Source organism: Lineus longissimus, chromosome 18 (assembly GCF_910592395.1).
Source record: "Lineus longissimus chromosome 18, tnLinLong1.2, whole genome shotgun sequence".
Classification (NCBI taxonomy): domain Eukaryota; kingdom Metazoa; phylum Nemertea; class Pilidiophora; order Heteronemertea; family Lineidae; genus Lineus; species Lineus longissimus.
In genome coordinates, this window is record NC_088325.1 from 4495114 (window position 1) to 4639292 (window position 144179).

The 144179-nt window shown below is 40.0% G+C and overlaps 2 protein-coding genes across 2 annotated transcripts; both read left to right on the forward strand.

Annotated features, from left to right (window-relative positions):
- Positions 1 to 4035: 4035 nt before the first annotated feature.
- On the forward strand, positions 4036 to 93874 carry LOC135502522 (uncharacterized). The gene is made up of 8 exons (XM_064795440.1): positions 4036 to 4125; positions 7266 to 7344; positions 55411 to 55740; positions 56286 to 56419; positions 57048 to 57246; positions 60150 to 60298; positions 82793 to 82873; positions 90417 to 93874. Exons 2-8 carry the CDS (start codon positions 7290 to 7292, stop codon positions 90489 to 90491), a joined length of 1023 nt encoding a protein of 340 aa, XP_064651510.1. The 5' UTR covers positions 4036 to 4125; positions 7266 to 7289; the 3' UTR covers positions 90492 to 93874.
- A 38511-nt stretch (positions 93875 to 132385) lies between these two features.
- On the forward strand, positions 132386 to 136278 carry LOC135502373 (uncharacterized). Its single transcript, XM_064795160.1, has 5 exons — positions 132386 to 132515; positions 133071 to 133119; positions 133778 to 133903; positions 134197 to 134324; positions 135144 to 136278. The coding sequence occupies exons 1-5, from the start codon at positions 132420 to 132422 to the stop codon at positions 135351 to 135353; spliced, it is 609 nt and encodes a 202-aa protein (XP_064651230.1). The 5' UTR covers positions 132386 to 132419; the 3' UTR covers positions 135354 to 136278.
- Positions 136279 to 144179: the final 7901 nt, after the last annotated feature.

A 144179-nucleotide genomic window follows, 5' to 3' on the forward strand; every position in this document is an offset into this window, starting at 1 on the left:
AACATAACATTCCCAGGACACGACGGCTTGTGAAACAGCAGGTCACCCTTTCGTCCATGTCTCGTGTTTTCTGAACCAATATCTCTCATCAGCTATCTACTGATCTTAGTATAACATTGGCTTCTCAAGAAGCATCTTTTGCAAGTTTTGGCAAATATTATACGAACAAGCGTGAGGATGTGAAGAAGATATTCATTTTTTTCAAATTGGAAATTTAGTTGTGAACGAAAAAAAAACAACTGAAATACGTTTTGAATCCAAAAAAAACCCCAACTATATCTCCATGGAGATTGGTTATAATTTGTAACACGTGGCCACCCGACTCTGTTTTAAAATTACTTGAGACCCATCGATCGAACACCGTTTCTGCAGGCCAAGCCCCCTTAGATATTCGCATTGTCTTTGGATGCCATTAATCATTGTTCAATCGGGATGGAAAATAGATGGGCGACACGCTTCCTTAAATGGTTATGCAATTTGCCTTCGCATCAATTTCATAGTTGGAATTCAGAATTGCAGGCATTAAACTATTTTACTTTATCATCAATGCGATTTCTCTTATTAAATATTATTTCTCAACAAACCTAGGCTGTAGACAGGGAAACTGATTAACGAGACCTTAACCACTGGTAGGGGAGTAGAAGTATTACAGTGGTCAGGTCACAAGTGATCTGTTTATTCCCAATGCCTACCACTGTCCATCAACTTACCACAGCCTCAAGACCAACACGTGTGAGCCAATCAGTAAGGAGGGACCGTGGCCTGCTCAATGCATATTATACTGGACGGTCATGTCTAAAGGTGAGGAACCGGTCTTAGAACAGTGAGTCTAGTGTATAAGCATTGCCAAGTATCATGACAAGGGTCAGATTGAATGAATATTGATATTGGTCTAAATAGTTTGCGCAATCGAACCAGGGAATTTTCTGATTCACATTATTGGACTATGACATATTTTGATAAGGCCACTGTCATAAATCATGATAATGTGGTTATCGAAAAACATAATTAACCTTTCGATCCTCATTTGCTTTGTTTTCTTGCTTTTGACTGATAAGTTTCGGCGAACAGTTGACATCATATTCATATCGAGGCGATGAATTGGCATGATGAACACACCAAAATCATCAAATGACTCGGTAAACAATCGAGCAATAGAGAAAGGTTTTTTCATAGGCTGCTATTAGTGCCAATACACACATTATACATACTAGGAATGTGACTAGAGTTATGTCTATTCATGACGATGACGTTTTTAACTCTTGAATGGATATCCCACACCTTTCACGGCTGTGAAAGGCCTACTACTGTGCTCGGCTGTACCCATCGAGGCGGTCATATAAATTGGGTATTGTCGGCTTGGGATCTTATTGTTGAGTGCATCCAGTATTTTGCCACCGGGCATGAACAATCTGGTATCGGCGATATTCACCATGTGAGCGATGCAACAACATCGCGGTGTAGTAACGCTGTGTCCTCCGCGTTTGCGTCACGTATTGACCAACACTAAAGGAAGGGGAGACTACCGAACTGCATTTGATAAAGATAGGATAAAGTCACTACCTGAAACTTCTATACTTGACCTATCAAACATATCGAATTGATAAGGTCACGGGTTATCCTTTTTGCATTGTCTCGGTACCCCATAATGGGTCACACGGTCGATTGTTGTTATCGGTATATTGATATTCCGAAAGCGTATTGCATCTAAAAATATGCAAAGCGTGAGGACTTGTACTGGTTTATGCCTGTTTCGCCTATTCCCGTTTCGCCTATTCCTGTTTCGCCTACAAAATTCCTGTTTCGCCTATTCCTGTTTCGCCTATTCCTGTTTCGCCTACTTTCCAGTACCCCTATAATAAATCGACTCTCCCAGGGGGAACCTTAGGGATGCATGTCCATTTTATGGGGAAAACGTGAGGGGACAATTGGATGATGTTAACGATGTGATGACAATGATAGCCTTTAACACTATAGTAAGGGACGATTCATATTCCTACTTCTGTGGGGAGGTTAGCAATACATTTGAATAGGCGAAACAGGAATAGGCGAAACAGGAATTAGGCGAAACAGGAATAGGCGGAACAGGAATAGGCGAAACAGGAATACACCCTTGTACTACTGGATCCACTCACCAATAAGATCCCAAGCCCGACAATACCCGATTTCTACTACCGCCTTGATGGGTATAGCCTAAACAACCGGGCATAATACTAGGCCTTTTGCAGCCATTAAAGGGCTCGGATATCTTGTCTTCGTTTCTCCCAATTAGTCTTTAATTGCGATATGAAAAGTTCTGCTGTAGAGTCATGTCTATTCTTGACCATGACGTTGTTAACTCTTGAACAGATATCCCACACCTTTCACGGCTGTGAAAGGCCTACTATTGTGCTCGGCTGTACCCATCGAGGCGGTGATACAAATCGGGTATTGTCGGGCTTGGGATCTTATTGTTGAGTGCATCCAGTATTTCGCCACCGGCATGAACAATCTAGTATCGGCGATATTCACCATGTGAGCATTGCAACAACATCGCGGTGTAGTAACGCTGTGTCCTCCGCGTGTGCGGCACGTATTGACCAACACTAAAGGAAGGGGAGACTACCTTCAGGTTTAAAGGAACTGCATTAAATAAAGATAGGATAAAGTCACTACCTGAAACACTCTTAATGGTAACATTAACCTGGATATATTCAAGCCACGTTTATGAAACGCGTTCTTCCTTTAAGAAGTTACTTTATCCTAGCATAAGGGCTAAATACACTTTATTAGGCTTTATGAAACAGGTCGCCAACTCTTCCGGGAGGTACCTCCAGAAAGTCAAAACCAAACTTTTCGCTTGAACGGGTTTTCCTAGAGTTAGTGGGTCGATCAATGGGACCCAGGCTGTCGTATACGAAAGTCTCACATCAACGAAAACGTGTATGTCAATCGGAAAGGATACCACAGCATTAATGTGATGCTTGTTTGTGATTGGGATTTGATCATAAATAACTGTGTGGCACGTTTTCCAGGAGGGTCTCATGATGCGTTCGTCCTCCACAGTTCAGCTCTTGGGCAGGCATTCGCAAATCATCTACCGAATGGTTGGATGTTTGGAGACTCCCTGATCTGGGTATACTTGCAAGAGGCGGCTTCTGACAGTTCTTGCTAATGCCCAAACTAGAGAGGAAAGGACATTCCAGCGGATGCAAATGAGAGCCAGATGCATCATAGAACGATGCAACAGTCTCCTAAACATCGTCACAGAGTTCACGCAAAGAATGGACGTTTCGGATATTGAAAGGGCGTCAAAATAGTGTATAGGAGCAGAAGACACTAAAATTGGCACATTTTGCCACGGCCCGATCATTTATTACGAGTCTAAACACAATAAAAGACTCTGCGTTGGAGTACCCTCTTCACGTGTGTGGTACACCGTACTAGACATTCATTCACTAATGGCAGGCAGGTCTAACTTCATGTAATGACACAGTAAAGCCAAGTTATGAAATGCCTTTCAGACGCGGTTATAAATTGACTTAATATATTTCCTTTGTGGTACATTTAAGGAAGCAAATTAAAAGGTTTTGTGAAACAGGTCAACATTCGATTGTGTTGCAGTACCCTCTTCACGTGTGCGGTACACCATACTAGACATTCATTCACTAATGGCAGGCCGGTCTAGCTTAATGTAATGACACAGTAAAGCCAAGTTATGAAATGCTTTTCAGACGCGGTTTTAAATGGACTTAATATCTTTCCTTTGTGGTACATTTAAGGAAGCGAATCAAAATTTTCTGTGAAACAGGTCAACATTTGATCTTTGCATCGAAGAGTTGGTCAATCGATATAAATGTTTTCCAAATGATAAATATAGACATCGATCGGGAGTTTTTGTTTGTTCTGTGTCAAGTTAAGTGTTTTTGACAAAAAAAGGTTCCCGACGCGAAAGGTGATATTCATTAAAACTTCTTGACTGTGCAAATATCGGGTAGTGGATTAGCAGGTCACCCTATCGTCGATATCTTGTGTTTTTTCAACCGATTTCTCTCATTCGTTTAAAGACTTTCATAAGGATACACTAAAAATATGGAGAACGGCGTCGCACTATTTTGGTGACGCTACTGGTAACTACACAAACCGGTAGGTAATAATCTACATACTCCTTGGTACAATATATCATTACAAAATTCCAAGAGGTTGCCTAGGTTATTATATTTTCACGGCGATTTAGCTTGACATGCAACAAGAGTTGAATGCCAAGCCTAGAAGTCCAACAACACACAGACTAAGTAAGCGCAGATCTACGTTAGCCCAATTACGTCTCTCTGCCTTTGATACTTTGTCCATGAGGACCCCCCCCCCCCATTTTAGCCCTTTGGTTGGTCCATTTTATCAAGATTGGCTTGAATACCCTTGGGATTCGCCGTTTAGTTTGTGTATCTTGGGAATATTTCCTCCCCACTAAAGAAATAAAAGATGAAATGTTGTACAGCGTCGCTTTTGGGAATGAAAAGTTCGCCAACAAATACATCTCCATCACAAATAGTTCTTTTAAATTTTGAAACTGACCGAGGAAAAACGATTTTAGAGCTGTAAAAGTAAGTCATTTTTGTCGATCTCGCCTGGTTCTGATAATTGGATTATTCGCCGCGGCTTTGCCGGTCACTTAGTGGTCCCCGCCTCGAGCAAGTCGCAGTGTTTTGTGCATCAATAGTGCTGATAGGGAGGGCAGCTGATCAAATGGCTCTTGGCCAATTTGTTTTGTCTGTTCTGTGAGGTGGACCTGTTGGGAACAGATTATAGTCGCCGCCAATAGCTGGTCTATTGGAGTTATTGAATGTCTTTTAGAAACATGTATTTCTGAATTATGTAACTATATCACATGTTCATTCTGACTCGAGTCCAGTAATAAATCAGTTGAAGTTTTACATATAACTAGGTGGTCGTTATTCCTTTAGAACCTGGGCATCCCCGACAGGACCGGTGTTTTGTTTGTTTAACGTCTTAGCTCAACTTTCCTGCTATGTTTTCCGTCTTTCCGTCAAGTTCAACCCTTCAACCTGCGTTGGAGCGCTCCAAGGTTTGTGGTTGTCACTTCTAAGCGTCAGTTTCGGTATCGTTTCTGACTTGTTTTGTACGCCATCGTGTGACTTTTTGACAGAGGTTTTCTCCCACGGTTTGTCCGCCATCTTGAATAAATCTCGTCTGTGTTTTTGGGCGTGTCAAGCCTGTCTTATTCCACGTAGTTATTCGTAAATCGTGGTGCTTTGAGTGATAAGCGTTGAGGATGTTGTAGGCTAGTTGGGCATGCATGTACATGGTGTATTATAATAGTGTTTCTTGTGTTTCCACAGCGGTTGATGTTCGTGAAGTTCCGTCGCTGTGGCGACCTTGACCTTTGATTTAGGTTTTCATCGTTGGCCATATGTTTATGACGTCACTGTCCTAGCTTCCTGGGCCGTAATCATCAAACCCTGCTAAACTAGCAGCCAACTAGGCCTTAGCAAACTGCCAAATGCCTAGTTGACTGCTCTATAGTATGCTGCTATTTTCCTATTCATATAACCCTGCTAAGAACATTGCCAGGTTGTTATCGACTAGTTGTTGGCTAGGCATATGGCCTTTGTCCCAAACCACATACCACAAGTTACGTTAGTTTCACTTTCAATAGGGGATGGCATGTAAGCATTTTGTGTGTGCCTTTCGACTTAATATCAACATCTAAGATAATTTGTAACTCCATATTATATGGACTGATTATGATTCCGTTTCCGGCATATGGTTGGAATTGTGTATAATTTCCCTATTGGCTTTTTTAATGTTGCAGGGTTTGATAGTTTGATTTTGAGAATTAAAAAAGGCCCCAAAATAAAGATATACCCGGTTGATTAAATTTTGTTTTGTCCGCATTTTTGAGTTTTGCTGGAAACTAGAGTTACTTCTAATACGTTTAGTGAGAAGAAATTATCGTTTAATGTTCGTGATATTGTATAGAAATTTTGACATTTTGATACCCTTTGATATTTTAGGATTGTTAAATGTCATTGAATACCAGAGGGGTAACATGCGCATAAATAAAAAATCAAATCAAAATATATCCTGTCGAGGTAGAAACACATCAAAACCAATAGGATTACGATGTTATTACAATTCGCTTAAAATTTCAAGATTTCAACTTGTGATAATGCTCAAATTTATGGAATATGTCATGGGGGAATGAACAGAACACAGTTGTATTGAAAAATCTTGAAAAAAAAAAATTTTGATATTTTGATATATCACAAAAATTGAAATAAGTATGTTTCTGAATATCCCGTTCTCTTCACACGATGCAAATTTGCCAGCTCCTGAATTCATCTTGCCTCTGACTTCAATGTAGAATTGACAAAGTTAGTTGCCAACTAGTGACTTATAGGTACCCCAGAGCACCTCTAAAGTTAGCAGACAACTTAGCACCAGACTGAGCTTAGCGGGGTTTTATGAATGACACTTGATATCCAACTGTGCTTAATTAGTTGGCAGCTAGGGTCAAAAATAGTTGCCAACTATGCTTAGCAGGTTTTTATGAATATGGGCACTGGTTCCTAGAAATAGGCCAGCTCTTGTATTCATTTGCATAAGCGTGTACTTGTGGGACAGGTTCTCTGGTCTTGGGTTAGGTTTGTGACTTCACAACTTGTTGATCTCTGTTCAGACAATGGCCTGTCTATAGACCGGTTTAGTGCTATTCTGCTTAGAGCTTATGCCTGGATATTGAGGTGCATCAAACCACACATTGCTCATGCATAATGCACCAGGATTTTATTTCTCCATCGTGCAATATATCCGACTTTTTGACAAGGCACACGAGCACGCCAAAAACAACTGAAATGACAATGGTTTTGCTTTTCTTTGACAGACAGATAGTTTTAACGAATATATCAAGTCATTGCTACACGTGTTGGCTAAAATTCTTCTCGAGGGGAGTCCATAATTCAAACGATATGTCAATTGACGAGACCGCTATACGCCAATTACGTCGAGGACAGTCATGAACTTGAAAAAAGCCGAGCTAGTGATGAGACCGCTATAAATGCTTTCCAAATGATAAAGTATAGGCACCGATCGGGAGTTTTTGTTTGCTCTGTGCCAAGTTCCGAGTTTTGGGCGAAATATGGTTCCCAACGCGACAGGTGACCTTTATCAAAACTTCATGACTGTACCAATGATGGCTAGTGAATCAGCAGGTCACCCTATCGTCGATACCTGGTGTTTTCTGAACCACTCTTATTCTGTTTCAGGACTTTCGTAATAAATTACACAATATGGAGAACGGAGTCATACTACCTTTGGCGATGCTACTGCTTATTACAGAGACCGGTAGGTAATAATTTACATACTCATTGGTTCAATATGTCATTACAAAATTCCAAGAGGTTGCCTGGGCTATTATATTTTCACGGCGATTTAGCTTGACATGCAACAGGTATTGAATGCTAAGCCTAGAAGGACCAATAACACACAGATTAATTTAGCGTAGATCTACTTTAGCGCCATTACGTCTTAGGGACCCCCCCCCCATTGAAGCCCTTTTGGTGGGTCCATTTTATCAAGATTGGCCTGAATACCCTTGAGATTAGCCGTTGAGTTTGTGTATCTCGGGAATATTTCCTCCCCACTAAAGAAATAAAAGATGAAATATTGTGCAGCGTCAGTAGTGTAATAAGGGCTATACGGGGATTCCAACAAAATCATCCAAATTTACAAAATCGTCCAAATTAAAAAAATTAAAAAAATTTACAAATTTACAAAAATCGTCCAAAATTAAAAAAATTAAAAAAAATTAAAAAAATTAAAAAAATTAAATAAATTAAAAAAATTCACAAAATTCACAAAATTTACAAAATTCACAAAATTTACAAAATTTACAAAATTTACAAAATTAAAAAAATTAAAAATAAAAATAAAATAAAACTTTTTCATAAATAAAATGAACTTTCCGTCAAACGAAGAACTTGAATCAAGAATCACAGATTATACAAAGTTTAAAGATCTTCCATTGAACAAATGGTATAAAATCAACTCATTCAGAAGTATAAGCACAAAAATAGGAGAATCAACAATCCTTGAACTTGTTGACTCAGAATCTAAAGGGTTGACCGTTTGGGCGACAAGCCTGATTAAACTAAAAATAAACCCAGCTCACAATTATATAAGGTCCACAGGAGTCAAGGAGACAAAACATGGTAAAAAAATTTATGGATTTAATATTTTGGAATAATAACTCACTAGAGATGGATTTGTAAATCTGACTGATGTAATTTTATAAACTCTTAAGCTTATAAAATTACTCGCTACGCTCGTAGAAAGTACACCCACACTACTTTTGTCTGACTCGCTACAATTTAGCCCAAACTGATTATCTCAGATGAAAGTCATGTCATTTCGGATTCTAGGATGTACATTTCAGCGATTGATGAGCTCAAATTCACTCGCAGAAATAGTTCCATTGTCCATGAATCTGGAAAGTAAATTATCGACATTATTTAAGCATGCTTTTTTCTTGGTTAAAATATCTAAATGTTTTTTCTCTTTTTTCCTCAACTGAGGAACTACAATTTTTCCAACCAATCCTAACACTGTACAAATGGCGGAAATTGGAATGCTTACTACATTTCCAATCACTGTCGCCGCTCCAATTGATGCCACTGTGACACTGGTAATATACATACCAATTTCACAGCCGTGTAAGATTTGACTAGCTTTTTTATAATTTTTATTTAATTTTTTTCTTTTTTCAATATTAAGCTCTAATTCTGTAATTTTTTCTTTAATTTTTTCAAGTCTAAATTGTTCAGCATCAACGCCATCGACGACGTCCACATTCACGCTGTTCATGGCGTGTTTTATTTATAAATCTAATTCAATCAATAGACAGATAATTGTTGACCGTGCAGATGCTCTAATTTCATTGAGAAAACTAATCACATCATTTTGATTTAAAGGAACATCTACTTGCTTTGTCATTGTTATAGTGTCTCCTTCAATAAATGTTTGTTTAACCCCATTTACAATAACATGAATTTTATAGGCTCTTCTTGCATCTGTAGTAATTCCCATGCGAATAATTTTTCCAGGAGACATCATGGTATAACCTGTTGTACTAGTTTGACTGCCATCACCAAAGCTATAATCTGCAATATCACCATGCAGAACCCCTCTTTCATCTGCATATATTGTGATAACAGGTTTGCTTTTAAAATTTTGAATTTGAGTGTTTATTGAGTCAAATTCTAAATTAATATTTTCAATGTTTGAATTACTCTGAATCTGAAGGTCTTGTAAGTCTTCAATGATGTCTTGGTTAGTTTCTCTAAGTCCAGTACACAAGTTTGTCATTTATTCTAACAGCAAATCAATTGAAACAGGTGTTAAAAATTCAATAGGCTCTTCATTCTGATCTTTGATTTGAAGTTCAATATAAGTATGGTCATACTGTTTGATCTTTACTTTTTGCAGGGAGGTATATTCATGTATATCTCCATAATATTTACCTTTAGGAACAAATGTAGTAATTAGATCACTACGCTTTCCATTCACTAAATTTTTACTCGTATCAACAATATTACAAGAAATTCTATACTCATGATTAGGTAAAAATTGACAAGGTTTATCACCTGTAATTTCAGAGCTTAGAAAGACATTATTTTCAAAAGTTATTCCTAATAATTCACCTAGTTCTTTATGGAGAACTATTGCAAATGGAGGATCGACTTTAATTTTAATTTTACCTTCATTGGGTAAATAAGTTAATTCAAATTTATCAGAATGCCCTTTTTCACTCAGTGCTTCTTGTACTGCTTTATTGTAGGTAACTGGAGTATAAAATCCATTGGGAATAGTGATTAAATCAGGATTCGTATAGATCGCTCTATCTTTAAGCGCAAATCGCAGATGGCTATTTTTTAATTCCCTTGAAATATTATAGTAAGTCATAGGGATAATAGCCTTTTCAACTCTTACTGTCTTATATTGATTGATGCTGACGGGTAATTCACAACGTGTTTGATTATGAAATCTAACGTGCATTTATTTTATTAGAAATTTTATGTGCTTTTTGTTTAATACTTCCAACATTGTTTGTTATGATTTGAATAATAACTAAAATAGTGACTGCGACCATAATAATCAGATGCTCAGCTAAATATCCTATAACAGAACTTGCAGCCTTAAAAATGGTTGAAACAATGGAGCCTAAAATTCCAGGCAAAGCTACTAAAGCTTTTTTACCTAAAGAAAGTAACCAATTTTTAAATTTGATCAAACCATCATGAATTTTACCAGGAATTCCTGGCTTACTCGGACCATCAGGTTTGCTAGGTTTATCAGGTCCAACTGACTTACTAGGTTTGACTAAAGAACCAAAGCTTGCACCAATTGCAGAAATCGCCATCAGCACAGCAGTCACAAAGGTAGCAAGTTTAAAACCTTTGAGCTTGAATAATGCTTCAAGTCTTTCTCTTAATGATTTAGTAACATCATTTGCAGCTTTGCTATAGCCTTCAGCTATTTTTTCAAAATAAGGTCTTGACCTTTCTTTGAGTGAATGTAATTCATCAGCTTCTGCTTCATCAATTTCTTTTAAATTTGCTTCTTCTCGTTCAATCAAAGGTTCCATTTCAATTTCATCTTTGTTCACTCTAATATACTGAATTTTTTTCTTAATACGTTCTTTTAATAATCTATATTTTTCTCTAATATATTTATATATATCTTTAAATTTTTGAATAAATGTTTTTTCTTCTTTGGTTTTTGCTTCAAAAGCACCAGTCATCACTTCTTCAGACAAATTTTCAATATCTTCAGGTGCAACCTGTACAACATTTGATTCACCAGTATCAATATTTGTTTCTTGTTCACCTAAGCCTAAATCACCAGCTGGATCCAGGTCATCAGCTGCTTGATTCAATCTTTCTTGAAAACTTCCTGACTTAGGAACACCAGCAGGTAGTTTAGGAGTGCCTTCTGATATAGGTTTAAAATTTTTAAGAAATGCAGACTTTCCTGACCCTTTCACAGAACTCTCTTTATAAGGTTCACCATTATCTTGTGTTAATTTGATTGGGTCTTTGCCTGTTAGTCTGTAAAATATTTGATCATTTGGTTTTACCTCCATTTTGACATATAGCTCATTTCTATCTACTTTCAAAATTAATGCATTTTTTCTCGTATATTTATCCAAAAAAGCATCTTTTTTATCAATAATTTGCTCTGCTGTAAGTAAAGATACATTCATAGCTCTTGGTGGTGGTGATAATCCTTCAGATATTTCAGATCGTAGTGCTTCATTATTTGCAAGTTGTTGATCATAATTTTCATTCATGTCATCTGTAGCATCTTCATAGGCTGGATTTTCAATTTCCATGACATTCTCCATTTATTTTATAAAAATTTTGATAGTGCAGCTGATCCAATAACACTTGCTGCAATATAGGCTTGTTCATAACTTTTCTGAGAAGAACTAGGTTTATAATAGTGAGTTAAATTTGGCTTAGGATTGAGTTGATCATACTGTCGAATAGAATCTTTCATGTCTAAAATGTCTGATTTTGCTTGAAGTTGTTTCTGATGTTGGGAAGCTAGGAAATCAAGATGTTTGATTCTATTCTGTGACCACGTTGCTGACTGTTTTTGTAATTTTTCGCTCGCTAAATCGTGTCTTTTACGCTCTTCTGCAGCATTCTGCGCATCAAATGCGTGGAACATAGCATTACCTCCAACGAAAGCGGTGGCATTAGCTACTGCTCCAAAAATTGTCGTTAAAATCATTCCAGCCATTTATTTTATAAAAATTTTCTTGAAAGAGGGTTAGCAAATTGCTAACCCTGAGTAGCCCTTTTTAATTAGTGATATTATGAGGCAAACCATGTTTTTCTAAGTAGCCTTTTGTAATAATAGCAAGTGACACTGCACCAGTTAGCTTCAATGCTTCCATCAAGTCAGGTTTACTAGGATCGCCAATATTTGACTTTAATAGCTTTTTAGCAGCCATTCCATAGCCAACAACAAGTGCTGCTAAAACTGCAGAATGGTAAATTGTGTTTCCAATATTTTTCGTGTCGATCATTGTGCTCATTTATTTATAGGAAAAATTGTTTTAAAAATTTATAATTGATAATTTAGCGAGTATGCTTACGCTCGTAGAAAGTATCATAAGATCAGATTTTCAGATTTTTGTTTAGCTTTTTTATTTAATTTTTCAATACTCGCTACGCTCGCAGAAGTAGGTGATGAATTTTTGGAATAGAACCAAACAAAACCTGCTAAAGTTATTCCACTTATCAATATTAAAGGATACTCGTAGAAGTAGTTTGTAGCTTGTGTGACTTCTTGTTGAACAGGCTTCTTCTTTCCTTTATTCAACTGACCTAATTTTTTACCCCATTCAACTCTTTTAGGATTCTTTGGCTTTTCTGTTGTTGTAATTTCAGTTGTTGTGTTATCTTTTTCTCCGTCCATACCTGTTTATTTTATGAAAAATATTAACGACTATTAATAGTTATTATTAACGACTATTAATAGTTATTATTAACGACTATTAACGACTATTAACGACTATTAATAGTTATTATTAACGACTATTAATAGTTATTATTAACGACTATTAATAGTTATTATTGTCTTACTCGCTCTCACATGTGTCTTCCACTGCTAATTCTGATTTTTCACTCTCGCTCGTCATTGCAGTTTCAGCCGTATTGACTACAATTGTACCTGCAGCTAAAAGTGTTGGGTTCATATATTGACCCAGTTGTTTTTTTATTTCCTGGTTTACTATGATATTGTCATTTAATTTTTCATGTAATTTTTTTTGATCCAAATTTGGAAATACAATTTTTACTGCTTGAGTATATCCAAATAGTAAATTAGATACTAAATCATCAGCAATCTGAGTATTATATTTGATTTTATATTCATTATGTAATTTTTCAATATTTTTTTGTGAAGCTTTTTTAATCGTAGCCTCAGATGATTTTATTCCTAGTTTATTTAGTAATCCTGATTGATAGTGTGAAAGTAATTCACTTCGCAGGACGTCCACAGAATCAACATCATTGTCATTCATTTATTTATTACAAATTTTTTACTTAATATGCTAAGCTTACGCTCGTAGAAAGTAATCAAAAGGCATCTTTCTGCGCAGTATAAGCTTCTTTCCTGCATCAATCTGCGTCAGAACTGTGTCTTTTTCGCTTTGTGGAATACATCAATTTTCTTTGAAAATTTGATCCATAGATAATTGATCATTCATTGTATGAATCACCATGTGTTTACAATTTTCTCTAAAATCTTTTACAACTGCATTATATTTTTGGGTCAAAAGCCAAACAGAAATTCCATGATGTCTTCCTGAGAAAGCTAGTTCAGTCAATTTTGTACATTTATTCTTTGATTCCCACAAATTAGCACAATCATCAATGATAAATAATGTTTGGTGAACTTGACTTTTTAAATTTTCAATCGCATCTTCTAAGCATATATTTAAATCTGTAAGTACTAACTTAGATGGGTAAACAATTACACCCTTGTCTTGTGTAATCCATGCTCTATCTTGGTAAGTTTTATTCATGTCAATGGTTGGACAAAATATCACAATGTCATCAATTTTTTTACGAAATTCTTTTTCAAGTAAATCCAGTATAAAATATGTCTTGCCACAATCAGTCATTCCGACAATTAACATATTGAAAGGTGCATCACAATAAAATTCACTCTCGCTTCGCTCGTGAGCGTTGTTCATGTCTTGTTTATTTTAACAACTAGTGTATAATGCCCTTTACTCGTTTATTCTCAAGTCCTACTAGTCCATCTGCTACAATATAGACAAGCATGTCATATTCTGTTTCAGTATTTCTGGTAAGTTCAAGTTGTAAACCATGTTTAATATTAGACATGGCAGTTCCAGATCCATGTAATTCATTGTCCTCTGTACTTCTCAGATCAATCCACAAAATTTTTCGACATCCATCATGCAGTCTTCAGTTTGCTTAAGATCTTCTGACATATAAAGTCGTTTTACTTCATCAAATTGATTATAGGCTTTCAATCCTGACTTGAATATACAGTGAGAAATTCCTTCTGAAGTAATGGTCACATTAGTGATGTCTGGATTTTGAAAACTTGTATTTTCGGTATCATACTCAGCGTAATTTTTCTGGAAAAATATCAGAATACCCTTTGTAGAAGCACGATTGACATCTACATTGATATTCATTCGTTTATTCTTTCCAATTGAATCTGTTCTTAAAAGATGCACGTCTTCATATCGAAATCTAGTATCAGCATAAATTGCTTCGATTGACTCACTAAGTTCTGTGGAATATACTGTTTTATACTCAAGTTGAATATCTTTCACAGCATATGTTTTTGACGTTGCAGTTCCTGTCACAACATATTTTGCATCATTGAATTTGATATTATATTCAATGGATTCTAAAATAGCTGATGGGTAAAAAGGTAGATGATCATCAAATATTTCTGACTCAATAGGAATACAATATCTGTCACCAAATGCTGTTTTAATAGCATCTTTTCGTTGCTCCTTGTCAATACCTTGCTGAACACGATTTTTCCTTTGTTTTTCTGTCAACCAAAAGTCCTTGAACGTATTATAAATATAGGCTTTGTCCACTTCACTCATTGTTTTTCCACCCAATTTTGTGGTAATTCTTTCTACAATATTTCGACCTACATTAGCCACAAATCCAGCTGCTGCAGCATTGGCTGCATTACTTGCTTTTGATGAGGTAGACAACCTAAATGTAAGTTTCAAACTTTTGGGAACAATCACTTGTCCTTTTTCAAGCTGAGGAATTTTCACATAAAGTGTTTATCCAGGATTCACAGAATTAGGATTGTGAGTGATTACTTCATAATTTCTTTTAGCTTTTAGCCCATTGGCTATTTTGTTTGATCTATAAGGGTCAAGATATTTACCAAATGATGTGTCCATTTATTTATATTAAAATTTTTTTAAAAAAATTAAAATAAATGACGAATGTGTTTAGCGGATCAGACAATTCAAATCTCACTGTCAAAGTTAAAGTTTCATTAGAAAATGAACTTGAAAAAATTAAAACTGAAATCAAGCAAGATAAACAAGATATTGAAAAATATAAGGCTGAAATTGAAGCTACAAAACATGATCTTGATGCCATCGTTGAATTGAAAGAAAAGATAAACAATCAATTTTCAAAATTACAACCTTGGCTAAATAGATTGGGCGGATACCTTCATAGAGAGCTAACAAATCACAGATTTCAGAATATACCTGATGTAATTAAACTGTCTCCATCATTTTGGATTGATTAAGGTGTAAAATCTTTATAAGGTGTTAACCCTATAAAGGTCTTACTCTCGCTGGTGCTTTCCCCTCAACCGTGAGTCAATAATATTTTCTTTATCAAGTCCTTCTTTATGTTTTAAAATTTTTTCTACTTTCACTTCTTTATCTGCTTTCTCAACCTCAGAAGAATCCAACTCAAAATCTTTTTTAATTTTTTGTAAGTCATCAAGTCTAACTCTTTCTGCGCTATTTAAGATAGCATGAACACCTTCAATATTTTTGATAGTGTAAGTTCTATTGCTCCAAATCTGTTTGTAACCTTTGGTAAATATAGGTCTCTTCAATTTTTTTCTAACTAATTCTCCAATGTTAAACTTGTGTACAACGGGCATAGATTTTTCTGCATTTAATTCAACTAATTCAGTAGCATGAAGGTTAGCTTCATTTGGACTATAGTCTAAAATGCCAGAATGAGGTCTTTCATTGTATGCACTAATGTAATCTTGCAAATGATCAACCCATTTGACTGTATTTTTCTCTGTGAAATCTTTGAAGACCATTTCTTTAATAGTTCTAGATAGTCTATCAATTAAGCCTAATGCATGATGATCACCAATATCCACTGTACCATGTCTAATGTTTAACTCTTTGAATAAATCTTGTATTGGTTTGTTTGAAAATTCATTACCTGAATCTGTAATAATAAGTGTAATACTTCCAGTATCATTATAAATTTTTTCAAAGCCATTTTTCACTTCAAACTTAGTTTTATTTTTTAATGCTTCAGCATAAGCTTTTCTAGTGAAAGTATCAATAGCAAGTAAAATCCATTTGTAACCTTTATTTTGCCTTGAGTAATTACTCATGTCCAAAAGATCCATGAACCAAAGAGCATTTTCACGATAAGCAATAATGTGACCTTGGAATTTATTAAACTGCTTTTTGTGAAGCTGATAGCTTTTCTGAGATTTTACAAATTGATCAATGTCATCAAATTTTATACTAGGATCCTTCTTTTTCATGATTTTATAAAATTTTAAAGCAGAAGGATATTTGTACCTTGCATATGCTTCTTGCACACTCGCTTCGCTCGTGGGCGCACTCATATTTATTTTAGAGAATATTTTGAACTAAAAGACCTACAACAATTAATCCCATTGTAAAAGGTAAATGTGATTCTGACTCTCGCTGACGCTCACGTCGCTTGTCTAAGAGTTTACTCGCTATTTCAGGTTTCTCTAAAATACTCGCTACGCTCGTAGAAGTAGGTTCTAAAGGTGATGCAGTCCTTTTTTTTCTGACATTGATATGTGAATTGATGCCAAAAGTTGTATTTTCTGTAGCGGTTAACAGAGAGTTATTATACCCTTCAATTATACCAATATGTAATCGCATATGACTTGGAACAAGTTGTAATCCTAATCCAACAGCAAAATCTAATCGTGAACCTGCTTTTTCTAAAGCGTATGCAAGCGCTTGTTTTGAGTGAATTAATACACTCGCCGACTGAAATGTTTTGATGGAATCAACTAATGTTTGACCTTGAATCGCATCTTCCACTAAAATTCTAAATTGCTTTTGCGTGTCCAATGAACCAAGAATATCCTGTCGAATCATGGTTTGTGAACCTAGAATACAATAAACATAAGTTCGAATCGATTCATTGATTCTACTCATGCCCGCTTTAGTCAATCCTTGACTGTCTAAAGTGATAAAATTTGTCCAATCGTCTGAGTAAATGAACGATAATTTATCAATATAAAGTCTATGATGGTCTGCATAGACATATCCTTTTTTATCTGCATTAAATGGAAACTTACTAGGATCATTCAAATAATAGTTACCATTGTCCATGACAATGTCTAGCGCTTGTATTTTCCCTTTGTGAAAATAGTTGAAGTCAACGGAGCCAAATTCAAGTTTCAAATTTTCATAGGCTTGTTTATTGTAAGGATTTTTTGATTGATTAAAATCAGGATTTCCTGGTCAAGGAATTTTTAGCTGGTGTAATATCTTTCTGATGGTAAAGTACACATGAAATCTAAAAATACTTTGTACTAAAGGATCAGCATGATTAATATGATTATGCCAGCTTACACCTGAACCTGATGTTGCGCAGTATAGTGCAAATTTAAATTGGTTTTCCCAGTTATTCATGCTTGCATTTTTAATATAATCTTGTACTTGTGCGTAAGTTGAAAATTTTCGTGGATTCACCTTATTAGGGAAAATATCAATTGTATTGAAATAAAAACTTTCATTTGGTGTTACATGAATTTTTTGATGAATGAAAGGATCCTTGGTCAAAGAGTTATTCTTGTAAGTGACAGGATAGTTTACATCAGCATTATATTTTAAATAGTTTGGAAAGTCCATTTATTTTTATTTATTTTTATTTTATTTTTTAAAGTGGGTTACCAATTTGGTAGCCCTGTTGCCAAATCAAGGGTTAGCAAATTGCTAACCCTGTTGCCAAATCAACACTCTCACTCCGTTCGCGGTTGTTCACGCTGTTTCAATATGTGACTGTGCCATTTTTGGCACAGTCTATTGAAATTTTCTTCTTGTTTATTTTTTGACTGTGTCATTTTGACCACTTGATTTTCTTCTTGTTGATTACTCGCTCCGCTCGTAGAGGTTTGTGAATGTGCCATTTTTGGCACATTGAATTGAAGTTCAGTGTACTTCTGTTTATTGTCAAATTTGGCCATAGAGTGTAAAACTGAAATATCATGGTCTGATTCTCTAAAATTATGCCATTTTTCTTGACATGTTTTGTAATTATATTTAGAGACACATCTTTGTGAAAATTCATCCCATAGATTGAATGATTCTTCAGTGTCAGATATTGAATGTAATATTTGACCAATAAATATCCAGTTTCTGTAACCAGATGATCTTTCATATGATAATGAATTTAGTAGGAGCTTACAATGCTCAAGATTATTTTCAAATTTTACAGATTCATCACAGTTGTATTTTTTAGCCTGTCTTTTAAGTGACATTTCATATTGATCTTTTTTGTCATTCTTGTTCAATCTTAGTAATTGAATCAACTCAATTAATGTGAAGTCATTTTTAACTTCATTAAGATTTGAGTCAATTATCTTAGTGACTAAATATGGATGAGAATCTGTTTTCTTTCTAGATCCATACATTAGCCATGGAACACTAGTAACAGCAGTATCCAATACTTCTTGATTGAACAAGGAGTTCACAGATTTTTTAATCTGACATATAAGTTCCTTTTACTCCAGATTTACTATTCGACAATAAGGAAAATGCAAGTGAATACCATTAGATAATTTGGCATCTTTCGTTGAAATAGCCTTTTCTAAAACAAAACATTCTAATGCCTTATCTGGCAAATCTTTAATGTGTTCGCGAAGGAATTTTTGATAAATTTCAATAACTCCCATGAGCTGGTCATTTGTATACAGATGTGGAGTATTTTTATAGTCAGACGGATCCATTTTTAGGTCAAGATCAACGATGATTGAATCGTAGGCGTCTATCCCACGTCTTCTTTCAGCTAATCCAATGTCACAATCCTTTTCAATGCATTCTGCATACCCTCTTATGAATTCATGGGAGTCATAGTCACTAATGTAAAACGTTCCTTTTGGATTGTAAACACCAATGTGTGTACAGTCATCTTTTCTATAGCGATTTTTGATGAATTTATTTGTCAAGATATGTGTTTTAGAATTTCTAACTATAGTAAATCTGTCTAGAATTGGCTTTATAATTTCGTAATGGCATAAAGCTAAAGTACTTATGCCATCTTCTAAAATGTGTCTTTTTGTGTCCATTGCAGATAAAGCCACTTTGGTTACTTTCTCTGTGTAAAGTTGGTGATTTCGACTTCTAAACACATTCATCTGTTTTTCAATCGGAATTTTTTCCAACAACACTTGTTTGTAATTTTCAACTCTGATTTCATTTTTGACTACTTGTTTTTTGACACCTTTGCATTTTTTGACTTCTTCATCTTTGTCAGTTGTATAGGCATATAATTTAGAACGTAAAGCGATGAACTCAGTGATGACATTACCAGCTTCTTCGTCTTTAAACTTACCAATTACTTTCTTATTTGCATCTGAAAACAATGCATGATCTATTGGAAAATTTGAAAAGTCATATAATTCAGCATCTTGTTTCATGTCTTTATAAATATCAGGTGTTTCTATATGATAGACTAATGAGTCAGTATCAGTGTACAACAGTTGTGCTTTGTCACCATACTTTTTCATCATATGATTATAATGGAAATCATACATGTGTATTTTTGAAAGATCTAGAATCGCTTGAGCCATAAATATTGGTTTATTCAGATAAACTTCTGCTTTTTGACTCTCAACCATGACTAGATCTTCGCCAAAAATTTTGCTAGATCTAAAATTATTCGAATTCACAAGCTTTCGATATTGTTTAACATTTGTAGCCAATTTTATATTTTTCCTATCTCTGACTAATTCCATTGTCTTTCCAAAGCATGAATTGTTCATCAATTTGAAGAAGTCCTTTTCAAAGTCATTATTAGCATTTGCTCGTTGACTTGTGTTTAAGTCAATTTACTCTTTCAAAAAGTATGATTCTGTATAAGAAATTCCTCTATGAATCTTAGTCAACTTTAAACCTTGACTCAAATAGAACTTCAAGGCCTTGTGATGCACAGTATAATTTTTCTTGTCTTGCAAGTTAGGAATCAACATTCCATTCATATGTTCAGGTGCAAGTGGATAGGCATTGTGCAAATTGTGCAAATGTATAGGATATTCTAAGTCAACTTCAAGTGTGCATGGAATGCTTTGCCAATTTTTTAATTCTGATTGAGTCATCCATTTAAAATTAGAATGTGGTAATTTTTCACTCATCGATAATCCATACAAATTATTTGCATCAAGATAAGAGATATAACTTGTAGGTTGACCCTTGTCAAAATCTTTCAAATAGGGATTATTTGCTTTTGCATATCTGTGACTTGCTTGACAGATTCCTCCTCGAATACCCAATTCAAAGAAGTTGTAATGGTCCACATCTGTAAGGAGTTCAATTTCAACGTCAGTCTTTTTCAACATGGCTTGCCAAGACAATCCTGAGGCCGAATAAGCCCAGACTGGATCTAAATTATAAATCTCCATACAAGTCTGTCTGAAATTTTCCAAAATGTCTGCTAAGAGTAGAATATCAGTTCGCAAATAAATTTCATGGTAATCTCTGAATGTTTTGCATCCAAATTTTTCCCATACATTCTTTGCATGGGAATAGTCTTCAACTGAAATTTTTGTATCATTAAATTTTGAGTCAAATGCTTCAATTGGAGGTAATTCAGTCTGTTCAAATTTTTCGTGTGAGTCAACCCATTCATAAGGATATATTCCTTTTCTAGTTACAAGATCAAATTGTTCATCTTTGAAAAATTTTGACAGATTCTTTTTCTCTGTGTTAGGTAAATTATTTGCAAGATTTGCTAGAGATGACTGCATGAGTCTATATGAGTCAAGAAATCTGATCGATAGAGTCTTATGCTCGTCAACCTGTAACGTCTTGCTGAATGAAATATAGTTTTCACTATTTTTCGCAATGACATTCAGTCTACCTTTTAAATTTTTCACAAACAGATGAGCATCATAGCCTGAAAGATTATGAAAATAAACAGGTATGAAGTTTGGAGCTTGTAATTGAAGGCTACATATATTACAGGCTGCTCCTCTGTATTTTCCATTAAAATGGTTGTGATCACGAACTTTATAATTTTTTTTCTGTAAATTCCTTGTCACAGAGATAACATTTTTCAGCTGTCTTGTGCTTAACCTGTTGTACTTGTGTTAAGGCTAACATAGCTTTAGGTTTGGTGAAATGATTGTCATGAATGTTATAGACAGCTTTTTCAATCTCTTCACAGAATCTTTCTCCTATATCTTCATTAGGATCGTTGACACTATATTCTACTAGGAGATTTTTAGTCTTGATTTGATCCTTGTCAAAACAAACATAGAAGCTGAATGAGTTAGGAATATGCTCTTGAATTTGAACAGTTTTTTCACCTAATTGTTTGTCAACTTTTTTCAAAGTTGACTCAAAATCAGCTACGATAAAGACAGGATGTTTTTGCTCCATTTTTTTATTTTTGAATTGTAGTATTTTTTCATGATCCTTAGGCATGCTAACTCTGACACATTCAAACTGCTTACAGTTCTCAAAATGTTGTCTATGTCTTCTTTCACGTGACTCTTTCGTTCCACCTGAAGTAATTTTCATGCATCTGAAACATACTTTGATCTGTCCACTATGTTTTGAATGATCTTTAGAAACCAGCCTAGAAAAGTTTTTGATTCAAGCATAGTGATAATTTGCATCATCTTTGACATCGTAAGTGTGTTCACCTTCTGGAAAATCGTTACTATCTTTGTAGTGCAGAAGATTAATATACTTGTCTTCTGCTAAAATTATTTTAGATAGTCTAACTGGGAAAATTGGGTAAACTGTAGTTTCATTTCCAAAGCACACTTTCTGTGTAGGAATAAATGTAAATACATTGACTGCTAAGTCAGGATTATTCTTTTCAAAGGAGTTCACATCCTTGATTTTGACAGGATATTCCAAATCTTCAAACATGTGGTCAAATTCAGGTTTGTTGTAATTTGAAACTTTCTCTAGATGATTATTTAATTTTGCAAGCGAAGCTTCAACAGAATATCTGAAGCATTTTTGATCAGTGTTTTTCACATTGATTATAGCTTGTTTTTTCTTAATCTTTTCTGGTAAAGGAATATAGCTTGATCCTGAAAGTGGAATATATTTGTTTGTAAGTAAGTCATTATAGCTTGATCCTGAAAGTGGAGTATATTTGTTTGTATGTAACTCAATCTTAGTAATTTCTAAAAAAATCCAACCAGAACCTTTCTTAACTAAATTTTCCAGTTCTTTAAGGAAGTCTTCAATTAGAGTGTCATAATTAAGTTCTTGACCCACATAAATGATGTGTCTAGAACGAAGTTGAAACTCTTTAACTTCATTCTTCCTTTGCATTAGAACATGTAGAATGATTACCATTTTTAAACCTATTTTATTTTCCTCATTAATTTTTTCATGCAAAACTGACTTAATTTTATTGAGATAGTTTTTAATGTCAATATTAGGCAAACCTTCCATTTGGAAATTATTATAATATCCTCTAAAAGCGCAGTGGACTTTTCTGAATTCTCTTAACTCTGTATGTTTTTCAATCAACTCCTGGATGAATTTTTTTGTCATGGAACTTTTGGCATCAATGTTAAGCTCTTTGGCCTGTTTGAAAAGATCTGATTTCAATATTCTTTTCACTGGTTCTTTGGTCAACAGTTCTTTCAATTTCTCAATATTAAGATTCTGATAACTTTTATGACCAAGATCTTTTACTTTCTGTAAAAGTGGTTTCCTGATGGAAATTTTTGGCTTCACAGGTTTAGGTTTGATGTCAATCAAATTTTCCTGTGAAATGTTTTCTTCAATGATATTTTCTAGTTGTTCTTTTTTGAACTTCCTAGCATTGACTCCAAGTCTTTGTGCAAGAACTCTTTTTTCAATTTGAGAGAGTTGTGAAACTGACTTGTCAATTTTCACTTCAATATCATTGAAGCTGTTTGGGACTTGTTGAAGTCCTTCTAATAACTTTTCTCTTGAAAGTGAACCATATTTTTTCACCTTATTTCTGTAGGCGAGTATTTTCAATTCATCGGTAGATAATCCCTCAGCTTGAAAAGCCAGGCCTGTTGGGATGTTTTTGTTCATGTTTGTAGGTGTCTCCATATGTTTATTTATAAAAAAGTTTTTATTTTCCGTTGACGTGTTTATCTCCATTTATTTATGAAAAAGTTTTTTGTTAAGTATACGTTTAGGGAATTCCCCTTTTTTTAGTTTCGGTTTCAATAAGTCAATTTAAAACTAAGTTTTTTAGTTTTAAAATGATTTTCTACCGATGAGTTAAAAGTACTCGCATTTAGACAAAATATAAACAGATATGGATCACTTTAGTGAATTTTAGATTTCTACATAATCACCACTTGGTCGAAAATATAGAATTCAGGGTTCAACACGCCCATGAGAATTTGTGAAAATCATCATGGATGAGGGTTCATTTATTTAGAAAGAAAATAATTTTTATCAAGAAATTCAGAAGCTATTGATACATTTTTATAGTATAATTCGTAGTCAATTTTCTTTCCCTTTTTCCTGTTTTCCTCCTTTGTAACAGGTCTCAAGTTACTCCAGTTCCAACAAACCATAAGTTCTTCTTCATTCAAATGATCAAAGTGTGATTGTGGAAGAATATGTTCTATTTCCCAATAATCACCATGATTTTCCCATGTCATATTTTCATCAAATTGAAACTCAAACCATCTGTAAAAGAGATCAAGGGAACAGTCCATATATTTTTCAAGGTAAGATTTTTTTTGTTTATTTTTAATACACCCATTCAATCTCCAAGTTAAATTACATGATTTTTTGAATGATGGATTATTTTCTCTTTTTTGTTTATGATATCTATTGTAGCAATATCTACATCTGTAATTTCTTCCCCATTTACATTTTTTATCCTTTTCAAAATCGTTCAATAATTTTTCTTGAAAACACTTTGTACATTCTCTAACAAGGGAGTCCATTTATTTAGAAGAAAATAATTTTCTTCTAAAGGAAATTATTGTATATTAGATATAAGCATGGAAACAATTTTTTTTTAAAAATCCAATGTTGAGAGATATCATTGTCTTTTTTGTAAATGAAGATATCATCTTTATCCAAATCTAAAATTTTATCCAAATCAAAAATTTTATCCTTTATTCGTTTTGTCAATTTTACAATATACAATAGCTTTTTATCTCTTGGTATTAAAAATATTGAAAAACCGTACTTATCTGATGTTACAATATCTATTCTTTCAATTTTATACCAAGTATTATCAGGAACATTTCTCCAATTGACACATTCTTCTTTCATTTATTTATAATTTATTTTATTTTATTTTATTTATTTATTTATTTTATTTTATTTATTTATTTATTTTATTTTATTTGATTTGATTTCAAGTGTGATGATGATTGATTTCAAGCGTGGGTTTAATTTATTCCAAAAGATTAAATCCATAAAATTTTTTACCATGTTTTGTCTCCTTGACTCCTGTGGACCTTATATAATTGTGAGCTGGGTTTATTTTTAGTTTAATCAGGCTTGTCGCCCAAACGGTCAACCCTTTAGATTCTGAGTCAACAAGTTCAAGGATTGTTGATTCTCCTATTTTTGTGCTTATACTTCTGAATGAGTTGATTTTATACCATTTGTTCAATGGAAGATCTTTAAACTTTGTGTAATCTGTGATTCTTGATTCAAGTTCTTCGTTTGACGGAAAGTTCATTTTATTTATGAAAAAGTTTTGTTTTATTTTTATTTTTAATTTTTTTAATTTTGTAAATTTTGTAAATTTTGTAAATTTTGTAAATTTTGTAAATTTTGTAAATTTTTTTAATTTTTTTAATTTTTTTAATTTTTTAATTTTTTTAATTTTTTTAATTTTTTTTAATTTTTTTAATTTTGGACGATTTTTGTAAATTTGTAAATTTTTTTAATTTTTTTAATTTGGACGATTTTGTAAATTGGGATGATTTTGTTGGAATCCCCGTATAGCCCTTACACTACTAGCGTCGCTTCTGGGAATGAAAAGTTAAAGCCAACAGATACATCTCTTTCACAAATAGTTCTTTTAAATTTTGAAATTGACCGGGGAATACCGATTTTAGAGCTGTGAAAGTAACGCATTTTTGTCGATCTCGCCTGGTTCTCATCGTTTGTGGCTTTGCCGAACAGTTAGCGTACCCCCGCCTCGAGCAAGTCGCCATGTTTTGCGCATCAAGAGTGCTGATAGGGAGGGCTGCTGATCTATGGAACAGCTTCCTTGCTATTGCTTGGTGTTTAGGGCTTAGGCTCACTCTTCAGTAGGAAATAATAGTCGATCTTGAAGGAAGATAAAACGATATCCAAATCCGGATCAAGGGCTCCTGAAACTTAATGCCCATAGTATGATTATATATGACATATTATGAGGAAACAATGCTTGAGAACTGAAAAAATCCGTGATCTTTGAGGGAATTGTTTACATCTTTGCGGGTAGGTTATGCTCGTTAAAATATTATGCCACGAAATATATTAGAAAAATATCACCAAAAGTATCACCAAATGTTTCGTTTCATAATATAATGCAACTATTTCTACTCACCCCGGGGAATCAAAATATCGAGTTCCGGTGTAAAAGGAATGGACGTCCTAGGAATGCAGGACCCCATACAATAGCAGTGTATTGTCAACGAATGTGGTTAATTTGGTTAGGGTTAGCTACATAATCTACATAACTTTTGACTTGCTATCGCCATCTTGCGGCCATTTAACAAACTATCGCAGATGCTATTGATAGCACCATGACCAGCTCACCCTGAGGGCTAGAAAGCATGGAGTGGACTTAACCGGATTAAATATTCCAAATTTGCATGGTGTAAACACCGCTAATTACAATAAGAATGTAGGAACTACACAATAAAATCTGCCGCAAACCAATAATAGCAGCCAAGGAAGTACTCGTATTCTCAAACAATTATGACTACATACCGGTTTCATCAATGAGGCCATGCGTTACCTAATGCTCAATTGATAGGAATTCGTATCATATCGAAATCACGAAATCACCTATACACGTAACTTTGTATAGGTGGCTTATACAGTGCGTATCAAAAAAAGGTAATCAGATTTCAGAGGGTTAAAATGCCAAGGTTATAGATTTTGACAATTTACATTAAGTTTCCCTTTTGACAGGAGCCCAACACATTTCCATTGGTACCTTTCTTACATTAATTCTGTTACACATGACCGAGTACAGTGTTATTGAAAACGACCTGTTCAATTGCACATTTCCCAAGTTTGGGCAATCCAGGAAAGGAAGACTGATATTTTATTCCGGAATTACTGGAAGGATAGTCCCTTACTTTTTAGGCACCCAAACCTTCAACATACCCTCCTTTGCTTTCGAAACTCAGTTGGCAGTGACGGAGCATGTCCTGAACTGCTCGTCTGACCATATCCGGGTAATTGCGCAAAGCATCAAATTATTGTCGAATACGGCCCTGTAACTCGTCAAGATCACGAGGAGGAGCTGTGAACGCATTGGTTTTAAATTTCCCCACAAAGGAAATAAAAACAAGGTGTGTGGTTGCTTCGATATTCTCCTCTGATCGCCCAGTGCGCCTCCTGCCAGAATCCCCCTTGTTGCGGTTGAGGCTGGTACCATGCTCTCGATATTTTTTAACATTCGCCCACTGGCAGATGGTTTTGGCTGATGGAGTTTTTCATGGCGGGAAACGTTGCCTAAATTCCTGTTCTATCGCACTCGACGTGAATTTGCTACTAGGTATTTCTAGATGATAGCTCTAACTCATCTGTAAATATGTTTATATTGATGTAACTGTCCTAAATAAGCAGTGAAATCAGTGTTTGTGTAGCCCGATGAAGGGTAAATATTGCGCTTATATTTACCATATCTGTCTGTGAGATTGAATAAGATAATTGAATGCGGTTTTCAGCAGAAAAGGGTATATCAAAGTATGAGTCTATAGTCGGCTTTTTATTGCAGTATGTTTGTTCTTCTTCTGGTTCATCAGTTAAACTATTTTTCTGAACGCGTTTGATGCTTTTTCCGCCACGTGAGTACACGCCGAGATCTGAGTTCACGTCACCCCGCTATCAAGACGCAACGCCATTTCCATTTATCGTCGCAGTTGCGGGGTAATCAAGCGCCATCAACGTGACGTCGGAAAAATTTATATCAGCACTATGACGTATGACAAGGGGTAGACCCTAGCTCCACGAAACGCCTTACTAGTGCATCGTTCCTCGTGGAAGATGCGTGGAGAGCTGACACGGGTCAAATCGGAGTCATTATCGGAAAAGCGCGATAATTCAGTCATATTTTGAATTTTTCCCTTATTTGGCAATCTGTTGATGGAAACTACTTATGTAAAATAGGACGTGACTGGGCAGCCCGCAGCTGGGCTATATTGCCCTTAATAATAATGTCAATGGTCCTCTAAGGCTGCCAGAAAGTTATGCAAAATCACTGAATGTAAAACACATTGAAACTTGTATCACACACATCAGACAAACACATTGAATGCATGGGACATTATCCCATTTCGAATTAAGCAACAAAGATATTTACGGCATTTTGTTCCAGCATTCTTGTCGCGTACAAAAATGTCCAAAAACTAACTTTTTTGCTGTATCTTGTTTTTGTTCTTTTTCACAATGTATCGGTGAACTATGACGCAACAAATGTTTTTTCGCTTTAATTAGAAAATTTCTGCTTAATGCTTCATTTTGAAGATTAATTTTTGCTCCCTGCAGGTAATTGCTTATGTCAAACAGCTGGCGACCTTTGAGAACTCCCCATATGGTCATGGTTCAATTACAATAATATGCAGAGGGTTGTTCAAGGGCTGTGTGTTGAAACTGATTCCCAAAGAAACCTAACATGCAATGATGCAACCAGATTTAAATTTTGGATAGGCTCACAAAAGTGGGAAGTGTTCACTTAGAAACCCATCAAATTTAGTCATGTTCACAATAGGATATCTGTTGTGGGTTAATTTAACTGTATTTGCATGTCCCTTTGGTCAACTCGAGCTCATACTTGAAGAATGCGGGTCTAATCCTAACCCTAACCCAACACAGATATATGATCAACTACATTTTTCATACTCTACTGAAAACCGCATCTTTTTTTTTATCTCCGTGATAGCTTTTGAAATCGGTGGACATTTACTTTCTGGTAGGACTGTACACCAGAAAAGGAAGATGTGATAACAAGCACTTGGCTCCAAGTGTTTCATAACGTGAATTTAAATGCACTTATAGCTGGCATACGTTCCGCTATGGTTACATGTGGACACTGTCATGACCGTCCGCTATGTTAAGTGGTGTTACCACAGCGGACAGTCACACAGGTGCACACAGGTAACCGTAGCCGTCAATTCTTCCATTTTAAGTCACTTTATAGAATACTTATGATCAAGTGCTCGTAATCACATCTTCTATTCTGGTTTACATGCTACACAACACATCCCCTGCAATAATCTCGACAACTCAGGCAATTATGTCAGAAAAGCGCAAATTGTGCCATTGACATGGCATAGAGCTACAAGAACACTGATTTATCTGCTTATTCACGACAGCTTCATCAATATAAACTTATTAACTGGTGTGTTTAAGCTATCATCTAGAAATCAGGACAACCACCAAATCTATGTAAAGCGCCACAGAATAGGAAACATTTGCGGTTGACTCTGTCTGTGCTCTCAATATGAGCTTTGATGTCTGTGTTTTCTTCATGACCGTTTCTTCATTCATTCCTTTGACATGCCGGTAATTTAGACTGCCAATGAAGCTTGGCCTTAATTTCATGACTATAAGTCTAATATTGACATCGTTGAACAGAACGAGTGTGGATCAACGGCCCCAACACCTGCCAACCAACATGATGATTACGGATGATTACGGCTGGCGCAATCGGACAGAATTCAGAATTATGCCACGGCATAAATCGGAATTGTGGTGCACCATAAATCGACCAATCAAAACCTCGGATCTCGTGAATTATGCCGCGGCATAAATAGGAATTGTGGACGGAAGTGTCATTTATGGAGGACGGAAGTAAATCGGAATTGTGGTGCACAATAAATCAACCAATCAAAACATCGGAACTCGTGAATTATGTCGCGCCATAAAAAGGAATTGTGGACGAAAGTGCAATTTATGCCGCACCATAAATAAAACGATTGCCACTTTCTGATTGGTCGAATTATGCCACACCACAATTCCTATTTATGCCGTGGCATAATTTTGAATTCTGCCGCGGCATAATTCACGAGATCCGATGTTTTTGATTGGTTGATTTATGGTGTCCCACTCTTCCTATTCTTGCCGTGGCATAATTCTGAATTTTGTCCACTCGCGCCAGCCATATACGTCAGTTGACGATCTCGTGCCTGTTGTCTCAGTGCGGACGTAAATGAGAGCATCGAGTGGAAAAACCTGCAGCCCAAGATTGCTATTTTGCGAGTTTCCAGAGGGAAGGAATTCCTATGAATATACCGGGTATACTTTTGAAAAATAAGTATTTTTGATTCTTGATCGCGTTCAAGAATTTTCTTTCTTCCCCCACAAAGCCGTTTTCACCGATCGAAACCATACTAGAAACGGCCGACTAAAAATATTTCGGTACGATATGAAAAATGGATTGCCGTCGTGTCAGGCGATTTAACGAATGTCAGGCCCAAGTGTGCTTTCCATACGCATCGTCACCCCCCCCCCCCCCCCCCCCCCACACACACACTTCCTGTGTATGTGCATGTAATACTTTTGAACGATTCCTTAGCAACCATACTCACACAACCAGCGAAGCGACAAAGCCGTCAAGCCTATAGTCTCTAAATATCACAGAGATAAAATAAGGTAATTGAATGCGGCATTGTATATTTTGTTGGTCGTGCATCTAAGCCAAAAAATGATGGTCATAAAGCACCATTCATAGGCTCATGTGAATTTTTTGAATAGGCACATGAACTAAAAAAAGGTGATATTTGGACCTTTTTGGCTCACTCAAGGGGAGTCTATTCAATACCATAGTGTCCGTCGTCGATCATCCTTATCTAATTTCATAAACTATTGCACGTTTTTTAAGCAGTGGGACTGTGAACTTGAAACCCTCAGGTCAGATAACCTCTGACAGCGAATTTCGGTCCGATTTGAACCTTGAATTGGCCATCAGGGGGCAAAAACTGAAAAAAGTACAAAGTGCAATACCTCCCTTTATTTTATAATCATACTGTGTACATTGTATTTACTTATTGAACGCATGCATATTTTACTATATTGTGAAGCGCTATAAAAATGGTTTAATAATAATAACAACAATCAATATTATTAATTTAAGGGTTTTGAAGCAGAGTGGGTCAACTATTGATAATGACTTGTTTTTATGGTACGTACTCCGAGCAAGGATACATCACATATCTGTCCTACGGGCTTTTAATTTGACCTGCTTTTCAATGTCACATAGGTCAATTGGGATAAATTGGCCGTTTGAGCGCAACTATGGCACGTTACCTAATCACTTAAGCTATGAACTTGAAACATGATCACCTATGTCAGATAACCTCCAACGCTGAAATTCGGTTTGATCTGCTTCTCGACTTGGCCACCAGAGGCCAAAACTGAAAAGGTAGAAAGTGCAATATCTTGCTTATTAGCAAATTCTTTTCTATCATATTTCTGTGAAGGTTCTCTAGCAAGGATACAGAACATGTCGCATGACTTTTGATTTGACCTACTTTTTAAGGTCAAAGAGATCAAATGGCGAAAGTTTCCGTTTGAGTGTAACAATGACACGTTTTTTCACCGCTACGGCTAACACCTTGAGAGTTGGTACACATGACCCTCCAGGTCAGATAACTTCTTACACCGATTTTATAGGTCCAATATGATTCCTGATTTTGATCAGTAATGACCTATTTTGGGAAGCGCTATTTTTTCACATATTTCTGGAAATCCGACCTTTTTAACAATGTCGGAGAAATGTCGGATAAATCAGATATAAAGTCAGAGGAACCGTTGATAAATCGGAAAAAGCCACCTAGTTGTGTTTACGGCCTGGTTAACTTTCAAAACATGTTTTGCAGGACAATTGCTGTTCATTATAGAGAGATGTCCTGATTTGCAAGGTGAAATTGAATAAAGGCAACCAATTTGGGACCAATATTAGTGTCCAAGCCAAAGACCATCACTCGGGTGTAGTATGATACCTCAGAAATCCCACTCGAGTGGTTTTGTGTATTACCCAACCGATTTATGTATGTATATATTGCGAACTAAATATATAATTCTTATTTATTCCTTTGCCAGGGCAGGGCTGGTGACCGTCCGTTACGTCATGAACCTCGACTTGTTATTTTGGTACAGCACCAGAGAACTAAATTGCCAACATGTACGCAATGTATAACAAAACCTCTCATTTAAGCTGAAGTATGTGCTCTTTTGAGGGAAGGGTTCAAATCCATCGGAAACGAGTTTAAGAAACGGCCAAGGGCCATTGTGCTCACCATATAGATATTTGGTGGTTAGGAATTCATCCTGGTTAAGAAACATGCTACATGTATATAGTATATATAGGCCTAGGTCAAACCAAAGTCGGTTTGACATGTGATCTACCATAAAAATATCATCGAAAACAAGTAACTTAATATCATTGAAACAAGTCACTAATAATAAGTGTAATATCACACTTTGTGCCTTTTTTAGTCATGGCCCTCTTGCTGGCCACGTCGAGAATCGGATCTGACCGAAATTTGATGTCCGATGTTGTCTGATTTAGGGAGTAATGTGTACACAATTTCAAGTTCATAGCTTCAGCGGTTGAGAAACTTGCCAGAGTAACCCTCAAACGGCCAATTTACGCCATTTGACATCTTCGACCTTAAAAATTAGGTCAAATCGAAAACCCGTAGGATATGTGATGTATTCTTGCTCTGAGTACCTACCATAAAAATACAATTGAAAACAAGTCACTATTAAGTGAGATATATCACTTTTTACTTTTTTTAGTTTTGGCCCCCTGGTGGCCAAGTAGAGAATCAGATCCGACCGAAATTCGGTGTCAAAGGTTATATGATGTATGGAGTCATGTGTACCTAATTTAAAGTTCATAGCTTTATCGGTTAAGAAACGTGCCCTAGTTACACTCAAACGGACAGTTTACGCCATTTGACCTCTGTGGCACTGAAAATTAGGTCAACTCAAAAACCCGTATGATATGTGATGTATCCTTACCAGGAGAACCTACCATAAACATTTTATCGAAAACAAGTCTCTCATAAGAGAGATATCACACTTTTTAGGTTTCCACTTCTGGCCCCCTAGTGGCCAAATCAGGTATCAGATCGGATCGGAATTTATTGTCAGAGGTCACCTGACCTGGGGGGGGGGGGGGGGGGGAGTCCTGCGTACAAAGTTTCAAATTCATAGTCACAGCGGTTAAGAAACATGCCACTGTTTTTGAAACAGGATACGACGACGGACACAGGTTAAAATGGGGGTGGAACAACCAGTTTTATATATACTCTCCCCTACGGTGAGCCAAACAGCCTAAAATGAGAAACATATTCAAAGGAATTTTGCGGCCGTGACGAAGTCCCTAATCTGCGAAAATCGGCGTGACGTAAATGACGGTTACCACTTGCCTCATAGATGACGTTAATAGCAATATATATAATGCTCATGCTACACGCGGGCGCCACCTACATGTTCGTCGGTGTCGTTCCAACTTCAAAAGTATGGACAACCACCACGACATGTGCAACTTTAAGAGTGTTCAGATCGGTCTCAAAAGAGTGTCAGCAAAACTACGGCCACCACTACAGGTGGCGCTGAATGTCACTGGGGGAATTTTAGTAAGAGAGACAGACGTTTTAACTCCATCCTCGCGGTTTGGTGGTTCTGGCACTTTTTTCATCATTTTTTTCCAATGCACCACTTTTGGGGTGTTAGAGTTCCAATCCACTGACGTGAATTTATTGACATGGACTTGAAAAATATTAGTTTAAATATTAATTATTATGATATTTTGAATATAAAAATGTTGCAACCTCCCCTCCCTAAACAGTGCGAGGTAATTGTTCTTTTTCAAATGGACTATTGTCAGTTTAACCTCGACCAGACCTTTTTTCATCGCTGCTTGACCACCTACGTATTACCCTAGCCCAAATCAGCGCTGACTATTGAGACACCTATACACTATTATTCCGGACATGGCTCTACATGTCTGAGGTCCAGATATTCTCCATGCTGATCTGGCTCTACTCGACCTAAATTGGCATATGTTGACACTTGGCTACGAGCCATATCGTCATTTGAGCAACTTTGGGGCCGCTTATTGTCCCCATCGGATTGGTTTGAACTGCTTTCGGTTGTGCTCTGGCCAGGTTGACCCTGAACGGGGATTGATAAGTTGCTGTCCTTATCTTCAGGCTCCGGATCCTGTCTCTCCTGACCGATTTTCTTCTTGCTTAAGACATCCTGTCCAAACTGCTCATATGGGGTTGCGTACTCCATTTGATGATCCTGAGGTTCGGGAGCTGGGTTTTCGCCCGAATCATTTTGCAGCCTTCTCGAAGGACTATCCACGTAGTCGTAGGCGTATACGTCTACTTCATCATCTGAGCTCGTGGGCTCGTTCCCAAGGACTGCGCGTGCTGGATTGTGATGCCCTATAGCCATTGGTAGTGCAGCATTCTGGTCGGGCGGGCGTTTAGGGTGAAATGCATCATTTTCGTATTCAGTCCCAGTATTCGCGTTGGGGTGTACAGAGCAATTTCTGGCTGTTTTAAATTCAATCTTCGTATCGTCGTAATCTGCGGTGTCATTTGTAGATAGCTGATTCCCCCTGATTCTTGTATCATCTTTATCTGCGGTGAAATTCATAGGTCGAAGACTCTGCGTCGTCCCCCATCGCGCCAGTGCACGTTTCCTGCGGAAGTAAAAACAGCGTTAATTAACGCAACCAATTAACGTGGAAAGACGAGTAACATGCTACAACGCGAGTGCATTCACTTTGAATAAACAGAATTGCAGCGTTTAGTTTTCCCTAATATTTTGTCACTTTCACGCGACTTGCGGGTTCCCGTCGCATATCTCGGGCTCAGGAAGTTGTACTTGCCCTTGCCTTCCTCTATTAGAGATGTTCCCCCGTCGTAGATGTGGCGCTTAACCTGCATGAGGTCGCTTCGTGTATTGATATTCTGCGGTGTTTGGATTGTATATCTTATGTGATCATCGAGAAACTAGTGTTTGTGAATGTGTTTTAGAATGTACAGTATCTTACCATAAAACAAATACAGCAATGCCGCCTGCTACAAGTACAATGACTCCTCCTACTACCACACCGCCAACAAGAGGAAAAACTGTTAAAAAAACAATAACCGCATTTTGATTAAATCTCCATCAGACTTCGCATTTTTAGTGAGGAGAGCTTACATTAAAGATGAATACATTTGCAATCGACTTGGTTTCGCAGTAGCCTTGGTCATCTTGATCCGAGCTACTGAGGTCAGACTTATACCAGATATGTTACACTTTATACATGCTATGTGTTAATAATGTATGATCTCGGAAAGCTTTGCTGTGCAACACCATAGCCAGGAATGTGACGAAGACAAACGATTTAATTAGCTTGTGATAAAAATGCAGGTGACCAGCTTCTGAACTCAGACCAGTTGGAGCAAACTGTCTGGTTGGCGAAAAACTGCATCGATATACTGTCTCAGTCACTGCGAATTAAAGTGGTCTGTTTGTTGTGATTTCGCTACCACCAGCTGCATTTAGTTCCGAGTGCATGATCAACAGAGTGCGTATGGGCGAAGAAGATGAGTTTTCGCTTGACTTCGTCGCTGGTCTAAGCAGGTGATTGCCAAATTATCAAAACTGACATTGCCAAATTGTTATCAGACAGACAAGGTCAAATGGAAACTTAATCCGACGGTTCTATATTCCGTCGAGCTTCTACATGTATGATATAATAGTACAAAAAACCAGTAATTCTGGCTATATGAGGGATTTAACACATGACCCAGTGGCTTTAAGCGTTTTCAGCTCTACAGTTTTTCGAAGAATATCGATACAAATACATATCTGAAACTTTAGCTAAACTCGACTCACCAGATGTGTTTGTTCCAAGATCAACAGCTTGCAAGTTCTTTTTGTCATTGACTCCATTCTTGAAAACCGTGCTCCTGTATACAACATCCCCACCATCTTCAACCACCACAAAATAATAATATGACTTGTCGGCATCAACGAAAAATGCTGCAATGTTATTATTTGGGGTTGGCGCGGTGTAATTCCTGCAGTCTCCAGTGCCGTCCTGGCAGTACACGATCTTAAGTGCTGTATATTTACCAGTCACTTGTTTCCAGCGCACCGTAACTATGTTGTCTATCCGGTTCACACCAATGAGGGTCGTTTGGGGTTTCTCTGCAGAGTATAATAAAGAACAATTTCGAAGAAAAATGGGTTAAACAATGATCACACCAATGATAAGAGTTGAAGAAGACCGACACCCAGTGTTTTTTTACAGAATAGACTACACGTTTTGGAATCAACTCCTCTTGAGGTGAACCTTGAACCTATGTGAAAAAATGAAAATGCCGACTTATGGGGGCTAGCCGTTAGTTGTTGACGTCAAATCCTTTACAGTTCCCGAAAAAAACATTTTGTAGTGGCTCAGTCTGTTCAGAGGTCGGTGTTATATTTTAATGTGGTTGTTCCCCATATTTCTTCGTTTCCAATAATACACTATACAGCTAAAGAAATCAAGACTTGCAATAGGGAAATACACAAGAAACAATCTGTAATGCGAAAACACGGAAACAACTAAAGAAGTCACACCAGTTCAAAGACTTGATGCGCTACTAAAAGTAATGATTCATATAAACCGCTGATATACATTTAATGGTTTTCGCAAGAGGTGATTAACTGGAGCTCAGTGATGAACTGAATTCCGAATCGGTGTGTCTATTAGAAGAAAAAAACAAACCTGGTGTTTTCCCAGATGTTATGTTGCTAAAGTTACTCCGCTGAGTTCCCACTTTAGAATTCTTGCTGCGCACCCGAAACATATACCAGACATTCGACTCAAGACCCATAACCTTGTGATACACGGCTTTCTTGAGACCTGGATCACTTATTCCTTCTTGAGGAACCTCCGAGGCAACATCCCACTTCTCAGAAAACTGCTTGTATTGGACGTAAAATCTCTGCTCCGATTCACCATTGAATTCTGAGATCCATTCGAGAGTTACTGTTACGGCAGTTGTGTTCACTACTTTGAGTTTGCTTGGTGCAGAGGGTGGCCCTTAAATGAAGTAACGGTTTCGACCTCAGTTATGGGATGGTTGTGCCAATTCTGGTGTCTGTACATCGGGCCGTTAACTCGTCTTACTAGGGTACTAAGGTGAAGCGCCATGAGCAACTGTTCCGAACCAGCTGGATGTGGCGCAATAAGTCTCATTATCAAGAATAGAAAACATAGCAATAAGAAAAAAAACGAAGAATGTACTTACTAACGACAACAAAATTATGTGCATTGCTTGACTTAGATCCAGCATCATTTCTTGCGACACATACATATTTTCCAGCATGCCCGAGGGTGACGGGTGTAATTAGAAGAGCACCGTATGCATCGGTCTCTGGTGATAGAGGTTCGCCATTCTTAGTCCACGTGTAAGTGACAGGTTTCGTCACGTTGAAATTTTCGGCATTGCAGGTGAGTTTTGCAGTGTCTCCAACATTGACTGGCGATTGAATTGTGACTGCTGGTGTGAGGGGTGGAACTGAAATAAAGAGAGAGAGGGTAGTCAGCAGCTTGAAGGGGTAATAAGCTTTAAGGTTGTGGTTCACCCACGGCAAGCACATTTTACAAGCGGCGATCCTCTGAAATACTGCTTACTTCACACCATTTACAGATTTACATGCACAAAGTAAACCCACATATTATTTGTCTCTGTCACAAACGCAAACGCCTGTCCCATTGTTCGACATTGTGATCAAGAGCTCGAACAATGGGATAGGCGTTCACGTTGGCGTCTCGCGAGCTTTCCTCTCTAATACCGGGTATAGATGGCGGGGTAGAGGTCGATATTAGATCCACAGCTTCAGTCATTTCGGGAATCCCCTATGGTCATGATAGTAGGCTTACTAAAACAGATTAATTTGGTCCTGAATCGTTCGATAGAGTTTTTTTCAACAGAAATCGAAAATGACATACATTGATCACCATCATTGAAATGAACCTGGCATATTGGGGACTTGTGTTCCGTTTTATACGAAATATGTGATATACAAAACGAAAAGACTTGAAACTAATGGACTTGGAAGACCTGTTCGTCTATCAAAGGGCTCATTTAAAGGCCATATATCAAGGTTTTTTGCCATTTTCTGCTGTAAGACGATTTCAAAAGTGTACCTAACACTTTATACAATACAGAAAACCAAATGCAATTAGCTCCATCCATTTTGAAGATATAGCCAATTATGTGTTTGACAACTTGATTACCTAATCAGGCTAGCAACTGGCTTGTTAGAGCCAGGCGGCGGGTTCAGCAAAAGTTGTGATGTAGATCAGGTTATCTGTACATGTCATGCAATCATAAAAGCAGGAGGGCCTTAATTAATTATGCACACCTGGAAGTAATGTGTTTCATTCACTATGGTGTATTGTGTGGCTCCGAATTGTGTTAAGGATAGCACAAAGAACAATCGAATGACGGATGGGACCCATTTTCATGAATTTCCAAAGCCAGTTGAACGAGAGAGGAGGAAGCTGTGGATTCGGAAGTGCAAACGTTTTCAGTGTTGGAAGCCTGGGCCTTCGGCCAAACTTTGCAGTGATCACTTTATCGATACGATTTATCACATGAAGCCGGATATCTGCATCCAACTGAATATTAAATGCCACTTGTTAAAAACAGCTGTTCCAACCATGTCAATTGCATTTAATGCCCGAGGCTGCTGAGGTCGGTTGTTATACATAATGTGTAGGCCCCATTGGTGCCTGTGATACCGCATAGTGTCTTCTTGTGTTCCAGCCATAGCAAGGTGACAGCTACACAGGTCAGTGTCAGTGACAGCCACTGTCAATGACAGATTATTGTCATCTGACATTAAGGCCTATCTAACGTTGCACGGCATTATATCGTCACGTCAAGATGATTGTGCATAATACCGTCACTTTTCAATAGTAGTTCAGCGTCATGACATAACTGGCGATACAACACTGACGAGGCGAAACAATATTGTGCAACATTAGTCTGTTCAAAAATCATACATGTTATGCATCTGCAACCGTCTATCAATGTCTTCTTTGCTATATCGGCAGGTCTGCCATGCAAATTGATTAACCACAAATTCTAATCACTTTCGTCCGAATGATCACTCTCATTATGATCTAATGATATTAATGGCTCGAACATGTACGGCTCAACGTTTAAATATCCTTCTGTATCGACCAAAACATCCTCAAATTCACTGCCCTCACTCTCTGAACTGTATGCGGAAGCCATCTTGCTTTGTTCTGACTGACCTGATCTACGTCATCAAAAAATCCCTAGCGGCCACATGTGGAACTAATCTAAAGTTGTGTGTGGTGGGAAATTCAAATAGTTTAAAATTGAAAATTGAAATAACTAAATAATGACTTTATTATTAGAATTTGTTTAATGTCTGGGATCTTGTTTTTTTGACCCTCAACATATTTCATGAGTATCAAGCATGTTTTCAAACCTTGATATATGGCCTTTAACATGTTTTTGCAAGTCCGATACTGTAGAACATAAAATTTTCGCGGGCGATGGACAAATTCGCGACATTTCCCAAGCCAAGATTTTCTTCCCAAAAAATGATACTTGTCAATTTTACCCAAAGAGCTCCTATTAGGGAGTTTTCGGAAATCCCCCGAAACGCTAGCATGAACGCCTCTCACATTGTTACATCTCACATCAGATACACCGAAAGGCAAATAGGTGTAGAGCACACACACAGATGAACGTAATGAGGCAAAAGTTATCGTTGATGAAGATTGAGGTGGGATTTATGTGTGGTAGGTGTAATTATGGTATGTGCAAATTGCACAGGGTAAACAAGATGTTTGATCGAGTAATCACCTCTAATAATGTTAAGTAAGCAGAGATCAACATAGGCCCTACCATTATAGCTCGATGCAGTGCCTATGGGAACATGGCAACTGTGACATTCAATTTATTTCGCGGGCATGACTTTCTCGCACAATATCCAACGCACGCATTTTTTACTGTTCTACAGTATATGCACGATTTACTGTAGAATGAGAGTCCCTTACAAATGCCTGAGTTGACAACCTCTCCAACCTTGGACTACTTGATTAGCAATTCAAAATGGCTGCACCGTTGCCCCTGGTAACACTATACTCACATGCCGCGTCACCGCCAAAATCTTGTGGTGACGTAGCATGTTTGACCTATGACCTGTCTATTCGGGCACTACGTGTCAGCACTGTTTCAGCATGTCCGAAACCGTTTGTAGGCGACCAAATAATTCTGAAATTGAGCAATTATCTCAGAGAGTATACAGATAAAGAGGCTTTATACTTGAATATAAAAATAAATTATCTCTAGGGATTTTTGAAATACAGTGTAACCTCTCTATTAAAGACACCCTCGGGACTGACATGTGCTTTCCTTAATAGAGAGGTGTCCTGATTAGAGAGGTCAAATTGAATGGAAATAACAAATTTTGGACCAAAACTAGTGTCCTTTATAGAGAGGTTGTCCTTATTAGAAAGGTGTCCGCTAAGAGAGGTTCTACTGTAATATTTTCGCAGTGGCGACTCCTTTTGCTCGCGATTGGCATTTGTAACACGTGCTTCTTCGGTCTTTTTCGCTCCGAGGCAATTATCATTGGCTCATATATTATCCGTGTCTATGAAGTTCTATTATGCCATCAATTGATTTGTGATTGCATTAAGGTAAATTGTTTTTTAGACTGACTAGTCGTCTTTTTTGCCCATTCAATATGCCATGAATGCCATTATTCAAAATAATATTTACATCTTATTTGCATATAAAACGTTATTCGTTTAACAATCAAATAAGTTTTAGTTTAACATGTGATCATGGGTAGTGGAAGCGACCATAGGAGCACGCAAAAGCCCCAGGGTGAACGAAGTTGCTGAGTTGAGGAGATCAACAGGAGAAGAACGAATATTGTAGAAGACATGCACACACTTTTTAAACATCATTCAAATAGTCTTCCTAGTTGCTGTTACAAATGAAAAGGAAAATCAACCCGAAACCCCAGATATCAGTGAAACAGTCCTCCCTTTTAAGGGAAAACGTATCTTCTGCATTGGTGTAATATGTGTTTTTGATACTTACCTAAAACATCCAACCTCAGTTTAGTTGTGGCCTCTTGTCCATCAGCCTCACACACCCATACCCCGCTGTCCGAAGTTTGAACATTACTTAATTGAAAACTATTATAGTTTTTCATATCACACCGTGCGGTTCTCAATCTTGATTTGTATTCCTTAAAAACGACTAAACAATTGTACGATAGAAGTACTGCTCCTTGGCTGCGGTGTTTGTCTTTCCACCACCTTGAACTTTTGGCGATTCCACCCGTAATGTTACAACTTAGCGTTATCGTTTCGCCGAGGTGTGGACGTGAATTATTAAGGGTATTCCTTATCATCATCCCAAAAATATCTGAAATCAGAAAAGCAACAGGATCATTTGTCATTATGTAACATGCCAACACTAAGACAACAGTTTAACAACGCTAAGGTAAAATGTGGTATTTGTAGCCCCGGTCTAATTGTAGCCCCTGGCAATGTTTTTGATTTATATTCCGGTAACCATGGAATTATTTAGCCAACCCAAGCATTGATATGAAGGAAGTGACTCTTGAGTATCACAACATAAAACATAAATAGTTTTGGATTATGCAACTGGTTATGCAAGAGCTTTGGCTATTAGAAGTAAACAAATCAGACACATGCACAAAATAAGTTGGGATCGAACTTTTTACAGGTCTGAATTTTCCACACTTGCAGAACATTGATATGTTTGAACATTGGTTCAGGTGATCAGTATTGAGTGTAGAGAATGTTGTATGCGCATTTGTTGTCATTATTAAAAGTAATTTTTTCAGCGACACATTTCTGACCAAGGTACCCTCGGGTATTTGTAACCCGTTAGTTCGGGTTATTTGTAGCCCCTATAAATATCTCAATATATCCTTTCATAAATCATGAATGTGCTAGACGCAATGGCCCAAAGCGCCGCGTAGCGGCAAAAAAGCGAAGCTGGCGAAACATTTATAACGGGTCACCGTCACTTATTATTGGACTTATAGCGCATTTACGGGGTTGCAACTATTTTGGTTAATAGTGTCACCAGGAAAGAAAAGCATGCGACCTAACGCCGATCTATTTGTATAAATTGATAATTGGAAGGTATATAGCTGGAAATATCAATAAAATATTCATTCCATGTCGTCTTTTGAGGGCATTTTTGATCGTAAAAAATATATGTGTACGTCACCGGAGTCTCTGCAATGATAATTTCATCACAGCAGTCTCGCGCAAGTAGAAGTTCTTTACCTATTAGTTCTTCACTTATTAGTCTGGCGGAAAGCCAGACGTTTTCCATTACGATTTCACTACGATGTTTGACCAGAAAGAGCAGTGCGCGAGATATGCTAATGAGCAGACTTCCCTCGCTTCAGAAGAATGTTCCATATCGCGCTAAGCTGACCACTGCTGACCATGACAGGCGTGCATTAGACTGGTGCAGGTTGGAACTGAACATTGAATATGCTGGTGGTGACGCTTTCTGATGAGAAGTTGGTCGTGACTGATGCAGTATCCTTGGACTTGTCCACAGCATCGTTCAATCATTGCTCTCTGAGCTGGCTTGATTCTGTACTTACCCAAATACTGAGACCAAATGCCTGTTGACTGTGCTTTAAGAGAGACTGGCGCCATGCCTGGTCTCTCTTAAAGCACAGTAAACAGACATCAACCCCCTCAGACTCAGAAACCACAAACGCCCAACCCTTCCTGCTACCTTAATACTTCTGGGTTTCTTTATTCTTATACCTGAATTATATATTATTTGATCATAAATCTAATCTTAATACTTCTGGGTTTCTTTATTCTTATACCTGAATTATATATTATTTGATCATAAATCTATCCGATTTAGATACAATGTTGACCCTTTATGTACCAACAATGATACATTGTGGTTTCTTGGTGGTTTATCTCAAATTATTTCGAAATAATGCTAATATTTTCAAAGTTACTGGTGTCCCTAGTTAAAGCCACACCCTTGACTAGATAGCAGCATTTCTTATGGTACATTACATTACCATTAAGTGGTGCCAGCAATGGTTGGGGTTGACACATGACCCATAACTGAAACTACAGTTTTATAGGCGCACGACAAGACCGTCAGTCAATTCAGAATATCACAAGCTGTTGTCTGACACAAGGTGTAATGTACGTAAGGGGTGATAGATAGAACTTTGTGTTTTCACACCAGTTTAAAATCAGTCTGATTTGCGACGATATTGTTTGGATTGTTGGTAAGTGATTGCATCGAACATCACTTAATGTGTTCAATATCGTTTGATACCAGCAAAATCTCGTCGTCAACCTAGATCGGAATAATATGAAGCTCTTGAGCGAGCTTTATGGTTAGAGTCGAATGTGTGTGTGTATACCGTCAACGAAAAAAACTTGACCCGGTTGACCGGAACCAGAAAACCTCTGCACCCAGGTGACATTTTTGCACGCGAATCTTTTACGCTAATGCAAAGCAATTTACCTGGGGAGAGATTTTCTTTTTCCAAACAATTCAGCGGGACGCTACGATGTTTACGCAGAGAAGCCGCTGTTCGGTTGAAGATTTCGTCAAAACAGGGCCGAATCAAAGTGTGACGATACCCTGGGGCGAATCAAAATGCATTAAACAACAATCTGCATCGATGCCAGAGATTATTTTTCTCTTTCCGCGAAGAAATCGTGCTTTGAACTGGCAAAATTCCGCAAAAGATTTTCCGTCTGCTAACTTTTCCGTAGTACGCATGCGCACCAACATCATCGGTCCGGGGCTGCCCGTTTCGAAGACGATTTCGTCAATATCATGGGATGTAGGAAGCTGTCAACGGTCTGGTCCCATTTATAATGCAATAATCTTGAAAGTACATTGGTCTCAATGTCTATTTCTCCGTTTCCATGACAAAATCCTACCGTGAAACCTGAAACCACTCGTCCACAACACTAGCCATTTCAATTTTCCGTAGAAAGCGCATGCGCACTAACTCAAACGCACGCGCTACCCTCAGATCTCACTAGCCGGTGCGGAGGCCAGGCTTACCTACCTCCAAAAATGACGCGACGTCATTTCATGCATACCCCTGTTCCAGCGGCTGTAGACTTTGCAGTACCTTACTCTCACACAAACCTATACATTTCTGAATAGCTTGTCTCTTGTAGAATACATCTGACCAAGTTTCAACGTCGTCTAGACAAACAGTCATGAATAGACTGATGTAGCACAATGCATGAGACACCCTGTATAACGCAAATTAGAAAAAAATTCACCTCTATGCCTTGTAACTTTAAGATTAAAACCTGATCACCACTGGCTAGTGAGACCTCCAACTATTCAGGACAGGGGGGCGGCTAAAATGCTTATCTCCGGGCAAAAATACATATCCTTCTCCTGTTGTGTTTCAGTTTAGTTTTCCACATTCTCCCCACCTATTTTCTATACTGCGACAGCGTCTATTGGGTCAACTGCCATGATGGCATCATCCTAACTATATCCCCCCTCTCCCAACCACGGACTACTCGCCATCATTGACATTGTGTGCTAGCCAACTGCTTCTTCGGTCAACTGCCATGATGGCATCATCCTAACTATATACCCCCCCCCCCCCCCCACCACCCGAGTCTTCTTGCTCACCAGCCCTATTAACGAAGAGCTCCCTATCAATGCCCGAGCCTTCCTCATATTATTGAAAGATTTAAAGTCTTGTATTGTCTCTCAGAGGCATTGTTTTAGATTAAGTGCCCTGAATTACATGCTGTAATATTGGAAGAGGTGCCACTACAAGATGCAGGCCGGTTTTAGTGAATCTGCCTGGAAATCTCTTGCGTAAGCAAAGTTATAGGTGGAAAAGGGGCAACAAATACCCCATGTTACATTTATGACACAAAGTAGACGTTACGAGTGGCCTCACAGCGCGCTGGCAGGTTTACTTGTCATTGTTATTTCCTACTGCTAAGCCAAAAATATTCTGTCTTCAGAGATCTTTTAAGGCCATGGGAATGATTAATCCTGTTTACCGTCCGAGAGATTTAAAAAGATGATGAGGCTTTTTTTCATTTTTCATTATTCATTATCGGTTTACAGTCTGATTTACTGGTCAAAACACGCGATTCAGCAAGTTCCAGTAGATGGAAATCAGGTCGGTCATCAACATGAGGCATTGAAAAAATGTCATTATTATGATGAAGAGCCTACCCTGCCAAGTTTTTATTGTGTTTTTCAATCATTTAAAGTAAAGATGAACCACTGGAAAGATTATTTAAATAAAAAAATGATGGCAACAATAAAATAAATAGATTTTTAAAAAAATAATGAAAATATTTCATGTTCGTTCAGAACCCATGCGGGAGGTGGACGGTAAACAGGATTAATAATTCCCATGGCTTTATCTTGGAGGTGAATAAAGAAAACGTATTCAAGATATGTACAGTCTTACCAGAAAGTAAATGTCCACAGGTTTTTTTAAATATCACAGAGATAGAATAACATAACTGAATGCGCTTTTCAGCAGACAATGATATGTTAAGTTGCTAATGTATCTAATTTTTTTGGGCCCAGTGAATTCTGTCTCTTCATTATGTCATAGGCATATCTAAAAATGCCCCAAAACTCTTTTATTTTATTTTTATTTTTCACAATGTATCGGTGAACTAGATAATGCAAAAAGATGTTATTTGCTTTCATTAGAAAATTCATGCTAAATTCTTCATTTTGAAGAATTATATTAGTTCGCTACAGGTGATTGTTTATGTCAGACAGCTGGTGACATTTGCGAACTCCCCTTATGGTCAGCAATGCAGTCAGTCAGGGTTTTACGAATGCATCCATTCAACACATTTGATTGTTCAAATAAATAAAATACATAGACTTTTCACTACCAGAATATCACCCTACATCTGTCTGATTGTTGTACAGCAGTTTTGGCAAGTGACGTGATCAGACAGATGATTTGCTGCTACTGATGTGACGTCATCACTCCGTCTGAGCGCTTTGGTGGGTGTCACAGATGAGTAAATCGTTTGAAGTGTCAGCCGTAAATAGCATCTTAAATCGTTTGAAATATAGTTTGTACTTGTGAGACACCAGCGAGATAAATCAAAAGCGACACAACTGAAACAAAATCGGCGTTCGCAAAATAACTTACTTTGAAACTGGAGAAGCATAAATGCCAAAAATGGTAGAAGTTTCATCGTGGTAGCGGCCAAAGCTCTTTATGTTAAGATGATGAACTCCGAGAAAAGTGTAACGATTTTACACTTGTATCTAAATTAACATCTCCCAGGTAACTCCACAAGATCACGGCTATGACGCTTGATGGTATTGCATATTGGCTCCTTGAACGCAATGACTCTTTGCGGTATGACAGAAAATGTTCTCACTTGATGAAAGCAGGTTGGTCCTCCTAGTCAGACCTAATCTTTTTGAATCCCTCGTTATTGTGGCAAATTATCAGATTACATGTATATGGACTTTTAAACAAATCATTTTCCGTGGCAGGAATGCCATATGACTCTGACATGATGTGATACTTGACGGAGCAGACGAATATAACTGACAAAGAAGTAATTGTATAATCACAATTATGTACTCTGAACTCATGACTGTTGTATAATTATCATCCGATTATCACTCATGACTACTCTTAATATTATGACTTGTACTCCGTTCCTGGGTCTCTTTGCACCCAAGCGGAATCTGCAGAATGCAATGTTACTGGTTGGAACCGTGCAATCTCTCTCATAGGTCAATGCGCTCCACTTCCGGGCTCTCATTAACCCCTGGAAACATCTGAAAAAAACTTTGTGATAAGTTGATGACAATTTACATAAATATATCAATGACGTTACTCGATGTGACATGTAATTTAATTATAAGCATGAGATAATTAAAATTGAAATTAAGATTTTGCTCCTGGTTATCACGTGAACATCGCTCGATCAAAGCCTCCTATTGACCTTGGTCATATATTACTATGATTAATTTCCCCAATGAGTCAAACCAACAAATTGCTTTTATATATTACACTAACTACCATATGAAAGAAAAATACTTCCCAATTGTTGTGTGATTAATGTAAATTTACTGCAGCAATAAAACGTTGTCATCATGATAAAATGACAGCCTCGTCGATTTGTTTATGAAGTGGTACTATTTATTAGCAGGAGTCAAATTAGCGACATAGATTATATGACGTCATGTTTTCATACATGAGAGAATTAAGAGCAAGACTGAAAAGAGATGGTGAAGCAACATTGGGAGTTGGAAGACCATAGGATAGAAATGGAAAATAAAAGAGCAACCATGACCCCAGATGAGAGCTTAAGGGCAACTCTAAAAAAACGGAATTCATGGTGTTTGGCACGAATAGAGCCCTGGACACCCTAATCATGGTTTCGCTTCCAGTTGCCGATGTTTGCGTTGAGGTCTCAAAAGGACCTGTTCGAAACCTTGGTGTGCTGTTTGACAAGCAATTGTCAATGAGTTCCCAAGTTAACAACATTGTGAAAAATACCACCTTCTATTTGAGGAACATCGGGCGAGTAAGGAAACATCTGACAACCAGTGCAACCAAGCTCCTCGTGCAGACGCTGGTCATGTCGAGACTTGACTATTGCAATAGTCTCCTTGCTGGTGTTAGTGTCAATCTTCTGAACAAGCTACATCTTCTTCAGAATCGTGCGGCTCGCATGATTACTCGGACCCGTCGTGAAGAGCACATGACGCCAGTACTGATGGCCTTGCATTGGCTGCCAGTTAAGTCCCGGATAAACTTTAAACTGTTGCTTCTGGTTTACAAGGCAAGGAATGGAATGGCACCTGACTATTTGTCAGACCTTATTCCTCACTACCTGCCCCGCCGAAGTCTAAGATCTGAGCATCAGGGACAGATAGCCGTACCACGCTATAGCCTCGATACTTTTGGGGGTCGGACCTTCGCGGTCCAGGCCAGTAGACTGTGGAACTGTCTCGACTGTTCACTACGTGAATGCGATTCAATCGCCGGTTTTAAGACAGGGCTGAAGACCCTGTTCTTTCAAGAGTGTTATTTGTGAAAAAGCGCTTGTGAGCAGGACCTTTCTTGGTACATGCGCTATATAAGACATTATTTATTATCATCATTATTATTATTATTAATATCATTATGAGAGGAGGGATTAGGAAATGGTCCTTGCGTCCATTACAGTTGTAGATGGCATATAACAAGTCAATATCGGCGCGATGACAAACCAAGATTTCCAAGCAATTTGACAGCAGTAGCGAGACGGCAAGTTAGGATGCAGAGTAACCTTCAGAAATAGATCCGTAGTTTTACGCCAAGTGAAATGATGTCATCCAGGACCAATCGAAAAAAGTTACCTACTTCCCATTGGACCAGTCGAAGACACGTCAGATGAGGGCTCATACAATCCAATGTTTCAAGTGATGGATGAAACAAGGTCAACAACCAAAGTCAGAATGGTTTTGGACTGTGCATTAACGTTTGATGGGATTAGTCTCAAAAGCAACAACCTAACGGGGCCCAAACTGTTGAAAGATCTTGTAGACGTACTCTTAGGCATCATGAGAGCAGCAAAGCTGAAAACTACAGTCGGGGAGTCCCTACAGCCAATCGACCAATTGCGCCCACTCGAATTTCCAAAGGACTCGAGCCCGAGACTAAAAAATGGAAACTCGGTGATTGATTCAACTTGCTCAAGGACTCAAGCTATACACGTGCGCATCGTTATCAGCCCAAAGCGCTAAAATCAATAGAGTGGATATACGGAGGATACACTAAATGTGCTGCCATTGTGTAGTGAGAAACAGGCTAAGCAGGCATTTGATTGGAGCTAGATTGATCAGTGTTATTTGTTGGTAAATCTTGAGAAAAAATTCCATTGTGGAAAAAATTGGCATTGGAAAAGGTTCACAAATCAAGTGAGTGGACTGAACCTGTCCTTATGGGCAGAAATTCTAAAAGATAGTTTAAGGCGTAATGCAAAATTTGTGAAGTAAAACTAATTGCATTTGAGTATCTCTCAAACAGGACAAGATGAATACATTTTTGTCAAAGTTTCCAAATTCGAAATATCCAAAATTGTCTAAAATCGAATTTTACTTAATTTCACAAAGTCCTAAGTATAGCCTAGCTTTGGCTAAAATGAAAATATGAGGGCTTTCTCTTAATCTTGGAGGGTTTATTCTATTTGCAAGGATATTTCAGCGCAAAGATGATTATTCTTATAATTGTTTTGTATCGCGTAATAGCGACCAGTACGGCAGCAGATTAGTGCCATAAAAAATATAAAAAATAAAATATTATCTCGTTATTACGAGATCTTTTCTCGTTATTACGCGATGTTATCTCGTTATTACGCGATCTTTTCTCGTTATTACGAGATCTTTTCTCGTTATTACGAGATCTTTTCTCGTTATTACGCGATCTTTTCTCGTTATTACGAGATGTTATCTCGTTATTACGCGATGATGGTACATGGTACGGACCTTTCCCGCGCTTGATCCTGAGCTTTAGGTCTCGTTAGGGAGTTTTTCCCAAATGTACGCGATGATGACGTGTCCCATTAACAGGACGTAACATCTATTTTAAAATGCGTTTCCAAAGTAAATGCATGAGGACAACCCATTTGTATCGTATATCACTGGAAACGCCTGATTCCCCTGATTCTGCAGGATGTTAAATCGGGCATTTTATTTCTTTGAATAAATCATAAGCGTCGCATTTGCTCCTAGCTCTGCACCATCCCAAATGGCAATATTGCCAATTGGGCCGGACAATCACGAAAAACCCCAAATATTATACATTTCTTCATGAATAATTCTTACAGAGACCATTCTCCCATGAAAGACAGTTGCTTACGCTACACAAAAATCAAAAAAAATCCAGAAGTATTAGGGTAGCAGGAAGGGTTGGGCGTTTGTGGTTTCTGAGTCTGAGGGGGTTGGTGTCTGTTGACTGTGCTTTAAGAGAGACTAGGCATGGCACCAGTCTCTCTTAAAGCACAGTCAACAGGCATTTGGTCTCAGTATTTGGGTTTTGATTGCCATGACTGTACCCCTGTAAAAGTCAGAGGAGGAGAAGTTTGGAATGATGAAAGCATTGAAGAAGAAGAAATGTTATTATATATTGAGGAAAGCAAAATTTATTATGAGACTAGAAGGCAGTGTCCTGACTTGATTATTTTGAAAATGGCAGTCTGAACACATTAAAAGGTGGAACATGGCATTTTATCGACTTTGAAGTGTTCCGCAGTTAAAGGGAGACTATAGGCAGCAGCTAGGTAGGCAAGATAAAGTCATACAAATTTGCCAATAGGGGTCAGTCATATCTCTAGGCATGGCGCCAGTCTCTCTTAAAGCACAGTCAACAGGCATTTGGTCTTAGTATTTAGGTACAGAATCAAGGCAGAATCAAGGCAGCTCAGAGAGCAATGATTGAACGATGCTGTGGACAAGTCCAAGGATATTGCATTAGTCACGACCAACTTCTCATCAGAAAGCGTCACCACCAGCATATTCAATGTTCAGTTCCAACCTGTACCAGTCCAATGCACGCCTGTCATGGTCAGCAGTGGTCAGCTTAGCGCGATATGGAACATTCTTCCGAAACTCAAGCGAGGGAAGTGTGTTCATTAGCCTATCTCGCGCACTGCTCCTTCTTGTCAAACATCGTAGTGAAACCTTGGTACAGTGGGGCGTCCTCGAGGATTGCAGCTGGTCGGACAGACGTGAGGTGGAATGTGGGCGGCTGCACTTCTTCGTTGATGTGCGATGGCAGATAGCACAGTTGTTGCGTTGCATGACAGCTGAAAGTGAATGTGATATCATAGAACTGAGGCGTTTGCAATGAGACAATAGGTGAAGTAGAAGCAAGGAGTGAAATGGGCCATCTTCCAGTGACTAATATACAGAGTAAGGGCACTGGGTGTTGTTAGATTCAGCATTGAATGTATTCCTCGTACAAGCGTGAATAGTGTGGACATACAGTGAGAGGTGAGAGACCCCTATTGACTACTTCTTGTAACTTTATCTTGGATATTATATTAGTGTTGAACTTCTAGCCATGGATTATGAAGAAATTGAAGTTGTAGGCATGGAATATGAAAAATTATTCAATGTTGAAAGACATTATTCCATGAGGCTTTGCCGTGATCGCAAAGGACGCGACGCGATTGGTTCACATGCTAATGAGGTATGATAATGATAATTACCTCTATAATGCTACTTGGATAGCGACTGTGTCGTTGATTGCAACAGTGGTCTATGTCAATGTGTGCCTGTAATGTCAATGAAGTATGATGAGGTGATGACGATAGTGCAATTGACTAGGTGGCGCATTTTAGAATCAGCAGTGAGCACTGTGTGTAACATGGTGGAGGCAGCGGAGATAATAACTGTGTCGAAAGTATTGTTATAGGGCCTTCCCTAGGCCCATGGGGTTAAATTTACAATCCACGATTGAAAAGACGTAGTTTGATCGCATTCAACTATAAATCCATTGAACAGTTGTGTTCCTTGGCTTTAGTCAACCGATGACCTTTTGTTGGGCCATGATCGGGGATTGTAAACTGTAAATGTATTATGGACTGGGTCTGGGAGACGGGGGAAACACAAGTGAAATAGACCAAAACAAGTGATTTTGGGCCTTTGGTTTAGACGCATACCCCACATGCGCCATGCGGGATTAGGCCTATGCGGGATTATACGGTTCATGTGAACTTGTTGACATCTACATGATCTAGTGCCGTTATTGGTCATGGTACATGGTAGGCCTAATCATCATGGCAATATGTTTCAGGAAAAGCTCGGAGTAAAATGAACTGCCGATGAATAATGATGTTGTTCATGTTTACCATGTTTACTATACATAGCCATAGGGTATGCACTGGCCAGTGCACTTTCTGCACGTCGTCATGGTCATGTACGTACGTGATACCTTGCATATTTTGTTTTTTGAATGCGCATGCTTTTTGGGCAAACACTAATGAATAATGTCTTCTTATCCCTATGACTCCATACACAGTGAGGGCATTGTCCCATTCTCATCAAATGGTAACTTATTGTACGTATTAGGGTGGAAGTTGGGGAGCAGATACCTACCGCTGCACGCCTGTCATAATCAGCAGTGATGAGCTTAGCGCGATATGGAACATTCTTCAGAAACTCAAGCGAGGGAAGTCTGCTCATTAGCATATCTCGCGCACTGCTCCTTATTGTCAAACATCGTAGTGAAATCGTAATGGAAAACGTCTGGCTTTGCGCCAGACGTTGAGACTAATAAGTGAAGAACTAGTAGGTAAAGAACTTCTACTTGCGCGAGACTGCTCTGATAAAATTATCATTGCAGAGACTACGGTGACGTACACATATATTTTTTACAATCAAAAATGCCCTCAAAAGACGACATGGAATGATTATTTTATTGATATTTCCTACTATATACCTTCCAATTATCACTTTATACAAATAGATCGGCGTTAGGTCGCATGCTTTTCTTTCCTGGTGACACTATAAAGCAAAATAGTTGCAACCCCGTAAATGCGCTATAAGTCCAATAATAAGTGACGGTGACCCGTTATAAATGTTTTGCCAGCTTCGCTTTTTTGCCGCTACGCGGCGCGTTGGGCCCTTGCGTCGAGGGTCAACCATTGAACTTTGAGATGTGTTGAATTTTGCACAAATCAGCGAAAAACGCACCAACTGGGACTGGACGGCATTTCAAAACGGGGCCGACACACATCCCAAGTTCAGTGTACACATACGTCGGCAACAACAGTATAAATGCGTAGTTTCTTGTTAGTCGCCTATTGAGTAGCGCTCTAGGTTTCAGAAACTCCAAAAAAACATGTCTTTGCCAAAACAACTGCTGAATCAACGCTGACATACTGTAAGGACCGAGAAATCAATGATTTTAGGAACTACGGTTAGGGCTTGGCCGCGCATGAATAAAAAAACAACTCCCTAATGAGACCTTAATCCTCGATGTTGCGTGCACTTTCGCATCTCGTAATAACGAGAAAAGATCTCGTAATAACGAGATAACATCTCGTAATAACGAGAAAAGATCGCGTAATAACGAGAAAAGATCTCGTAATAACGAGAAAAGATCTCGTAATAACGAGATAACATCTCGTAATAACGAGAAAAGATCTCATAATAACGAGAAAAGATCTCGTAATAACGAGATAACATCGCGTAATAACGAGAAAAGATCGCGTAATAACGAGAAAAGATCTCGTAATAACGAGATAACATTGCGTAATAACGAGAAAAGATCTCGTAATAACGAGAAAAGATCTCGTAATAACGAGGTAGTATTTTATTTTTTATGGCACTAATCTGCTGCCGTAGATATGGCAAGCCAAAGCGGAATTTATTCAAGACTTTAGAATTACCATTCAAGAAGTTAAATATAAGTTCAAGAAGGAAATATATGTTCAAGACTAAAATATGTATGTTCAACCTTGAACAAAATATATTCAACCTTGAACAAAATATATTCAACCTTGAACAAAATATATTCAACCTTGAACAAAATATGTTCAAGACTCACGTGACCATATTCAAGACGCACGTGACCACAAAATTGATGACGTAGTTGCTCATGTTTTGATGCTTTACGGACTTTCCCGAACCCGCGTCCGGACTTTCCCGAACCCATGGTACTTGTGTTGCGTTTCGGAGCTCGAATTGTTCGCACGAGGTTTTGACACATGGTTGTACACGTACCTAGCCGCCTACACCTGACATGTACTGTAATCCTACACATCATGACATGGATGCCGAGTGAATGTCAGAGTCGATACATGTTTCACAGACATATCAGGCAAATTATAGGTTCAAAATGCGCAATGCCTCTCACCTTTCATTCTTAAGGCCGACACCACTGTATCGGATTCTCGTTGTCTTTTGACATGTTTGAGTGTTTAGGCTATACAGGCAATCAATCATGTCGTGAAACAGAACGCATCAGAAGTACCACAGATTCTACGCTCTACGTCATCAATTTTGTGGTCACGTGCGTCTTGAATATGGTCACGTGAGTCTTGAATATATTTTGTTCAAGGTTGAATATATTTTGTTCAAGGTTGGACATATTTTGTTCAAGGTTGAACATATTTTATTCAAGGTTGAACATATTTTATTCAAGGTTGAACATATTTGATTCAAGGTTGAACATATTTGATTCAAGGTTGAACATATTTTATTCAAGGTTGAAAACATTTGATTCAAGGTTGAACATATTTTAGTCTTGAACATATATTTCCTTCTTGAACTTATATTTAACTTCTTGAATGGTAATTCTAAAGTCTTGAATAAATTCCGCTTTGGCTTGCCATACGTAGACCAGAGTACCAAATTGCGAATCGCATCAGATAGAAGCGAGCATTTTCAAGTTACATTTGCATTAGACTGAGATCTCAGGATATGATCTGCGCGCGTATGAGGGATGAGGTTTAAACTATCAAATGCGATGGCGAGGTCGCCTGCACTTGCAACTCATGTACTTCGAATTCGAGCCCCATTAATCAATGCCGAACCACATATTGTTTGTTTCTGAAAAACGTTTAAATGATTATTTTCCTTGATTTCAAATGCATGGTGGTTGACGGATATAGATATCATTCAGTAGTCCAAATGACCCATCTGAGATCAGCCTTTTTTTGCTCCATCTAACAAACCCTGTCAAAAATCAATACAACCCACTGCGAAGAGCGCCTGTTCCTACTACTTGACAGCGTACATGTGTTGTATAATTCCATCCAATATATTTTAAGTGTAGTAAAATTACAACTTTCTGACCCTTTTGCGTTTGAATATTTTATAGCAATTTTACGCTGAAACACATACTTTAGAGTATTCATTGCGAAATTTGTTACACAAGCAGGCGTGGGAAGGTTAATTGGTATAATGCGTCGCCGATCGCTGCAATGTGCTTTCTATTCGGTCGGCAGTCTGGAATAGGCCATCTTGACCGGTGTAGAAGTTTAAAATGTCCTAGGATACAATGCCCGGGAAACAAAGGATTCTATTATGCGCTTCAATCTCTGAGCTATCGACGGTCAGGGTCTCTATAGAACCATATTGCAGAATACAATAGGACCGGACACTTTTCCAGAGGGCATTTGTTACTGTTACACCGACAATGTTTTGAGATCGCTAAACACTCGCCCAAACCCTTGGCATTTTCCGCCTCAGAAGCTGTTTTTTTGGCAAGTAGCCTCGATTTTGGACCAATCAGAACAACGATCTCAGTAACTGCAGAAGTATCCGATTCTGAGCGACAATACGATTTGAAATATTCACGACAATACGATTTAAAATTGTGATCATTCATGTTTTGCCATGGCGCAGGGGAAGCTGGTAGATAAAAACTTCTTTAGAATTTGTGGAGTTAAAGCCAGTTTTTGTCTTGGCTATCCCAGGAGAACGAATTTCTGCCTACAACCCTGTGCCATTTAACGGATTCTAATAATATACTAACAATCAGATTGGCTTTACCGTTGCCAAAACAAGCGACAAGGTTGGACAACGTGCGATCGGCGTTGACCTTTGCCCTCTTTAAGTTATCATATCAGCGCTGTGATTGGGGCACGCGCTGAGAGCGTGCCGAGAAAACAGGAAAATTGATGGAATCTGTCATGGGTTTGTTGAGCTCGATAGTGGTGACGCAAACGCATGAGAGTCAGGATGGGCATAATCGTGCTTATGCATGTTATATATAGATAACGATGCTGCAACGCGTGATTGCGGCGCTCTCATTGGGCACTTTTTCTACCGCTACAATCCAGGTATAGATATACAAGATATATCGACAAGCGAAGTAACGACTAGGTGACCTTGACACACTTGATTTAATTTTAGACCATTTTAGTTTTTGTAAGCAGCCTATTTCATGAGAAAAATACTTGTGCTTAGAAATTCCTTAAATGTGTGTACCACATAGGACGTACCACATTGTAGGTCCAGATAGTAAATCTTTTCAGCACCGACCAGTGTTTATTCCGTGAACGATAAGACAGTACAGCCAGTACCAGTCAACGACATTCACCACTTGACGCCTTAGATCCAGAGAGTAAATCTTCATTTTCTTTTCAGCATTGACCGGTGCTTATTACCAGAATGATGTCACAGTGCAGCCAGGACCAGTCGAAGTGAAGCAAGGACAGAACGTCACGCTGTGGTGTAAACTGAAATACGACCGTGATAAAATAGTGCCAGTAAACTGGCAAACCCCGCCAAAATTCAAAACAAGAACCGACGATTGTTCTTCTTTTGCAAAGGATAAATATGTCATGTCATGTTCAGTCACTGAGGACCCTTTTAGGTATTATAATATGACAATAATGGATGTCCAATGGGCCGATAATGGGGAATATCGGTGTCTGTATACCGAACATATGGACATTGTGGATTTACAAGTTTTGGGTAAGTTATAATCAGGAGCTACACCAACAAAAGGCATAAGAGCACCCTAATCTAAGAACTCAACAATTAGAAAGAAAGTTGATTGCAAATGAATAGGATGCAAGAGTGGTTCTTTTGGCGCTTATGACACTGAAACTAGTGAACGTGCTCAAGTCGTGATTTAAATAAAGGTTTACAAAAATGTACCATGATTGAAGTAGCTATATAGCCCCGGTTGTTGAAGTAGCGGTAGCCAAGTCAACTACAGTACATTGTACAGTGCGGCTCATATAAATACGAATACATACTTCATACGAAATCTCATGACCTAATGCACCAGACTCAGACTGTGCATTTTTTTCAGTTTTTTTCTAATCTGATTATGACAGAAATAAGTTTGCATGGGTTTTTCATCATGTAATTTTTTAATTTCAAACTCTTTGTTTAAATTCTTTCTAAAATTATAGACAAAAATATTCCGAAACACTATTTCGCCCTCAGTGTTGATGAGAACCATGTGCTTCCACTTCAACTTTGTAGGCTGATTTTCTCTTGTCAATTTCCAGTTCCGGTAACAGATGTGACACAAGAAAAAGTCGTCAAAAGCTCTGCTGCACAGCCCCAGCGCTTGCAGAATCACTTCACCTGCACAACAAACTGTGCACTTCCAGCACCCAAGATTTCATGGCTTGTAAATGGCGTAAGTATAGCAATATCAGAGGACGATGTATTGACTTTAGCAGGTCCACACCAATTGAAACGATATATTGATATTTGGTTTGAGGAGACTGCTAGGGGGATTATAGGCAGGAGAGGGGCTAAATTGGCCATCTTCAGGGGACTACTATACACTGTAAGGGCACTGGGTGATCATTTCAAATTCAGCACCAAATGCAAGCGTGAATCATTTCGACGTAATGTGAGATGTGAAATAGTGACCTTGTGTAACTTTATCTTGCCTGCCTAGCTGTTGCCTATATTGCCCTTTTCAAATGAAGTCAGTGACAGTGGTTCCTCGAGCAATAAAGCTACTGTGCAGTTTTTAAATGACTCTTGTTCAATAATAAAATCATATACAAAATACTTCTTCATAAGGACCCCTTGGCACTAGGAAACGCTGTCTCTAATTGAGAGAGTTACACTGATTATCTGGAAAAAAAGTACTGTACCATTAAAAGGAAACGACATTTTGCTACGAGTGCAGTATTTTGAATAGAGAGGGTGTCCTTGATAGAGGGGTATCCGAAAAAGGGGGTTCCACTGTAGTGTATAAGTGATTAAGATGAAATAGACACTTTAGCATTACCATTGCCATAATTATTTTCCAGCAACCCTTTAATGGCAAAACAACGGTCAGTGGGTTTGGCTGCTCAGGGGCCAAGAAGGGCCAGAAACAGACTACGAGCACAGTGTTAGTAATGAGCACAGACATGGATAAGGAGAGGAAAGAATATAACATTACGTGTACAGCAGAAAACGTTGTTGGAGAGCCAAATGTTTCAAAGGCAATATCTGTCAATAATGATGGTAAGCATCTTACAATAGTTTTACGTTATAGCGTTGTTTATTTTTTGAGGCCAAGCATAAGCCAAGAACATTGTAGACCTTTTTTAGTTTCGCTTGCCGGATGAAATATCTATTTGAAGGTTAAACGTAAATCAACTCAAATTCTCCGCACCAGGGGCAAGAGTCGTAAATACATAAAAGGCATATGTCGCTTTATCATACCTCATTATGTGGGCCAATCACGTCGCGTCATTCGCCGTCACGTGCCATGCGATAAAATTTATTTACTATTCTATGGCATTATTCTACTGATGACGTCATCATCGTTATGTGGCTTGCCGCCCAGGTGCCGCCTCGACTTATATTATAATGCGCCGTAATTATTAAGGTCTCGTTAGGGAGTTTTTCCCAAATGTACGCGATGATGACGTGCCCCATTAACAGGGCGTAACATCTATTTTAAGATGCGTTTCCAAAGTGAATGCATGAGGACAACCCATTTGTGTCGTATATCACTGGAAACGCCCGATTCCCCTGATTCTGCAGGATGTTAAATCGGGCATTTTATTTCTTTAAATAAATCATAAGCGTCGCATTTGCTCCTAGCTCTGTTCACCATCCCAAATGGCAATATTGCCAATTGGGCCGGACAATCACGAAAAACCCCAAATATTATACATTTCTTCCTGAATAATTCTTACAGATACCATTCTCCCATGAAAGACAGTTGCTTACGCTACACAAAAAACAAAAGAAAATCGAGGGTCAACCATTGAACTTTTGAGATATGTTGAATTTTGCACAAATCAGCGAAAAACGCACCAACTGGCACTGGACGGCATTTCAACACGGGGCCGACGCACATACCAAGTTCAGTGTACACATACGTCGGCAACAACAGTATAAATGCGTAGTTTCTTGTTAGTCGCCTATTGAGTAGCGCTATAGGTTTCAGAAACTCCAAAAAAACATGTCTTTGCCAAAACAACTGCTGAATCAACGCTGACATACTGTAAGGACCGAGAAATCAATGATTTTAGGAACTACGGTTAGGGCTTGGCCGCGCATGAATAACAAAAAAAACTCCCTAATGAAACCTAAAACGGTTAAAGCCTCGTGAAATAATGTATTTACCGGACAAATAATTTTGATTGTTCTATGGGTTGACGTGCAATAATTATATATTATTCTAAAAAAATAGAAGCTTGAAATAAAGTCTATGCGGTTTGCATGCATAAAGGTTTGATATACAAATTCTGTTGATGCGGTTTACACCACCGGTTTGGCAGTCCCAGAGTCTTTCAAATATTTGAAAGACTCTGGCAGTACTAAGCAAAAATGTTTATACTGTCGTCATTTTGTTGTTTTTTTTAATTCCGCCGCCCGCTCTATCTGTTCCCTCGGCATCCCAAGCAATGCGATTAAACTCTCTATATTAGGTCTTGATCATGGCAGAGTCATTCTGTTATTGAATGATTCTGGTCATAAAGGGGCTAACACCGATACACTTAGGCGTGATATGCAAATGGTGAACAGAGAGAAGCTAGCTCACTCTGGGTGTTTGGTTCAGGCCTTATAACCTCATTTCCCCATTCAACATTGGGATTTTCATTAGGTTTCTTGAAATCCGTGGTTTAAAAGAAAACTCGGACAAGGTCGGTAGATTCTCCAACAAGTCATAAAACAATCAAGAAACCGTTTAGCCAGGGATCTGAATCTTATTGATTATATTGTAATCAAATTACTTATTAAATTCGTTATATATTACTAATTTATTACTAAGATAAATATTGATAAGATTGAAATTGCAAGAATCGTATAAGAAAAATATTGTTGGAATTTTTTTCGTAGCAATAAATCATAAGAAAACAATTTCATTAAAGTAATTATCGGTAAGATATTAATTTGCTATAACTTAGCAAGAACATAATTGACAATAATTTTTCTAACAAGAAATTGGTAATTTCTATCTTGCTATTTCTGTATTAAGAAAAATCTCGGTAGTTACTTGGTAAGATAAATATATTAAACCCATTAATTGCCGTACGCAGTGCACAGCAACTTAAAATCGTATTGATCATCCAGGTGTTAAACAGTTACAACCCTGATCTGAGATGCAAGAGTTCCCTTATTTGAAATTCCACCATGTTAATCATCACATGGTGTCCTACTCATTTCTCGACTATGTATCTTATGAATAGACTTTGCCAATATTGTAAACTCGTCTGGCAATTAAAACAAGCTGAAATGGAACACATTACATCAAAAGGTACACCATTCGATCCTGCGTGTGCGTTTTCATCATGTCGGAGTCATTCATGTTTGCACCCGAATCGAACCCGCCCCATTTAGATATCGATTTCAATCAGTGAGAAAATAAACATACAAAGGCGTGCAATTCTAAATTACCTGACAACGAGGACCCATGGCTTATAGGCCGCGTATCCGATAGAAAAGAGGACAGTATTCTTACCATTTGCCCGAATAAAGTGGCCTTTAATTAATTGTCCTTTTAGAACATCTGCAAAAGAAATACAAGTAAGATACACAATGAGAAAGTACTAAGTATCGTCCTTTAGTAGTACAAAAACCATGAGTATATTGCAGCCTTTCGGACGAGGAAGTTTTTTGATTCAGGGAATTATCGCGCGAGGGCGCAAGTCTCATTTTGGTGCATGTATGATGTGGCACTCTTTTTTGAAGCTTCAGGTGCACATAATATAGTGAACACAGAAGCGCCACTGAGGACTGCTGCTGGCATATCATAATTAACTGACGGTGTTTGAAACATGGCGGACGGTCGTTCAAATAATGGTGAACGGGTGATTGTGTTTTCTCCCAGAGCGGCTGGGGTTTATATTCATGCGTATCAGCTTCAATGATATTGATGTCTTAAATTGTTAATGACTTATTGTTCTTTCCAGTATCCCAGCCAGTAACTCCCAGTCCACCTCAGTCCATTACGGCTAAAGCTTTTTGGCCAATAGTGGCAACGGCACTATTTCTATTGCTTGTCACAGCAATCAGTATCTTCATTGCCGTGCGCGAAAGACATCGTCGACAGGTTTTTAAAGTGAGTTTTCAGGTTATTTTTGTTGCAGCTTCTTGGCACTTTTCTTAACCATTTGCTGTTGCATAAACTGCTCAGTAGCTACCTTGTCGAGTTCATATTGAGTCATAATCATAAGAATATCACACCCGCTGTGAAAAGATCGCTTGAATGGGCACTTAAAGGGATACGGCGTTCATGTTTACTAGTAGTGGTGGGTCAGGGAAATTAAAATAAAGTTATATACACAATGCAGTACATGTAGTGCAGTCATCGTTCACGCATTTTTGCTGAAACTTTGCACATGTCTGTCTACACAACGACAATTTATCTTCAGTTCTACGATAAACGCGATTGTATATTTTGAAATTCACTTTTAAATTTCAAATTTTTAAGGAACTTTAAAGGAATAAAAGAAAACAGATATTAACTCTTATCTTTGCAAATAAACTTCCCGAAGTTGTTGCCACAATCAACATTTTATTTTCATTGCTGACCAGCTCGAGATTGAATTGCGATTTTTCTTAAATTCCTGCCAAGTCAGATAATAATGCTGCGGTCCAATCAGCATTAGAGAAAGCTGTGTAGCTTTCGGTTCACGGTGTAGCCTGGGGTCATCACTCTACTCTGGCCAATTGACCGTGTTAAAACGATGTCCTGGCGTCGTAAGAAGTTATATTGCAGTGCTGGAGTATGAAGAGAAATATCGAGCTGGTGACTTCGGAAGATTTGGTATTAACATATTATTCCAAATTGTGAGTTAAAGAGATCCAAGCATGGCACAATTCTTTATTCAGACTAGGTGAACGTGGTAAAAATAACTAAATTGGTGATTACTGCTTATGCAGCTCATTGGCTACATATTCATCTGAGTCGAAACTGCTAACATGTATCCCGCTTCTTCCCGCCCAGGTTTTAACTGGGTCGTTCAAAACTCCCCATTTCTACATGCATTTTGCTTTAGGTTTCATCTAATCACCGATTAAGGTTGTTAGTACAGTCTTAAAGACAATTTCACGGCGTAAAGCATACTCATAATGCGTACTTAGGATATCAGGCAAGTATGTACTCCTTTAAAGAGGAAACTAGGTTAGTTGTAACGGTATTGGCGCCCAAAAGTTTAATGAGAGCGAAGATTTCTTATGGCTATTTCAAAATACAGAGGTAATATTCCAAATTTGATATAGTGCAACTTAAAGCAAATAGTGATCGAGTGCTCAACTGTTATTTTAATATATAATTACCCCAGCTATAGGCCTGTATTCCGAATTTAAGCTACACTAACCTGGTAGTTTTACAGTCGAGATGGTTCAACGCAGGGAATTACCTCGATAAATGACGATTGAAATGCATTGAAGCTGAGGATGGCATTCAGCTCTCATGTGTCATATTACTATTTGGTCATCTCTACCGTCCAGGGACCGGCTGTAAATCTCCGCTATCTGGTTTTGCGGCCGCTAAACCACCGTTGTCTTAACAGGCTGCCAATGTTGCTCCGTTAGGCTTAGCGGCCGCTATGCCACCGCTAAGTTAGCGGTACCTCAAGGGTTTTGTCAATGGGTGCTACTAAGTTTTAGCGGAACGCTAGGGTTCCGCTAAGTTTAGCGGTCCCCCTAACTTAGGCGGTTGCTTAATTAACTAGGCTTTGAACAACCGGGTTAAGGTTTCAGTTGACTCATTGGTGGAGAGAACCAAGTTGGGCATAGTGCTTTGTTCAAGAACATATAGATAAAACAGCTATGATCATTCCACATGTTTCAAAAGTCGAATCCGCGACCTCCTGATTGAGCACAGTGCTCTAACCTAAATATTGTCTGTGCTACCACTCACAGGTGTTGGTACATGTGAAGGAGTACACAAATAAATAGCAGAATGGTTAATCTGATCCCAAAACTGTCATCTGCATGAAGACCTGTGTCAGCGAACAGTTATTCCCACTTCCCCTGGCTAATGATAAGGACATTTGCTTCATGTACTGTAACTCTATAGCCGGGCACACTAGGTTATGCCATATACAAAGTCATTCACGGTAAGAGGGTTAACTCACCTCACTCTAAAGGCAGACATACGTTTCTGAAGACAAATTTAAACAAGCTATCTCACTGTAAAATGAGCAAATCTTACTGATTTCTGACTTCCTGAAGAACTTGGCTGAAGAACTTGACATAGTAGCTAATACACATCCAGGTTCCCCTCTCTCTCTAAGATGCAAAGTTTTCTCTTTCTCTTTGATCCACCCTCCTTATTTTTGCAAATCTTATGTGTTCGCCAATATTTGACAACTCAGACCACACATTATTGTCGTCGGGAATGAGAATAGTTAATTCAACAATTATTTTCAAATAGCTTTACTAGTTTCATGACGCTACTGGTCTATGAGAAAGGTATAATTTCCCTCGAAAAGCACCCTGGCTCCAAAATATGTTAATGGTCGACATCATTTGCATAATTGCCCGAGTTCAACACATTTAAAAACATCAACAATAGGCTTAACATTTTCGTAGACCCTGATAACCTAATAGAGTTATCCTCTGAAGAGAACAGCTCTAAAATTCCAAAATGCCACGTTAAGGTATGACATGATCATGAAGAGGGTCATGTAATAGGTCTTGTCACAATGAAATATAAAGCATTGTCTGATTACAAGGTTGAAGTTGCAGAAGTTCTAGGTGATGTCATTTTCACTGCTGTTTTAGATTTTACCAGCGATAGGCCGACAAATTCGAAGTATTAAATCCGAAATTCAGAGGAAAACAATTAATTTTTGAAAAATATAAATTTTGGTTGAATCTGTCTGCAGTTTGGCAAAATGAATATCCCAGTTACGTTGGGCCTGGGCGGTGCATTCATCCGACGTGACAATTTTAATTACTGCTCTAGTTTTTTGTTTAAGATGATTCAGTTTGGGGCATTTAGAGTGGAATAATCAGATGCCCATAAACCCTATCCTGACCAGGGCGATATGGTGTCATATCCCAACGGGCGGACTTAGGGCAGCAATCCCTCAAATAAGGACCCCAATCCTCGTGAGACAGTGCCGAAGTCGACAATACAGGCTGCTTTATCAGCCCATATCCCTTCGAACGTCCTTTTGATCATTTCTTCCAAGCCATTGGGTTGCTTATGGACTGTTCTTTATGGATTCTCGTGTCTCACATTACCATTTTGGCATATTTGCCGTCCAGGTCCCATTGATTTATGGGTGGAGAGAACAAAATAGGGCTAATTAGCTCTGTGTTCTCCTCAAGAGCGCAAATAAATAACAGCTATGATCTTTCCAAGAGTTGAACCTGTGACCTTCTGAGTACGAGTCCGGTGCTGTAACAATAATCCTGTCTTTGCCACTACTCTCAACTACATCAGTGGTACAAGTGAAAGAGTATGCAAATAAATAGCAAAATGGTTTATCTGATCCCAAAACTGTCATCTGCATGAACACAACCGTGACAGCGAACAGTTAAGCACGCTAGGTTATACCATACACAATGTCATTCTCGGTATAAGAGGATTAATTCATCTCACTCTAAAGGCAGAAGTACGTTTCTGAAGACAAATTAAAACAAGCTATCTCACAGTAAAAATTAGCAAATCTTTCTGATTTCCAGGGCAGAAGAACTTCACATGATAGCTAATCCACATTCAGGTGCCCCACTGTCTCAACGGGACCAAGACGACCGGCTTCTCTTTCTCTTTGTTCGACCCACTTATTTTCGAAAGTCTGGTGTGTTCGCGATTATTTGACAACTCAAACCAAGTATTGTTTTTTGGGCTGAGAATAGTAAAAATAATTTTTTGAATTTATTATTTTCACTGGTTTTATGACAAAAGGATAGGCGGCGCTACGGGTCTGTGAGAAATGTAGCATAGGTCTCAAATACGACCTGGCTTCGTAATTCGGTATTGGCCGACCTCATTTGCATAATTGCCCGAGTTGTGTGGAACAGTGCCCGAACAGTGGGCTTAAAATGTTCGTAGATCCTAATAACCTAGATATTGTTTCCTTATGGTGCTTGTTCATCGAGCCAATTCATGGAATTTCAGTAATGGCGGACTTAATTGGCAAAGGTGCTTCGTTATGATGTTCCGCAGGGGTCTGTTCTCGGGCCGTTACTGTTCCTAATTTACATTCTCCCGCTTGGAGAGCTTCTAAAAAAGAGCCCTGCCAGACGACATGGCTTTGCAGACGATAAACAAGTCTATATGGCTCTCCATGTGCTTATAAAGGCTAATATCCAAAGTCAGTGTTCTGTGCTAGAGGAAAGGTTGACTGCAATCCATGAGTGGTTCCACGACAATTTCCTTAAGGGAAACCCTGACAAGACAGAAGCATCATTGTTTGGTACGCGTCAGTTGCTTCAGAAATTGGACTTACAGTCCATTAATGTCGCTGGAAACGTCATTTAACTGTCAAAAGTGCCAATACGAAATATTGGTGTTCTATTCGACTCTGCCTTGTCTATTGATGGATGCTCACGTCAGGAGTGTTGTTAGTTCAGCCTCCTTCCACCTCCGCAACATTGGGATCATAAGAAAGCAGCTCACAAAGGATGCAACAAAACTACTAACCCAAGTCCTAGTTCTAACCAGACTCGACTATTGCAATAGTACCCTTGCGGAAATTGCCGAATCGTCACTGGATAGATTACAACTTATCCAGAACCGTGCTGCGCGTATGGTCACCGGGACCAAACCATGGCAACACACCCCGATCCTAATGCAACTACACTGGTTGCCAGTTCGGAAACGGATTGAGTTTAAATTGATGGTGTTCACATTCAAGGCTGTGAACGGCCTGGCGCCTCTCTACATCAACGAACTTATTTGTCCGTACACTACCGCCCGATCACTCCGTTCTGAGGCACAGCATCTTCTTATCGAGCGTCCATTCCGGCTGGTAACATTCGGGGCAAGGGCATTCTCAGTGCATGCCCCTCGAATATGGAACTCACTAGGCCATGACCTGGGGAAAGAAACTGACTCCATCACCTTCCAAAAAAACTTGAAAACTTTCCTCTTCCGCGAGCATTTTGGAGTGTGAGTGCTTTTGAACATTGTATTCAGTGGGAAAGGCGCTATACAAAAGATAATTTCATTCATTCATTCATTCATTCATATTGCTCAAGGCATATCAACGGGCACTCTCTTGAATATTGATGAGTATTCAACACAGTGATGAAGAAAGGTCACCCTCATGTCCAGCTTCAACCCCTTGGCTCCCGGACTTCGTATGCAGCTCATGAATGGTGGTTTGCAGGAAAACATTTTCCAAACCAGCCAATCATATTGCCGCCAAAAACATGTTTAAAAAAATGCAAAAAAATAACGTCATCATACCTAGATAAGTTGCCTGAAAACGGCCCGTCGCCGGCTGACTAACTACATGACCCATTCACTCATTGAGAACGTATAACGCAATGCTCTTGGAAGTTATTCTCCAGAGACAAGGTGGGATACACTTTCTTGCATGTCACTCTGTTTAAGTGCAAATTGTGGTTATCGGCCAGGTGACTCTAACTTTGGCCAGAGGGGCAGATAATAGTCAATTGCAAGCTGCCTTCTCATCAGCACTTAGATTTTATCCCCCTTTGTCAAATTTTCCTCCATAAATTAGCATTTGAGACTCGGTCATTCAATTTGATCTTGAAAATGTTCCTTTAACATCTATTCATATGCATATCTCCAATCCACTTACAAATCTACATTCAGGTGCCTCTTTCTCTCTCTCTCTCTCTCTCTCTCTCTCTCTCGTAGGGGGAGGTCACGTTTCATGTCGGTCTCCGATACTTTCACAGTTTTCGCTTATTTAGGTTTCACGTTTCTTTTCGCTTTTTGGTTCTTTGTTTTCGTTAATATTCAGGCTAGCTTCTGGCTGGTAAGTTTTGGTCACTTTTTGTGGCCTTTGTGGGCTTTTGGGAACTTTGGTTTTCAAAATCATGCAGGATTCTCAGGTTCCTGGGCCTAGCAAGGCATACACTACACCATGCAATAGGCCCACACATACGTCAGGCACTGGTAGTGCAGACGGGCCTAGATCACCAATCAATAGCAGCAAATCATTTGCAGAGGTATTGGATAATCCAATGAGTCAATTGATAAAAGAGGACCTTTTCTGGGGTATGAGCCGAGAACACGGAATACAATGCAGGTTTATTGATGACGCTACCTTGGACGATTACTTGCTCCCAATAGCTAATATTGTCGGAGCAGAGAATATTGTCGCTGCTTCTAAATGTGAGAGAAAAGCGAAGGTTTTCTTCACGTCTATGACTTTTGCGAATATTGTTACTGCTCATGGGTTGACTGTGAATGGACACTTCTTAGACGTTCATCCGGTTGGAAAGCCGACTACCAACCTCATTATTTCCGGGGTACCACCCTTTCTGCCCAACGATGCCATAATAATGCAGCTTCGTCAATTCGGAACAGTAACCAATAACATCCGTTACATCCCTCTTGGTACCAGGCAAAAGGGCCTAAGTCACATCAAGTCTTTTCGTAGACAAACTAGGATAAGTCTCGATCCCGGGGCAGAGCTACCGAATACTCTGATGGTTCCGTCTGGTCCTGACCTGGTCAAGGTCTACTTGTCAACAGATAACAATCTACGGTGCGATATGTGTAAGAAAATCGGCCATCCTACGCGTCGTTGTCGTTCAAAAGCAAATTCAACTACTGTGGCTCCTCCTGTCGCAGGAAAAGCACAAGCCGCTTTGTTGGCTTCGACAAATGATCCAAAAACAAGCACCCCAGCCATTCCCACTGTCGCAGGACCTGCAGCGCAGGAGTCCGTTGGAGACTATGTTTCAAAATCAATCAGGAGTGTTGTTGTGGACCCAAAGGCCAGCACTGACCGTCAAAATCTAGATTCCTCTCAAGATGACACTCAACCACGCCTAGGTTTGAATACGGATTCTCTGCAATATCCTATGGACACCTCTCAAATAGACAGTTTCAACCCTCTTGTTGGCAATGCACAGCCCCATCAACCAGTTGACACGCCCTCAGTCGATACTCTTGTGGATACGGGCTTGCCGTTCACTCTCGATGGCTTGAACTTCTCTCTAACGGCCCCTTACGTATCTGGAAATGCTGCTGAGAGTGATTCAGTTCCGACAAAGAACGACAGTCATCAAGCGTGCCTTCCATCCAAGCCAGCAACTAGAAAGTCGCGTGCTAGGTCTTTGTCGCCTACCCCATCAACGTCACCGCACAATAGTGACTCGGCCTCGCGCAAGGTCCCACGTATTGAAAAAACTATATCTGCAACAAACGCACAACCTCCTGATGAACCCATTGCGGAGCTTGGGAATGATGATGCGGAGGATGGATCAGCTATGGATCTGGATCGCTCCTTTGACACAATTTCCCAGATATCCGTCTCATTCGACAACATGTCTCAAGCTTCAGATGTACAGTCTGACCCATTTGCCATCATAAAAGCAAACGAATCAGGAGATCTCTTCTCGAACAGGAGGGTCATCGAGTTTCTAAAATACGTTAAAGGTTCTCCAAAGCCCCTGCTAAAGGCTAAAGAGTTTACTAATGATGTCGGGAAGCTGCAGAGAAGTCTTCGCAACTACAGAAGTACAAACAAACTTTCGTTGGGGGACCAAAGGAAGATAACAAGACTTGTCGACCATCTGAATAAATCCTAACTTTCTGTCTACCTACGTATCTTCCAATGGCTTGTTTGGTGGTTGTCTTGATTATGTCTCTGTCCGTTATTTCGGCTAATGTTAATGGTTGCCACGATTCATTAAAACGTGCAGAAACCCTTAGCTTCTTAAAATTGCTCAAATCGGATGTTTACTTCTTACAAGAAACGCACGCTTCCTCAGCAGATGAGGCATTTTGGAACGTTGCTTGGGGTGGCACTATTCATTTTTCTCACGGAACCATAAATGCTAGAGGAGTAGCCATTCTCTTCTCTTCCAGGATGCTAGGGTATGATGTTTCGGTCAATTATCCCGTAGCTAGTAGGTGCATTCATATCCACGGTACCTTCAAAGGACACGGTCTCAACTTCCTAAATGTTTACGCGCCCAACAATGGGGCTAATCGTATAGCGTTTTATAAAACAATTGGTACATACCTCGCTTCCATAGACAACGATGATCCTTTCATTGTGGGTGGTGATTATAACTGTACCCTTACGCCTAGTTTTGACCGACTGAGCGGCAAGGAAACCAACGTTGCTTCGAGTCATGCTTTGAGAGACGTCATCGATAAGCATGAGCTAATTGACATTTGGCGTTCAAAAAAATCCAGATAAGATTGAATTCACATGGTCCTGTCGCACGAACCTAAGGAATTCCGCAGCGAGGCTTGATCGTTTCTATGTTTCAGACTACATTGCAAATCACGTTTCTCAAGTGGAGACCCTGAAAGCTTTCAGGTCTGATCACTCACCGGTAAAACTTCTTATCCAGTTACCAAACAAAACGTCAATTCCTTCACCACACTGGTGTCTGAACACTGATATCCTCTCTGAGACTGCATATGGCAGGGAAGTTCGTGATTTTTGGACATCTTGGCAAGCTTGCAAAACCCAGTATGACTCTCTCTCTCTTTGGTGGGAAATTGGAAAGAATCGGCTCAGGTTGATCTCTAAGCAACATTCCATAAGGAAGAACAGAATAGCCGCTGCTGAGGAGAACAAACTAAATCAAGGGATTCATAGGTTGGACTTGCTTCCCAAGCCACTTGACTTGGCCGATACAGCTGAGCTTGAGGAGAAAAAGCAGCTACTTCAGACTTTGAAGGAAAGGAAAATTCGCGGAGCATGTGTCCGGTCACGTTTCCAGTTCTTGCATCATTTTAACGCGTCAACGTCTTATTTCTTTAGCTTTGAAAAGAAGAAGGGCATAAACAGGACAATTTCTAACCTGAGGAAGGAATCTGGAAAAGTGGTCACTGACCCCAACGACATACGGGATATGGCAAAAGATTTCTACTCCAATCTCTTCGCAAAGGAGCCAACTGATTCCGATGCTCGGGATCATTTGCTTCGTGATCTACCAACACTATCCGAAGACCTCAGGAACTCTTGTGATAGTCCCTTAACGCTCGATGATCTCACGGAAGCTTTGTCAACCAGCTCGAGTAATAAATCCCCAGGTATAGACGGTCTACCTTTTGAGTTTTATAAAACGTTTTGGAGCATACTAGGTCCTGACTTACTAGATGTTTTCACCTATGCTGTCGCAAAAAGCGAGCTACCTATATCGTGTAGACGCTCAGTTGTTACACTTTTGCCTAAGAAAGGGGACCTCAGTTGCCTAAAACATTGGCGTCCTGTATCACTTCTGTGTTGTGATTATAAACTCTTCACAAAGGCCTTATCAAACCGTTTAAAACACTGCCTACCGGAGGTCATTCACCCTGACCAGTCGTATACGGTTCCAAATAGGTCAATTCTCAATAACATATCGCTTCTACGAGATACGCTTTTCTACTACAACAAGAACAACCTAGATCTTGCAGTTGTTTCCATTGACCAGGAAAAAGCGTTTGATCGGATTGATCATGATTGGCTCTTTCGTGTCCTCCGGACTCTTGGTTTCGGAGAGTTCTACATATCCTGTATCAAACTTCTATACGTTGATGCTGAGTGTATTTTGAAAATCAATCGATCTCTTGGTGCTCCTTTTGGATTCACTCGTGGAATTCGACAAGGTTGTCCATTGTCGGGGTCGCTCTATGCTATTGCAATTGAGCCTCTTCTCAATAACATTCGGATGAATCCTGATATACAAGGGTTGTCTTTTCCAGATACGGATTTACCACCTACTAAACAGAGTGCGTATGCTGATGACTTAAATGTCTTTATTACATCCAATCCAGGGTTCGTGGCTTTAAAAAACTGTATCAGCACTTATGAGAGGGCCAGTTCGTCCAAGGTCAACTATACAAAATCCACAGGTCTATGGTCCGGTGCGTGGCGGAATAGACCTGATCGACCACTCGGGTTGTTGTGGAACAACAAGGGCGTGAGAAGTCTCGGAATCTTTCTTGGCAACGAAACGTTGTTTGAAAAACAAAACTGGGATAACACCATGGAGAAGCTCAAGGTGAAATTTGGGGCATGGACGCCTGTCCTTAACTGCTTGTCTGAAAGAGGCAAGGTGTTGCTTATTAACAGTCTTGTTCTGTCGACACTTGTATACAAGCTTCAAGTCATTACACCCCCGGCTACATTGGTGGCTGATGTTCAGCGACTCATGCTAGATTTTTTCTGGACCAACAACAAACACTGGATACCTTCGGAAATTTTGTCTTTACCAGTTTACGATGGTGGCCTTGCGCTTGGCAATGTCAAATGCAAAATCAGAGCTTTCCGACTACGGTTCCTCAGATACGTCCTTTACGGGGAAAGGGGTCATCCCTGCTACGCTGTTGCTCTCTACTACCTCAAGAGTCTTCTAGGCCTCAACTATACCCAGGAATTTCTAGTTGCTCGTTTTCCAAACGAGATCATCCGCACTCTCCCAAGGTTCTATTCGGAGTCAATTCGTACCATCTCCCAGATCTCCATAATTCGTGAACCTGACACTCTAACCCTCGAACAAATTATCTCCGAACCAGTCTTCTTTAACCCGGATATTCTCCCTAACTTCTCTCCAGTAAACTCGCTCTTAGCCAAGGCTGGTGTAACTTTACTTAGACATCTTCTCCAGTCGGATCTGTCCTTCAGGAATATTGATGAAATTCATCGAGCTGTACCTGACAACTCCAAACGACTCCTTTCAAAGGAGCTAAAGGCCCTAGTTGAGTCCCTTCCTAGGAAATGGGTAGATTTTCTCGCATCTCCAACTTCAAATGTTAGCTCCTTTGATAAGCCTCAGCTGAGGGAAGTTCTGGTTGCAGTTCCAAGGATTCATGAGAAGGGTGATGATGTCTCCCTAAACGGGGACAACCTCCCCTTCGCCTCCATAACAGTCAAGCAGGCATATAATGTCCTCTGTCTGAATGCCTATCAGGAGAAGTATTTCAGAAGGCCTGGTCACAGGTGGGATGATTTTTTGGCCGGGTCTGATGTTGCTCCCATCTTCACCTCTACGTTTTCAAAGCCTATCAAGGACGACCACGCGTTTATTCATTTTAGACTTCTACATGGTGCAATGCCCACTGGTTTGTTCAGATATAACGCAGGTTTTGTAAACAACCCCCATTGTCTGTTTTGTGGGAGTCACGACGACCTACTACATTCCTTTGTACAATGTCATCATCTTACCCCTCTAGCTCAATGCGTAGCAAGCTTAGTGCTGAAAGTCAACAACGAATACTCTTTCTCGATAAAAGACTATATATCTTTATTACCCCTCACCTCTCTCGCAAACAGGTACATCAATTACATTTTTGTCACCGCCCAAGCAGCAGCCTACAAGGCACTTGTGCATAAAATCTTTGGTGAAGGAGCCACCGATCCGCTAGAGATATTTAGATCATTTCTAAAATACCGTATCAACATAGACTACCTCTATTACAAACTAGAGGATGAAATCATGGTATTTGACAATATGTGGTGCAGGAATGGCGCTTTCTGCACCATCAATGATGCAGAAGAATTGATCTGGAACTTCTAATTTTTCACATCTGGGTTTTACAATCTACCATTTTAGATTTTATCACTTTTGTTTCAGAAAATTCCCTCTAACACTTAATTACGTAACGTCTTTTTTTTTAGCAGACAATGTCTTTTTCTAACCGCTTTTAATAGACTTTTCAATAACTAGACCTCAAAATCAATATCAACAAAAGCCAACCAATTGTTATTCACTCCATGCAAAACCACTCCCTGGAGAGGTGCCGCAGCCTAAATGTACGTACCTTGCATTATATTAGTTCAGGAGTGCTTAGGGCTGTATTTATCAGTAGAGGTCATAAAGTCATTATCTAATTGTCTAACTATGTATATGAAATGTACCAACTTCTCGTTTGGTTAACAAAATCTTTGCTTTTTTTTACCTAAAAACTTTCTTTAACCCTCCTAACTAACCCAAACAGAAATGAGGAGAATGTACTGACTGCACAAGACAGTCCAAATAGTACTACATACTGATCTGTTAATATCCTCTCTCTCTCTTTCTCTCTCGTAGGGGGAGGTCACGTTTCATGTCGGTCTCCGATACTTTCACAGTTTTCGCTTATTTAGGTTTCACGTTTCTTTTCGATTTTTGGTTCTTTGTTTTCGTTAATATTCAGGCTAGCTTCTGGCTGGTAAGTTTTGGTCACTTTTTGTGGCCTTTGTGGGCTTTTGGGAACTTTGGTTTTCAAAATCATGCAGGATTCTCAGGTTCCTGGGCCTAGCAAGGCATACACTACACCATGCAATAGGCCCACACATACGTCAGGCACTGGTAGTGCAGACGGGCCTAGATCACCAATCAATAGCAGCAAATCATTTGCAGAGGTATTGGATAATCCAATGAGTCAATTGATAAAAGAGGACCTTTTCTGGGGTATGAGCCGAGAACACGGAATACAATGCAGGTTTATTGATGACGCTACCTTGGACGATTACTTTCTCCCAATAGCTAAAATTGTCGGAGCAGAGAATATTGTCGCTGCTTCTAAATGTGAGAGAAAAGCGAAGGTTTTCTTCACGTCTATGACTTTTGCGAATATTGTTACTGCTCATGGATTGACTGTGAATGGACACTTCTTAGACGTTCATCCGGTTGGAAAGCCGACTACCAACCTCATTATTTCCGGGGTACCACCCTTTCTGCCCAACGATGCCATAATAATGCAGCTTCGTCAATTCGGAACAGTAACCAATAACATCCGTTACATCCCTCTTGGTACCAGGCAAAAGGGCCTAAGTCACATCAAGTCTTTTCGTAGACAAACTAGGATAAGTCTCGATCCCGGGGCAGAGCTGCCGTATACTCTGATGGTTCCGTCTGGTCCTGACCTGGTCAAGGTCTACTTGTCAACAGATAACAATCTACGGTGCGATATGTGTAAGAAAATCGGCCATCCTACGCGTCGTTGTCGTTCAAAAGCAAATTCAACTACTGTGGCTCCTCCTGTCGCAGGAAAAGCACAAGCCGCTTTGTTGGCTTCGACAAATGATCCAAAAACAAGCACCCCAGCCATTCCCACTGTCGCAGGACCTGCAGCGCAGGAGTCCGTTGGAGACTATGTTTCAAAATCAATCAGGAGTGTTGTTGTGGACCCAAAGGCCAGCACTGACCGTCAAAATCTAGATTCCTCTCAAGATGACACTCAACCACGCCTAGGTTTGAATACGGATTCTCTGCAAGATCCTATGGAAACCTCTCAAATAGACAGTTTCAACCCTCTTGTTGGCAATGCACAGCCCCATCAACCAGTTGACACGCCCTCAGTCGATACTCTTGTGGATACGGGCTTGCCGTTCACTCTCGATGGCTTGAACTTCTCTCTAACGGCCCCTTACGTATCTGGAAATGCTGCTGAGAGTGATTCAGTTCCGACAAAGAACGACAGTCATCAAGCGTGCCTTCCATCCAAGCCAGCAACTAGAAAGTCGCGTGCTAGGTCTTTGTCGCCTACCCCATCAACGTCACCGCACAATAGTGACTCGATCTCGCGCAAGGTCCCACGTATTGAAAAAACTATATCTGTAACAAACGCACAACCTCCTGATGAACCCATTGCGGAGCTTGGGAATGATGATGCGGAGGATGGATCAGCTATGGATCTGGATCGCTCCTTTGACACAATGTCCCAGATATCCGTCTCATTCGACAACATGTCTCAAGCTTCAGATGTACAGTCTGACCCATTTGCCATCATAAAAGCAAACGAATCAGGAGATCTCTTCTCGAACAGGAGGGTCATCGAGTTTCTAAAATACGTTAAAGGTTCTCCAAAGCCCCTGCTAAAGGCTAAAGAGTCAACTAATGATGTCGGGAAGCTGCAGAGAAGTCTTCGCAACTACAGAAGTACAAACAAACTTTCGTTGGGGGACCAAAGGAAGATAACAAGACTTGTCGACCATCTGAATAAATCCTAACTTTCTATCTACCTACGTATCTTCCAATGGCTTGTTTGGTTGTTGTCTTGATTATGTCTCTGTCCGTTATTTCGGCTAATGTTAATGGTTGCCACGATTCATTAAAACGTGCAGAAACCCTTAGCTTCTTAAAATTGCTCAAATCGGATGTTTACTTCTTACAAGAAACGCACGCTTCCTCAGCAGATGAGGCATTTTAGAACGTTGCTTGGGGTGGCACTATTCATTTTTCTCACGGAACCATAAATGCTAGAGGAGTAGCCATTCTCTTCTCTTCCAGGATGCTAGGGTATGATGTTTCGGTCAATTATCCCGTAGCTAGTAGGTGCATTCATATCCACGGTACCTTCAAAGGACACGGTCTCAACTTCCTAAATGTTTACGCGCCCAACAATGGGGCTGATCGTATAGCGTTTTATAAAACAATTGGTACATACCTCGCTTCCATAGACAACGATGATCCTTTCATTGTGGGTGGTGATTATAACTGTACCCTTACGCCTAGTTTTGACCGACTGAGCGGCAAGGAAACCAACGTTGCTTCGAGTCATGCTTTGAGAGACGTCATCGATAAGCATGAGCTAATTGACATTTGGCGTTCAAAAAATCCAGATAAGATTGAATTCACATGGTCCTGTCGCACGAACCTAAGGAATTCCGCAGCGAGGCTTGATCGTTTCTATGTTTCAGACTACATTGCAAATCACGTTTCTCAAGTGGAGACCCTGAAAGCTTTCAGGTCTGATCACTCACCGGTAAAACTTCTTATCCAGTTACCAAACAAAACGTCAATTCCTTCACCACACTGGTGTCTGAACACTGATATCCTCTCTGAGACTGCATATGGCAGGGAAGTTCGTGATTTTTGGACATCTTGGCAAGCCTGCAAAACCCAGTATGACTCTCTCTCTCTTTGGTGGGAAATTGGAAAGAATCGGCTCAGGTTGATCTCTAAGCAACATTCCATAAGGAAGAACAGAATAGCCGCTGCTGAGGAGAACAAACTAAATCAAGGGATTCATAGGTTGGACTTGCTTCCCAAGCCACTTGACTTGGCCGATACAGCTGAGCTTGAGGAGAAAAAGCAGCTACTTCAGACTTTGAAGGAAAGGAAAATTCGCGGAGCATGTGTCCGGTCACGTTTCCAGTTCTTGCATCATTTTAACGCGTCAACGTCTTATTTCTTTAGCTTTGAAAAGAAGAAGGGCATAAACAGGACAATTTCTAACCTGAGGAAGGAATCTGGAGAAGTGGTCACTGACCCCAACGACATACGGGATATGGCAAAAGATTTCTACTCCAATCTCTTCGCAAAGGAGCCAACTGATTCCGATGCTCAGGATCATTTGCTTCGTGATCTACCAACACTATCCGAAGACCTCAGGAACTCTTGTGATAGTCCCTTAACGCTCGATGATCTCACGGAAGCTTTGTCAACCAGCTCGAGTAATAAATCCCCAGGTATAGACGGTCTACCTTTTGAGTTTTATAAAACGTTTTGGAGCATACTAGGTCCTGACTTACTAGATGTTTTCACCTATGCTGTCGCAAAAAGCGAGCTACCTATATCGTGTAGACGCTCAGTTGTTACACTTTTGCCTAAGAAAGGGGACCTCAGTTGCCTAAAAAATTGGCGTCCTGTATCACTTCTGTGTTGTGATTATAAACTCTTCACAAAGGCCTTATCAAACCGTTTAAAACACTGCCTACCGGAGGTCATTCACCCTGACCAGTCGTATACGGTTCCAAATAGGTCAATTCTCAATAACATATCGCTTCTACGAGATACGCTTTTCTACTACAACAAGAACAACCTAGATCTTGCAGTTGTTTCCATTGACCAGGAAAAAGCGTTTGATCGGATTGATCATGATTGGCTCTTTCGTGTCCTCCGGACTCTTGGTTTCGGAGAGTTCTACATATCCTGTATCAAACTTCTATACGTTGATGCTGAGTGTATTTTGAAAATCAATCGATCTCTTGGTGCTCCTTTTGGATTCACTCGTGGAATTCGACAAGGTTGTCCATTGTCGGGGTCGCTCTATGCTATTGCAATTGAGCCTCTTCTCAATAACATTCGGATGAATCCTGATATACAAGGGTTGTCTTTTCCAGATACGGATTTACCACCTACTAAACAGAGTGCGTATGCTGATGACTTAAATGTCTTTATTACATCCAATCCAGGGTTCGTGGCTTTAAAAAACTGTATCAGCACTTATGAGAGGGCCAGTTCGTCCAAGGTCAACTATACAAAATCCACAGGTCTATGGTCCGGTGCGTGGCGGAATAGACCTGATCGACCACTCGGGTTGTTGTGGAACAACAAGGGCGTGAGAAGTCTCGGAATCTTTCTTGGCAACGAAACGTTGTTTGAAAAACAAAACTGGGATAACACCATGGAGAAGCTCAAGGTGAAATTTGGGGCATGGACGCCTGTCCTTAACTGCTTGTCTGAAAGAGGCAAGGTGTTGCTTATTAACAGTCTTGTTCTGTCGACACTTGTATACAAGCTTCAAGTCATTACACCCCCGGCTACATTGGTGGCTGATGTTCAGCGACTCATGCTAGATTTTTTCTGGACCAACAACAAACACTGGATACCTTCGGAAATTTTGTCTTTACCAGTTTCCGATGGTGGCCTTGCGCTTGGCAATGTCAAATGCAAAATCAGAGCTTTCCGACTACGGTTCCTCAGATACGTCCTTTACGGGGAAAGGGGTCATCCCTGCTACGCTGTTGCTCTCTATTACCTCAAGAGTCTTCTAGGCCTCAACTATACCCAGGAGTTTCTAGTTGCTCGTTTTCCAAACGAGATCATCCGCACTCTCCCAAGGTTCTATTCGGAGTCAATTCGTACCATCTCCCAGATCTCCATAATTCGTGAACCTGACACTCTAACCCTCGAACAAATTATCTCCGAACCAGTCTTCTTTAACCCGGATATTCTCCCTAACTTCTCTCCAGTAAACTCGCTCTTAGCCAAGGCTGGTGTAACTTTACTTAGACATCTTCTCCAGTCGGATCTGTCCTTCAGGAATATTGATGAAATTCATCGAGCTGTACCTGACAACTCCAAACGACTCCTTTCAAAGGAGCTAAAGGCCCTAGTTGAGTCCCTTCCTAGGAAATGGGTAGCTTTTCTCGCATCTCCAACTTCAAATGTTAGCTCCTTTGATAGGCCTCAGCTGAGGGATGTTCTGGTTGCAGTTCCAAGGATTCATGAGAAGGGTGATGATGTCTCCCAAAACGGGGACAACCTCCCCTTCGCCTCCATAACAGTCAAGCAGGCATATAATGTCCTCTGTCTGAATGCCTATCAGGAGAAGTATTTCAGAAGGCCTGGTCACAGGTGGGATGATTTTTTGGCCGGGTCTGATGTTGCTCCCATCTTCACATCTACGTTTTCAAAGCCTATCAAGGACGACCACGCGTTTATTCATTTTATACTTCTACATGGTGCAATGCCCACTGGTTTGTTCAGATATAACGCAGGTTTTGTAAACAACCCCCATTGTCTGTTTTGTGGGAGTCACGACGACCTACTACATTCCTTTGTACAATGTCATCATCTTACCCCTCTAGCTCAATGCGTAGCAAGCTTAGTGCTGAAAGTCAACAACGAATACTCTTTCTCGATAAAGGACTATATATCTTTATTACCCCTCACCTCTCTCGCAAACAGGTACATCAATTACATTTTTGTCACCGCCCAAGCAGCAGCCTACAAGGCACTTGTGCATAAAATCTTTGGTGAAGGAGCCACCGATCCGCTAGAGATATTTAGATCATTTCTAAAATACCGTATCAACATAGACTACCTCTATTACAAACTAGAGGATGAAATCATGGTATTTGACAATATGTGGTGCAGGAATGGCGCTTTCTGCACCATCAATGATGCAGAAGAATTGATCTGGAACTTCTAATTTTTCACATCTGGGTTTTACAATCTACCATTTTAGATTTTATCACTTTTGTTTCAGAAATTCCCTCTAACACTTAATTACGTAACGTCTTTTTTTTTTAGCAGACAATGTTTTTTTTCTAACCGCTTTTAATAGATTTTTCAATATCTAGACCTCAAAATCAATATCAACAAAAGCCAACCAATTGTTATTCACTCCATGCAAAACCACTCCCTGGAGAGGTGCCGCAGCCTAAATGTACGTACCTTGCATTATATTAGTTCAGGAGTGCTTGGATAGGGCTGTATTTATCAGTAGAGGTCATAAAGTCATTATCTAATTGTCTAACTATGTATATGAAATGTACCAACTTCTCGTTTGGTTAACAAAATCTTTGCTTTTTTTTACCTAACAACTTTCTTTAACCCTCCTAACTAACCCAAACAGAAATGAGGAGAATGTACTGACTGCACAAGACAGTCCAAATAGTACTACATACTGATCTGTTAATATCCTCTCTCTTTCTCCTGTCAACTATTAAAAATAGTAATGAAAAAAAAATCATCCGGCATTTCCAAGTTCTACCCCTTGGCTCCCGAACTATGCGGCTTTGAGTCATGTAGTCGTTTGCAGAAGAAAATTAGAAACCAAGCATTTTCCGAACCGGCCAAATCGGTAGACAATAATGCCGTCAAATGTAATGATAGCCAATAATGACGTCCTCGTGGTGAGAAAATTTGCCTGACAACGGCCTGTTGCCGGCTGAACGACTTCATGAACCACTCACTCGAATGAGAACATAAAATCTTATCTGCTTGAGCCCAGCAATTGGAAGAGTTATTTTCCGGAGAGTGTTCCTCACCCAAGGTGGGGATACGCTTTTTTGCATGCCACTACGTTGATGTGAAAATTGAGGTAAAGGGCCAAATTCACTCTAACTTCGGCCAGCGGCCAGATAAGAGTCCATCGCAATCTTCTTTCTCATCAGCACTTGGCCTCTACCCTCTCTCTTGTCTAAATCTCCTCTATAAATCAGCTTTTGAGACTCGGTCATCCAATTTGATCTTGAGAATGTTCTTTTAACATTTATTCATCTCTGGATTGTGTGCGTGCCTAGCCTCAAAATTATCTTCATATTTTCCGGCTTGCTTTTTGGAGAGCCTGGGTTGATAAACTTTCGGATTCGAATGTGGGTGTTGAATGCTCTAGATTGTCCGGTAAGAATAATGAGAAGCGTCGAAATAGGTTCACTGCAAGTTTTCAAAAGGTAAGTCAGGTGTCTTCTATTTTGACTCGAGTTTGACGAAAAATGTGTAAAAATGTGTAAAACAAATTAACGCATGACCTAGGAGGTTGCGCCATGTAATATACAGTATATGATCTCTTAATCAAAAGAGGAAAAACTCGTACATGCATTCTAGACTCGTGCAATCCAGACTCTGACTGTTGAAATACCTTTTTCCCCTTCTGCGCCATTTTCATGGTAGTCCTTTGTTACATAATCACCTTGACATGTTGGAAATCAATTTGAGTCGACGATTTTGCGAATTCACGACATCGTCGGGATTTTTCGAAGTAATCAACTCAAGCGTTACGTCATCCTTAACGTCTTCTATCAGTTCATGAGATATAGAACAAGCTGTTCCCCAGCCTACATTGTAGCTAGGTCCTCCCTTAGACTGCGGCCCTTAGCTGAAAGCGCCTCCAGTAGAATGAATGCTTAACATTGCGGCTCCCAAATTTTCTATAGTTTCTCTTGGCCGATTAGGTTGTCGCCTCCCAATCCTGTGGCTCCGATTTATGTCACTCTGGTTTTGGTTCATTCCAAGGTCTCGGGCTGTTTCAAAGACAATGTTGTCGGTGTTTTCGTTTGGGTCTTCCGCGAACACCCGATATGCGAACGCTTCATCGTCTTCAGTATGCATCGATGTGCTTGACTCAATCACTGAGCCGCCCGTTTTATGGCAATCTGATGTTCTTCGATTTCCTAATTCACAATAGATTCATTAACTAAATTTCTGATAACCTAAAAACTGTCATTGAATAAGGCAGTCCTTAAACCGACTGCACATCAGTTATCTAACGCGTTTATTAGGGAGTCAGTGAAACATCTCCTTCATCATGATCTTGATTTGATTATTACCCTAGCTCTAGGCCTGTACATCCTGGATTTAAGTTGAAGTTCCTTGGAGTATCATACTAGTTGCACCGGTATTGGAGCCAAGAGTTAATTGGGAGCGAAGGTTTCTATTGGCTATCAATTATATATATACAGAGGTAATATTCTGTAATCCAGTTTGTTACCATGTTTGTTATCATATTGGTTGGGTACTTTACTCACTCTCGCTGCTCCATTCCTGGGATCGTATAGGACATTCCGGAGGATGACAAAGGCAGAAGCCTGTTTTCTGTGGACACGATTTTCCTTTATTCAACTTGGCTACATGATACTTCTGTGCATTCTCTAACTCTCTCTCTGACTGCGACTCTGATTATGACTTCTGAAAACTCCCCGAAGGAATCAGTTCCTCCAGCTTTTATACAATTGTTATGTTTATACATTGTAACCAAGACGGTGCTAATATTTCATCATCGTGCCAGTCACGTTGCAAGCTTCGATACGGATTGTGTTTGGCACGTTTTACCTAACCCGGTATTACTTTGATTGAATGTCAACTTCGTCTTCCTCAGAACTCTGGGTTTAACAATCAATAACCGCAAGTTCATTAAACAATTATGATCCCAACAGTATACAATGTATTTGGTCTGCCTGACTTAAATATACACTTTACTCTGGTCACCACAATATGTCGACAATTTTAACCATATTTGTTTACTTTTAATTTTCAACGTGTAAGAAATGAAATATATTATTCAATTTGTGTTTGAACAAAACCAATGTGTGGGGCTATTAAATTGACTCTTACATATCACGACAAGTTACCCCTCAGCTTTTGATGCCAACCTTTTTACAATTCCACAGCGCAACTTAAGTCAAATAGTGAGTGCTCAACTGTAATTTGATATATAATTACCCTAGCTGTAGGCCTGTATATTCCGGATTCACGAGCTGAACTACCTGAGACTATAGCAGTCATGTCCAAGCTGCATGTGTTCAGCCATCCTCAACATGTGCCATTTGGACAGCCCGCCTGCTTGACTACAACATAATGTTTCAACAACAGAGTCGCAACAAAGTCTATAACGTCACAACGTCATTGAGAAACCACCCCTGAGTCATGATGTCATTCAAACTGTGAACTTCGAACAAGACAGATGCAAGTCAACCCTAGCCACCCTGATGAAACCTAGAGGGGCAGAAACGCGCGTCGGTGGAGCAACACAACAGCCCAACAATAGGGACCGATGGACATTGTTGTAAACTACAGTGACGGTATCCAGTTTTACTTCTACTATTCCGATTTTATTGTCTGGTCCGTGTGTATCATCGGTTGATCCTGTACTCCTCAACATGTGCCATTTGGACAGCCCACCTGCTTGACTACAACATAATGTTTCAACAACAGAGTCGCAACAAAGTCTATAACGTCACAACGTCATTGAGAAACCGCCCCTGAGTCATGATGTCATTCAAACTGTGAACTTCGAACAAGACAGATGCAAGTCAACCCCAGCCACCCTGATGAAGCCTAGAGGGGCAGAAACGCGCGTCGGTGGAGCAACACAACAGCCCAACAATAGGGACCGATGGACATTGTTGTAAACTACAGTGACGGTATCCAGTTTTACTTCTACTATTCCGATTTTATTGTCTGGTCCGTGGGTATCATCGGTTGATCCTGTACTCCTCAACATGTGCCATTTGGACAGCCCACCTGCTTGACTACAACATAATGTTTCAACAACAGAGTCGCAACAAAGTCTATAACGTCACAACGTCATTGAGAAACCACCCCTGAGTCATGATGTCATTCAAACTGTGAACTTCGAACAAGACAGATGCAAGTCAACTCCAGCCACCCTGATGAAGCCTAGAGGGGCAGAAACGCGCGTCGGTGGAGCAACACAACAGCCCAACAATAGGGACCGATGGACATTGTTGTAAACTACAGTGATGGTATCCAGTTTTACTTCTACTATTCAGCCATCCTCAATACCAGGGTCAGTTGTATGCTTAATTCTCCCCTTACACACATCAGGGTCCCTCGAGTAAACCGATGATCATATGACAGATAGATCACTGTCACGATCAATTCTATACTGACACACCTTTGTCAATGGAGGATGGGTATCCACCGAATACAAAATGAAATCGTGCCCATTTCAATGATTACCTCACCTATTTCAATTATGCAGCCTCACCTGGCACTTTCAGAATTTGCGAACTGTTCTCTTCAGAGGAAAACTCTAATAGGTATACCATACAGACACCTCTTTTGTTTTGTTATGGTGCATATTCATGGAGCCAATTAATGGAATTTCACTAATGCGGACTTGATTTGAATATTTCGAGAAATGCTCAAGGCATATCAGCGGGTACCCTTATGAATATCGATGACCATTTGAGACTCGGTCATCTTTTCATATACAAAACTCTGGATCGAATGTGGACTTGCTAGCCTCATCAATATATTTCATATTTTCCAGGGTAGGAATTCTTCAGAAAGTGCGAATACATCACCCGACAAAATGCAACCTTTGATTGCGACGCCTTCAAATAAAGAAAAGGTAGGTCATCCCAGGTATCTTTTATTCAGACTTGAGTTTGACGAAAAATGCGCAAAAATGTATAAACAAACAGTATTCATGAAAATAATATTGAGACTTATTAAATTTTGTCTATGAGAGAACTAGAGTCAGTGGAGATAACAATTATGGAGTAAATTCACAGTGTCAGGGAGATGATAGTTTATCAAACACTTATTGCGTAGAGTTCACAATTTCATGGAGATAATAATTTGTTAAATAATCATGGAGTATTGTTCACATGTTGGCCTGTGTCCATACTGGTAGCCGCGGCGCTGTCTGGGGCTGCCACGGTTGGTTCACTGGCAGTCACGAGGGAACGATTGGCTTAAACTGAAGTGTTGATTGGGTCATCGGTTAAGGATCACCCGATTTTGGTGAATTTCGAGGCTCGTCGGTCACCGTTATGAAACGAATTGTCGGTAAATAAAAAATCAGCTGTTTTAGTGGATATGAAGACAAAAAATGAACAAAACAAATCTTAGTATTACTAGAAAGAGATTTGCATTTATTCGAAACGGTTTCTAAGACACAATTTTGTGCATATTTTCCGCGAGCGGCAGGGGATACTGTGACATAGGAGAAGAGCTAGCAATCCTGCCGGAAGATGGTTCTACGTAGAGGATCAACTCGATAATGACGATTGAAAGGCATGAAGCTGAGGATGGCATTCAGCTGGCATGTCTCGTATTACCGTTTGGTCATCTCTACCGTCCAGGGCCCGGTTGTTCAAATCTCCGCTATCTGGTTTGACGGCCGCTAAACCACCGTTGTCTTAGCAGGCCGCCAAGTTCGCTCCCTGAGGCTTAGCGGCAGCTGTGCCACCACTAAGTTAGCGGTACCTCAAGGGTTTTGTCATGAGGCGCTGGCAAGTTTTAGCGGAACTCTAGGGGTTCCGCTAAGTTCAATAGCGGTCACTAAATCTTAGCGGTTGCTAAATTAACCAGGCATTATAAAAACTGGCCTAGGTATAGCCGTTGACTCAATGGGGAGAGAACCGAGTGGGGCGAAGCGCATTGCTCAAGAACACAAAGATGGCATAACCTAGCGTGCTCTGCTAGAGAGTAACAGTACAATCAGCAAGTGTCCTTATATTCTATCATTAGCCCAGAGTAGTAGGAATAAGTGTTCGCTGACACGGTTGTCTTCACGCAGATGACAGTTTTGGGGTCAGATAATCCATTCTACAATATATTTCTGTACTCTTTCACTTGTACGATTACCTGAGAGTAGTGGCATAGACTAGATGGAGGTTAAAGCAATGGGCTCATAATCAGGAGGTCGCGGGTTTCGACTCTTGGAACATGTGGAAAAATCATAGCTCTTTCATAATGTCATTCTCGGTAATTCAGGGTTAATTCACCTCACTCTAAAGGCAGAAGTACGTTTCTGAAGACAATTTAAAACAAGCTACCTATCTCACTGTAAAATGAGCACATCTTTCTGATTTCTGACTTCCTGAAGAACTTGGCTGAAGAACTTGACATGATAGCTAATACACATCCAGGTTCCCCTCTCTCTCTAAGACGCACTGCTTTCTCTTGCTCTTTAATCCACCCCCTTTTTGGCTCACCGTTAGGGGAGTCTATACGATAGCCCTGTGTCGTCGTCGCCGCCGCCGCCGCCGCCGCCGTCGCCGCCGTCGTCGTCGTCCGTCGTCCGCCCGTCGTCGCCCGTCGCCGCCCGTCGCCGCCCGTCGTCGCCCGTCGTCGCCCGTCGTCGCCCCTCGTCCGTCGTCCGTATCCTGTGTGGCACGTTTCTTAACCGCTTGTGCTATGAACTTAAAACTTTTTACACATGACCCCCTAGGTCAGAGGTACTCTGACACTGAATTTCGGTCCGGTCTGGTTCATGACCTGGACACCAGGGGGCTAAAACTTAAAACATAAAAAGTGTGATATGTCTCTTATTAATAGTCCGTTTTCAATAAAAATCTTATGGTAGGTACTCCTAGCAAGGATACATCACATATCATACGGGTTTTTGATTTTACCTACTTTTCAAGGTCACAGAGGTCAAATGGTGTAAATTGGCCGTTAGGATGTAACGATGGCACGTTTCTAAACTGCAATGACTATTGATCCCATATTTGGTACACATTTACCCCTTAGTCAGGTGATCTCAGGGACCGAAGTTTGGTCCAATATGATTCACCACTTGACCACCAGGGGGCAAAATCCAAAAACCTTAAAAATGTGATTATTCCTTAACTTCTTGCCCGATTGCCACCAATTTGATATCATGGGTACATCTAACCACCATACAGTATATGTTACACATGTTTTTAATTTGACCTTCTTGTCAAGGTCACAGAGGTCAAATGGCGTAAATTCGCTTTCAGGCCGTAACTATGGCACGTTTCTTAACTGCAATGACTATTGATCACAAATTAAGTACACATGTACCCCTTGGTCAGGTGATCTCAGGTACCGAAGTTTGGTGCGATCTGATTAGCCGTTTGGCCTCCAGGGAGGGGGCCAAATCCTAAATTCTTCAAAATGTCATTATTCCTAGTAATTACTTGCCCGATTGGCACCAATTTTATATCATAGGTACATCTAATTCTAACAACCTTTCAATGTGTCACCCGGGTCTCCATTGATTTGACCTACTTTTCAAGGTCACAGAGGTCGAATGTACTGTAAATTGGCCATTTTGGGGAAATTGTAATTGCTTGGACCTACATCAAACCTAACACTACATGACACAATACCATGCTCTTTATCCATCTTTCCTCCACATGAGGTGAGCACAATGGCCCTGGCCATTTCATTTACACAAGTCTAATGTCTTCGCGATTTTTTGACAACACAGACTACAGCTTGTTGGTGGGGATGAGAATAGTGTGACAAAGTGCATCAAGGCTATCGGTACCTCCGGGCAAGAATTATAACAAAAGCTAGCTAAAATAAACTTAGTGATTATTTACAAGAATAAACATAGACAACGAATACTAAACCCAAGAAAAATAGTTCATATGAGCACGTTACTACCTCTTCTAGCAACAGTCGAAAACAATTCTTCTGGAGACAAGTGTTCAGTGTTCAGCAAATATTAAAGGGACAGTTCCGGTGGGGGTATGAGCAACGAATCATTATAAACACGGGATGGCATTCGGCTGGCCGAACCTTGAAGAGACACAGTGCAGGAATTGGGTGCTTCGACCCGGTATGCCCTCAGGCAGGAAGATATTGAAAAGGATATCAACGGCACCAACGCCAGGAACAGATTCACGACAGTGGTCTAGCCGCGTTTCACGACGACTCGTACGGCACCAACGCCAAGAACGGTACACTGCAGTCTTGCAGTCACAGCGGCACCAACGCCAAGAACGGTACACTGCAGTCTTGCAGTCACAGCGGCACCAACGCCAAGAACGGTACACTGCAGTCTTGCAGTCACAGCGGCACCAACGCCAAGAACGGTACACTGCAGTCTTGCAGTCACAGCGGCACCAACGCCAAGAACGGTACACTGCAGCCTTGCAGTCACAGCGGCACCAACGCCAGGATATAAGTCGGAGCTCCTTCCGTAAAACAGGTCCTGCTCGGTCCTCGGTGACTTCCAAAGTGACCCAGCCTTCTGCTCACACACACCACATTAGCTCATACCCCAAAACATTTCATAACAGGGAGTTTCCAGCACAAATCACAACAGGCCTAGCTGAATCCTTATTCCTCCTGAATCACCTAACAATGTTCCTCCATGTAACAGAGAGTCAACTTCTAAAGCACAAATTTATAGGAAAGTCCATTACTGATGTAATACGCACATAATTCATGTTGCCATAAAAACTCAACTTCAACCAGCTTGCCAATATAGGCCTACCTTAAAATAGGCCACAGGGTGTCCAAAAAAAGAAAAGAAAAGGCAACTTTGCCACAGATAGTTAATCTACAAATTATTTTCAAATAGTTTTACTAGTTTCATGACTAAAGGATAGGCGGCGCTACTGGTATGTGAGAAAGGTATAATTTCTCTCGAAAAAAACCTGGCTCCAAAATATGGTAAGGCCAGAGTCCTCTATTAAAACATGTGTACATTACGTGTACATTGTTGTGCATAAGTTTTGGTAAAAAAAGTACTCATTGGACCAATCAATCTGCACAAAAGTTTATATGTGTCAAGAAGAACCCTTTGCCAATAGCATAATAAAGTTTAAAAACATTCCAATACCGATTGCCTGAGAAAAAGAGATTTCCGTACACCATATCCATCAAAACGTCACTGGCGCATTGATATGGCCCTGTCAAAGTACAAGTTCTAAACTGACCACATTTTCTTAAATATATTATCAAAAAGCATATTTCTGTGATGGCCTGACTCTGTAGATTAAGAATCAACCACAGATTGGGAATTAATTCCACTTTGGTCCATCCGAGCCATGTATTTACCACAACTTGACATTTTGATCAGCTCTATGTGACTGTGCCACACTTCCGGTCGTGGATGAATACATGTCTCTGCCCGTAAGGGCCGACAACATTTGCATAATTGCCTGCGTTCAACACATTTAAACAGCAACAATTAGCTTAAAATTTTCGTAGACCTAATATACCGTAACCTAATAGAGTTATCCTTTGAAGAGAACAGTTCTTAAATTCCAAAATTCCAGGTCAAGGTATGACATAATCATAAAATAAGTCATGTAATAGGACTTTTCAACATGATATATAAGTATTTGTCTGATTATAAGTTGCAGAAGTTATAGGTGATGTCATTTTCATTGCTCTTTTAGATTTTACTAGCGATAGGCCTACAAATTCGAAGTATTAAATCCGAAATTCAGAGGAAAACAATTAATTTTTGAAAAATATAAATTTTGGTTGAATCTGTCTGCAGTTTGGCAAAATGAATATCCCAGTTACGTTGGCCCTGGGCGGTGCAGTCATCCGACGTGACAATGTTAATTGCTGCCCTAGTTTTTTATTCGGGATGATTCAGTTTGGGGCATTTAGAATGGAATAATCAAGCCTATAATGATTATATGACAGATAGATCACTGTCATGATCAATTCTATACTGACGCATCTTGTTAAATGGGGGGATGGGTATCCACCGAATACAAAATGAAATCGTGCCCATTTCACTGATTACCTCACCTATTTCAATTATGCAACCTGACCTGGCACTTTCAGAATTTTCGAACTGTTCTCTTCAGAGGACAACTCTAATATGTATACTATATAGACACCTCTTTTGTTTTGTTATGGTGCATATTCATCGAGCCAATTAATGGAATTTCACCAATGCGGACTTGATTTGAATATTTTAAGAAATGCTCAAGGCATAACAGCGGGTACCCTTATGAATATTGATGAGCATTTGAGACTCGGTCATATATTCATATACAAAACTTTGGATCGAATGTGGACTCGCTAGCCTCATCAGTATATATCATATTTTTCAGGGTAGAATCCTTCAGAAAGTGCGAATGCGAACAAAATAATCTTGCACCACCCGACACAATGCATCCTTTGATCGCGACCCCTTCAAATAATAAAAAGGGAAGTCATCCTAGGTGTCTTTTATTCAGACTTGAGTTTGACGAAAAATGCGCAAAAATATATAAACAAATATCGCTTGACCGAGGAGAGTGATACAAGCCTATGCAATAAAGTTTATTGATCACAAGAGGAATAATCTCGAGCATTCTCCAGCAATCCAGACTCTGACTGTTGAAAGACACTTCCATTTTTGCTTCATAATCATGGTAGTCCTTTGATACAATAATACCTTGTAATTCAGCAACATAGCGTTTGAGTCGACGACTTTGCAAATTCACGACATCGTCGTAATTTCGCGAAGTTGTCAACTCTGTGCTCAACTGTGATTTGATTATTACCCTTGCTGTAGGCCTGTACTTCCTGGATTTAAGCTGAACTCCCTGGGAGTATCACATGTCCGAGCTTCATATACTAGTTATCAGCCATCCTCAAATACCAGGGTCAGTTGTATGCCTCTCCCCTCGCTCACATCACTGTTCCTGGAGTAAACCGATGGTTAATCGCGGGATTGATTGATTGATTGATTGGTTTTTAATCCACCTTAAAGATGAGAACACTCAAAATACAAGTTATATATAATTCTGGTGAACATAAATACAGAAATAAACAACTAATATACAGGGTGTAGTAAAATCAGAGAGGTGATTCGAAAAGATACAATGTATGTACACAAGAAGATAGATTTTACGAAATATTTTGTTATCACAAAAGTAAGATCTTGTAAAAAAAGAATACTGCTCGAGTGTGTGATCCGAGTCACTAGATTGCACGAGTTGATTTTCTGGCCAAAGAACATTCACGTTGCGAGCATTGAGCAAACATTGAGAGAACATCAGGCGAACATTAAGAAATGTTAGGCGAACAGCGCCTCTGGCCCAGAATATTTCGAACACCGCCTCTACAGGGTGGCCCAGAATTATTTTCCCGTGCACAATAGAATTCTTAGTGTATCCATTGCGGGCCAGTCTGTAGTGAAATGGCTTACCGACCCCTGGGCTACTTGTGACGTCACTACAGCCTAAGAAAGTTTCTTATCGGTGTGCCTTACAGCGACTCTAGCTACCGGAGTTTCTATTTGGGGATAGTTCCTCTTGGCATTTGGCCTATTCCTCCAAGCTATCAAAGTTTCGATTCGGTCGACCCAGAAGTTTAATCAGACACGGCTTTGTGGTCTTGTGTTCACGGTGGTGCAGCCTGGAGGAAATCACTCTTTATTGACCGCGTTATTACGACTGACGTTTAGAACACGACCTTACACAATTTTGAGACATAGGTCTTAAAATAATGATGAATCTGCCTATCTGCTCTGCCGGCATCTCATCTTTAAGAAATTGCATCGAAATACTCCAAAGCCTTCAAATATACTCATGATAAAAAGGTTCTAGCACCGTTTTCAATATGGTTTGTAGGATATATTTACTCTGTAGAATAAAGCTACTGACTCGCTGCTGATATTGGCAGAAGTAAAACACACAAAGTTGGGAAATTTACAGGGAAAAAGATACATATTATCATGCTTGTCAAAGATTAAGTAATCTAGTGTTTACCGTAGTTAGTCTTTCCGTCGATCTTCACCGATTTGCGTTGTCTTAAACCTGAAGACAGGTTGCTCGGTAACTTGGGAGGCCTGCTTTAAGGGCTACCCAACATAAAGATAAGATCATCCGGTATCTTGAAAACGTATTTTCCAGGGTAATAACAATAGATGCATTTTGAGAGAATTTGGGAAAATCCCAGTTGGAAATGAAAATAGAAGAATAAATTACGTGGAATGTTACTGGCGACCAGTTAACATGGTTGGTTCCAAATAGACATTCAGCAATTCTATTGTGACCTATGCATTTGGTGGGTACCCCCAAAGCACAAAGTTGGTCACTTAAGTTAACCTTTAAAAGTTGTCTGTAATTTAGGGTTGATCTGTAGATATTCAGTTCACCACACAATCTATAACAGACCATTGGGGACCATAGCTAAATCTTCTCATCTATGTTCTCATTGACCTCTCTTGTCCCTTCCAGTTTCGGCCGATTGATCCAATGTCAAGAGAATTACAGTCCATGACTTCGAAAGATTCCGCTTTGTCCGGGATGTAGGCACCCTGGCGAAACCGCACCGCAAGAATAAAGAAGATGCAGTTTACCATTTTTAATATTTACAAGCGTAAAGAATGTATGTTCCGATCACTCTCAGCACCAATAACTACTCGCTAACCGTATCCTTCAGGTACCTACACTCCATGATCAACCATATTGGCAGTGTACACAATATCACCAATCTTGAATCTTGTCAGCTGCTGTATTACTCCTGATATCACGATAATCTTTCATCTTCTCCGTGATACATATCATAGCAGTCTTTCAGCACTTCATCTTACGTTTTCTCCAATGTCTCTTGGTTATGTAGCGTATATCTTCTTTTTCTTCTGAAAACTAGAGCACTTTTGATCAATGTAGTGTGGTGTATTCATGTTATCAAGTGGGAGTTATGGTGACTTTCCAGTGTGTCATGTATATATTGTATTCATACACGTATATTTGTTTGTTTATTGTTAATTGTATCATACATTGGAATACAAAGGCACAGACGGCTTCAAACAATTATTTCTGTTTTAATTTTGGTAAACTTGATATGTATCTAGACATTCCATTATTGAGAAGCCGGCCAATAGACCGATGTAACTCTGACAAATGTAATGAATAGAATAACAGTATTTTTAGTGCCAATATCAAAAAGTGATCAATAGCATAATATAAAACCCTTTTGGTATACTATAGTCCACTACATGTAGCAACCAAAGAGGAAATCGTTCATCTGTCTTCTGTGATACACATAATTGTTTCTTCTGTGATACATATCATAGCGTTTATTTTCTGCACTTGGTGATTTCTAACTTCACTCTCATCGGATATGGTAGTCAACTTGTTTGAAAGAGAAACAAGACCACGTTTGACCAATGAAGTTGGTGAAGTTATTTTAATAAATGGAAGCAGAGTCTTTCAAAAGACTCTGGTGGCAGTTATCACTGTGATTTGCATCTTTTCCCCATATATTGTATTCATACACGCACTATGTACATGTATACATGTATGTAAAATATATAATTTTGTATTATTCATTTTGTATATTTCCCATTGTAATATGCCAGTAGCTGAATTATAGGAAGGTGTTCTAGGCCTTATATGGCCCTATTTTCATAAACGAAGGTCGCTGGGGAGGAGTTTGTGTTTTTGATTATCCCCCACCCCCGGGAGTTTGGTGAGTTTTGGACATATTAGTACCATATGACAAGTTATTACGTCGCTTTTCAGGGAAATATAAAGTCAACCCTTGACAACTCTGTAGTAATGTATTACCCAGCACTTGATGATGCATGTACTTCCCCATTATAGTTTCATTATAGTTTCATATTGTTTCAACAACTATGTTAAAACAAATGTGGCGTTAAACGACACTTTGGTTGGCTGACCAGACATTTCTGCACGTTTCTGAACGGACGTCATCTGTCATAATAATCTAATTTGTGTAAATATGCAATCCATTTTGCTTCTTAGCGTGAATTATGATGCATTTTCAATTGAACTTGTATTTATATTGTGAGCATTTTTATTGTCGAGACCAGTACAGTTCTGCAACTGATTGATTAAAATATCTGAAAAATTATACTTATTTGCCAATAAAAACCTATCAGGTGGAAATGCAAGAAAACAAACGCCTTTGCTGGTCTTTAGTTCGTAATTAGGCAAGCTACACTTGGTGTTGAAATTCCACTCACTTCGTAACCATCATTCAAAAAGGCTCTGTTTTCGCTCTTTTCGACATAGTCGTACATGTCTAATCAGTGCCCTTAAATAAAGTAAACTGTAATGTTGTGACCTTAAGTGTTGATGTGGAAATGCACAGAGGGGGTTGGATTTTGTGGGCAAATGTAATACTAAAAATTCGTATCAACCGAGGAGTGATTCAACTCAAAATTTTGCTAACACGTCCTATATCGACAAACTCATTTGTGGTATTATGTGTCATGCTGTAATAATATTTCTTAGCCAGTTCTATGCATTTTAATATTTGTAAATTATACCCTAAAAGCGCCTGATCTCAAGATGAACACTTTAAATCGGAATATCCAATTCCTCCCCACATGTGCACGGTTATCAGATTGTAAAGCCCGTTACACGAGGGACTTCTCACCAACTTAGTTGGAATTTTAATTCATAACAGGAATCCAGACCAGGTAACTGATATTTTGCCTGATTAGTTGTAGTTGCTGGCTGCACTACCGACTTGTTCTATTTCTCGACGACATCTTTGTGTATATAAGGATTTTTTTGTTGAAATAAGGAGTGTGGGGAGAAATTTCCCCGTGTGATTCAGTCAACAACATAGTTGGGCCATAGTTTGACTCTTTATCTTTATAGGCGCCATAGCCGCCAAGGCTGTACCTTCTCATAATCCACGATTCTGCCCAAAACCTCCTATTATCCCATCGATTTCTCCTTTTCCTCTTTTCACTGATACTTTTTACAATAATAATAGATAAAATCTTCTTTTTCTTCCTCTCATTGTACACAACAAAATCATTGGCAGCCATGTTTCTAGATCTAAGATTCCCCCGCCAGAAATAATAGATATCTGCACTCAGCCTTGACCAAGGTTTTGGCCTAAATATAGTGCAGGACCTTAATATTGCTGGGATTATGTCTTTCGTGTGAGTGGGTGAACGACTCTCAACTTCCAGTCACCTGTGCATCTGTTCTTAATTTTAAAGCCAACTAAGTTGGAGAGAAATCCCTCGTGTGTAGCGGGCTTAAGACAACGAAGTTAATTATTAAAGCGAGGGAAAGTTTGATGGGAGTCATGGATGGGGTGGATCTATCTTGGAGATAAAAGCGGTATAGTTGAATTTTCGGGAGATTATTTAGGTCCTTTACGTGCTTATGATTAGATATTTGGGTATGACATGGTTTTTAGTACCTATATAGTTGCATGACATTTGGAATATATCAGTATCATTTTTGATTTACATAAACTCTACCGCTAGCCCCTTTGTTGTAATGCGGCGATTGCTTCATCTCATACTTGACCAACCTTATTACCATGATATTTATATTGGAATAAATTAGTCCGTGGGATGGGCTGGAGCAATGAGAATGCCAAGTCGTGCTAGCATGACTTACCATGGGAGGAAGCCCGATCCTCAAATAAAGTCACCTAGAGACTAAGCATGAGATGTATCTTATTCCTCCCCTTGAAAATCCCTCTTTTTTGCTTGTAGCCTTTTTACGCTTTTTCGCGAGTGCGCTTTGCGAAAGGTTGTTTATGCAGTAATTATGAAAGGGTCAACTTAACAACGTTGTCTGGTGTTTTGGGCGGAGTTATGATGCTGTAGATATGCGTGATGTAAATAATTACTGTTAACAACTTGGTTCTACATCATTGTTTGAGCTCAGTGTTTAGTAATAAACTTATTAATATATGATATTTTAGTTTTCTGTTTCTGATACTGTTAGTTGGACAGGATTGGTTGCAAATCAATATCAGCGATGATTAGGGTTGTGACATTATTGCTCTTAAAGAAACTAGCTGGTGATGTTGATATTTGGAACCGCCCCATTTATGGTTGTGACATAGTCTCTGTCTGTTTTATTGATACCGCTTTACCGCACAGACTTATTAGCTCTCGGTTACACAAATTTTAAGATTGCAATTAATTGAGTTTAAGATGTTTAAGGAATTAAAGGATACATGGAGTTTGCTTATTATGCACAGTCTCTTGTTTTCACAGTTGGCTTGCTGGTTGTCAATTGGATTTGACCGGCTCCAAGGCTGTCTCTTCAGTTGGCCGGATGGTTGTGAATCTCTCTGATGGGTTGGCCGGCAGTAAGATTGTCTCTTCAGTTGACTAGATAGTTGTGAATCTCTCTGATGAGTTGGCCGGCTGTATTGGTTGTCTCTTGATGAGTTGATCGACTGGCTGGGTGTGAATCTAACTGATGAGTAGACTGGCTGTAAGGCTGTCTCTTGAGCTGACTGTATGGCAAGCCGTTTGCTTCAAAAAGTCGAAATGATTTTTTTTCTAGTCGAAATGATTTTTTTCTAGTCAAGATATTTTTTTTCAAGTCAAGAAAAAAATTTGAAATTAAATTTTTTTTTCAAGTCGAGATATTTATTTTTCTTCTCATTTAACTTATTGAAGTTGAATCAATTAATAAAAATTTCACTGCGAGAAAAAAGTGATTATAAAAATAAAAATAGTGTTTGTAAAATATAATAATGATACATAATAAATACCGAAATAGTGTCGAAAGTAAAAATTTCATACTCGAGTAAAAATTTCATACTCGAGAAAATAATCAGTCGAGCGCTACAAAAATACAGTCGAACATTATGACGTCATCAGTTTTTGTGTACATTGCGCGCGCCGCCTAGCAGGCCCGTGTGTCGTGTTATTCTGCAAACCCTCTATCGCGTGCAATACCTGATCATTAGTGCTGTGCATATGCACCAAGACCTCCGCAAAATCTTCTGCCAAAACGGAACCGGTGTAGAAGTTTAAAATGTCCTAGGATAAAATGTCCGGGAACAAAGGATTCTATTATGCGCTTCAATCTCTGAGCTATTGACGGTCAGGGTCTCTATAGAACCATATTGCAGAATACAATAGGGCCGGACACTTTTTCCAGGGGGGGACACTTTTTACTTTTACACCGGTACCGAAGTGATCGCATGCACGTATATACAGCGCACTCAGAATTCCTAGAATGTCATCTAGTAGCCTGGAACAGTTCTCTAGTTTGTTTTGATCTAATGATTGTCTGGCCCTTTCAGATCGCCGGACCATAGCGGGACACTGACGCAGACACTCGGCAATGTCAACAACATCGCCTCCCGCCATCTTGCATACTGTATAGACTGGTCCCCTGCTATGTATATATGTGGGCATTAGAATGCGAAGTCAGCAAGAGAACGGCTGGGGACGAGTCTACATACTGTACACGAAAAGTGATGACGTCATAATGTTCGACTTATTTTTTCTGTCTCGAATGTGTTTTTTTTTTGTTGAATAGGAAATTTGTCATTTACAATAAATTTTTATCGACTTGAAAAAAAATGTAAAAGAATTAGAAAAATAATCAACTGATAAGTTGTATATAAAAAAATTAATGACAAAAAAATTTTTTTACTTAAAAAAAATATGTTTATATATTTAAAAAGTCGACTTAAAAAAAAACTTGTAGAATTGAAAAAAAATGTGTAAACTTGATAATACTAATCTCAACTTTTTGAAGAAATTTCTTGACTTGAAATAATATTTCAAGTCAAGAAATTTATTTTTTTTATTTTTTCTTGACTTGAAAAAAAAAATCTCGACTTGAAAGAAATCATCTCGACTTTTTGAAGCAAACGGCTTGCCATATGACTGGATGGTAGTGACTATCTCAGATGAGTTGGCTGGTAAGGCCAGTCTCTTAAGTTGACTGGCTGGTTGTGAATCAGTCTGATGAATTGACAGCCAGTAAGGCTGTCTCTTAAGTCAACTGGCTGGTTGTAATTCTGTCCAATGAGTTGTAAGGCTTTAAGGCTGTCTAATGAGCTGACTTGCTGGCTGTGAATCTGTCTAATGAGTTGACAGGCTGTTAAGCTGCCCCTTGAGGTGATTGGCTGGCAGTGAATCTGTCTGATGACTTGACCAGGAATAATGTCGTCTCTTGAGTTGACTGGCTGGTTGTGAAGCCCTTTGATGGGTTGATAGCTGTAAAGCTGTCTCTTGAGTTAACTGGATGGTTGTCAATATGTCTGATGAGTTTTAAGCCGATTTAGAACTGTTCAAGGGCCAAAACTAAACACGCTTAAAATCATCGTCTTCACGAACCAAATTAATGACACAGCAATTTTCCATACCAAACGAGTGCGCATAAAAGCCCTAAAAAAACACTTTGTTCATCAGGATCTTTTCGTCAATAGCTTGAAATGCAATAAGACAGCTTTTTAATTTTTGGGATAAAAAAAGACCGGAGAAAAGTCTTGTATCGTGGATGAGGTGGTAATTCACCACATTCTGATTGCAATAGCGGCCATTTCAAGGATGGACGGATCGACGTCGGTACAAGTAGTTTCGGTCATGCGCAAGGAGGTCGCACGCATCGGTCACTTGGCTAAATTTGTGTAAAGTATTAATTACACATTTCGATGCTCGACACCCATGACAGCGGGTGCACGGTGCCCAACGTCTAGTATGATATTATAATGGTAGTAGTAGAGGTTGAGTTCCTATATAGCGCGTTTCCATGTTTGCCTGATCTAAGCGCTTTTGGGATATCATATTATTACTACGGTCACCACAGAAATCAATCAGGGATTTCAATGAGAAACCCGAAGGGGCTCACTTGAACTCGACAATTTGGGGAACTAAGCAGTGACTCGGCCGGGAGTCGAACCTCCTCCACTGCGCTACCGCTGCCCCATACCATTCCCAGGGGTCAATGCGCTCCCCATTTCCGGTGGCTCTTATTGGACCCTGTATACATGCATATGTCACAGATGACGTCTCCCCAAAATCCGGAGGTGACGTAGGCATAATGACATATTACCCGTCTACTTTGCCATGACGTGTCACTACGGTTTCTATAGGACAAAACTATTTCGTGGCAAACCAAATAAGCTTTCAATTAACAACTGGTATTATGGTAGACATAAATACAGATATCTGACACGAACAAACAAAAATAAATTCTTTGTTGCTAATTTCCATATCACATTTGCCACCTGCAGCAAATAAGGTACCACTTTATAAACAAATCCATGTGACTGTCATTTAATCCTGATGACAAGCAGACATTTCACAATAATCATACAGCACATGGTTAGTATTTGTCTGTGGTAGTTATTAGTGTCGTATTTTAATGCAGGTTTATTAGTTTGACGCATTGAGGAAATTAATCATAGTAATATATATGACTAAAATCAAAGGAGATGTCAACCCTATTCTCGGAGGCTTTAATTGATGTTCACATGATAACCAGAAGCACAATTTTCACATTAATAATCTGATGCTAATACGAGTAATTAAATGACATGTGATATCGAGTGGCGCCATCGATATTAATGTAAATTGTCATCAACATACCAGAAAGTTTACTTAGATATTTCCAGGGAATAATGAGCGTCCGGAGGTGGAGCGCATTGAACCCTGGGAATAGAGGTTGCACGCTGCCAACCAGTAAACTTACATTCTGCATATTTCACTTGGGTGCAACGAAACTCAGGAACGCAATACAAGTCATAGTATTAAGGGCAGTCATGAATAATTATAGGATAATAACTAAACAATTAACAAAAACGAGTTCAGAGTAAATATTTGTTAATATACAATAACTTCTTAGTCAGTTATATTCGTCTGTCCCGTCAAGTATCACATCATATTATAGTCATATGGCATTCCTGCCGCGGAAAATGCTTTGTTTAAAAGTCCATATACACGTAGTTTGATAATTTGCCACAATAACGATGTCAGGGAATCCAAAACAGTAGGTCTGACTAGGAAAAGGCCAACCTGGTTTCATCAAGTGACAGAACTTTATGTCATACCGCCAAGAGTCATTGCGTTCAAGGAGACAATATTCAATACCATCAAGAGTCATCGCCTTGATCAGGTGGAGTTACCTGGCAGATGTTAGTTAAGATACAAGTGTAAAATCGTTACACTTTTCTCGAAGTTCGTCATCTTAAACTAAAAGAGCTTTGACCGCTCCCACGATGAAACTTCTACCATCTTTGGCATTTATGCTTCTCCAGTTTCAAAGTAAGTAATTTTTGCGAACGTCGATTTTTTTTTCTTTTGTGTCAGTTTTGATTTATCTCGCTGGTGTCTCACAAGCATAAACTGTATTTTCAACGATTTTATATGCCATCTACTCACTCTTCCAAGGATCAACTCGATATGTGACAACTAAGCGCCCAGACGTAGTGAAGACGTCACATCAGTAGCAGCGAATTGCCATACAAATCATACCATACAAAGAGGATTTGAACTTTGAAATCAGGCAAACCACCCCAGGACTTGCAGGGAGAGAGGATCAATTACCAACTGTCCAGAAAGCCCTAGCAATGGAGCTTATTGACAGAGGATACCCACGTGACCACTGGATCCATGCATACACCGATGGTTTCTAGATGCAACATCCACATCCATTTCAACACCAAATGGCAAGCTCAGCACAAACTTCAGGGCAGGGTGTCTGCTATCACTACAGCGACCACCACCATATTTCGTCTAAGGACCGGCCATTGCAGACTAAAAGCCAACCGCGAGAGGATTAACATGGCTGAGTCCGGAAAGTGCCAGTGCGACACATCTGAACGGACACCAGAACATGTACATGTACTCCAGACTTGCCCACTCTGGGATACCGAGAGATTGGCCATATAGCCATACGCTGCATCATTGGAGACCATTCTCCGGGGATCATGTAAGGAACAAGATAAGACAGCCAGGTTTATAAGAGAAATATGCCTGGTTGTGGAGTATTAGCCATAGATATTAAATCAAATGCTAAGAAGAAGAAGAAGAGTAGCTGCGAATTATCTGTCTGATCACTTCACTTGCCAAAACTGCTGTACAACAATCAAACAGATGTGGGGTAATATTTCTGTGGCTAAAAGTATATGTATAGTTTGTTTTGTTTTGTGGTCCAGATTCTTTTATTTCGAATTTATGACTGGCTCATTTTCAATGAAAATTATTGTTTACTGATCCAGTGACTTTTAAAGCGTCCTACAAATCGCATTACTGTTCGATAGTTCAAAGAGCCACTTAATATTGCACCAGATATGATATTTTTTTGAAAATGTGTACAAATATTGAACACGTTTTCTTCATTAAGATAAAGTAATCTAAAGAAATATCAATTAATCCAACACATCTCACAGGTTAGAATTTAAGGAAATAACAATGACAGCAAAACCTGCCAGCGCACTGCGAGGCCGCTCATAACGTCTGATTTATGTCATCAATCTGTCGGCCGAATATCATCTCCTGCTGAACTGTTCTGTAATAATGATAGAGATAATAAACAACACTTAGTAAAACGGCCTTTCTACTCAAAAATGACCAATGTTCAAACGGGCTTGCTCAAAAAGTCATAACACCACCAACAAAAATTCACATGAAGGGTCGTTTGATGAGTAATGTCTTGAGTCATACGGTCTTTCTTTTTAACTACTTTCAGATATTCTCGGTATGACGATAACTAATGCCCTCAGTAATTTACGTCCGCGACTCGGCCAAACGATAACGCTAAATTGTAACATTGCGGGAGAACCCGCAAAAAGTGTAATGTGGTGGAAAGACAAGAACCGCAGCCCAGGAGCATTACTTCTGTCGTACAATTGTTCAGTTGTTCGAAAGGAGTACAAATCAAGATTAAGAATGACTCGATGTGATATGAATAACTTTGATTTTCAATTAAGTAATGTTCGAACGTCGGACCGCGGGGAATGGGTGTGCGAGGCTGATGGACAAGAGGCCACAACTAAACTGAAATTGGATGTCTTAGGTAAGTCTTAAAAAACACATACACCTATGCAGGACATACGTTCTCCATTAAAAGGGAGAACTGTGTAAAGGTCTGGGATTTCGGATTGTTTTCCCTCTCGTTTGTAACGACAAATTAGGTAGACCATTTGAATGCTGTTTGTGCATGTCTTCTCCTGTTGTTCTCCCCAACTCAGGCATGTGAGGGACTATCACTCTATACACTAAAGCTTGCATGTACTGTAGAACCAAAAAAAATCACGTGCAGGATATTTGTGCCAGTAGGTCATACCCTCGAAAATATTCCGCCGCGAAAATCGCTTGCTTTTCAGCAAGAAGTCAATCTCACTGTTGCCATGTTCCCAGTGGCAATGTAACGAGCTATTAATGGTAGGGCCTATGCCGATCGCAGCTTACTGGGCCATACAAAGAGGTGATTAATCAGAGACTGTGTGTACTGTGCAATTGGCAAATATCATGTTTACACCTAACAAACACATATTCAACCTCGATCTTCCTTGACATTAACTTTTGCCTCATTATGCTCATCTGTGTTTGTGCTCTAGGCTTAATTACTCCCTACATTAAAACCTGCTGACAGTGGGTCTGCGTATGATAGGGAGTTTTTCGCAATTCTCCTTCATTGCTCGACATCGAGATCGGGAGGTCGAAAAATGCGTTTTGGGGGATTTGCTTCCTGATATTATGGAGTTTTCGCAAATCTCCCGGAACGTCAACGCGAACGCCTATCCCATTGTTCGACATAGTTTTCGGGAGGTGGAACAATTGTATAGGCGTTCGTTCACGCTGGCTTTTCGGGGGATTTGTGAAAACTCCCTATAGACAAGTACACATCAGCACCTACTAATTAATAGGAGCTCTTTCGGCGAAAGAGACTATTTTTATTTTTTGAGAAAAAAATTCTTGACTCGCGAAAATATTCTGCCGCGAATACGTCCATCGCCTATGGAACTTGCATAAAACGGGCCCTTGCATACACGAACAGGTCTTCCAAGTCCCTAGTTTCAAGTATTACATATTTCGTATCAAACATAACACATGTTGGTCCAGTCGAGTCTGAGCCCCTTTATGCCAGCTTAATTTCAATGATGATGGTCAATGTAAATGTAAGTCATTTTCGATATCGAACGATTCAGGAGAAAATTAAGCTCAGGCCTATAGTTTCATGACTATAGGGGATTCCCGAAATGACTGAAACTGTGACATTGTTGGCTGTGGTTATTGATACCGGCCTCTCTCCCGCCATCTATACCCGGTATTAGGGAGTGAAGCCCCCGAGACGCCAACTTAAACGCCTATCTCATTGTTCTAGCTCTTGATAACCATGGGGAACAATGGGACAGGCGTTCGCGTTGGCGTTTCGGGGGATTTGCGAAAATCACAAATGTTGGCTTACTTAAAGCTTATTACCCCTTCAAGCTGCTGACTACTCACTCTCTCTCTCTTTATTTCAGTTCCACCCCTCACACCAACAGTCACACATCCATCGCAGGTCAATGTAGGAGACACTGCAAACCTCACCTGCAATGCAGAAAATTTCCACGTGACGAAACTAGTCACTTATACGTGGACTAAGAATGGCGAAACTCTATTACCAGGGACCTTTGCTAATGATGCTCTTCTAATTACACCCGTCAACCTGGGGCATGCTGGAAAATATGTATGTGTCGCAGAAAATGAAGCTGGATCTAAGTCAAGCACTGAACATGATTTTGTTGCAATCAATAAGTATTGTTTGTGTGTCTATGTTTGGTGCGTTTTCGGTAAACTTGATAATATTGAGACTTTAGCGCTACATCCAGCTGATTTCAATCAGTTTCTCATGCCACTTCACATTACTTCCCCTAGCAAGACGAATTAACGGCCCGATGAACAGTTTGTATAGACGCCAGAATTGGCACAACCATCTCATAACTTAGGTTGCAACCGTTGCTTTATTTCAGGTCCACCCTCTGCCCCCAGCAAACTCAAAGTAGTGAACACAACTGCCGTAGCAGTAACTCTCGAGTGGATCTCAGAATTCGATGGTGGATCGAAGCAGAGGTTTTACGTCCAATACAAGCAGTATGCCGACAACTGGGATGTTGCCGCGGAGGTTCCTCAAAGAGGAATAACTGATCCAGGTCTCAAGAAAGCCGTGTATCATAGGATTATGGGTCTTGAGTCGAATGTTGGGTATATGTTTAGGGTGCGCGGCAAGAATTCTATCCCAGGAACTCACACGAGTAACTTCAGCAACGTAACATCTGGGAAAACACCAGGTTTGTTTGTTTTTTCGAATAGACACACCCATTCGGAATTCAGTTCATCACTGAGCTCCAGTTAATCACCTCTTGCGAAAACCATTAAATGCATATCATCGGTTTCTATGAATCATTACTCTTAGCAGCGCTTTATTAGACTTGAACCGGTATTACAATTTTGTGCGTTTCTGCGAAGGCACAGAAGGCTCATTCCAAATGCGAAATTCCAAATTCCAAATTCGAAATCTGATCTGACCAATCCGATGAGGTTTTGCTTTCGACCAATATGCTATCTGATTGGTCAAAACCAAAACCTCATCCGATTGTTCAGATCAGATTTCGAATTTGGAATTTCGCATTTTGCATTTCGAATTTCGCATTTGGAATTTGGAAGTTCAAATTTGCATCTTGGCTATTTGTTTGGTAAGACCTGAATTAGGAATTTGGAATTTGGAATTCCACATTTCGGATTTGGAATGAGCCTTCTGGGCTTTCGTGCGTTTCCGTGTTGCAAAATATTGTTTGTTTTCTGTTTTTCCTTCTTGGCAAGTCTTGGTTTCTTTATCTGTTTAGAGAATTCTAAGCTACAATGAACTGTGGAGAACAACCGCATACATGTGTTACATCGGCCTCTGAAAAGAATGAGAAACTTCAAAGGTGCCTCCCACGCCTGGGCGTCGAAAATGTATAAATACCGTGGTTTCTATCTCGGTACTGCGCAACTGACTAGACGTCAACAACGGCTAGCGCACATAACTCATCAATATCATTTCTCCATATAACAAGTATGTCCTATAAATAAACATTTTCTTCAACTCTTATCATCGCATGATCATTGTTTAAACCGTTTTTCTTCAAAGTTGTCCTTTATCCATTTTGCAGAGAAACCCCAAACGACCCTCATAGGTGTGAACCGGATAGACAACATAGTTAAGGTGCGCTGGAAACAAGTGACTGGAAAATATACAGCAATTAAGATCGTGTACTGCCAGGAAGGTACTGAAGACTGCAGGAATTCCACCGTGCCTAACCCAGATGATAACATTGCAGCCTTTCTCGTTGATGCCGACAAGACATATTATTATTTTGTGGTGGTTGAAGATGGTGGGGACGTTGTATACAGGAGCACGGTTTTTGTTGGTTTTCACACAAACACGTCAGGTGAGTCGGGTTTGGCTTAAGTTGTGGATACTTGTATCGACATTCTTCGAAAAACTCGTTGAGACCCAGTGTCATGTATCAAATCCCTCTTATATAGCTACATACTATTATTTGTATGTACTATTATATTACCAGATGGAATTTCGACAGAATATAGAACCGTCGGATTAAATTGACAGATTGGCCCCGTCAGTTTGATAATTTTGGAAGCATGACAGCGTTGAGCGAAAACTCGTCTTGTTCGGCCATTCGCTCACAGTTGATCATGCATTCGGCACTAAACTTGATGCAGCTGCTGGTTGCGAAAGCACACCAAACAGACCACTGTAGTTTTTCACCAACCAGACAGTTGACCCCAATTGGTCTGTGTTCAGAAGCTGGTCATCTATATTTTTTATCACTAGCATATTACATGCAAATGTTTGTCTTCGTCACATTCCTGGCTATGGTGTTGCATAGCAAAGCTTTCCGAGATCATAACTTAGAAAACATGTATAAAATGTAACAGATCAGGTATCAGTCTGACCTCAATAGCTCATAAGATGAGCAAGGCAACTGGGAAACCAATTTGTCTACAAATGTATTCATTTTACTTTATAAGCTCTCCTAACTAGGCTGATGAAGATTTAATTAATCAAAATGCTGTTATTGTTTTTTAACAGTTTTTCCTCTTGTTGGTGGTTTGGTAGGAGGAGCAGTCATTGTAGCTATCGCAGGCGTCATTTTGGCAGTTGTTCTGTGGTAAGATATTAAATACAGTCTGATACATAGTTACCAATATTTACATCTACAGGTTTCTTGACGCTCGCATACCTTACGATATCTAATTAAAAACACCAGAAAATATCAACACATGAAGCTAGCCCATGAAATATTAGACAACTTATATTTACGGTCAACTTGGGTGTGAGATATGTTGTTTTTTCCCTACAAAATTGCTTCCAGCAGGACCGTGACTTCTCCAAAGATGGTAATCGAAAATAATAAAATCGCTATCAACAGTACACCAGAATGTTATCTAACCACAGGCCGACCAGAAATTTAAAAAGGAAGCATGTCCAAAACCGCATTGCACCACTAGCAAATCCTTATTTCATGCAAGCTACCAATAAACTAGAGTAACAACGAAATATATACTCACATTTATATTGAATGAACTTGTAACGCATAATGCCGTGCCCCCAAATTGATCCAGCCACGGCACCATAAACGCATCACCATGGTAAATCATGTGCCGATTTAAATGTTCGAATTGGGTTACCTCATAAGGACGGGATGTTAATTCCATTCCAAATGCTTAACAGAGCTAAATCACGTCATGTTGTCCAGACGTATCAGGTTACTCGAACTTCCACGTACATTGATTGTGTTAAGCATATTCGCCAGGTCTCATTAAGCTTCTTTACTTCCGTAGGAAACGTTCACTGGCGCGATGGGGGAGAAAGCAGAGTCATCGACCTGCAAATGGCATCGCAGATAAAGATGATACTGGAATCAGGGAGAACCAGCTATCTACAAATGACACCGCATATTACGACGATACAAGGATTGTATTTAGAACAGACGGAAATAGCTCTGTACAGACAGACACGAACATTGGGACTGAATACGAAAATCATCCATTTCACCCTAAACGTCCGCCCGACCAGAATGCTGCATTGCCTATGGCTATGGAGACCGACGACCAAGAAAATGATGTAGACGTCGACGCATATGACTACGTAGATAGTGCTACGGCAAGGCAGCGAAGAGCTTCGGGCGAAAACCCAGCTCCTGAACCTGATGATCATCAAATGGAGTACGCAACCCCGTATGAGCAGTTCGGGCAGGATGTCTCAAGCAAGAACAAAATGGGTCAGGAGAGACAAGAGCCTGAAGACACGGACAGAAACTTATCAATCCCCAAACAAGGACAACCTGGCCAGAGCACAGCCGGAAGCAGATCAAGCCAATCCGATGGGGACAATAAGCGACCTAAAAGTTTCTCGAATGACGATATTGTTCACAGCCAAGAGTCAACATACGCCAATTTAGGTCGAGTAGAGCCTGTTCACCATGGAGAGTATCTGGACCTCAGACATGTCAGACAGTCATGTATGGAATAATAGGGTATCGGCATCTCAATTATAAGCGGCGCTGAATTTTGATAGGGTATGCAGCGAACGGTCACGCACCTTAATAAAAGTTTTGTCGATGTTGTACTTGAAAATACATGATTGTAGTACCTTTGGAAAAACATATTTTCACTATTTTGTATTATTTGGGGAGGAGGGGGGGGGGCATTCATATCATAAAAACCATATTATAATTTAAGATGGTCTAATGGGGCTAATATTCGGCGATATTTCCATATCACTACGCCTTCACATAAGTTCCTGTCAGCGGGTTTGAATCTAACATCCAAAAATGAAGTGCAGTGATGGAAATAAATGAAAAAAGCGCCGCCTATGTTCAGATCACCTTAGCCTAAGAAATTGATAACCTTACTGTCGGTACTAATTGTCTCACCATAACCGCGAGGGTGAGCTAAATGTTTATCTCCATCCGAGCAGCTCCCCACCAAATTCCAAAAACATGTCAAATGAAATAACCTATTAGTGGTTTATGCTTTTTGATTGCTTCTATATTTGTGACCCGCCATGACGAAAGAAGTCGACCAGCGCCAAGTGCTACCATGCCCCAGTGACATTCAGCGCCACCTATAGCGACGGGCGCAGTTTTGCTGACACCCTATTGAGACCGATCTGAAAACTCTTAAAGGGACCCTTGCAAGTAGTTTATTGGTGACTCTGGCTAACAATTGACCTATTTAGTATGCTAATTAGCGGTCTAATTAGCTAATTAGGGTTATCCTTGAGTTCCAAGGTCTTTGAGCTTGAAGTGAGGGAAAGATAGGTCCCTAACCTTGACTTAGAACGGTCCAGAACGTGATTTTGGGTTTTTTCCTTTACTTTGGGACACGATAGACCTATTTAATATGCTAATTAGTGGTCTAATTAGCTAATTAGGGGTATCCTTGAGTTCCAAGGACTTTGCCCTTGAAGTGAGGGGAAAGATAGGTCCATAACCTTGACATAGAATGTGACAGAACGTGATTTTGGGTTTTTTCCTTTACTTTGGGACACGATAGACCTATTTAATATGCTAATTAGCGGTCTAATTAGCTAATTAGGGTTATCCTTGAGTTCCAAGGACTTTGAGCTTGAAGTGAGGGAAAGATAGGTCCCTAACCTTGACTTAGAAAGGTCCAGAACGTGATTTTGGGTTTTTTCCTTGAAATGAAACATCCCTACAACCCTCAGTTTGACCTAATTACATGGTAATGACATGTAGTCTTGATGTCCAATGCCCTTGACTTAAAAAGGTTTGAGAATAAACTTTGAGTGTAAAAAGATTGATTTTTAGAGTTTGCTCTTGAAAAGTGAGGTTATTTTTGACCCATACTGTGGTTGTGTCCTTGGGGTACATGAGCATGATCTTGAAGTGTGGCCATGACGTGGGAATAGCCATGCCCTTGAGATTGAGAGATGTGTGTCGAAGGTTATTTTCAAATCATAGTGGCCCTCACATTGAAATAAGGCCATCATTTCATGGTGACTGTCAATAATTGAGTGAAAACCACAGCATTAGCCATGAAAAATAGGCAGATGCAAATGCTTCATGTGAGAGAAAGGTAAACTTACCCAAAAAAAGAACGAGTAATCCAATTATCTCCATTTCCAGTGAATGTAAGTTTTAATTTACATAATCCAAGCAAATTCTTTGGAAGGGGTGTTTGAGTTTTGCATTTGAGCATCCAAGACAGCACATATTTTGCAAAAATTCCTTCACCACGCATGATTTTTCTATGGAGGCCGTGATACAGCTGCGGTAGTAGTGTCTGAATGACCTCCTGTTTCTATTCACGAACATCGGTAAAATGCGGGATAGCCATATCATAAAGGATGCATTGTAAACGTTTCACCTGGATTTCGAATTATCATGCGGTCGCTTCTATAGAAAAGAACGGCCCCGTTCCAAGTCAGCTGCCATGATTGCATTTGCATGCATTGAAGAACCACCTTTTTTAGAAGAATGTGTCGTTCCTCTTAGAGGAGCCTGATCGAATTTACATACAGGGCAGACATTTCCGTAGAGACGCCTTCAGTCTAGCCGTTAAGTCTAAGATCACGTTCGCATATGTCCGGCAGATGGTTGATAGACACTGTAAAAGGCTTAATATGAAAAAAACCCACCAAAAACAGTATTGTTTTCTCATCAGCTGCATTTGGAAAGTGTGCACACTTTCAAAGCAATCAAACATGACGTAGCGTGGCCTGCTGCAGCACCTCATGAGGACAAGATCAGGCTGCGTTTAATGAATAGTAAATGTTTGACTGTAGATAATGAAACAGATGATGGTGTATTGTTTCTTTTCGATATTAATTGCCAACGCTGCAAAATTTGGAGGGAAAATATGTCAATGGACTTTGTTTTGTAAAAAGGCAAGACTGCTGACCGCCAGGTGTTGTTTTTACTGACAGTGGTGTGTTTTAAGAAGCAACGTTTTTAAAGACAAAACACATGTCGCACGGTTGACCTTGAGCGTTAAGATAAAAGCCGGTGAAATGATGGACACATCATCAGTTCATCTGAACAGTGCAAGAGAGTGTGCTTGCCGTTTGTGCCAAATGCCTTTTTTTGAAAGTTTGAAATTTCGACCCGTTAGTGTACCTGTGTGTGAGTGTGTGTTAAAATTTCCGACTGGAAATCGCGGAAAATCATCTTTGACATCTGAATTCATAAGGTCCCCAAGGTAAGATACACTTTTATATATACTTTTTTTGTATGCGTGTGCGTGTGTTTGTGTTGGTGTGAATAGGTAGAGGGGTGTTAGTAAAAAAGCCATTGCATTATATAATGAGGTGTTAATTGAGTAGACAGTGCATTTATGATGATGCCATCGTATTAGACAGGTCAAGCAGGCACACGCTCCCGTTGATGCATGTGTCCCAAAATGCTGAATCCAATGGAAGAACGTTGTAAAGCGTCAATGTGGTCTTCTATTGTATTGGGAATGTTCGCGCTAGAATGTGTTTTGTTTTTGGTGTTCATAGCTTACACGTCGAATACAAAAAATCAGGTTGATGCCATTGTACCGCTGTCTGGCATAAATGAAACGGTGTCGTACAAAGATGTCGTGGGTGGTCCCTTACCAAACTTTCCAAACTGTACAAAGGGCATACACTTTGGCAGTGAGATATTTCTTCATGTTTGCCTCGTTCATAATAAACAGGTGATAGATATTCGAAAATTCATAGATCAGAGACCTCAGTATATTGGTATAGGTCTAACGGTGGCCAACTGGTACAATCTAATGGAAAGAATGGCCAACATATCATCTTATTTGAACGTTTAATAATGCAGGGGCTCCAACGCAGTATTCAAGCAGCTGATAAAAACCTCATAATGTGTGTTGTGGTGTCATTCAATGTCAGGCAGTCATCATGAATGGTCTACCCGTACCCGTCAAAGCATCGCTTAATTTTGTGCTGCATGAGCGGTTTACTGTACGTGGCAAAGAACCCGTGTCAAGTGTGTATATTGTAGGCCAGAAAGTCTATGATGATTTGATGGATCAAAATGAAAATGTAAAAAAGGTGTCTCTTGGCAATGTAATGATTAACAGTACGCTTTTCTGTCTAAATCGCACCATCCCTGTAAAGCAGAAATATGGACCTTTTGAGATGCTTGAGATTTTTAAAATGCAAAGAACAACGGTTCGGACAGCTGTTGAATGCATAGAATATCTTGCAAAATATCCTGACATTCACGCTCTATCTCGAGATGAAGGCTGGGAACTGCAGCAAAATGGAAAATCTGTATTGCAAAGGTGTCCGCCAAGTTATGTGAGAAAATCCCTTGAGTTTGCATTCACAGCGTATAACCCTGAATTAGACAGTTGCGAGGGTGTCGTCGTGGTGCCAGGGGTGGTGACATGTGTTGAAATGGCCGATGACTCACGTGTTACAGTTATTGAACGAGACACAATGCAAATTATTAAAATCGAAATAGCCCCGAGGCAGTGGTTCATTTTGCAAAGTTGTCGGACTGCATATTACGCGAATGACACTAACTTTTACTTGGTATTTAAGGATACTATGTATTAAAATATTATAGTACGCAATTATGCGATGTCAGAACCGAACTTGTATATTGTGTAAAAAAAACAACAAAGTGTGTGTCTATAGAGAAAAGGCATGACATCATTTAATGTGGAAAGGGTAAGTTTGTTTTCATTTTGTCGTCCGACATGTCATATTATCAGGTGTGCAGAGAGTATAATACAGGGCTTTTTTTTCCAGCGAAAACCTGTAAAAATGTTCAAGAAGTTTAGTTATGCAGATGCAGTGACCGGAAAAGACGCTAGCGTTGGTGAGTTGATTTTAATAGCCATTAACCACACAGGAAGATGCAATCATGAATTTCATAGGTGTTAACCCTATGTTGACTCTGTACATACGGCAACCCCACACACGCACAGGCAATCGATTTTCGATCCACATGGAGCATACGCTTCAACGTCAGGTTTAATTATGGAATAATGTATGCGTCACTAGTCCAAATTACGAAACACTGTTTGAAAAAACCCCAACATGTTACGTTTTTTTGCTGTTATTCATACAGATCATAATGTAACAGGTGTCATAATTCTTTCTATTTGACAGGACTCATAGATTCAGAGGACGAATTTACGGATGCGACGCCTTGGGTAACGGTTGAACGAAAAAGGAAAATACCTTCTCGTAAGTCTCATCATACCGCTATTATTCTGCATATGTGCCACTGTTAGTAACCACAATACGTTTATTTTTTATAATAATAATGATAATTGTAAATACTGTTTAACGTTCTATGTTCAACATTACAGGTTTGGCTCTTAACAAGAAGAAGAAACGAAAAGCCACACTAGAACACCCGCTACCCACTGCCCAGGCGCCAAAACTACCTGTAGTGTCAGGTCCAACAGGGAGAGGCCTACAGAAAAAAACAGACAAACAAGGTAGGTTTACAAAGAACAGTATGTATGCGTATATATACATACATACATGCGTTAAGAACCGCACATACAGTAGAAAAATTAAGACATCCATGTATTTTGATATCTAAAAAAAAACTTCACTAGATCTCTGTGAACACATGTTTGATTGAAAGTTTATTTTGTAATAATCATTGTTCCATCACACGAATCCGATTTACAGTTGCATACCCTCCATGCTTTCAGAAACATCGAAAACACAGATGTGCAGTTCCACGAAAAAAAGAAAACCATCACATGCACTTCCAGCGTCAACTACGACCGCAGCCGCAGGGCACCCACCACCACCTACCCCTAGTGATAAGACAGACGACGACGACACCCAAATGCAAGGTATGTATATATTTCATGAAGATGATGATAATGATAATAATAATGATAAAACACTATTAAGGAGCATGTATTGTGCGTGTGCATGTTGATGCAATAGCAATGTTCTAGAGCATGGATCAATGAAGTTGTATGTATTCCTTCATGTATGTAAATTAACCAACACATTTTCCTCTTTTCATATAGGTTCTAAAACAGCCGTGGACCGTCTGATGGGTGTCGTGAACACCATACTAAACGAGAGGGCATCGAAGGGGAGGTTTGGACTACCAAGTGCAATGCATGAGCCGCATGAGTATGACAAGGTTGTTCAACAAATCAACCCTTTCATTAGAGCAAATGATAATGATAATATTGAGGACGATGTGCACAAATGTGAGGGGGAGTCAGAACAGGTATTACATTCTGTGCAGAGCACTTCTGCCTCTTCTTCTTCTTCCCCGTCTAGAGGTGCTAATGCAGAGGAGGTAATTATAATTCCCGACACCCCCTCTGAGGAACGCATCGCCCCTTCACAAATTCCGGGGTCGTATACATGTATTGATGCCGTTGCTGCGGTTGTTTCAGCCGATGCGGACCCTTATGATATAGACTCTAGTCTATATTTTCCCCTTACACCTCCTGGAGCGCCAGGTGCAGTGCCGTTGCAAGAGGGTGAAGGGGCTTTACCTTGGTTACTTAGCCCGTCTCCATCTGCTAATGAACCGCAGCAGCAGCAACGGCAGGAACCGCAGCTGGACGCAAACGAGTATTGCGTGCCACCTGTTAACCCTATCGAGGGTTTACCTGTGACCCATGATACCTCAGATTATCCTGATCTAATGGACTTGCTATCCTGTGATATGGTCCAAATGGTATCGTGTGACACAGGTGAACACACCTCACAGACGGTATCACCTCCAACGCTATCAACCCCTACATTTTCTGTTGCTGATGAAAAGGAATTGGACAGGAAAATAGTTGAACAGCTTCAGAATTGCACGAAGCTGTTTGATTATCTTGCGAATGGACAGTTGGGACTTGAGACGGTCCAGAGCAGTCAAAACAACGATGATGTTGACCTTCAAATGGCTCTCGAAACATTGCCTGAACCGGAGCGATCTAACACAGAGGTTCTTCACACCTCTCAAGTCGCAACGACTTCAGACGCTTACGTGTACCCTTTGTACAAAAAACCTAAACGGAAAATTCCTTTTCGTCAGCAGAAGAAAAAAAAATGTACGCCCGAAGGGGAGCGCCCGATTCTAAGGAGTCTTTTATTTGAGGGCAATATAGCGGAGCCTTCGGGTGTCGGAGCTCGTTACGCTCCAGGGAATACTGTCAATAGCCCGTATCCTTTAAAAGTCCCCGATTCCCCGGAGCGTAACGTCGCGTCACATCAGTCTTTTTTAGATTTAGGCCGTCACAACAAAATAGGCCCTTGACGTTGTTGCAGTCTGGAGGTAACAGGCGTCTGAAATACTCGTATTCCGGAAGCCAAAGGTGACGCTGTTGATGATGGTGATGATGACGATGACTGTGATAACACTAGTGCTGATGATGATGAGTTTGACTCTGACACTGATGAGGCTCGCGAACACATACAACCTGTTTTTCAGGTAGTGTCAGCACGTGAAAAATACATTCCAAAATATCGACAGAATGGAATTGAAATGGATATCAAAGTCGATGGTTTACAAAAAAGTTCATCGTACAATGATGTCCTATTTCACCTGTCAAATGCCTTTTCGGAACTTTTGGCCACCCTCATGAAGAACGTAGAGTCTCAAGACAGGGTCAGACTTATCATTTCGGGTGATGGTTTGAAACATATAAGTATCCCTTTCATAGCTCCCGATCTGATGACCGTGGAGAGGGTTCTTACTCATTTAGAAAGGGTAACACAATCCAACGATGCATGGCTCTTTAAGGGTGTATTTCATGTTAGCTTCATTCATGTTAAATTACCGATCGGTGGTTTGTATGCCAGGGGTATTGCATGTCCCAAGCAGAGAGTGAAAGACAAAACTACTTTTGTTGAAATGAGAAACAATGACACCCTCTGCTTGGCCCGTGCAATCGTAACGGCAAGAGCCCGCGCTCTCAAAGATCCTAATTATTCTGCTAGTCTGATAAACATCAACTCCGTTTAGCATCCGAGCTTCATGAAGAAGCGGGTGTGCCCAAACGGAAATGTGGTATTCCAGAGGTGCGCCTATTTCAAAAATACTTGATGCCCAATTTTCAGTTAGTTGTATTTTCCACGCTTTTTATGGACGGTATATGCTTTAAAGGGCCCCCGCGAAGCATCGTTTGAATATCTATCATTATGGCGATCATTACGCCCCTATAACAACGATGACAGGGTTTTTGGAGAAAGCCTATTTTTGTGCGCATTGCGATACTGGATATCAGAACTATAAAACGCATGTATGCGATCGAACCTGTACTTGTTGCAAAAGTGATACGGTTTGTCCTATTGACAAATGGAAGAATTGCACGGTGTGCATGCGTGTTTTTAAAAGCGATCAGTGTTATGATAGACATCTCGTCAAAAATGCCCGCGAACACAGCGTGTGTGATATCTTTAAAAAATGCAAAACATATGCAAAGGTTTATGACGCACGTGTAAAGCATATTTGCTACAATTCATATTGTTGTACTTGCGAAGACCACAGGCCTTTCGCACACGATTGTTACATTAAAAAAATCGTGAGAAAGGAACCGGAACCTGGCAATCCTATATATAACATGAATTTTGTATTTTATGATTTTGAATCCACGCAGGAGAGGGTATTGTGTGATGGTTCAAAGGAGCACGTGCCCAATCTGTGTGTTGCACAGCGTTGCTGTTATCATTGTGGCGATGAAGAAAAAGTTGAAAATGACGGAGACACGCAGTGTATTTTGTGTCGGGAGAGGCGTGAAGAATGCGTCTTCAAGGGGGAGGACACGGTGTCTGAGTTTTGTAAATGGCTATTCAATGGTAAAAATAGGGGGAGGGTGGCAATCGCTCACAACAGCAGAGGGTATGATGCTTTTTTCATCATCCAGTATCTTCACAGCGTTGGTATAAAACCCACAAACGTTATACAGGTAGGCTTGAAATACCTTGCATTCGAAGCATGCGGTGTAAAATTTCTTGATTCGCTGAGTTATCTGACTATGCCACTGAGTTCATTGCCGAAAACATTCAATCTGAAAGAATGTCGAAAAGGCTGGTTCCCACACCATTTCAATACAAAAGATAATCAAAATTATGTCGGTGAGATACCGCCCATGGAGTACTTCGACCCCGATAGTATGTCTTCTGAAGGAAGACAGGAATTTATGACATGGTATGAAAAACAAAGAGGTAAGCCTTACAACTTGGCAGATGAACTTCTTGCCTACTGCAAAAGTGACGTCACAATTCTACGTTGTTGCTGTGTCCTTTTTGCACGTTATTTTAATAGTATTCTGAAGGTGAACCCCTTTGAAAAAAGCGTTACCATGGCATCTGCGTGTAGTCAAGTGTATCGTCAGAACTACATGGAACCTAAAACGATTGCAGTGCTGCCGCCCTATGGTTATACAGACGACAAGCAGTCGGCTATCGGTATTAAGTGGTTGGAATGGGTCATGCGAAAAGCGCCGAATCTCTTTATTCAACACGCGCAGAACGGGGGTGAAAAGGCGATTGCGAATTACAAAGTAGACGGATGGGACGCGCAAAATAACGTTGTATATTCTTTTGATGGGTGCTATTATCACGGTTGTTCGGAATGTTTTCCTAATAAAGATACCATGAACACGCGTACAGGTTCGACAATGGGCGATCTCCAAGAGCGCACTATTTTTCGCCGTAATTTTCTGATAGACCTCGGTTATACAGTCATTACCAAACGCGAGTGCGAATTCAAAGCGGATATTAAGGCGGACCCCGAACTAGCGGCATTTGCAGAAGATTTAAAGATCAGTGAGCCTCTTAACCCCCGAGAAGCTTTTTTCGGGGGTCGAACGAATGCCGTGAAACTGTATCATAAATGCACTGAAACCGAAAATATCAAGTACGTAGACTTTACATCCCTGTATCCGTATGTAAATAAATATAGGCATTATCCACTAGGGCATCCTGTTGTCTACCGCGGTGAAAATCTTCAAAAGATTGAAGATCCTCTAAAGTGTGAAGGTCTAATTAAATGCAAAATTTTACCACCAAAACGCCTGTATTTTCCTGTACTACCTCAGAGAATGGGCGGTAAGTTAAAGTTTCCTCTTTGCGCGAAGTGTGCAGAGACGTCGTCTAAAATATGTGAGCATTCAGACGATGAACGCGCGTTGCTAGGCACATGGGTTATATTCGAAGTCAGAAAAGTGGTCGAAAAGGGTTACAGTTTATTGCAAACCTACGAAATTTGGGATTTTGAAGAAACGAGCAAATATGACCCTGTGACGAAAGAGGGTGGCTTATTTACAGGTTTTATAAACTCTTTTCTGAAACAGAAGCAGGAAGCTAGCGGCTGGCCCGATTGGTGTGAGACAGAGGGTGACAAAAACAAATATACCGCTGATTATGAGAAACACGAGGGCATTACTTTAGACAAGTACAACATCAAATATAACGCAGGCATGCGTTGTACCTTCAAGGCAGGTATTTGCTCACTTTGGGGTAGGTTTGGAATGCGAAATAACTTTGTGAAGACTTTATACACAGATAGCCCCGAGGTTTATGTTGACAAACTGACCGATGATAGCATCGAAGTCACCGATTCGCTGTTAGTGAATGAAGAATTCGTTTTGTTAAAATACCGTGCGAAGTCAGATTTCGTAGAACCTTGTCCTCACACAAATTGTGTCATCGCAGCTTACACAACCGCTCATGCACGGTTGAAATTGTACGAGGAATTGGAAAAACTAGGGGAACAGGTGCTATATTTTGATACAGATAGCATTATTTACGTACATGACAAAACAAACACGAACCACATCAATCCACCTCTGGGCGACTATCTGGGTGATTTTAAAGACGAGTTGGGCGGGGGTTCCATTGAATAATTTGTATCAGGAGGGCCTAAAAACTACGGGTATCGTGTGAAAGAGAGCCAAGAGACCGTGTGCAAAGTCAGAGGGTTCACTCTTAACTATAGTAACAGTAAAAAAATTAATTTTGAAACAATGAAGGATTTGGTGCAAAACTTAAATTTTTCGGACACAATTGCCGTCGAAAATCCTTACAAGATAAGGAGAAGGAAGGATTTCAAAATTGCTACAGTTCGCGAAGTGAAAAAGTATGGACTTGTGTATGATAAACGTTACCTGACCCGCGATTTCTACACCTTGCCCTTCGGCTATTAACTATGTTAACGATAATAATAATAATAATGATAATAATAATGACTATCATTGATCTGTTAAGCCCATTCTCAATTTTTTCACAAATCATAATGAAAAACCCGTTTCATGTTTTGTTTGTGAGTTTGTAAGCACGAATATGTAGCGTTCGTTTGTGTTTATGTCTTACCGCAACATTTGTAAATATTATTGTGTAATTTTCTAGTCATCATCATCATCGTCATCAACATCATCGTCACCGTCATTGTATATGTCCACATAATCAATGACAGTGACATTTCTTTTTCTATTAAGCCTGCTGTTAACTTGTAATCACAGTTACAATCTGTAAACAGGCATCTGTGGTTATACCTTGATATTCACCCTAATGTAAATATGATATGTATAGATATATGTATATAACATATGTATAATCAACTCATTTCTGCATTTCATGATATAACGTGAAAGAAAATTATATGTGTATATATATATATATATTGTGTACGTCTTTTATCAATAAAATAGTCTATAAAGACATGTTTTTGTTGTTGATTCGCTCATTATAGTTCACACATCTCAGCATGTATATTTCAAGCGGAGCCCTTCTCTTGAAACATCCATTCACATGTCTCGTGGCAGGACCCACTATGTGTGGAAAGTCTGTCTTTGTGCATAGATTGATAGCCAATGCTGTGTCTACGATTGACCCACCGCCTGAAAGGATCGTTTGGTGCTACGGCGGCGAATGGCAGGACTCATTTACAGCATTTCCAAATGTAGAGTTCGTCTCGGGTCTGAATTTTTCTCAAAATCATCCTGCAGACAGGCGAACATTGCTCGTTATCGACGATTTGATGTGTGAAACTGACGAAAAAGTCACTAAAATATTCACCAGAGGTTGTCACCATCAAAATATGAGTGTGGTTTATATTGTTCAAAATTTATTTCACAAAGGCAGAGAGCAACGCACTATAAGCTTAAATTCGAATTATCTTGTGCTATTCAAAAATCCAAGAGACGTGTCCCAGATTACGCATTTGGCTAAGCAAATCTCTCCTGGAAATACAAAGGCCGTGCGCGAAGCTTTTAATGATGCCACGCGCCAGCCTTTTGGATATCTATTCTTAGATTTCAAGGCATCAACACCCGACGATTTACGCTTAAGGACCAATATCTTTCCTGGCGAGAATCAAATTGTATACTTAACAAAATGACACTCCAAGCGTGTAACATTCGGCACGTGTTGGCAGGTGACGTAGCATCAATTCAACATGGCAAAATATCACATAAAACATTATGTACATCAACTGAAGGCTTTGAAGGCAGCCCAGGCTAAGAAGAGACGTAAAATTCTTCAGACAGCCGATAAAGGCCTCCTTAATGCCGTGGGAGAGTCGGCGAGCAACAGTTTAAAAGGGAACGTACCCCTCAATCGAAATCAGTTCAAATGTCTGAAGAAACACAAGCACTCTCTGCGTAAATTAGCTTGCAAGAAGACGTCGTTAAGAGAGCGTAAACGGATCATTCAAAAGGGTGGCTTTTTAGGAGCATTGCTAGGACCTGTGATCAAATCCATCGGAAGTATTTTTGGCGTTTAATTACGTGCTATAGCGGCCGTTATAAAAATATTCAACAGATATGAGTCAGATGCGAAAAATGTCGCTTATACCGCACGAAATGGTTGAAATATATCTGTATCAACAGCGCCACAAAGAAGACATCAAACCACATGCCCACAGTGCGATGGGAATTGATCAAGAAATGCAAGAAATACTCTCCTCAACCTCTATGAGTGATTACGATAAGGCGATAGCATATTCACAATTGCTGCGCAAATATTTGGGAACGATACATTCGTCGTCTTTAGATTTAAACGCCCCTGCACCAAAAGTTCAACAACGACAAGAAATACAGCCGGCTCCAGTTGCTAGTACACACCCTGTAACAGCAACCGCAAAGGCACAACCTGTTGATACAGCGACAGTGAGTCAAACGGGTGTCAAAACACCTGTACAACAGGCACCTCTTTCGGCTAATGTGATATTGCAGCAAGTACCCGGCTACTCGAAAGCAAAAGCGAAAAAGTTGGTTAAAGCACTGACGGATGATCCAAATTTTAATTGGAATGAAAGAGGCGAGATTTCAATAAACGGCGACGCCGTCAAAGGGAGTAATATTAAGACTGTCGTACATAATGCTTCTTCTAATGCCCGACAGACGCTCACACCGGCTGGCGTTGATTCTGTCCTGTCCTATTTAAACGGGAAGGGTGTGATATCCGGTAACATGGTAACCAGCAGAGAGTGGAAAAAAAGACTCGGCCTCAGTGACAGTCCGAAAGCAAGCGCTAATAAAACACCGAAGACCGAGCGGAGAAATCCATTAGCTTCTTGGAACTCTCCACCGACATCTCACACCCAGGGTTCTCATATATTCGATACGCCCTCTTCACGACGAAAACATGGCCAAAAAAACCCGCCAAAAAACGAGGACTGGGAACAATGGTACTAGCAGAGTCTTTCTATACGAGGGTCTGGTCACCGGCAACTTTCCTTTGATCACACGGCTCTCTCGGGCAATTAACTGGAGCCAGATGAAGCCCTTTAATTTTTTCTTAAATTTTGCGCAAACGTCGTAAGTCAGTTCTATCAACTTCCGATGGTGGCGCGCTTTTTCGCCAAAGCTCACCGAGTTTCTCCGAACCGTTCCGAATGAGGAAGACACTAACAACAAAAATGGCGGACGAGGGAGTTGTCTTTCAAGATTTTCCGGTTAATTTAGACGATCTTTCAAGTCTGCTTCCTGAGCATGACCAACAACTGAATTTATTCAGGAAAGTAGTGAAGTTGTATCTGGTCTTGAGGGGTTTTTCGCTGGCGCGATCGGTAAACACACTATTCAGGAAAAAACCAAGCAGGTGTTGAAAGGTCAAAAAGCGTTGAGAAAGGGACTGAAGGAAAGTAAGACATTGCCCTGATGAATCCTGTGATGATGTGTGTGTTATCAAACCAGATCAGTGATGTCAATATAGATCAAGTGTTAATGTCAACCGTCCTTGACATGTTGTAAAGCAACCAATCTTTGAGTACATAAGTATTAAATGAAAGCGCATTAACTCATTCTTGACTTTTTCTTGTTAACCCCCCCCCCCCCCCTAAAACTGAGGATTCTCAAAGTAACACTGTGGTAGACGTCTCTGTTGTGAAATGTGATTTGACCCGGTATGGATGACTGGATTTATCTCCCATCATTATAGCAAAATGTCCAAATGGTGGTAAAAGTTTCTTCATGGACATTGACATGTCATAGAAATACATGTTTAGGTCATAGTTTCAGTCTGGAGCTACGCTACAGCTGACCAGGTGTCATAGGGATTGGTTTCACCTGAAGCAAAGGTCATCTAGCGGTTGGAATAAACACATTTTCCGTACCGTAGGAGATAGACAGCACGGGTGTACCATTACCAGAACCAGTAAAAAAATCAATACAATTTGATTTACATAAAAACATTTTATTACCGGGTAATACCAGAAACATAAAGTGAAGTAAAACCATTCTATCAAGGACCTTCAATGTTGTCCTTCATTTCAAGTTGTCCTATCACTATCAGCAACAGAAATAGCCTCGAAAAAAGTCGGCACTGTCAATATAACTTCAGCAGGTCGATCGTCCGGTTCTAGCCTTGTGCTCATAGTCATAACTGTGTTGCAGAAATTTTCGAGAACTGGATCTAACACGCTAACTGGATCTAACACTGACGCCTTCGGTAACCTATCATCTTTCTTGCTCTTGGGACGTGTAAACCTGGACCTTGAACCCTTTTTCTTATTCGGCATGATGGAACCAGACCTAAAGTGAAGAAGTGAAACAGCATAATTTATAACTGGTAAACAAAACAACAAAAATTACAACTGGTAAATAAAACAACAGAGTGAATAAGTTCATTTCATCAGGTGACTCAAATCAGGAATTACAATTATAAGGCCCAGGCCTACTTAAGTTAGGTTAAAAAACAAATTAACAAATACAAATACAACACAAGCTGTTGTGTGTTTGGGTGTATTTGGATTCAGCATATTTCCCATTGTAATGGATTGTATGTTCAGTTGTCAGATTGTGATTAAGATAATGTTAATTTATACAGTCATGTAGTCATGGAAGTAGTGCGCTGAAGATAGATGGGGGTCAGATGGGGTTTTATTTTTTGGAAATAACAAATAAGGGTGTGTGTCGATCAGCCGCAGAATTTTAGGCAGATATGACATCTAGGCCCTGTTTGGCCTTATACACATGGCCAAGTAGTTGGGCATGAGTGGGTGTTTTTGATTAGGACCTCCCGAGTATTGGTAAGTTTTGGAACTAGTATTATGTCAAAGTATGTTGCTTTTCGGATAGATATAAAGTTTATTTTGACCACTCCGTAGAATATCATTATAACCATGTTTGATCAACCTCGTTGAAAGGTTATTGGTATATATATATATTTGTTTGTTTATTGTTAATTGTATCATACATTGGAATTTAAAGGCACAGACGGCTTCAAACAATGATTTCTGTTTTAATTTTGGTAAACTTGATATGTATCTAGACATTCCATTATTGAGAAGCCGGCCAATAGACCGATGTAACTCTGACAAATGTAATGAATAGAATAACAGTATTTTTAGTGCCAATATCAAAAAGTGATCAATAACATAATATAAAACCCTTTTGGTATAAAGTCCACTACACGTAGCAACCAAAGAGGAAATCGTTCATCTGTCTTCTGTGATACACATAATTGTTTCTTCTGTGATACATATCATAGCGTTTATTTTCTGCACTTAGTGATTTCTAACTTCACATCGGATATGGTAGTCAACTTGTTTGAAAGAGAAACAAGACCACGTTTGACCAATGAAGTTGGTGTAGTTATTTTAATAAATGGAAGCAGAGTCTTTCAAAAGACTCTGGTGGCAGTTATCACTGTGATTTGCATTTTTTCCCCATATGTGTGTAAAATATATAATTTTGTATGATTCATTTTGTATATTTCCCATTGTAATATGCCAGTAGATGAATTATAGGAAGATGTTCTAGGCTTTATATGGCCCTATTATCATAAACGAAGGTCGTTGGGGAGGAGTTTGTGTTTTTGATTACCCCCCCCCCCCCCGCCACCGGGAGTTTGGTGAGTTTTGGACATAGTACCAAATGACAAGTTATGTCGCTTTTCAGCGAAATATAAAGTCAACCCTTGACAACTCTGTAGTAATGTATTACCCAACACTTGATGATGCATGTACTTCCCCATTATAGTTTCATTATAGTTTCATATTGTTTCAACAACTACGTTAAAACAAATGTCGCGTGAAACAACATTTTGGTTGGCTGACCGGATGTCATCTGTCATAATAATCTAATTTGTATAAATATGCAATCCGTTTTGCTCCTTAGCGTGAATTTTGATGCATTTTCAATTGAACTTGTATTTATATTGTGAGCATTTTTATTGTCGAGACCAGTACAGTTCTGCAATTGATTGATTAAAATCTCTGAAAAATTATACTCATTTGCCAATAAAAACCTATCAGGTGGAAATGCGAGAGAACAAACGCCTTTGCTGGTCTTGAGTTTGTAATTAGGCATGCAACACTTTGGTGTTGAAATTCCACTCACTTCGTATAAACCAGCATTCAAAAAAGGCTCTGTTTTCGCTCTTTTCGACATAGTCGTACATGTCTAATCAGTGCCCTTAAATAAAGTAAACTGTAATGTTGTGACCTTAAGTGTTGATGTGGAAATGCACAGAGGGGGTTAGATTTTGTGGGCAAATGCAATACTAAAAATTCGTATCAACTGAGGAGTGATTCAACTCAAAATTTTGCTAACACGTCCTATATCGACAAACTCATTTGTGGTATTATGTGTCATGCTGTAATAATATTTCTTAGCCAGTTCTATGCATTTTGATATTTGTAAATTATACTCTAAAAGTGCCTGATCTCAAGATGAACGCTTTAAAACGAAATTACCAATTCCTCGCCACAGGTGCAAGGTTATCAGATTGTAAGACAACGAAGTTAATTATTAAAGCGAGCGAAAGTTTGATGAGAGTCATGGATGGGGTGGATCTATCTTGGAGATAAAAGTGGTATAGTTGAATTTTCGGGAGATTATTTAGGTCCTTTTCGTGCTTATCATTAGATATTTGGGCATGACATGGTTTAGTACCTATATAGTTGCATGAAATTTGGAATATATCAGTATCATTTTTGATTTACATAAACTCTACCGCTAGCCCCTTTGTTGTAATGCGGCGATTGCTTCATCTCATACTTGACCAACCAGGATATTTATATTGGAATAAATTAGTCTGTGGAATGGGCTGGAGCAATGAGGATGCCAAGTCGTGCTAGCATGACTTGCCATGGGAGGTAGCCCGATCCTCAAATAAAGTCACCTAGAGACTAAGCATGAGATGTATCTTATTCCTCCCCTTGAAAATCCCTCTTTTTTGCTTGTAGCCTTTTTACGCTTTGTTCGCGAGTGTGCTTTGCGAAAGGTTGTTTATGCAGTAATTATGAAAGGGTCAACTTAACAACGTTGTCTGGTGTTTTGGGCGGAGTAATGATGCTGTAGATATGCGTGATGTAAATAATTACTGTTAACAACTTGGTTCTACATCATTGTTTGAGCTCAGTGTTTAGTAATAAACGTATTAATATATGATATTTTAGTTGTCTGTTTCTGATACTGTTAGTTGGACAGGATTGGTTGCAAATCAATATCAGCGATGATTAGTGTTGTGACATTATTGCTCTTAATGAACTAGCTGGCGTTGTTGATATTTGGAACCGCCCCATTTATGGTTGTGACATAGTCTCTGTGTGTTTTATTGCTTTACCGCACAGACTTACTAGCTCTCGGTTACACAAATTTTAAGATTGAAATTAATTGAGTTTAAGATGTTTAAGGAATTGAAAGATACATGGAGTTTGCTTATTATGCACAGTCTCTTGTTTGCACAGTTGGCCTGCTGGTTGTCAATTGGATTTGACCGGCTCCCAGGCTGTCTCTTCAGTTGACTGGATGCTTGTGAATCTCTCTGATGGGTTGGCCGGCTGTAAGATTGTCTATTCAGTTGACTAGATAGTTGTGAAACTCTCTGATAAGTTTGCCGGCTGTAAGGTTGTCTCTTGAGTTGACAAGATGGTTGTGAATCTCTCTGATGGGTTGGTCGGCTATAAGGCTGTCTCTTGAGCTAAATGGATGGTAGTGAAACTGTTAGATGAGTTGACCGGCTGAAAAGCCGTCTCTTGATGAGTTGACTGGCTGGGTGTGAATCTAACTGATGAGTAGACTGGCTGTAAGGCTGTCTCTTGAGCTGACTGGATGGTAGTGACTATATCAGATGAGTCGACTGGTAAGGACAGTCTCTTAAGTTGACTGGCTGGTTGTGAATCAGTCTGATGAGTTGACAGCCAGTAAGGCTGTCTCTTAAGTCAACTGGCTGGTTGTAATTCTGTCCAATGAGTTGTAAGGCTTTAAGGCTGTCTAATAAGCTGACTTGCTGGCTGTGAATCTGTCGAATGAGTTGACATGCTGTTAAGCTGCCCCTTGAGGTGATTGGCTGGCAGTGAATCTGTCTGATGACTTGACCAGGAATAATGTCGTCTCTTGAGTTGACTGGCTGGTTGTGAATCCCTTTCATGGGTTGACAGCTGTAAAGCTGTCTCTTGAGTTAACTGGCTGGTTGTCAATATGTCTGATGAGTTTTACGCCGATTTAGAACTGTTCAAGGGCCAAAATACCTCGCTTCAAATCATCGTCTTCACGAACAAACCTAATGACACAGCAATTTTCCATACCAAACGAGTGCGCGTAAAACCCCTCAAAATCACTTTGTTTCATGAGAATCTTTTCGTCAATAGCTTGAAATGCAATATGACCGCTTTTTAATTTTTGGGATAAAAAAGACCGGAGAAAAGTCTTGTATCGTGGATGAGGTAATTCACCACATTCTAATTGCAATAGCGGACATTTCAAGGATGGACGGATCGACGTCGGTATAAGTAGTTTCGGTCATGCGCAAGGAGGTCGCACGCATGTGTCACTTGGCTAAATATGTGTAAAGTATTACACATTTCGATGCTCGACAGCCATGACAGCGGGTGCACGGTGCCCAACGTCTACTATGATATTACAATAGTAGTAGTGGAGGTTGAGTTCCTATATAGCGCTTTTCCATGATTGCCTGATCTAAGCACTTTTGGGATATCATATTATTACTCCGGTCTCCACAGAAATCAATCAGGGATTTCAATGAGAAACCAGAAGGAGCTCACTTGAACTCGACAAGTTGGGGAACTAAGCAGTGACTCGGCCGGGAGTCGAACCTCCTCCACTGCGCTACCGCTGCCCCATACCATTCCCAGGGGTCAATGCGCTCCCCATTTCCGGTGGCTCTTATTGGACCATGTATACATCCATATGTCACAGATGACGTCTCCCCAAAATCCGGAGGTGACGTAAGCTTAATGACCTATTACCCGTCTATTTTGCCATGACGTGTCACTACGGTTTCTATAGGACAAAAATATTTCGTGGCAAACCAAATAAGCTTTCAATTGAGAACTGGTCTTATGGTAGACATGAATACAGATATCTGACACGAACAAACAAAAATACATTCTTTGTTGCTGATTTCCATATCACATTTGCCACCTGCAGCAAATAAGGTATCACTTTATAAACAAATCCAAGTGACTGTCATTTAATCCTGATGACAAGCAGGCATTTCACAATAATCATACAGCACATGGTTAGTATTTGTTTGTGGTATGGTAGTTAGTGTCGTTTTTTTTTTCTTTTGTTTTTTTTATCGTACAGTGTACAGTTGGTGCAACTATTTACAAAGGTGCTTGAAAAGAAAAAAAAATAAATAAAGTTCACTATTAGTGAACACACAGGTATATTAACAAGTCATTTATCTCTATTCTGTTAAGGAAATGGTAATCTTCGCTATCTCTTTTTATTAATAAATCACGTATCATTTCCGACATCTGTCCATACTCCTCTGTAGTCCTTTCCTCATTTACAAAATTTACAAAATTGTTCACTTCTAGTACGTTTCTGGCATTTGATTGTCCCGTTATTGTTAAATTTACAGACATTCTTACTTTTTCATTACTACTCCTTCTACAAGTCTCGAAGAATTTCGTAAACCGTTTAAAAACCTGATCCTTAGGATTTTCCTCCCTCACTATCAATGGCAACAGTGCCCTATGTGTTCTTCTTGGTAATGATAGTAGTTTACGCATACAATTTCTCCATGCCGTGGAAAACCTAGAGAAAGACCGATGCGAGTAATCCCACAGGGAACTACCATAAAGGAACATCACAAAAGTCTTAAACAATCTGTATTTTAATGCAGGTTTATTTGTCGCATTGAGGAAATTAATTATAGTAATATATATGACTACAATCAAAGGAGATTTCAACCCTATTCTCGGAGTTTCATTTGTTATTCCTTTTAAAAAAGGAATAACAAATGAAACTCTCTACATGATAGGGTACAATGAACAAGGAGAATTAGTTTGGGTTAGAATAACAGATAAAAATGGTAGTCTTTTAGCCAATTCTACAATAAAAAAATTTCCTGGTGGTAAATCAGTAATGGAGAAATTAAATGCCATGAATATTTATTTTGAAAGCACATGACGTATTGCCGAACTAAGACGAGAACAAGAAGCTGAAACTGAAAAGAAAGAACAAGAGAGAAGAGCAGCAGCCGCTTTCCTTAATCATCTTAGCGGTGCTGGTCAAACGTCAACACCAAAAGAAGAATATCAAATGCAGGAACTTACTCATGACGGTGACGGTGTACGTAAGTCAAGCACAAATTACTGACGTAATTAATAGTGACGAGGAAAGTTACGTTGGAGATATTTTGAATGAAACACTAATTGAAACAATGATGAAAGCACCTGATCAAGAAATAGTGGAAATATTTGGTGAGAAAGAAGCTAGAACAGTTAGAACATTAAGATTGAATGAGAAAAAGATGGCTGAAACGAGAGCAAGACTCATCAGCAAGATTGCACTCCTTGATGAACAACATGACCAAGAAACAGATCCTGTTAAGAAACAAGAAATAAAGGATGTCTTGATAAGAGAGAAAAGAAGCTTAGATTATCTTAACAGTGAGTATGAATCACAAATTAAAAGATGGAAGAGACTTTGGATAGATTTTGTTAAAAGACCAGATTCAAAGATTCCACTCAATGACAGAATCAAGTTACTTTTTAAGGTTGAAGGCCTTAGGGATCACGTCCAAAGTCCGCACGTGATATTCGCCGGCGAAATTCACCCTACAGTATTTCGCCTGCGAAATCTGTCCGAAAATCGACCGGCGAATGCGAGGCGATAATATGAAATCGCCGGAATGTGCGAAATTCGCCCACAATCGCGCCAATTCTTCGATTTCGCCCCAAAAATCGCTCCAGGCGATAATGGAGCGATTTCACGAAATTGGTGGCTCTTGCATGCTTGTCCGATATTCGGAACGATTTTGCAACGACTTTCGTCTTGTTTTATTGGCGGAAAAGTGCAGTCACGTAAACAAATCGGGTCATACTAAACAGCGTCCACCAGGGTTAAACACATACATACATTAAAGCCATCAAAGTAAAATATAATGGTCATAAACGAAATAAGCATGAAATTTTCAGGAAATGTATTTTTTATGGTGTACGTATTACGTTTTGGCCACAAAATTTTATTTGATGACTTTATACCCGACTTTAAACCTGGTGAACGCTGGTGGGCGCTGGTGGACGCTGTTTAGGATAACCGGATACTACAACGATTTTGATTGGTTGGCTGAGACTCGGAAACATAAGCCTAACTATGATTAGCTGTATGATTCGGTACATTCCGCCACAATCCTTCGGAATACATACCATAATACTAAGAACCTCAAACCTCTGTGCCAAATTTGTGTAGCTCCTCGTGGATAGATGTGATGTATATGATTATATTATTACTGCAGTCAGGTTGACCGGGAATTCCAGTTTGTGTTTTTGTTCGGTCTGCTATCAGCTGATGTCGGAATACGCATACTACAACACATGTAGGCCTCTAATATTCGCTTCGTTCCGATGGTTGGCACGGTTGGTGAGAGCGAATTAGGCGCGATTATTATTTTCGCCTGCGATTTTTATTCAGTCTGAATTTTCGCCTGATCATAATAGAATCGCCGAAGCAGGGAGCGATTTGGAGGCGAATGAGTGTAGCGATATTCGACCAGGCGAATTTTCGCCCCGATTCGCGCAGCGAATATTTGCGTGCGGAGTTTGGACGTGATCCCTTACAATTGCTGCAATAGTTGCTGCAGTGACTATGATACTGACCACTTTAGGTCTTAGTATCAGTAATGCTTTGAAGCCTGTGCCTAAACCAGGACCTCCAACTCCTACGCCACCGGATAAACCACCATCAATTCCAGATAAAGTGAAAGAAGGCCTCAAGAAGTTAGCTGAATGGCTAAAAGAACTTGCCAAGAAATCAGCTGCGGCTTTACCGGGAATTATCTGTTCTATTGTCTTATTTCTCCTGAAATCAGTTGGTGCAGTTGTTGGATTCATGGCCGAACATCTGGTCATTCTAGTGATTGTTGTTGTTAGCTCCAACATTTATGGTTTAATAGAAGGTGTTAAAGCTGTTAAGTCAAATTAATGATTGATTTTTCAAGTCAAATTAATGATTGATTTTTAATGTAAATTAATGATTGATTTTTCATGTAAATTAAATATAATGACAACTGGAGTACTGCTCAACACTGAACGGAGTCATAAGATTCCACTCGGATTAAAGGCCGAGAGAAATCATCACATTATTACACACAATCCGTCTTCTGCTAATCGAAAAGAAACATTTTACATTAGAATACCTGCTTTAATGGGGCACGTCATCATCGCGTACATTTTGGAAAAACTCCCTAACGAGACCGGAGCAGACGGCTGAAAGTAGTTCAATTATTGGCCGCTAGGGTGCAGAATGTACGTCGCTCACCCGAATTTTTCACGCAACTATAGCTAAATGGAGCTAGTCCAGTTTGTGATTCATTTTGATACTTCAGATTTGGGCAGTAGACCAATATAACTTAGTCGTCAGTGTGGTTTTAAGCAGGAAAAACGTATTTGTTTTTCTTAAAGTGCCCTTTTTTGGACGGGCCGGGTGTGTGCGATTGTTTTGTTTATGTCACGTGACCTCGATCATGTCGACACAAAATTGAAATAAACCACCCTTTTCTGTCATTATTGTGGACGGAATATTTCCCTAATAAAAATATAAATATAATTGGCCAATTTCTTGAGCATATGTAGCGAATTCCTATGAAGATTTAAATTAGATGTTCTTTAACCTGTTACAACTGGTCTGATTTATTAATTCACTGTTACAACTGGTCTGGTTTATTAATTCAGCGCCATTTTGAAAAAACAAAAAAAATGGTTTGTAGGATATACAATAGTTACTCTCGTTATTTCTCGTCATTATACTCTCGCACACACGTGTATCTTAAGAGCCCCCCTAAGAAGGGGGGCTTATCAAATACCATAAAAACATTTCATTTGATTTTTAAAAGCAGTCATATAGTAAACGGACATCACCCAAGAGATCCAAGAAATAAACAGACAAATAACCACAGAAACACTGAAAAAAAACTAGCAATTTATACCAAATAAATCTGACGGGAGACGAAACTAGATACAAATTTAACTAGGTTATGCAAAATAATAAGATCTGTAGTGATAGATTTCGAGGAGTAAATCGACGAAGAAAAAAAGAGAGAGGCAAAAATAAGGATCACATTGTGAACCAATTTTAATCATTATACTTACAAACTTTTGACAACTCCAATACAAAAAAATAGCAGACAGGCGAACAACCAAAATTTCGTCATCATGCAAGAGTTTCAGTTCGGCAGATGCAAAACTAACGAAGCATAATCTTATTATATCCAGCACGTTATCCCTTTTAATTTTTTTTACTGAGACAAGACCACAAATGATTTTTAAGCCTTTTAGCAGCTAAATTGTCAATATTTGACCGCGTCGCATCCGTGGGGTTGTGAATCGGAAATTTTGATATGATATTCCGAACAGTCGGACATATGAATGGTGAAAAGTAAACTACATGTACTAGTTGACCACGGAAATTTTTCAAGCATCGACAAACTAGACAGACGTTGATATTTCCACTCATTTCACCCAACTGGCAGAAAAATCTCAAAGCACGCCCAATATTGCCAAATTAGCAAAATTCAAAATTAATTTTTTCATAAACTAATTTCTTGATATCTGTAGACTTGCCACACCAAATATATTTCCAATACCTTTCCAAATATGCACTTGGCAGTTAAATACATACTCTTTTCTAAATGATAGGTCTGGAACATCCAACCTATGAATATTCAATTAATGGTGGACTTGTGGCTGCTGTAACCATATGCCCCAAACATAAATAATTATACTTAATTATTATACATTAATATCTACTCATCAAAAATCAGTAAAAATTTTATCTATAAATTTTGCAAATGCCAATATGCTTGCACCTGGAAATCATCTTTTTCACTGTACCAACAGCTTTCATTGATTATACAACCCCTTGGGTTCGTGTGCACGTGTGGCATACCTGACATACCACAAAATGGACAGTGAGGTACCAATACGAACAGTGAGGTACTAATACGGACATCATCATCATCATCATCATCATCATGTCCAGCAGCCATGCGGCCATTGGGGCGACCCTAAGCTGTTAATGATGCGACACCACACGGTTCTGTTCTCGGCGAGGCGGATCAGGCCACTGGTCTTTCTTCCAGTCCAATGCGTCACGTCATCCATCCAAATTCTCTTTGGATGGCGGCTACCCTCCACTGGCCGAACCACCTCAGTTTTTCTTCTTGGCAACGGTTATGAGGCTGTCGTGATGCCTGATGTACTGGGTGACGAATACGGACAGCGAGATACCAATACAGACAGTGACGTTCCAAAACGGATAGTGAGGTACCAATAAGGACAGTGACGCACCAATACGGACAGTGACGTTCCAATACGGACAGCGAGGTACCAATACGGACAGTGACGTTCCAAAACGGATAGTGAGGTACCAATACGGACAGTGAGATACCACTACGGACAGTGACTTTCCAAAACGGATAGTGAGGTACCAATAAGGACAGTGACGTTCCAAAACGGATAGTGAGGTACCAATAAGGACAGTTACGCACCAATACGGACAGTGACGTACCAGTACGGACAGTGACGTTCCAAAACGGGCAGTGACGTTCCAAAACGGATAGTGAGGTACCAATACGGACAGTGAGATACCAATATGGACAGTGAGGTACCAATACGGACAGCGAGGTACTAATATGGAAAGTGACGTACCGATATGGACAGCGAGGTACCAATATGGACAGTGACGTTCCAAAACATATAGTGAGGTACCAATACGGATAGTGAGATACCAATACGGACAGTGAGATACCAATACGGACAGTGAGATACCAATACGGACAGCGAGGTACTAATATGGACAGTGACGTTCCAAAACGGATAGTGAGGTACCAATACGGACAGGGAGGTACCAATTTGGACAGTGACGTACCAATATGGACAGTGACGTTCCAATATGGACAATGAGGTACCAATTTGGACAGGGAGGTACCAATTTGGACAGTGACGTTACAAAACGGATAGTGAGGTACCAATACGGACAGCTAGGTACCAATACGGACAGCCAGGTACCAATATGGACAGTGAGATACCAATACGGACAGTGACGTTCCAAAACGGATAGTGAGGTACCAATACGGACAGGGAGGTACCAATTTGGACAGTGACGTTCCAATATGGACTATGAGGTACCAATTTGGACAGGGAGGTACCAATTTGGGCAGTGACGTTCCAAAACGGATAGTGAGGTACCAATACGGACAGGGAGGTACCAATTTGGACAGTGACGTACCAATATGGGGATAGCGAGGTACCAATATGGACAGGGAGATACCAATACCGACAGCTAGGTACCAATACGGACAGTGACGTACCAATACGGACAGTGACGTACCAATACGGACAGTGACGTACCAATACGGACAGTGACGTACAAATACGGACAGTGACGTACCAATACGGACAGTGACGTTTCAAAACGGATAGTGAGGTACCAATATGGACAGTGACGTACCGATATGGACAGTGAGGTACCAATTTGGACAGGGTGGTACCAATTTGGACAGTGGCTTACCAATATGGACAGCGAGGTACCAATACGGACAGTGACGTTCCAAAACGAATAGTGAGATTCCGATACGGACAAGGAGATACCAATACGGACAGCGAGGTACCAATACGGACCGTGAGGTACCAATTTGGACAGGGAGGTACTAATACGGACAGCGAGGTACTAATTTCTATTTCAAAACACCTCAAACCAAACACTGAAATGGGATTTTTAATGTTTCTAGTTTCTCTTTTGAAGGATCACACTGGAGAAGCAATTCCCCAGATTGCCGATAATTGGGCAGGCCTTCCAGTTTGCCGAGCTGGCCGGTCCTGGGGAAGGAAAACATTATTCAATAAAAATGGAAAAACTGTGGTTTGGAGTCCTTCAAAGAATTATCGTTGCCTTAACGTAACGATGGCCCGTATTTCAAGGATCCTATGCGTGATCCAATGGGGGGGGGGGGGGTCCCTTGGTCGTAACCCCGCCACAACCCACGTTCAATACATATCGCGCGGATACGAGCACGAGTCTTAATCAATTCAACGTCATTATATTGTATAGTAATTTGGCCAGGTTTAACACCCATGGTTGGACATCAAAACCAAATTATTCTCAAAATCTCCGAAAACATATATAGGCCTATATGACACTCGCGAAAATTTAGCAGTTCGGACCGACCGGACGCGATATCACCTTTCGAAAACGATTTTCTTAGAGGACATGACCTGCCTGACTAAAGAGTCAATCCCATATATCTTCAAAGATGATATTTTAACCCGCAGGTAACTAAAACATACCTTGGCCTACATAAATGACACAATTCAGGATAAATTGCGTTATCAAGACCACCTTCCAAAAGAATCTCCAAATTTATCTGAATTTAAATTTAGATGTTCTTCTTTTGTCTTCAACAGCGTTGCCCCAGTTGTTGGCAACGACCCCACTTATTGAAACTTTGGCCCAATTACTGTCTAACCCAGGAAGTTGTATCTTGTATCTGTTAATATAATGAATATCGTTAGCCAATTACTGTTAGAAAGAATTCATTTAGTGGAGCTGAAGACGCACGTATGCCTTCAACATGCATTCGACGTGGATTTTGTTCGGATTTTTTTTGACGTCGTTGATTCTGTCGATTAAAGGGTACCCTATTACTTGTGGATATTGCAGATTTAAGGTGGGCACAATCTGTAACCGTGGTAAATGCATGCCCAAGAGGTTTTACAAGTCTCAGTATCCCATCCTTATATACAAATGTATGCACGGTATATACATGTACAGCAATGGCTTACACCCACACGAGGGAGGAAATATTCTTTTTCGGGTCGCCGGGATTGCCCGAAAATGACTATAGGGATTCGGGATAGAGGAACATTTCCTCGGGAAAATTGCGACGAAGGTACCGTCTGGAAGCGGAATTTGCAGGATATGACAAATGGGAATCGGGATTTTCCTTCTAACAATCTATGGTGATGACCAAAACGCTTCCAAAGTAGCCCTTATAGATTATTTGACCAAAATTGTTTCTAGTGATATATTAGTCGATAACAATTCTTTGTCCCAGCAGAAACAGGCGCGGATCGGGGGGGGGGGGGGGGAGGTAAGGTTCGCACGTCAACGCAATCCTATTTGATGCCTGAAATGCTTGAAAATCGCATCAACTGCATGCCTCCTAAATGTTCAAACTTTTCTGGTGGAGTGCATTTCTTTGATGATACTTTTGACTTTTCAGACACGCTCAGCCGGTTACCAGCCTTGCAGGGTCATCAACTATGGACAAGGTAAATTCATCGTGGACTGCATCAGCTTAGGCTGGTTGGGACAGCGAAGGAACTTCTGTAACCGCAACAAATATATTGTTATATTAACGGGACAACTTAGGCATGATATATTGTGTTTTTTTTCATCCAAAAATGGTTTCCAGCAGGACCGTGACATCTCCAAATTAACAGGATAATTGAAAAACCATTGAACTGTAATAACCAATGCACTATAGAACTGCATGTATCCAAAGGCCTACCTGAGTTTCACAAGCCATGTCCAAGGCTGCCTCACAACCCTAGCAAAAATCGTTTTTCGAGATCAGTTGTAATGTGATTCTACAGGTGGCGGCGTATGATGGCAAGCAGGGGGTATTTTGCTTCTCGTCAGGTAAATCCTACACCCACGTTGTCCCTTTTAAAATAGCAGTTAACATAACTACACTGTATTTTTTCAAGTTTTTTTCTAGGCTTCGGTGTCGGCGTAAAAGGAATAGAAGTCCACCAATGTAATAGTCCTACCATATTGTTATCTTGTTGTGTTAAGCTTCAAGCCTACAGCTAGCGATACCTTAAACTTAGGCAATAAGGAATTCGTTGATGGTGGGAACTCTTTGAGCCCTGTCACATCTACCTTTCCTTGATAATCAGTTTGTTTCGTTCCATATTTCTTGTTTAGGATGCCAGAACCCGAGTGCCCTGCCGAGGGCTTCCGAGTGGCCTGGAGCACCACGTGATCTTGCCGTCACATTCCACAAACATCGACACAGGTTTCTAATGCGAATTTCGTTCAAACCACCGGACGGTAAGCGTGACGTCATTGCTGAGGTATCCATTAGCGAATGGCTTGAGACGCTAATATTCATCATGAATATATCTCGAGGTTGGAAAGGGGATTTCGAATCATCAATTTTTAAAAGTCTAACAGTGTAGAACAAAGACACCTCGCGATTAACTACATACACCCGACTGACGATCTCTTTGCATGCGAAGGCAGGTGGCGTAGGTTAGAGCGCTCTAGCGTACGCATGCGCACAATAGGGTGGATCGGAAAATTGTGTGTACAAACTAACCATCGATCCCTTATTTCTATTCCAGCAAGTATCTCTGCGTTGAAAGGTGTCATGGTTGCGATCATAGCCACCAGTGGGCGCGACCTTGGCCAACTCGTCACCTGCCTCGTTTATAACCTTTCCAGAGTTGATTGGAATCAAGTAGGACGACAGGTGGGTTGAAAATCAGAGGTTGGCCATCATTATACACTCGGGTAGAAAATTGCAATCTTCAATGAGATGTCAATCAAATTTACCAGCGTATAAGATAGTACACTCTTAAAAATAAATTAAGATTTGTGAGCTCTTCAAGGGTTTTTTCGGACAACACAAATAAGCACAGGTTTTTCAGGGAAGGGAAAAACCCCAAGAGGTTTTTTACAAACTCAAAAACTTGCAATTAGTGGGTTTGTCATTTCTCTGAAAAATCTCTAGAGGGGATGCATATTTTTTTGGCCGACCTCGAACGTCTGGAAGCAGTGTGTCCTTCGGTTTTTATTGTTTTGATTCGCGATCAGCGGGCCCACGCCCACCAATCTCGTCCCCCAATACACCCTCTCAAGTGTAGGTGGCACTGCACAGTGCGGTGGACGGTGTCATGGGCCGCCTCAAATATCGGCTTCCGGCACACGATTCAAGGTATTGTTCCAGTTCCCGGCGAGACCAATCTTTCTTGCGTAACAGGCACCATAATCCACACATTTCTTGGTTCGGAGGAATCCACAGAAGATGTCTACAGCATTTCCAGGACATTTAATTGATACATTTACCGATTTGTGGAGCGGCCTTTGACGCAACTTGGATTATAAAAATTGTGTCATTGCATTTTGTCGATCTTTATCGCCTTTTGCAAACATAGCCTACCGATGAGGTTGGTTAGCCGATATGACTGCTATTTGCTACATTGAATCGCGTATTTCGCTCTCGAATCATATTGGTCCTGTGGGTGTTAAAGATCTATATGGCCCTGTACTGTAACTCCTTTTCTTTCAGACTGACATAGAGCTGTACCTGACGCCAAGAAACTCGAACGGATGTCACAATCTCCCTTTTGTCTGGTTCAAACCAGGGGAGTCCTTCTACATAAACGTCGAGTCCCTGCCCGCCAGGGCCGCCTACCACCCTAACCAAGGCAGCAACTCCGTGGAGAAGTACTTTCGAATCCCTCCCAAGGCGAATATGACTGACCTTGCCTTTTTGTAAAGTCCCCCCCCCCCGTTATGGCCGCCTCTAGAAATATCCGAGGCAGCAGTGTGACTCTAGCACCCCTTGTTGCCCTCCCCTTTCAACCACAATGATACTTCTACAATGCATAAATTGGCAGGGAAGATGAGACAATGGCCGAGTTGAAAGTGGGCCGCGTTGCGGGATATCCCTGCCAGCGCTCGCTTCAGAAAAAACTGTAGGAAGATTCAGCCAGCCGGAATTCGCCGCCACTTTCCGATTGACAACAATATCGTGTAATTGAATGGCGAATCATATTGGAAGAGGATATATACACAGCATGCTGTGTATGCAACAGACAGTAGTTTTAAGTTCACAGCGTTTTATATTACTATTCATTAGGCTCGTTATAAAGCTAGCAACATTTTCTCTTGAATACACAACATGTGGTGTATACAATGTACAGGCACGCGCATTGTCTAGAGTACACAGCAGACTTCGCTGGCTAGAGAAAACTGTTATGGTCATATGGCACACATGCCATCCAAAAACCGGGGCTCCATACGCCTTAGATTTACTTGGGGGCAGGGAATGGATGAGAATTTGCCCCAACATGAAGGGAAGCGGGGAGTTCTTCCACCGACACCGCCACCGCCATTTTTTCTCCCGCTGACGTCATTGATGACGCGGTTTATTAATTCGCCTATGCTGTGCATGCAACCAACTTGTTCCTGCGTACACAGCGTCTGCTGTGGACATAGCCACTTCGAATCTTATCAGTGATCGTGTACTGACAAAAAAACATAAATGCTTGAAAAAAAATACTTACAAAGTCTTAGCTTTTCACCGCTGTGACGTTTTTGAACTTAACAAATAATTTGTTAGTTAATTTGAATTTAACAAATAATTTGTTTTCGACGCGATCCCTTGTCAAAAAAGATAGGGTGGCTCAATGAATTTATACCGAACTGGGGTACTGGCTGTCTCGCTAAACACGGCGAGGAATGGAGCTAAAATGAAGGCCAATACCGAGGCGGCTGCCAAGGTTTTGGGAGAAATAACAGCTCCACTCAGCGGCGTTAGGTGAGATTCCACCAGGTTTGGTATCAATTTCTAATGTAAGACACCTCGAAATTGATCTATTTTAAAGTGGTACGCCGTTGGTTATACTCGTGGTCCAGGAAATAGTAATGCAGTTGTTAACCTTGCTGTAGTACAGTTATCATGCACACGAACTTGCTGAAACTTGATATTTGTAGTGTTCGTATATCTGTCTACACAACGGAAGTGCTGAAATTTATACTCGGTACGTAATGGGAAATTATCCAATTCAATTACAAATTTCATGTATTTAACGTACGGCGTAGGCCTTTAAGCATTATCGATCGGGGATCTGCTGTGGATACATTCTACACCGACCTTAAGATGTGATGGTTGTCTATGTGGGCAAGATGGGGTTAATACATGATCCATCACAAAAATAAGAGGTAAAAATTGTAACTAAGTGTTTTAGAATCCTCAACAATTTAGCTATTGGAAACCGACAACAATGCTGAAAACTAAGTATATGTCGTAATCACGGATTAAGACTTGGTTTCTGATCCGATAAAAGCTAGATTAGGAAAACTTGTAAAAACTTGGATCAAAACATAATGGCATTACTGATGTTTTGATTAATAGTAAATCCCTCTGTATTTATCGCCATTGTTAGTGAGGTTGCCAGACTCCGGCGAAGTGATAGTACTACATTGTATTAGTAGCGTGGTCTTAATATACTTGAATATTATGTCTGCTTTGGAGAATATAAGGTTTCCTGGTATTTCGAAACGAAAATATGTTTATGTATACATTACAGACTAGTATTCTAATCCCATGGATGTAAGACCGTTTCATTAATTCAGAACATGGCCAACCCCTGGACAAGGACATGGCGCCATAAATTTGGGATAACCTGGTGTCGCCCAGCGACCAAACGAAAACAACGTTATTCAGAATGGCATCGAACGACCATGTGCATTTATATCAAATAGAGTTTGGCTTGAATATTTAGAAACTGTCTTATATCAATGAAAGTCGAGCATTCACAGAAATATATGATGCATCAGGGTTACATTAATACAAATCTAAACTGAATTCTGTGAATGCATGGATATAATGCTGCACAAAAATTATCATAGCGACTTTTACCCGTTTTTATATTGACGATGCAAAAATAGCGAACTACCGATATTCATTAAAATTAGCAAGTACGAGATATTCGCTTTTCCCGTTTTCGATGCGTCAGTGTGGGCTACTCTGCACTCCGTAGTGTATGAAACGTTTATTTGTCAAGACGCTTTAATATGAAGCGAAAGACGTGCGTACATTTCTTTTTGCTGAATTCCGTTTACGTTTTGGTTGCATTCGGATTCGGAAAATATGAAACTACGGAATTTCTTGAGATAAGAGAAATTAGCTTTGCCGCTTCCAAGGTCAATCAAAGGAAAATCCGGATTCTTGGTCCCTTTTTTAAGGAATGGAAAACGCGAAGTTTCCAGGATTGTTGCATTGCGTGTGGCGTCAACGATAGGTGCCATTCCTTTAATTTCGATAGGAAGCTTGGAGTGTGCCAATTGAGTGCCTTTACATCGTCCTGCACGGCGGATTTTGAGCATGGTTTCGAACCACTGGAGGTGAGTAAGTTAGATGAAATCATTTGCTAATGAATAAGAAATTTTGCCCCTGATTGAAGAAATATTCAATTACTTTGCCAACTTGACAGTGGATAACACATACTTTAAGGGCGTACTTTTAAACAGTCGGTGTGACATGCGATCGAACCGCTGGAGGGGACTAACTTTAAAAAAAACCCTTTCTTTTGCCAATCGTAATTTTTTAAAAATCATTTAGCCAACATTACAGTGGATTACACATACATTTAAACTACTGCCAGTACACAGTTGTTTTATAATTATAGTATCCTTTTATAGCAATTACCCTGTCGGTTCTTTACTTTTACCTACGCGCTCGATGAATTCTACGCACACACACACGCACCTCGAACTCCAGTGCAAATCCGCCATTGGTGACGACGTTGGCGCCAAAAACTATTTCTCTTGACCTCGATTCAAAAGCCTTTTTGAATAATGCGATCCAAACGAAAACATCCGCTACAAACATTCTTGATCAACTATTTGAACTTTATAAAGACGCTGTATGGAGAAAAATTGCACAAATATCGAAATGCAAGATTATTATGAGGAGAACTATTTTGGCCGATATTCACCCTACCACTTGCTCGACCTCGTCACAATCGTCATGTGGTGACGACTCGGATTGGCGTGAGAGGGAATACGTCCGTCCCCCCCCCCCCCCCCCCCAATATCCCCTCTAATGTTAGAATGATTCTAACATTAGAGTGCTTACCCTATAATTTTTTTTGGGGGGTATACCTCGCCAAAACTTTTGATAATTTACAGTTTTTGGTAGTTTTGGATACAAGTGTACATTACCTCAAAATTGGGTAGTTTGCCCATGTTTTTGGGTGCAATTGTGAATGGAATGACATTTATGGATATTTTTCACAATTCTTTGGGCATGTTGGGTACAATTGTAATTGTAAACTAGTCCTACCTTGGAACAAAGAGGGAAATACAGTACTGTGCATAACCCTTTCCTTCTCTAATCAGTGGAACTCCATCATATTGTTTTTGAACATATTTTCTGAGGAGATCCAACCGAGATGTTTCCTCTCACACGACTTCTCTTATCTCAGGGCCGGGGACAGGACAACCCTCTTTGTCCATGCTCAACTTGAAAAAGCAATAGCAAGATGTTCCATTCAAAGGGTTAATAGGGAATGAGAGATTTTTTTCATTTTCTTGGGGCTTCTAAACTCTTGCAGAGTCTGACACACACGCTCAGAGGTCATCACTATAATACTGTATTACTGTGTCGAATCCTCTGCAAACAGTTTTTCTGTCCGTCGACGTTCTGTCGATAAGAATAAATACACCGTATCAAATACCTGTCGAATAATTCAAGAGAACGTTCCATATGATGAGTGAAAATCAAAATGTTGTAAACGCCCGCGTCGATTTCATTTCACTTACTTAACAAACTAGCGGCTACAATGTAGTCCCGGCTCTGGAAAAAAGTTAGGTGTCGAACGCCTGAGTCGGGAGTTTGCATTGGCAGCTGCATAAGTCAATCAGATAATCCAACTGGCCACCTTCTTCTCTCCGCAGGCTTGGCAAGTCCACTTCGCGAGGCAAAATTGTAAGTCATCCCTTTTCTAAAACGCATCATCAATAACATGGCGATCCGATGCGGTCACATGCGCCCGTTTCAGTTGAACTGAAATTATGTTAAGTTGAACTGATATCTTTTTGAGTCAAGCCAAGAGTCCACGGACCATTTCATTCCATATACGCGAACAGAAAAGAAATCTGAGAAAGATTTCGCACAGCAGGGTTTCACTAGTTTAAAGGAGTAGGCGTATTATTCCTTTAGTACATGTTTATTTTTCTCGTCGGTTTCCGATCTTTACAGTACCCGATGCCGAACCAATGGAAGGTCCGAAGCTTCGACTTTACAGGCAGAGGTCAAGGACACACGTGTACAGAAGGCTCAGAGTCGCGAGGGAACCAGTCGTGACCTTTGGCGGGTTCGACAGCACGAAATCTGGAAAATTCTTCACGGCGGATTTCAAATATAATATGCAAATATGTGTCCATATCCCCCCGACGGTGAGGAGAGTTTCAAGAGGGAAACGCTCGACTGATGCCAAGAAAGGTGGTGAAGGGATTAGAAGTAGAATATTTGGTCGTCGGAGGACACGATCTGTCCCAAGAAATCAACCCAATTTTTTCACTGGTAGACCTCATCGCAAACGCCTGAGAAAGGTACCTGGTGGTGATAAACAGTACCAAGAGCTCACGCGGCCAAGTCCTAGTGCCAGACGACCCAAGTATTTCGAGCCTCCTCGGCTTCACCGCGCCCACCTGGTGAACTCAACGCAGCCCCTCCAAAGAAAGTTACTCGGAGGTCGCAACCAGGACCTAGAACCCACGCGGTCGAGGCCAAGCATCGAAGTGTCATCAACAAGACGGAGATTTATACGCTCTTACAGGAGGCGGACGAGGCGGTACCGGCTGGTCGATGTGAGGAAGTGGTTTGGCGAAGGTGTGGTTTGGTCAAAAGTTGTATACTTCCCTGGATTTGTGTCGGTAACGGACAGAGTGAAGGGTAAGTTTAAGGTCCGTCAGGTCCGCGTTTTGAATCATGCCAAAAACTTATGACCATTCTTTATGTATTATCACAATGTCTGCTTGATTTGAACTTCTTTTCCCGAAATCAATGACTTTTTGTTTGAGGGTCTTTAGTTATAAAAGTGGCTCCATGTTCATCATTGCTACAGCAGCAGATTGAACCCTTACACTAATGTGGGCGACCTCCTTAAGTTAGTCGCGAGGCAGTAATCATAAGTGGTTAGATTGGACTTTCGCCAAATGAATGAATGAACTTCTGGTATGTTTGCATTATGAACAACAAATTTACAACTTAGCTAGACGTTTTCAATTCTGGATATTTCTGAAGCACACTACAACAAAATTCGTTGCAGACTGATTCAGTGAGTGTCCCCACTGCAACAGCCTGAAACAATTCTAAGCAGGTTTCAAGAATTTTAGAAGATAATGTAAAAAAATAGCAGGAAAATGGAGGATAAGAAAAAGTGTATTTCCATAATTGTCAATCAAACGAAGTGGCTATGTAAACAGCAGACTGCTGTGTACGCAGGAACAAGTTTGTTGTATGCACAGAAGAGGCGAATTAACATAACAGCGTCATCAATGACGTCAGCTGGAGAGTAAAAAGGCGGTGGCGGTGGTGGTGGAAGAACTCCCAGCTTCCCTTCAAGTTGGGGCCAAATTCTTATCCTTTCCCGCCTTCCAAACAACTCTCTTTCGGTATCAGGAGCAACACAACGTTGCCTTTGCAATACGGCAATCTAGAACCATCGACAAACAAGAAAGAATCTTAAAAAATGAAGGGAAAATTCCACAGCACTTGAAGTACGCGTGTCAAGTACCACTGCAAGCATGGTGGAAACACACACGCCGAAGCCCCGGTTTTTCGATGACATGTATGCCATATGACCAAAACAGTTTCCTCCAGCCAGTGAAGTCTGCTGTGTACTCTAGACAATGCGCGTGCCTGTACATTGGATACACATCATGTTGTGTATTCAAAAGAAAATGTTGCTAGGATTCACAGCAGGTAGCATCAAATGGGAGGCGGGGCTTTATAATGAGCATAATGAATATTAATATAAAACACTGTGAACATAAAACTACTGTCTGTTGCATACACAGCATGATGTGTACATATCCTCTTCCATCAAAGAAAGGGGTTACGGTCTACGTTTTACAGTTCATGAAATGTCGATATCTCTACAGCGTTCTGCGGCTGTATACAATTTCTTAGAAGCTTTCTAATTGTATGTTAGAGATATAGCCATGCTGAGGATTCCATCGCAATTACAAGCTGAGGAAAACAATCTTATTGTGCGTCTTCGCCCCAAGTTTTCTCGGGTATTAGGACTAACATGTCTAAGGTTTTTGGTCTGTTGAATTCCCAACATTTTTTCGGGTCTTATTTCCTCGTTGTATACGCACACAAGCTTTTTTAATGGTTTGACTGACGTTTTAAACTGTATTAGTAGCTTATTTCTCTCTCATCGGTAGCACTATCAGAAATGCATGATATATTCCAAGTATTTTTCTCATTCTCAGTGCTTATTGCATTCGATGATTCAAACTATACTATTACTATATATATATGCGATCAAAACCCGACAGAAAAGCTCATGAAATGTGTATTTGGCAGTATCGTATGATTGTCAATTTTGCCACGAGAAACGACACACTCTACGCATATTATATAAATATTGCCCGCCACGGAGTGTAACATGCCGAATGTCACACCGGGAGACATGACAAAAAGTCGACCGGCTGGAGCGGGCAAACTTGCGAATACCTCACGGTCACGTGACGCGTATCAGCCAATCATATTCACGGAATCTCACTTGAGGTATGAGATTGTGAAATATCACCGTTTTGTAAAATGTTTTGTAATACGTTTTGTAGTGGAGGATTTAGGGCGATACTAAATCATGCACACATGTAAGCAGACTGCGCAACGTCATCTGCTGGCTCTGTAGTGTTAGCTGATTGGTCAGTTATGTGAGGAACAGTACCATCGTCATATCCAGGACCGAAGTTCTTGAGTACGGTATTTGTAATTAGGCCTAGGCTCACAATATGGAGTTGTTGAGTTGTTCAGCATCCATGTAAATCAAGTCACAAGCAGGCTACTTCTTGGTTGAGTGAGTCACCAGGGGCGGGGTGAGTCACTGCCAAATCATTCATCATGTGACATGTCACTTCAAGGAAGTTTAACAATCTAGTACATGGTCACACGCCAGGCGGAGGATGTCACTGTTAGCCAAAAAAACCCTTAAATTTGGGCGGCAACGAACAAAGGAACATGTGGTATGAGACCACGTGGTTTCTTAGCTCAGTTCACAGTTGCTGCTTGGACTTTCGGGATTACTCAAAGTTGTTTGTTTTGGCAGTGGCTTTCTCCACCTATAATCACTCACGGCTCTGGCACGTCAGGGGCTCATGTCATGGTCTATATACTGATATTCGAGAATGAAGTATTAGTGAACTCACCTCCACATCAAGGCCACACGCTGCTTTTTCGAGCCAGCGCGACAATGTGGGAATTGTGGGCGATTTGTTACATCCTCCATCATGTCATGAACTAAACGGAAGGTGATGATCATGTGACGTCATAAGTTCTAAACGCGGGAAATATGAATAATGCTCATTCGTGGACTTGTGCGGGGCGAGATTTAGATTGGAAGAACTGTCGTTTGGGGGGGGGGGGTTCCTGGGGGTCATGTGGAGTTAGCGCTCAAATGTTTTCTTGCAGGGTCGGGATGGGTTTGGTTGGGTAATTTTACAAACGGGTTTGACACCCAAATATAGATTTTCTCCTGGGGCGATTCCTTGGAGCATTTGTTTAGCAACATAGGGGGCCCTTCTGAGCCTGAGGGTTAGGAATTCATAACATATATTACACAATTAAATATGAATTCTACTTTCTTAGCTTGGGGCTTCGTTTGGCCATGGACTCATACTGCATGGTAATAAACAATGATATGCAGGCCTATGCATTGTGCTTGGCCGCCGTGGCTTCCTACTGGCATGACTGGAGATTAACAATGAATTGCATGGGTGAAGCTAGTGGGGGCCAGGGTGGGGGGGGGGGGCAGGGGGACAAATGTCCTCCCCAGAAGTCACTAATAGGCCTACCGGTAGATCTACCACGGTTAGGTGCCAATTTCGATATATGGCCGGCCTATAATTGTCTCCGTTATCTTCGGCCAGGCTAGCGGTGAAGGAATCCATCTCCAGCCACATGTGCAGTTAACATAGAAGAGTATTTTCTTCTACCTGGCACGAATTTTAGCTTCAAGGAAAGTCGTTTTAGTGTCTCATTCGAAGGGCGACGGCGCAGTTCAGTGTCCGTCTTACTCAAGGACGTTTAGACGAAACAGCATTATTCTTCTGAGAGTCGAACTCAGCCCAGTAATATGAACCCAGTGCTCTGAATATATTGCCACTCGTGATTTCCCCATTGCTGTTCCAGGTTGTGTCCATTTCTTGAGCGTGCATGGTAAATACTATGGTTGTGCTGATCTCCACAGTGATGGAATGTCAACAGTGGAAGTACGCCATCTTATAAATGGTAGTTTTGCTGTAGCTCTGACCATGAAATCAGGAAACGGGAGCAGCGTGAACTACTTTTTTGATCTAT

What these genes read in the sequence shown, in the direction of transcription:
- LOC135502522 (XM_064795440.1), top strand. Translation starts at nt 7,290, where the DNA reads ATGGAGAACGGAGTCATACTACCTTTGGCGATGCTACTGCTTATTACA. An exon ending in ATCGTCGACAGGTTTTTAAA is followed by an intron (nt 60,299 to 82,792) that starts GTGAGTTTTCAG and finishes CATATTTTCCAG; the next exon opens with GGTAGGAATTCTTCAGAAAG. An exon ending in CGCCTTCAAATAAAGAAAAG is followed by an intron (nt 82,874 to 90,416) that starts GTAGGTCATCCC and finishes TGTCCCTTCCAG; the next exon opens with TTTCGGCCGATTGATCCAAT.
- LOC135502373 (XM_064795160.1), top strand. Translation starts at nt 132,420, where the DNA reads ATGCATTCGACGTGGATTTTGTTCGGATTTTTTTTGACGTCGTTGATT. An exon ending in GGTCATCAACTATGGACAAG is followed by an intron (nt 133,120 to 133,777) that starts GTAAATTCATCG and finishes TTTCTTGTTTAG; the next exon opens with GATGCCAGAACCCGAGTGCC. An exon ending in GGAATCAAGTAGGACGACAG is followed by an intron (nt 134,325 to 135,143) that starts GTGGGTTGAAAA and finishes CTTTTCTTTCAG; the next exon opens with ACTGACATAGAGCTGTACCT.